General features: G+C 37.3%; 1 pseudogene; it reads right to left on the bottom strand.

The window, feature by feature from the left end:
• Positions 1 to 27,331: 27,331 nt before the first annotated feature.
• LOC120879118 lies at positions 27,332 to 103,756 on the bottom strand (annotated as a pseudogene).
• Positions 103,757 to 125,954: the final 22,198 nt, after the last annotated feature.

Raw genomic sequence — 125,954 nt, 5'->3', positions numbered from 1 at the left:
ATATATATATATATATATATATATATATATATATATATATATGTTATAATGTCACATAAGGTTGTAACATGAAGATTGTTATGACTCTAGTCTGATGGCTCTGGAGAAGACAACTGCCATGTTGTGAACCAATGTATGGAGAGAATCAGCCAAATAAGAATAGAGGTCCCTAGTTCAGCAGCCTGGAAGGGACTGAATGCTGCCAACAACCTAAGGGAGATTGGAAGTAGAATTGAGACTTGAATGAGCTCACAGCCCAGCCAACACCTTGATCCAGTCAGACCCTAAACTGAGGACTCATTTGAGCTGTTCCATGAACTTTTTACCCACAGAAAGTGTAAAGTTATAAATGTGTGTTGTTTTTAATCACTAAATATGTGGTAACATCATCATGTACCAGTACATAACAAATACAATGCCTGTCTTCATGTATTATATAAGGTTGTTTGCTAAGTATTTTATCTGAGTCAGTTCAGTCAGTTCAGTTGCTCAGTCATATCTGACTGTTTGTGACTCCATGGACTGCAGCACACCAGGCTTCCTTGTCCATAACCAATTCCTGGAGCTTCCTCAAACTCAAGTCCATCGAGTTGGTGATACCATCTAACCATCTCATCCTCTGTTGTCCCCTTCTCTCCCTGCCTCCAATGTTTCCCAGCATCACAGTCTTTTCCAGTGCATCAACGCTTCCCATCAGGTGGCCCAAGTATTGGAGCTTCAGCTTCAGCATTGATCCTTCCAATAAATATTCAGGACTAATTTGCTTTTGGATTGACTGGTTTGATCTCCTTACAGTCCAAGGGACTCAAGAGTCTTCTCCAATACCACAGTTAAAAATCATCAATTCTTTGGCTCTCAGCTTTCTTTATAGTCCAACTCTCATATCCATACATGACTACTGGAAAAAATATAGCTTTGACTGGACGGACCTAAGTTGGCAAAGTAAGGTCTCTGCTTTTTAATATGCTGCCTAGATTGGTCATAACTTTCCTCCCAAGATGCAAGAATCTTTTAATTTCTTGGATGCAGTCACAAGTGCAGTGTTTGGAGCCCCCCAAAATAAAATCCGTCATTGTTTCCATTGTCTCCCCTTGTATTTGCCATATAGTGATGGGACTAGATGCCATGATCTTAAGTTCTTGAATGTTGAGTTTTACCAACTTTTTCACTCTCCTCTTTCACTTTAATCAAAAGCCTCTTAGATCTTCTTTGCTTTCTGCCTTAAGGATAATGTCATCTGCATATCTCAGGTTATTGATATTTCACCTGGCAACCTTGATTCCAACTTGTGCTCCATCCAGCCGGGCATTTTGCATAATGAACTCTTCATATAAGTTAAATAAGCAGGGTGACAATATACACCCTTGACATACTGCTTTCCAAATTTGGAACCAGTCTGTTGTTCCATCACCAGTTCTGTTACTTCTTGACCTGCATACAAATTTCTCAGGAGGAGGTAAGGTGGCCTGGTATTCCTATCTCTTGAAGAATTTCCCATAGTTTGTTTTGATCCACACAATGAAAGGCTTTGGCATAGTCAATAGAGCAGAAGTAGATGTTTTTCTGGATCTCTCTTGTTTTTTCAATGATCCAATGCTGCTGCTGCTTTTGCTAAGTCTTTTCAGTCATGCTGGACTCTGTGCGACCCCATAGATGGCATCTCACCAGGCTCCTCCATCCCTGAGATTCTCCAGGCAAGAACACTGGAGAGATGGTATGGGGAGGGTGGGGGGAGGGGAGTTCAGGGTTGGGAACTCATGTACACCTGTGGTGGATTCATGTCAATGTATGGCAAAACCAATACAATATTGTAAAGTAAAAAAATAAAATTTAAATTTTATTTATATATATATATAAAGAACACTAGAGTGGCTTGTCATTGCCTTCTCCGTCAATGATCCAGTAGATGTTGGCAATTTGATCTTTGGTTCCTCTGCCTTTTCTAAATTCAGCTTGAACATATGGAAGTTCACAGTTCATATACTGTTGAAGCCTGGCTTAGAAAATTTTGAGCATTTTTTTGCTAGTGTGTGAGCTAGTGCAATTGTGTATCAGTTACTTTGATAGCGAGTGAAATGAGTACAATGAGTGCACAACTGTACAACTGTGCAGATGAGTATCTCCTTTTAACTCTCTCTGCCTTGGTGGGCAGAATGATGGCTGCTCTTTTATCTTACTTTAATCTAGAGAAAATTCCTTTTATTATAAAAGCTATTCTTTATGCTACCATGTTTTTAACAACAGTATTGATTTGATTTCTAATATACAGCTTTCTGCATTCAATTGGTAAACACAGTGTAAAATGGCAAGAGTGATCATTAGTGACATTTATGTTTAAAATCCAATAAACAAATTGAGGAGAATAATTCTGGGTTATATTTAGGCACAGTGTATTCATAACAAAGACTGTTTATAGTGTTAATTACCTGAAACGTTGTACTCCCTGACTTTTAAATGTGAGTGTTAAATAGATGAAACTATTATGGTCTTTTCTTCATCCTACAAATGACCTTCACATCATTAAAATATATGTTATCATCTGATATTGTTCAGAGTATTTCTATTAATTTTGCATCTAACCCATCAGAATGACAGCCTAAAGAGATCTCTTGCATTAATACTAACTGCACTTTGTGCCACTTGTGTCCATCACAGATTGCTTGAAGCTGCACCTACACGTTTGTGTATCTTAATTGCTTACTAGTATATAAGTTCATAATATAAATTCAAATACAGTGTTTAAGTTCTATATTTCTTTCAAATTTCATAGTGCCAACAATTATAAAGGTATACCTAAGTAAATGATTTCCTTGTGTGATCACATAATTGCTGTTCCTTAATTTCTAAGTCGTGTCCAAGTCTTTGTGACTCCATGGACTGTAACCTGCCAGGGTCTTTTGGCATGGGATTTCACAGCCAAGTTACTGGAGTAGGCTAGCACTTCCTTCTCCAGGGACTATTCCTGACCCAGGGATTGAACTCACCTCTCCTGCATTGCAGGCACATTCTTTACATCACTGAGCAACCAGGGAAGTGTGATTACATAATTAGTATTTAATAATCTATTATTTTCAGAAATCCTAAGACACTTTCATTTTGAAGGAGAATATAGAAAATCATGTAATGAAAGGTAAAAGGGAAAAAAAAAGTTTGTAAATGTCAAGCAAATGTGGGAAATATAAAAGAAAAATATACAAAGGAAAGGAGGAAGTAAGGCCTAAAGAAAGGATGGAAGGGAAGAAGAAAGAAGTGACAATAGAAGGAAAAATTATGCCTTAATAATTTTATCTTCTACATTGAAATGATTGGTTTATTATAGTTAATTCTAAAGCAGGCCATCTGTGAAGTATTTTTTTAATTGAATAACTTCATTGATTTTATGTAAAGATCAATTTTATAATTATGAGTTTAATACTTTTAAAGATCATATTATAGGCCCTGTTACTCACTGATTATTGACATATCTTTTCTAAATTGCAATCGTATTTGAACAAAGGAGGAGTGAGGAGAACAGAAGAATTTTTCATAGTCAGCATAGCTTTTGAGTAGTCCCTTAACTAAGTACTATTTAATTATACCCATTAAGCATTCCCACTGGTTGATAACAAGAGCAGATTATTTTATCTAACAGAAATGTTAAAAAAAAAATGGACATCAGAGTTTGAGATTTGCATCACAGTATATAATTTTACTGATTAGTAAAATAGTCACTTTCAGCGTGATTTATTTTTGTATTTAAACGAGATAAGTCATGCAACCAAAATTAATAGTTCACAAGGAATTAAAGAGGTCACATTAGCAAAAAAATACAATATTATTTCAAAACAGGAAAAATGGAGGTGCCATGAGTAATTGATACATGGGTTTATAAATCAAAACAGTTGCATACATTACATCTTGAAACATGAACAGTACAGCATAGGTGTGTTTGATTTTCAAAGTATATATGCTGTCATTTCACAAGCAAATGGCCTGAGGAATTAAAAATCATTCTATGTCTTCAGAATTGCAGGAAGTTACCATGTCTTTGCAGAGGAATGATGGCTTTATTTCAGTTCACAATCTCTGTTTCCACTGACAGTTCAGTGTTATCTGTCCTTTATCTAGATTAAACCTTAACATAACTCTTTCATCAATGCTACTATCCTGACATGTAGTGCCTGATTCTAATGGAAATGATGAAAAGACAAAGGAATGATTGTCCTGCCCACACCTAACATGTATCATTGTTTCCTCCAGAGTTTTCAAATTTGACATTGAACAGGCAGTTTCACCACATACAATCTTGAAGTGATTACTATTACTGAGAATGCCAAATGGATCAGTAGAATTTTGTCCTGAATTCTTTCCTTCCAAATGGGGAATGTGAGATTAAATGGATATTAGAAGCACTTATTGAAATTCATGGATCAATTTTGTTGCCTAGCTTTGCAGACATTGTCTATAATATATGTTGTTAACTCTATACAAATAATTTTTGTAAGGTAATTGATTTCTTTGATCATTTAAAAAATTTGCAAAAATTGTCCTCAGATTTTTCAATGACAAAGTTCTATAAAGATCATGTTATTCAATTATTGACTCAACAGAGAGTTATTCATCAACTGTTTAATAGGAACAGGATTGTAGATAAAAATTAAGCAAGGACAATAACCTGTCAATGAGCTCATGGAATAGGAGAGAAAGATAAGTAAACAGATATGTAGAATAAAATTGTTACATCTTAAAGAGTGAGCCTAAATCTACATGGCATGTTCAAAGTTAGAGAGAAGTAGACAGAACTTTGAGCAAAGGCATATTCTAATGCATTAAGGCTTGGGGACTGCATTACATTGTTGAGAATTGCAGAGTTTGGTAGTATCAAAACCTTGCTTTAATGACTATAACAGGAAATGATTCTAGAACCTTTCCAGATCATAAACATTGCTTATATGAAATGTCTAGATATTTCATTGACAGTAAGAAGACAAATTCAGCAAGAAAACAACTTTGAAGATTTGGGTGTTAGAGAAACCAACCAAGCATTTATATGATTTTTAGTTATTCTTAGCTTCACCTTTTTAAACTAAACCAGTGGCAGAAAAATGGTAAGAGAAGAGAGAGACTAGAGATGAAAGAGATGCAATTAACAGGACTTAATACCTAATTACGGGCTTCTCTGATGACTCAGATGGTAAAGAATCTGCCTGCAATATATTTTTGCCTGGAGTTTTCCATGGACAGAGGAGCCTAGCAGGCTATGGTCTATGGGGTCACAAAGAGTCAGACACAACTGAGCAACTAACACACACACACACACACACACACACACATACACATTGCTTATTTAAACTTGATTACAGAAATGAAAGACATTTAAATAATAAAAATAATGTAATAACAGTACTCCAGATGCTAATTTTACCTTAGGATAAAATTGTATTCCAGAATAATCAAATCTTCAAAGATCAGAGAGAGAATTCCTACAAACTACTACTGACTGGCTCAGTTGCCAAATTTTGTCACATTTAATTATACTTTATATTTTCATAATACTAGGTCTCTGCCCCAAATGTATAACTGTAAGTCTCTCATATATTCCTATTCTCTAGTATTCTCTAACATACTACTATTCTCATATTTTTAAGGATTTCCTCTTTCCAGTTTCAACCTCTTTCCATTACTTTCATCCCCAAAGTTTTCCACTCTGTTCTCTTAAAACTTCATCCCACAGTTAATCAATTTAATTTCATCATCATTTCTGAATATTACTTCAGTTGAATTTTCACTCTTTAAGAACCCATTGATATATCTGTAAAACCCTAATTAGATACCTGCATAAAGCAAAAGTGAGCAAAATTTTGGAAGAAGAAGCATTATATGGGATAAATAGAATAGCAAGAAGAGATAAGAAAGCCTTCTTCAGTGATCAATGCAAAGAAATAGAGGAAAACAACAGAATGGGAAAGACTAGAGATCTCTTCCAGAAAATTAGAGATACCAAGGGAACATTTCATGCAAAGATGGACTCGATAAAGGACAGAAATGGTATGGACCTAACAGAATCAGAAGATATTAAGAAGAGGTGGCAAGAATACATGGAAGAACTGTACAAAAAAGATCTTCATGACCCAGATAATCATGATGATGTGGTCACTAATTTAGAGCCAGACATCTTGGAATGTGAAGTCAAGTGGGCCTTAGAAAACATCACTATGAACAAAGCTAGTGGAGGTGATGGAATTCCAGTTGAGCTATTTCAAATCCTGAAAAATGATGCTGTGAAAGTGCTGCACTCAATATACAAACAAATTTGGAAAACTCATCAGTGACCACAGGACTGGAAAAGGTCAGTTTTCATTCCAATTCCAAAGAAAGGCAATGCCAAAGAATGCTCAAAATACAGCACAGTTGCACTCATCTCACATGCTAGTAAAGTAATGTTCAAAATTCTCCAAGCCAGGCTTTGGCAATACGTGAACCGTGAACTCCCTGATGTTCAAGCTGGTTTTAGAAAAGGCAGAGGAACCAGAAATCAAATTGCCAACATCCGCTGGATCATGGGAAAAGCAAGAGAGTTCCAGAAAAACGTCTATTTCTGCTTTATTGACTATGCCAAAGCCTTTGACTGTGTGGACCACAATAAAATGTGGAAAATTCTGAAAGAGATGGGAATAGCAGACCACCTAACCTGCCTCTTGAGAAATCTGTATGCGGGTCAGGAAGCAAGACTTAGAACTGGACATGGAACAAGAGACTGGTTCCACATCGGAAAAGGAGTATGTCAAGGCTGTATATTGTCACCCTGCTTATTTAACTTCTATGCAGAGTACATTATGAAAAACGCTGGACTGGAAGAAACACAAGCTGGAATCACGATTGCCGGGAGAAATATCAATAACCTCAGATATGCAGATGATACCACCCTTATGGCAGAAAGTGAGAGGAGCTAAAAAGCCTCTTGATGAAAGAGGGGAGTGAAAAAGTTGGCGTAAAGCTCAACATTCAGAAAACGAAGATCATGGCATCTGGTCCCATCACTTTATGGGAAATAGATGGGGAAACAGTGGAAACAGTGTCAGACTTTATTTTGGGGGGCTCCAAAATCACTGCAGATGGTGACTGCAGCCATGACATTAAAAGATGCTTACTCTTTGGAAGAAAAGTTATGACCAACCTAGATAGTATATTCAAAAGCAGAGACATTACTTTGCCGACTAAGGTCCGTCTGATAATGCTACGGTTTTTCCTGTGGTCATGTATGGATGTGAGAGTTGGACTGTGAAGAAGGCTGAGTGCTGAAGAATTGATGCTTTTGAACTGTGGTGTTGGAGAAGACTCTTGAGAGTCCCTTGAACTGCAAGGAGATGCAACCAGTCCTTTCTGAAGGAGATCAGCCCTGGAATTTCTTTGGAAGGAATGATGCTAAAGCTGAAACTCCAGTACTTTGGCCACCTCATGCGAAAAGTTGACTCATTGGAAAAGACTCTGATGCTAGGAGGGATTGAGGTCAGGAGGAGAAGAGGACGACAGAGGATGAGATGGCTGGATGGCATCACTGACTCGATGGACGTGAGTTTGGGTGAACTCCGGGAGATGGTGATGGACAGGCAGGCCTGGCGTGCTGCAATTCATGTGGTCGCAAAGAGTCGGACACGACTGAGCGACTGAACTCAACTGAGCTGAACTGACCCATGCTTCTCTGACTCAATTAGATGCTCTTGCCTTTACTATATCTGCTTAGATCCACAGCATGTTTGAGAAATGTGTAAGTAGAAGCCAAAATATTTATTTCTATTATTTAGTTAATAATAAATGCAAATATTGAAAAATTTTCCTTGTCATATTATTTTATAATGTAAAAGAAATGTAGATCTTATTAGCCACTGAGGCTCTCAGCTGCCAAGTCTTGGCCTACTACTGATGTTTTATCCTTTGTATATACAGACTGATGTTCATAAAAAAAAGTCAACATTTGTAGATGACTTTGTTTTTAAAAAATAGTTGAATAATATTTTCTTAACTCAATTCAAATATGGTCTATTTAGTGGAACGTAAACATAATGGGATTTAAAACTTCCTAAAAATTTTTCATAACCTGGATATTTCCAGAGGAGTATATTGTGATTTGAGGGGAAAAAATAAGTTCTCAAATTTTTATCCCAGTTAAAATCATAAGAATGGTTTCTATTTTTACTTTTAATTTTATTTTCAACACAAAATATGTATTCTATGCATAATACAATGCTCTCTTTTTACTTTTATAAATTTGCATTATGGAATTGTTTCTAATTTAGAAGCAATGAGTCATTATTCTATTCTAACAATGAAAGGTCTCTAAAGCATTTTTTATTGTGGCAATGGCATTTAGCATGAAATCTACATCCCTAACAAAGTTTTAAGGGCAAAATGCAGTAATTTTAACTGCAGGCAGAACGTTGTACATATCTCTAGAATTTGCTCATCTTACATTATTGGACTTCTGTACCTGTTAAACAGCAACTTCTCTATTCCCTCTTCCCACAGCCCCTGGCAACCACCATTCTACTCTTTGCTTCTGTGACTTTGAACAATTTAGATATCTCATATAAGTGGAGTCATGAAATATTTGTCTTTCTGAGACTGGCTTATTTAGTAGTATCTTCTTGACAACTCATACAACAGAAATATCTTTTAGAAATCATCATAAAAGATTATTAGGAATAATTATCAGACAAGTTAGATAATATAGGAGAAATATATGCATTTCTGGAAATATACAAACTGCAAAAACTGAATCACTATGAAATTGAAAATCTGAACAGATAAAAAAATGAATAAGGAGACTGAATAAGTAATTAAAGTTTCAGAATAAAGAAAAGTTCAAGACCAGCTTCTATCAAACATTTTAAGAAGAATTAATGCCAATCCTTCTCAAACTCCTCCAAAAAATAAGAGAATAAAATATTTCCAAACTCATTTTTGAAGCCAGCATTGCCCTGAAACCAAAGCCAGAAAAAGACACTGCAAGGAAAGAAAAACTACAATATTGTGCTGCAGTCAACGCAGTCATGAAGAGTCAGACATGACTGGGAGACTGAAAAGCAACAATGAACATTGGTGCAAAAATTCACGATAAAACTGTATTCTACAGCACATTAGTAGAATCATAAAGCATGCAAGGATGGTTCAGTATACACAAATCAATCAATCTGATACATCATAATACCAGAATGAAAGATTAAAAATCACATGATCATGTCAATAAGTGCTAAGAAAATATCTGACAAAATTCAACACATTTTCATGATAAAAACTCTTGACAAACTATAGAAGGAACCTACTGAATATTTTGTTTCCTAATGGTAAACCTTGAAATTAGGTAATTTTTAAGTTTGTCCCAAGAGAATTGTTAATATTTGTTGGTATTTTAAAGAGCAAAGAAGTCTCATTGAATATTCCTGGTTCTGAGTTCTTTTTAGCTCTCTACTTTGGGATCTCCCCTTCAGATTGAAAATCCTCTTCACATACCACATGATCCTTGCCCCTCTCTTCAATTTCAGAATAAGTCACTAAAAAGCCTTTTGAGACAACTCTATGACTTGGAAAAATTCATTAATTTTTGAGTTTTATTGCTGCTAGTTTAAATAGTCAAACTTATTATATGAGGACCTCTACTTTGATGACTAAGGTCCATCTAGTCAAGGCTATGGTTTTTCCTGTGGTCATGTATGGATGTGAGAGTTGGACTGTGAAGAAGGCTGAGCGCCAAAGAATTGATGCTTTTGAACTGTGGTGTTGGAGAAGACTCTTGCGAGTCCCTTGGACTGCAAGGAGATCTAACCAATCCATTCTAAAGGAGATCAGCCCTGGGATTTCTTTGGAAGGAATGATGCTAAAGCTGAAACTCCAGTACTTTGGCCACCTCATGTGAAGAGTTGACTCACTGGAAAAGACTCTGATGATGGGAGGGATTGGGGGCAGGAGGAGAAGGGGACGACCGAGGATGAGATGTCTGGATGGCATCACGGACTCGATGGACGTGAATCAGAGTGAACTCCGGGAGTAGGTGATGGACAGGGAGGCCTGGCGTGCTGCGATTCATGGGGTCTCAAAGAGTCGGACACGACTCAGCGACTGAACTGAACTGAACTGAACTGAACTACTATCAAAATCTGTAGGCTTTTTGATTCTGAACTTTTACGGTTTCCTTAGATAAGACATATCCAGTGACTTAGTTGGGTATTCTGACACGAATGCAAGGAGAGCTCTAGGTATGCCATACTAGTTACTGCCCTTGTTTCAGCTCCTTGTGTTTGCATTCAAATTGCAGATGACATGATTTTACATATAGAAAATTCTAAAAACTTCACAGCCAATGACAGCAACAATGAACTATTAGAACTAATAAATAGAATACAAAATAAACATATAGAAATCAGTGGTTTTCCGTGTACTAACAAAAGGAAATTAAGGAAATTATTATATTTACAATAATAGCAAAAAAGAATAAAATTCTCAGAATAAACTTCAGCAAGGAATTAAGTGACTTGTACGTGAAAAATATTAAACACTAATGAAATAAATTAAGGCACACACTAATAAATGGAAGACATTTTTGTTAACATATTGGAAGAAATAATATTGTTGAAATGTCCATATTACACAATGTGATCTACAGATTTGATGCAATCCTTATCAAGATCATGATATTTTACAGAAATAGAAAAATAATTCTAAAATTAATGTGAAATAATTAAAGGCACTAAATAGCCAAAGCAAATTTGATAAAGAAGAACAAAGCTGGAGGCAGCATACTTCCTGATTCAAAATATACCACAAAATTATAGTAATTAAAATGGTACAGTACTGGAATAAAGATACACACAGTATTCTTACTGAATATTCAGGGTTGATTTCCCTTAGGATTGACTGGTTTGGGGTCCTTGCAGTCCAAGAGACACTTAGAAGTCTCCAGAAAAAATTCAAAAGCATCTGCTTTTCAGTGCTCAGCTTTCTTTATAGTCAAATTTTCATATCCATACATGACTACTGGAAAAAACAAAGCTTTGACTATATGAACATTTGTCAGCCAAATGATGTCTCTGCTTTTTAATACACTGTCTAGGTTTGTCATACCTTTCTTTCAAAAAAAAAAAAAAAAAACAAGTGTATTTTAATTTCATGGCTGCAGTCACCATCTACAGTAATTTTGGAACCCAAGGCGGGGGGGGGAGGCGCAGAACAAACTCTGTCATGGCTTCCCCTTCTTCCCCTTCTATTTGCCATGAGTGATGGAACAAGATGCCATAATCTTTGTTGTTTTAAAGTTGATTTTCAAGCCACCTTTTTCACTTTCCTTTTCCACCCTCATCAAGAGGCTCTTTAGTTCCTCTTCACTTTCTTCTATTAGATTGCTCTCATCTGAATATCTGAGGTTTTTTATATTTGTCCTGGAAATCTTGTTCCCGGCTTGTGATTCACAAGCCTGGAATTTAGTGTGATGTACTCTGCACATAAGTCAAATAAGCAGGGTGATAATATACAACTTTATTGTACTCCTTTCCCAATTTGGAACCAGCCAGTTGTTTCATATCTGGTTCTAACTGTCACTTCTTGTCCGACATACAGATTTCTCAGGGGATAGGTAAGGCAATCTGGTACTCCCATCTGTTTAAGGAATTTCCAATGCTGTAATCCACACAACCAAAGGGTTTAGCATAGCCAGTGAAGCAGAAGTAGATATATATTTTTCTGTAATTCCCTTGATTTCTCCATGATGCAAAATTTTGGGCAATTTCTGGTTCTTCTACCTATTCAAAATCCACCAAGTACATCTGGAAGTTTTAGGTTCACATACTGCTGAAGCCTATTATGAAGAATTTTTTAGCATAACTTTGCTAACATGTGAAATGAGCACAATTGTATGGTAGTTTGAACATTTTTTGCCATTACCTTTCTTTGGGGTTGGAATGAAAACTGAACTTTTCTAGTTCTGTGGTCACTACTGAGTTTTCCAAATTTGCGGATATATTGAGCACAGCATTTTAACAACATCATCATTTAGGATTTGAAATAGCAAAGCTGGAATTCCATCACCTCCATTAGCTTTGTTCATAGTAAATTTTTCCTAGGGCACACTTGAATTCTCACCCCAGAATGTCTGGTGCAGGTGAGTGACCACATCATGGTGGTTATTTGAGTCATTAAGTCATTTATTGTATAATTCTTCTCTGTATTCTTGCCACCTCTTAATCTCTTCTACTTCTGTTACTTTACCATTTCTGTTCTTTATTGTGGCCATCCTTACCTCAAATATTCACTTGATACTTCCAATTTTCTTGAAGAGATCTCTCATCTTTCCCATTCTTTTGTTTTCCAATTATGTGTTTGACTACAAAATTTTGTGTTTAAATTTTTTTAATGTATAAGTAGAAATGGTACTAAATGTCCTATATGTAAACCCATCTTACATTATTTAAAATAATACTGCCTGACAAGTGCCACTATCAAGTCTCTTTCAGACATCTAAGTTCTGGAAAATCACTGAAGGCAGAAAGTTACATATGCTTAGAAAAATTGCTTCCTATAGAAGTGCAGTAAGCCCAGATGTATCTCTGGGGTGTCCCCTCTTTCCAAATTATTGCCCTTTGAAACTCCACAAAGAATCAAACCCCCACCCTTCCAGACCAACAGTACTCTATGTGCCAGACCCTTTAATCCCTTAGAAAGTAAATGCAAACTGTCTTTTATTCTCTTAATACTTCTGTGAATATTTTCACAAAGTACATTAGCTCACCTAACACTGTCATTTCTCCAGATTGTATGGGACAAATAAGATGATCTGTCTGACGGTTTTGAAAATCAATGAAGCTTAAGGTTTTATCTTCTTGAGTTTGAAATGTAGGAAAAAAGTTGTTCTGTGAAATACACTTGGAAACCTCGGTAACTCTTTGACAAAGCGTGGTTCAAGGTCTTTGGAAATGCGAAAGTTGCTCAGTCATGTTTGACTCTTTGTGACCCTATGAAGGATACAGTCCATGTAATTTTCCAGGCAAGAATATTGGAGTGGGTAGTTATTCCCTTCTTCAGGGGATCTTGCCAACCCAGAGAATGAACCCAAGTCTCCCACATTGCAGGGAAATTCTTTACCAGCTGAGCCACCAGGGAAGCCCAATAATACTGGAATGGGTAACCTGTCCCATGTCCAGAGGATCTCCCCAACCCAGGAATCGAACTGGGGTTTTCTACCTTGCGAGGAGATTCTTTACCAACTGAGGTATCATGGGAAAGACCATCTCTATTTGTCTTCAAGCTCATGTTGGTAGGTCTATACAAATTTCAATTGATCTTTCACACTGACAAACACACACACATATATTAGATACACATAATAAGGATATACTGCTTCAAAATTCCCTTTCTCAGTTAATAGATTATTAATACTACTATATGAATACTTTATATTCTTTATATTTTTATTCTCTACAATAGTCCTAATGTCAAGGTGAGGTGAGTGATGATTTTATTTATTTTTTTTAAGATTGTTTACATAGGTGCTGAGGTGTCCTGAGCCCTAGAGGTAAATTTTCAGATGAGAATTTGAATTTTAAATGAATTACCTCTTCCTGAAGCTAGGTAGCATCTGGAAATTGTTAATCAGCCATGACCTCTGAATTGAAACCCTCAACTCTCTTCTCTCTTCACTGCAATGCAATCTCCTCCTATATTAGCATTCTGTTCTTTCCAATCTAACACATATTTTATTTCATTCTGTATGCAATCTAATTTTTTTCCAATTCATATTATGTTGTCTGCAATCTAATCCCTTCCAAACTGAACCACATAATTTAAAGTTCAGGATTCTGTGTCATTACCACAGCTATTTCTGACTCCAAATATCTCATTGCTGTTTCTCAACTCTGATTTTCAAACTTTATTTTTCACTTCTTGAGGTCTCAATTATTTGAGTTATTTTTTCTGTCATTATTTTATTTTTATGTAATCTTAATTGTTTTACCAGGTTTTCTCTTACTTTTTATGCATTTACAATTTTACTTTCAAAAAAATAATGTTCTCTTCTTTTTGAGTATACCTTGTGTAGAGTTGAAAGCATCTACAGTCAACATAATTTATTTTATCTGTTCATTTCATTTCAGTTCAGTTCAGTCACTCAGTCGTGTCTGACTCTTTGCAACCCCATGAATTTCAGCACGCCAGACCACCCTGTCCATCATCAACTCCTGGAGTTCACTCAAAATCATGTCCATACAGTCAGTGATGTCATTCAGCCATCTCATCCTCTGTCATCCCCTTCTCCTCCCTCCCCAAAACCCTCCCAGCATCAGAGTCTTTTCCAATGAGTCAACTCTTCGCATGAGATGACCAAAGTACTGGAGTTTCATCTTTGGCATCAGTCCTTCCAATGAACACCCAAAATGAACTCCTTTAGAATTAATTGGTTGGATCTCCTTGCAGTCCAAGGGACTCTCAAGAGTCTTCTCCAACACTACAGTTCAAAAGCATCAATTCTTCAGTGCTCAGCCTTTTTCACAGTCCAACTCTCACATCCATACATGACCAATGGAAAAACCAGAGCCTTGACTAGATGGACTTCTGTTGTCAAAGTAATGTCTCTCCTTTGAATATGCTATCTATTCGTTGGCTAGGTTGGTCATAACTTCCCTTCCAAAGAGTAAGCGTTTTTAATTTCATGGCTGCAATCACCACCTGCAGTGATTTTGTAGCCACCAAAAAATAAAGTCTGAAACTTTCCACTGTTTCTCCATCTATTTCCCATGAAGTGATAGGACCATATGCCATGATCTTTGTTTTCTGTAAGTTGAGCTTTAAGCCAACTTTTTCACTCTCCTCTTTCACTTTCATCAAGAGGCTCTTTAGTTCCTCTTCAATTTCTGCCATAAGTGTGATGTCATCTGCATATCTGAGGTTATTGATATTTTCCCCCACAATCTTGATTCCAGCTTGTGCTTCTTCCACCCAGCGTTTCTCATTATGAGCTCTGCATATAAGTTAAATAAGCAGGGTGACAATATACAGTCTTGACGTACTCCTTTTCCATTTTGGAACCAGATTGTTGTTCCATTTCCAGGTCTAACTGTTGCTTCCTGACCTGCATATAGGTTTCTCAAGAGGAAGGTCAGGTGGTCTGTTATGCCCATCTCTTTCCAAATTTTCCAGTTTATTGTGATCCACACAGTCGAAGGCTTTGGCATAGTTAATAAAGCAGAAATAGATGTTTTTTTTTGGAACTCTCTTGCCTTTTCTATGATCCTGCGGATGTTGGCAATTTGATCTATGTTTCTTCTGCCTTTTCTAAAACCAGCTTAAATATCTGGAAGTTCACGGTTCATGTATTGTTAAAGCTTGGCTTGGAGAATTTTGAGCATTACTTTACTAGCAAGTGAGATCAGTGCAATTGTACGATAGTTTGGGCACTCTTTGGTATTGCGTTTCTTGGGTAATGGAATGAAAACTGACCTTTTCCAGGTCTGTGACCACTGTTGAGTTTTCCAAATTTGCTGGCATATTGAGTGCAGCACTTTCACAACATCCTCTTTCAGGATTTGAAATAGCTCCACTGGAATTCCATCACCTTCCCTAATTTTATTTGTAGTGATGCTTTCTAAGGCCCGCTTGACTTCACATTCCAGGATGTCTGGCTCTAGGTGAGTGATCATACCATCATGATTATCTGTGTCATGAAGATCTTTTTTGTACAGTTCTGTGTATTCTTGCCACCTCTTCTTAATGTTTTCTGCTTCTGTTATGTCCATACCATGTCTGTCTTTTATCAAGCCCATCTTTGCATGAAATGTTCCCTTAGTATCTCTAATTTTCTTGAAGAGATCTCTAGTCTTTCCCATTCTGTTGTTTTCCTCTATTTCATTGCACTGATTGCTGAGGAAGGCTTTCTTATCTCTTCTTGCTATTCTTTGGAACTCTGCATTCAGATGCTTATATCTTTCCTTTTCTCCCTTGCTTTTCACTTCTCTTCTTTTCACAGCTATTTGTAAGGCCTCCTCAGACACTCATTTTGCTTTTTTGCATTTCTTTTCCATGGGGATGGTCTTGATCCCTGTCTCCTGTACAATGTCACAAACCTCATTCCATAGTTCATCAGGCACTCTATTTATCAGATTTAGTCCCTTAAATCTATTTCTCACTTCCACTGTATAATCATAAGGAATTTGATTTAGGTCATACCTGAACGGTCTAGTGGTTTTCCCTACTTTTTTTCAATTTAAGTCTGAATTTAGCAATAAGGAGTTCATGATCTGAGCCACAGTCAGCTCCCGGTATTGTTTTTGCTGACTGTATAGAGCTTCTCCGTCTTTGGCTGCAAAGAATATAATCAATCTGCTTTCGATGTTCACCATCTCATGATTTCCATGTGTAGAGTCTTCTCTCGTGTTGTTAGAAGAGGGTTTTTTCTATGCCCTGTGCGTTCTCTTGGCAAAACTCTATTAGCCTTTGACCTGATTCATTCCATATTCCAATGTTAAATTTGCCTGTTACCCCAGGTGTTTCTTGACTTCCTACTTTTGCATTCCCTGAAACAAAGTTGATTATCATTTTTTTCATAATATTAATGACGCTAGGATGAAATTAAACAGATACAGTTGTTGATTTGTTTCCCATATGCAAACATTATAATTTGATCTTCTTAGTTAAAGAAAGAAAAAAAATCAAAGAAGGAAGGCCTGGACAGGTTTACGGTGGTGTGAAGTGAACATAGAGGACATGGTTTGCTGCCTAAGAGGAGCCACAGTGTAGCTCTTCTCCTCCAGAAATGTAGTGTAAAGATTGATTCATCATGGCATTTGTACCAGATAATGCTTGCTGTTTATTTTATCACTGTCCGTGAGCTAAGAATTATTTTTACATTTTCAAATGGTTGAAGGAAAAAAAAAAAAAAGAAGAATACTACTTCTGACACATGAAAATTACATAAAACTCAAATGGCATTAACACTGCAACTTTATTTCTAGGAATATATTGAAAGAAAATAAAGATATATCTACACAAAAACTTACACATTAACTGTCATAGCCCAAATCAATTGTATAAATAAATGTTATACATCATGCAATAGAATATTCTTCAAGAATAAGAAAAGGTTGTACTGTTGATACACACTATTACATGAATGAATCTTGAGAACATTATGCTAACTGAAAACTGCCAGGCACAAAATATTGTGCATTTTATCATTTCACTTTTCACTTATCCAGAATGAGTAAATCTTTAGAGACGAAAAATAGATCAATGCTTGCCAGATGCTTAGGGGAAGAAAAATTGGGAGTAATGAAAGTGTTCTGTAATTAATAATGAAGAATGTGAGACATTTTGAATTTGCTTTGAATGACTTTATTGTATAGTTTAAAAGAATAAATATTATGATATGTAAATTATATTTTAAGAAAAATATTTTTTTCTAAAAACGATTTCATTTCCTTATTAGTTTTCATCAGTTTTGCTGTGAAATGTCAAGCAGTTTATAAATAGATAATATAAGTAGATGCATGTTGTAGATACACAGACACATAAATGAATAGATGGTAAAGAAACAGAAGAATAGAGATAAATGTAGAAATTTTAAAATTTGCCTTTGTGTTAAGAAATTTTTGAAACTTTTTTGATGTTGTTTATCCTTTGTGCACAATCGTGGTATATTATCCCTGCTAATATTGCTTTTACACCTTTCCTTTTGGGATTCCAAATACCTGCTTCTTATACGTTATTTTTTCCTCTATAACAGTCACACTATCTCATATATTTTCCACTCGTTCAACTTTTGAGTTTCATTCTATATTACATATAACAAATTATTATACCTCTGTGTTTGGCTCTTGTGGAGGAGGAAATGACAGCTCATTCCAGTATTCTTGCCTGGAGATTCTCATGGACAGAGGAGTCTAGTGGGCTTCATTCCATAGAGTCACAGGGTCAGAAATGACTGAAATGACTGAGCATACAAACACCTCTCTGTTCACTGTGTTTATTTGGTGTTATACTTCTATATTTAGTTTTTACTTGATTACTACTTTTTTCAGTTTTAGAAATTTTACTCAGTGTTCTAATAGCTTATTCATCTTTCATTGTTCCTGTGAACAGATAAATTATACTAATTTAAAGACTAATCCCTACATTTCAAACCTCTGGGGATCATTGTTATCTCTATTTTGTTATTGTTCAATAGCAAGTTGTCTTTTCTCCTTGTGTCTATGGTTATTTATGTATCTTTTGCTATTATATTTTCAAAATTGCTTGTAGAAAATTATAAGAATAAGAAAAATAACACTCTCATATGAGACATGAGAGTAAATTAATCTCTTTTCCAATTTCATACATTTGCTTCTTTAAATCCAGGCAAAACAGTAGTTATTTAGTATCACTGGAACAAATTTCAAGAATTGAGATTGCTTAAAATGAAAAAGAAAGAGAGTTCCAGAAAAACATTTATTTCTGCTTTATTGACTATACCAACACCTTCGACTGTGTGGATCTCAATAAACTGTGGAAATTCTTCAAGTGATGGAAATAACATACCACCTGACATGCCTCTTGAAAAACCTATATGCAGGTCAGGAAGTAACAGTTAGAACTGAATATGGAACAACAGACTGGTTGCAAAGAGGAAAAGGAGTACATCAAGGCTGTATATTGTCACCCTGCTTATTTAACTTATATGCAGAGTACATCATAAGAAATGCTAGGCTGGAAGAAGTACAAGCTGGAATCAAGATTGCCAGGAGAAATATCAATAAATTCAGATATGCAGATGACACCACTCTTATGGCAGAAAGTGAAGAGGAACTCAAAAGCCACTTGATGAAAGTGAAAGAGGAGAGTGAAAAAGTTGGCTTAAAGCTCAACATTCAGAAAACTAAGATCATGGAGTCTCGTCCCATCACTTCATGGGAAATAAGAGGGAGAAACAGTGAAAACAGTGTCAGACTTTTTTTTTGGGGGGGGGGAGCTCGAAAATCACTGCAGATGGTGATTTCAGCGATGAAATTAAAAGATGCTTACTCCTTGGAAGGAAAGTTGCAACCAACCTAGCCAACCAGTAAATAGCATATTCAAAGGCAGAGACATTACTTTGCCAACAAAGGTCCGTCTAGTCAAGGCTATAGTTTTCCCAGTGGTCATGTATGGATGTAAGAGTTGAACTGTGAAGAAAGCTGAGCACCAAAGAATTGATGCTTTTGAACTGTGGTGTTGGAGAAGACTCTTGAGAGTCCCTTGGACTGCAAGGAGATCCAACCAGTCCATTCTAAACGAGATCAGTCTTGGCTGTTCTTTGGAAGGAATGATGCTAAAGCTGAAACTCCAGTACTTTGGCCACCTCCTGCAAAGAGTTGACTAATTGGAAAAGACTCTGATGCTGGGAGGGATTGGGGGCAGGAGGAGAAGGGGACGACAGAGGATGAGATGGCTGGATGGCATCTCCGACTCAATGGACATGAGTTTGAGTGAACTCCGGGAATTGGTAATGGACAGGGAGGCCTGGTGCACTGCAATTCATGGGGTCACAAAGAGCTGGACACGACTGAGTGACTGAACTGACTGAACTGAAAAAGGGACAATAATCCAAGTCTATCTATATTTTTGCCTATTTCCAAATCACTCTTTCTCTTAAGCTGCTTTCCCTTTGAGGTTTCAGTCCATTTAAACAAAGAATTTTATTATGCAACCTATTTTAATTAAATACCACATGGTGACTTTCCCTGTTTAGCCCTGTGAGGCTGGCCTAAGTGCTGTTGAGTTTCTTAGCCTTATGAGAATCTATCTATCTATCTATCTATCTATCTATCTATCTATAAACTGGCAAATGCACCAAGTGCATGCCATGATTTATTGCTCTGGTATATCTGTCTTGCTCTATACCTTGGTTTGGAGAAAAATACTACTCACAAGTTTAAAATGAACATTTTTTTTTTCTTCTCAGATTTTTGAAATGTTCTAAATAAAGTTGATCTACAAGCAGTCTCTTATTCCTAAAAAGTGTTTTTTTTCTGTTGAGAGTGAAACTATCACAATATCAGTTTCATAAGAATAGAATCCTGCTACCACTGGACCTTTTTATCTCTACAGTCTATCCAACTCAGTTGATCTTATTCCAATATGCCTGTCTCACAGTAGCCTATGATGTGTGTGTCTCACTGTGTATTCAACCACAGACTTCTTGATAAATATTTCAGTTTTTTTTTTTTGGCTTTAAAATTATTTCTGAAATAAACATCATTCATCATTAAACATAAATTTATGTACTAGTATACCTAATTGTGCTGGCAGCTGTGATGGTGCACAAGCATGGCTGAGAGGAGCTACCCCACGTCCAAGTTCAAAGGCAAAAGTCGGGAGGACATTATGCCCGGGGGCAGTGGCCAAGAGGAGCTATACCACGTCTGAGGTCAAGGGCAGCAGCTGAGAGAAGCTACCCCGAGTGCGAGGTGAGGGGTGGTGGCTGAGTGGAGCTACCCGTGTCCGAACTCAGGGGTGGCAGCCGAGAGTGCCAGGCTGCGACAGCACAGGAGCAGGCTAGAAGAGCTACCCCACACCTGAGGTCAGGGGTGGCAGCTAAGAGGAGCAACCCCATGTCCAAGGAGCGGTGGCTGAGTGGGAGAGGAGGGCCTAGAGTAGCTACAACATGTTCAAGATCAGGAGTGGTGGCAGTGAGGAGATACCCCTCATCCAAGGTAAGGAGCAGCAGCTGTGCTTTCCTGGAGTAGACATGAAGAGATACCCCACACCCAAGGTAAGAGAAATCCAAGTAAGACAGTAGGTGTTGCAAGAGGGCATTAGAGGACAGACACACTGAAACCATAATCACAGAAAACTAGTCAATCTAATCACACTAGGATCACAGCCTTGTCTAATTCAATGAAACTAAACCATGCCCTGTGGTACCACCCAAGATTGGCGGGTCATGGTGGAGAAATCTGACAGAATGTGGTCCACTGGAGAAGAGAATGGCAAACCACTTCAGTATTCTTGCCTTGAGAACCCCATGAACAGTATTAAAAGGCAAAATGATAGAATACTGAAAGAGGAACTCCCCAGGTCAGTAGGTGCTGAATATGCTACTGGAGATCAGTGAAGAAATAACTTCAGAAAGAATGAAGGGATGGAGCCAAAGAAAAATCAATACCCAGTTGTGAATGTGACTGGTGATAGAAGCAAGGTCCAATGCTGTAAAGAGCAATAATGCATAGGACCCTGAAATGTTAGGTCCATGAATCAAGGCAAATTGGAAGTGGTCAAACAGGAGATGGCAAGTGTGAATGTCGACATTCTAGGAATCAGTGAACTAAAATGTAATGGGATGGGTGAATTTATTCAGATGACCATTATATCTACTACTGTGGGCAGGTTTCCCTTAGAAGAAATGGAGTAACCATTGTGGTCCACAAAAGAGTCCCAAATGCAGTACTTGGATGCGATCTCAAAAACAACAGAATGATCTCTGTTCCTTTCCAAGGCAAACCATCCAACACCAGAGTTTTCGAAGTCTATGCCCTAACCGGTAATGCTGAAGAAGCTGAAGTTGAATGGTTCTATGAAGACCAACAAGATCTTTTAGAACTAACACCCAAAAAAGATGTCCTTTTCATTATAAGGGACTGGAATGCAAAAGTAGGAAGTCAAGAAACACCTGGAATAACAGGCAATTTGGTCTTGGAATATGAAATGAAGGAGGGAAAAGGATAATATAATTTTGCCAAGAGAACACACTGGTCATAGCAAACACCCTTTTCCAACAACACAAGAGAAGACTCTACACATGGCCATCGAAAGATGGTCAACACTGAAATCAGATTGATTATATTCTTTGAAGCCAAAGATGGAGAAGCTCTATACAGTCAGCAAAAACAAGACTGGGAACTGAATGTGGCCCAGATTATGTGCTCCTTATTGCCCAGTTCAGACTTAAATTGAAGAAAGTAGGGAAAACCACTAGACCATTCAGGTATGACCTAAATCAAATCCCTTATGATTATACAGTGGAAGAGAGAAATAGATTTAAAGGACTAGATCTGATATATAGAGTGCCTGATGTTTGTGACATTGTACAGGAGACAGAGATCAAGATCATCCCCATGGAAAAGAAATGCAAAATGACTGTCTGGGGAGGCCTTACAAATAGCTGTGAAAAGAAGAGAAGTGAAAATCAAAGGAAAAAAGGAAAGATATAAACATCTGAATGCAGAATTCCAAAGAATAGCAAGAAGAGATACGAAAGCCTTCCTCAGCAATCAATGCACAGAAATAGAAGAAAAGAACAGAATGGGAAAGACTAGAGATTGCTTCAAGAAAATTAGAGACACCAAGGGAACATTTCATGTAAAGATGGGCTCAATAAAGGACAGTAATGGCATGGACCTAAGAGAAGCAGAATTTATTAAGAAGAGATGGCAAGAATACACAGAAGAACAGTACAAAAAAGATCTTCATGACCAAGATAATCATGATATTATGATCACTCACCTAGAGCTAGATATCCTCGAATTTCTAGTCAAGTGGGCCTTAGAAAGCATCACTACAAAAAAAGCTAGTGGAGGTGACAGAACTCCAGTGGAGCTATTTCAAATCCTAAAAGACAATGCTGTGAATGTGCTGCACTCAATATGCCAGCAAATTTAGAAAACTCAGCAGTGGCCACAGGACTGGAAAAGGTCAGTTTTCATTCCAATCCCAAAGAAAGGCAATGCCAAAGAATGCTCAAATTACCACACAATTGCACTCATCTCACATGCTAATAAAGTAATGCTCAAAAATCTCCAAGCCAGGCTTCAGCAATACCTGAACTGTGAACTTCCAGATGTTCAAGCTGGTTTTAGAAAAGACAGAAGAACCAGAAATCAAATTGCAAACATCCCTTGGATCATGGAAAAAGCAAGAGAGTCCCAGAAGAAAACATCTATTTCTGCTTTATTGACTATGCCAAAACCTTTGACTGTGTGGCTCAAAATAAACTGGAAAATTCTGAAAGAGATGGGAATACCAGAGGACCTGACCTGCCTCTTGAGAAACCTATATGCAGGTCAGGAAGCAACAGTTAGAACTGGACATAGAACAACAGACTGGTTTTAAACAGGAAAAGGAGTACTTCAAGGCTGTGTATTGTCACCCTGCTTATTTAACTTCTATTCAGAGTACATCATGAGAAACTCTAGGCTGGAAGAAGCACAAGCTGGAATCAAAATTGCCAGAAGAAATATCAATAACCTCAGATATGCAGATGACACCATCCTTATGGCAGAAATTGAAGAGGAACTAAAGAGCCTCTTGATGAAAATGAAAGAGGAGAGTGAAAAAGTTGGCTTAAAGCTCAACTTTCAGAAAACGAAGATCATGGCTTCTGGTCCTATCATTTCATGGGAAATAGATGGGGAAACAGTGGAAAAGTGTGAGACTTTATTTTTTGGGGCTCCAAAATCTCTGCAGATGGTGATTGCAGCCATGAAATTAAAAGACCCTTACTCCTTGGAAGAAAAGTTATGACTAACCTAGATAGCATATTCAAAAGCAGAGACATTACTGTGACAGCAAATGTCTGTGTAGTCAAGGCTCTGGTTTTTCCAATGGTCACGTATGGATGTGAGAGTTGGACTGTGAAGAAGGCTGAGTGCCGAAAAATTGATGCTTTTGAACTGTGGTGTTGGAGAAGACTCTTGAGAGTCCCTTTTACTGCAATGCAATCCAACCAGTCCATTCTAAAGGAGATCAGTCCTGGGTGTTCTTTGGAACGAATGATGCTGAAGCTGAAACTCCAGACTTTGCCACCTCATGCGAAGAGTTGACTCATTGGAAAAGACTCTGATGCTGAGAGGGATTGGGGGCAGGAGGAAAAGCGGACGACAGAGGATGAGATGGCTGGATGGCATCTTCGACTCGATGGACATGAGTTTGTGTAAACTCCGGGAGATGGTGTTGGACAGGGAGGTCTGGCGTCCTGGGATTCATGGGGTCACAAAGTGTCAGACATTACTGAGCAACTGAACTGAACTGAAAGTGAAGTCGCTCAGTTGTGCCTGACTCTTTATGACCCCATGGACAGTAGCCTGCACCAAGCTCCTCAGTCCATGGGATTTTCCAGGCAAGAGTACTGGAGTAGGTTGCCATTTCCTTCTTCAGGAAATCTTCCCTGCCACGGTCCAGCCCCGGTGGATCCAGGGTGATTCGAAGGGGAGACGGATAGGCAAGGAAAACTTATTTATTTAGAGATATAAGATTAGATTAGGAAGAAAGAGTATAGTAGGAAATTTAGGCGAAGAAAAAGAGGCTGAATAACTTGGTTTACGGGGAAAACCGAGACAAGAGGTTTGCACCATCTATGTTAGGCCACCGGCACCCACTTGAATATCGAAGGGTGCCCCACCTTAGGCTCCATTTCACGTGGATCTTAGTAGCCAGGGCAAGTAAGTAGACGTGGTGAGCCTCCCCACTCCAGATGGGAATTCAGCCAAAAAAGGGGAGAAAAGGACGACATGGGGAAGCCCAGCATTGGTGCAAGACTCCAAAAACTTTATTTTTCAAAATCAGCTTATATACCCCAAGTTGTACATAAAGAAATAATGGAATATGCAGAGTTATGCAGGGGCAGAAGTCCTGACCCTCATTGAGACCAGACATTCTTTTTGCATACCCTCCTGTATACAAAAGGTCTCAGGTGGTTTACATTATCTTCTGGCCAAGAGGCCTGTTAACATTTTTATGGCTCTCTTCCTGGATAATTGTCTATCAACCGGAAAACTCCTTTTCCCTAGAAGTGTTTTTTCTTTACTCTGCATCACCCTCAAAGTACTAAACAAAGTTACTTTCCTGTAGAACAAAGGGTGCAGTGGGTTATAACAAAGAAAGTACTTAACTCAAAGATCTAATGTTGCTAATACCAGGCCTACTACCTGTTTTTCTATATATCAACTATCTTTACAAATAAAAGATATGAAAATTTGGCAGCAAGTATTGGCTCAACCAATGAAACCTTTAATCAGCCCTATTCTAATGGTTTTGACTCCTCAGAAGCCCCTACATTCCTAGGATGTTTTAAGCTTCCTGTGCCTCCCGCAGTCGGGAGGCCTCAAACAATCACATGCCCAGCTGTACGAGTCCTGCAAGCAGGCTAGAAAGCCATCAGAGGGGTTTTTGGATTGAAACACCCTTTCAAATGCAGAAGACTAAAGCCTTGAGATGACTTTTTCCAGAGTGTGTCAGAAAAGTGGAAAAGCAGAGTAAAAAGGCTGGCAGACTTTGGTTTTTTGGGGTACATGCTCAGGAAATACCAGAGGGAAGCCCTGAGATTTGTCTCACCTTGCCCATCAGATCTCTGCCACATGACCTTGTCACGGGTGGGATTCCTCAAGCTGGTTCCCAGCACTTCTCGAACCAGGGATCAAACCCAGATCTCCCGCATTGTAGGCAGATGTTTTACCATCTGAGCCACCAGGGAAGTCCGAACTGAACTGAAGTGATAACTAATTGCTGTGAAATTGAGTTTAAGTTCAAACTGAACTGAAGTGATACCTAATTGCTATGAAATTGAGTTTAAGAAGAAAGAATTTTTAATTCACATATAATCTTTCTACTATTTTCTGAATTTGGTCTTATACATTGAAAAATACATTCTAAAATTTTTGAATAGTCAATAGTCTTATTCTTATTGAAATAACATTGGAAGCTTTCAGGAGTTAGGTAAGTACACTGTATCTGCGTATCAGTCAGATTAAGTATAACTTCCATGTTGTACACAGTACATAGCAAAGTTGATGTTGCTGCTGTCGTTTACTCACTCAGTCATGCCAGCTCTTTGAGACAGCAAGGACTGCAGCATTCCAGGCTTCCCTGTCCTTCACCATCTCCCAGAGCTTTCTCAAACTCATGTCCATTGAGGTGGCAAGACCATCAAGATACCTCATCCTCTGTCATCCCTTTTTGTTCCTACATTCAATCTTTTCCAGCATCATGATCTTTTTCAATGATTCAGTTCTTCACATCAGGTCTCTAATTTATTGGAGGTTTAGCTTCATTCCTTCCAATGAATATTCATAACTAATTTCCGTTAGGACTTACTGGTTTGATATCCTTGCAGTCCAGTGAACTCTCAAGAGTCGTTTCCAGTACTACAGTTCAAAAGTATCAATTCTTCAGCACTCAGCCTTCTTTATGGTCCAACTCTCACATCCTCTATACAGGAGTAGTTGAAAAAAACACATAGCTTTGACTATACAGACCTTTGTTGGCAAAGTAATGTCTCTATTTCTTAATATGTTGTCTAAATTGATCAGGAAATCAAACCAGTCAATCCTAAAGAAATAAACCCTGAATATTCACTGAAAGGATTGATGCTGAGCCTGGAGCTCCAATACTATGGCCAACTGATGTGAAGGGCTAACTCATTAGAAAACACTCTGATGCTGGGAAATACTGAAAGCCAGAGGAGAAAGGGATCACAGAGGATGAGATGGTTGGATGACATCACCAGCTAGATGGACATGAGTTTCAGCAAGCTCCAGGAGTTGATCTCGGGCAGGGAAGTCTGGTATATTGCAGTTCCTTGGGTTGCAAAGAGTCAGACACAACTGAGTGACTGAACTAATTAGGTTTATCGTAGCTTTTCTTCCAAGGAGCAAGGGTCTTTTAATTGCATGGTGGTAGTCACCATCTGCAGTGATTTTGGAGTCCAAGAAAAATAGTCTGTCACTATTTCCCCATCTATTTGCCATGAAGTGATGGGACTGGATGCCACAATCTTAGCTTTTTGAGGATTGAGTTTTAAGCCAACTCTTTCACTCTCCTCTTTCATTTTCATCAAGAGGCTTTTAATTTCTCTTTTTATCATCTGCATATCTGAGATTGCTGATAGTTCTCCCAGCAATCTTTATTCCAGCTTGTGCTTCATCCAGCCTGGCATTTCACATGTTGTATTCTGCATATAAGTTAAACAAGCAGGGTGACAATATATAGTATTGTAATACTCTTTTGCTAATTTTTAAACAGTTTGTTCTTTTTTTTTTTTTTTTTCTAACAGCACTGTGCAGTTTTACTAACCATTCAAGTATGGTAGCATCTGTAAGATTGGAACATAATTAGGATTTAAAAGACAACACATATTCAACATCTAATAATTTGAAAGAAGCCACTACATCCTCTTTTTACAGGCATGTTTTCATGGAACCAATACAGTACTAGCCATTAACCCAGCACACCAGGTGTACTGAAGTAGAAAAAAATGCAACAAGAAAAATAGCTACATTAGAAAGACTTCAACACTTTATAAAAAGAGTAATACACTTTTTATTTCTTCCCTTTTCCCCTAAATCAACACCATATGGTCTGAATCTACCTAAACAGTCCTACATCAGCTTCTAGAATATTTGTCAGGGGGAAAAAAGTAAAATGACACTGGCCAGTACAGTCTTAGAATATTTAGGAAGGGGAGGGGGAGAAAGTCAGTTCTCAGAACAAATTAGTTGGCTTCAGTCTCATCAGCAGGAATTTTGTTTGTTCTTCCACACTTCTTCAATGTGCTTGTCTTTCTCTTGTTAACAGTCCAGTTTGGCAGACATATGTTCATCTGGGTTCTCTTTGTTGACTTTCATCTTGTGGGTCAGCTTCTCTTCCACCATTTTACTGACGTTGTTGTTCTTCTCTATCATTTTCTGAAGCACTTCTTTCTCACACTCCCGTTTCTCATGGAGCTGCTTCAAGACCTCAGCTTCATGGGGCTTGAGTCTTTCTTCTGCAGCTTCTAATTTCTTCTGAATTTCCTCCAGGGAAAGATCCTTGTTCTTAGGAGAGGAAAGGGGAAATTCTTGGAGAGATTCTTTTGATTGAGGGCTGAGAAGCTCAAAAGCCAGGTGAGAGGCATGTTTCTCCAATTCCTTCACCTGGATATCAGAAGAAGTTATGGTGATGAGAAGACAACAGACTGGAAGTGTACTCTACATGATTCACAGGCAAGAAAAACCCTGCTCATTCCAAGCTGCCCAGCCACACTCTGAGCACCAACAGACCAGAATGTGCACCAGTAAATTGTTCCATGTCCAGTTCTAACTGTTGCTTTTGACCTGTATACAGGTTTCCCAGGAGACAGGTAAGGTGGTCTGGAATTCCCATTTCCTGAAGAATTTTCCACAGTTTGTTGTAATCCACACAGTCAAAGGTTTTGGCATAGTGAATAAAGCAAAAATAGATGTTTTTCTATAACTCTTTTGCTTTTTCTATGATCCAATACATATTGGCGATTTGATCTGATTCCTCTGCCTTTTCTCAATCCTGCTTGAACATCCAGACGTTCTTGTTTCATATACAGTTGTAGCCTAGCTTGGAGAATTTTGAGCACTACTTTGCTAGCATGTGAAATGAATGCAATTGTGTGGTAGTGTAACCATTATTTGGCTTTTGCTTTCTTTAGTATCGGAATTAAAACTGACATTTCCAATCCTGTGTCCACTGCTGAGTTTTCCAAATTTGCTGGCATATTGAGTGTAGCAACTTAACAGCATCATCTTTTAGGATTGATAGTGGTAAAGATAAATATTATATGTGGACATTTAGCTATTATTTTTAAATGTTTACAGATACAAATATAAATGTATGTATTTATTGCAGTCTATTTCAAATGTTTAAATTTTAGTAGAAAGTATGAGAAAAAAAGAGAGAGAAAAAAACAGAGAATATATTTAATTTACTTGCAGTATTTCTTTTCCCAGAATAAATGATTTATTATATGATATGTCTCTCAAGTATAACTACTTCTTACCACATTAAAAGAACTTATTGAGCTAATAGTACCAAAAAATCATAAAAATTAATGGAATTTAAAAGAAAAATTGTGACTTTAGAAAGGCAAAATGGTGAATGTAATTGTTCCCTTAATTTATCTTTTTATTTTCTCATTTTTAGTGTATAGGAATGCAAGGGATTTCTGTGTGTTGATTTTATATCTTGCAACTTTGCTATATTCATTGATTAGCTCTAGTAATTTTCTGGTGGAGTCTTTAGGGTTTTCTATGTAGAGGATCATGTCATCTGCAAAGAGTGAGAGTTTTATTTCTTCTTTTCCAATCTGGATTCCTTCTATTTATTTTTTTCTTCTGCTTTGATTGCTGTGGCCAAAACTTCCAAAACTATGTCGAATAGTAGTGGTGAAAGTGGGCACCCTTGTCTTGTTCCTGACTTTAGGGAAAATGCTTTCAATTTTTCACTATTCAGGATAATGTTTACTGTGGGTTTGTCACATATAGCTTTTAATATGTTGAGGTATGCTCCTTCTATTCCTGTTTCTGGAGAGTTTTTTTTATCATAAATGGATGTTGAATTTTGTCAAAGGTTGTCTCTGCATCTATTCAGATAATCATATGGTTTTTATTTTTCAATTTGTTAATGTGGTGTATTACATTGATTGATTTGTGGATATTGAAGAATCCTTGCATCCCTGGGATAAAGCCCACTTAGTCTTGGTGTATAATCTTTTTAATGTGTTATTGGATTCTGTTTGTTAGAATTTTGTTAAAGATTTTTACACCTATGTTCATCAGTGATATTGGTCTGTATTGGCCCTGATAATGGAAAAGAAGAAATAAAACTCTCACTCTTTGCAGATGACATGATCCTCTATATAGAAAACCCTAAAGACTCCACCAGAAAATTACTAGAGCTAATCAATGAATATAGTAAAGTTGCAGGATATAAAATCAACACACAGAAATCCCTTGCATTCCTATACAATAATAATGAGAAAATAGAAATTAAGGGAAAAATCCATTCACCATTGCAATGGAAAGAATAAAATACTTAAGAATAAATCTACCTAAAGAAACTAAAGATCTATATATAGAAAACTATAAAACACTGGTGAAATAAATCAAAGAGGACACTAATAGATGGAGAAATATACCATGTTCATGGATCAGAAGAATCAATATAGTGAAAATGAGTATACTACGCAAAGCAATCTATAGATTCAATGTAATCACTATCAAGCTACCAATGGTATTTTTCACAGAGCTAGAACAAATAATTTCACAATTTGTATGGAAATAGAAAAAAAAAAAAAAAAAAAACAACACCCTCGAATAGCCAAAGCAATCTTGAGAAAGAAAAATGGAACTGGAGGAATCACCCTGCCTGACTTCAAGCTCTACTACAAAGCCACAGTCATCAAGACAGTATGGTACTGGCACAAAGACAGAAATATAGATCAATGGAACAAAATAGAAAGCCCAGAGATAAATTCATGCATCTATGAACATCTTATCTTTGACAAAGGAGGCAAGAATATACAATGGATTAAAGACAACCTCTTTAACAAGTGGTGCTGGGAAAACTGGTCAACCACTTGTAAAAGAATGAAACTAGAACACTTTCTAACACCATACACAAAAATAAACTCAAAATGGATTAAAGATCTAAATGTAAGACCAGAAATTATAAAACTCCTAGAGGAGAACATAAGCAAAACTGTCTCCAACATAAATCACAGCAGGATCCTCTATGACCCACCTCCAAGAATATTGGAAATAAAAGCAAAAATAAATAAATGGGACGTAATTAAAAGTTTCTGCATAACAAAAGAAACTATTAGCAAGGTGAAAAGGCACCCTTCAGAATTGGAGAAGATAATAACAAATGAAGCAACTGACAAATAATTAATCTCAAAAATATATAAGCAACTCCTGCAGCTCAATTCCAGAAAAATAAACAACCCAATCAAAAAATGAGCCAAAGAACTAAATAGGCATTTCTCCAAAGAAGACATACAGATGGCTAACAAACAGATATAAAGATACTCAACATCACTCATCATCAAAGAAATGCAAATCAAAACCACAATGAGGTATCATTTCACACCAGTCAGAATGGCTGCGATCCAAAAGTCTACAAGCAATAAATGCTGGAGAGTGTGTGGAGAAAAGGGAACCCTCTTACCCTGTTCCTGGGAATGCAAACTAGTACAGCCACTATGGAGAACGTTGTGGAGATTCCTTAAAAAACTGGAAATAGAATTGCCATATGACCCAGCAGTCCGACTGCTGGGAATACACACCAAGGAAACCAGAATTGAAAGAGACACGTGTACCTCAATGTTCATTACAGCACTGTTTATAATAGCTAGGACATGGAAGCAACCTAGATGTCCATCAGCAGATGAATAGATAAGAAAACAGTGGTACATATACAAAATGGAGTAGTCCTCAGCCATTAAAAATAATACATTTGCATCAGTTCTAATAAGTTGGATGAAACTGGAGCCTATTATACAGAATGAAGTAAGCCAGAAAGAAAAACACCAATGTGGTATACTAATGCATATATATGGAATTTAGAGAGATGGTAATGATAGCCCTGTATGCGAGACAGCAAAAGATACACAGATGTATAGAACAGTCTTTTGGACTCTGTGGGAGGGCAAGGGTGGGATGATTTAGGAATGACACTGAAACATATTTAATACCATATGTGAAACAAATCCCCAGTCCAGGTTCAATGAATGATACAGGATGCTCAGGGCTCGTGCACTGGGATGACCCAGAGAAATGGTATGTGGAGGGAGGTGGGAGAGGGGTTCAGGATGGGGAACACGTTTACACCCGTGGCAGATTCATGTAGATGTATGACAAAACCAATACAATATTGTAAAGTAATTAGCTTCCAATTAAAATAAATGAATTTATATAAACAAATAAAAAGAAAGAAATTCTTCAACTGTTGAGAGTGTTAACAACTCCACATAAGGTTTCCCAACCTGGTGATCCAAAGAAGTGACTGGGAATCCCCAGGGAATATGACTTAAGGCCAGAGGGATTTGATTACAAGACATCAGAGGACTGAGAGATACAGAGACCCCAAATTTGTGTGTGTGTGTGTGTGTGTGTGTGTGTGTATGTGAAGTCACTCAGTCGCGTCCGACTCTTGCAACCCCCTGGACTGTAGCCCACGAGGCTCCTCTGTCCATGTGATTCTCCAAGCAAGAATATTGGAGTGGGTTGCCATCTTCTTCTCCAGGGAATCTTCCCGATCCAGGGATTGAACCCAGGTCTCCCACATTGTAGGCAGACACTTTACTCTTTGAGCCACCACGGAACAAACAAAACCTTCCATGCACCAAGACTCAGAGGAAAGTACCAGTGACTCCACAGGAGACTTAACCAAAAATGCCTGCTAGCATTGGTGGTTTTCCTGAGGTGGTATGGGTTGGCAGGGGCTCACAACAGTGATGGACCCTGGCAGGGTCAGGCCAAGAATGACCCCCTTGGTGCAAACCCTCTTGAAAGTGAAAGTGAAGTCACTCAGTCATGTCCGACTCTTTGCAATCCAATGGACTGTAGCCTATCAGGCTCCTCCATCCATGGGATTTTCCAGGCAAGAGTGCTGGAGTGGGTTGCCATTTCCTTCTCCAGGGGATCTTCTCAACCGAGGAATCGAACCTGGATCTCCCACATTGTAGACAGATGCTTTACTGTATGAGCCATCAGGGAAGAAAACCCTCTTGGAAGTTACCAATAACCAACCATAGATTCCATATACCCAAGGGCTGGTTCACCTCAGGCCAAAGAACTACCAGGGAAGAGATAATTGGATTAAAGCTTTACTGAGCAAGGCCTTGCCCAACAGAGTAAGGCCCAGTTTTTCCCACCACCAGTGCTTTCCATCAGGAAATTTGCACAAGCTTAGCCTCCTCTACCAGAGGGCAGACAGAAGAAGAAAGAAGAACTGCAATCCCACAGAGACTAAAATAAAACCACATAGTCAAAAGTTAAACAGCATAAAAAAGAAGAAACTTATGTCCCAGATGAAGGGACAAGTTAAAACCTCAGAAAAATCACTAAATGTAGTAGAGATAGGCGACCTCCCAGGAAAAAGAATTCAGAACAATGATAGTGAACATAATTCAGGATCTTGGAAAAAGAATAGAGGCAATAGTTGAGAAGATTCAAGGAAAGGAAAAAAGTGAACCCAGGTCTACCACGTTGCAGGAAGACACTTTACCGTCTGAGCCACCAGGGAAGCTGAAGATGCAAGAAATGTTACCAAAAACCTAGAAAAATGAGAGAACAAACAAACAGAGATGAATAATACATGAGACACAATACATAGCAGGATAACTGAGAAAGAGGAATAGATAAATCACCTGGAGGACAGAATGTTGGAAATTATTGCCACAGAACAGAATAAAAAAAAAAAAAAAAGAAATGAAATGAAATGAAGACTGTCTCAGAGACCTCTGGGGATATGCATGAACACTCACATTATAGGGGTGGGTCCCAGAAGGAGAAGAGAGAAGGAAAGACCTGAGAAAATACTTGAAGAGATAATAGCTGAAAAATTCCCTAACATGGGAAAGAAAATAATCAACCAGGCCCATGAAGCATAGAGTCCCAGGCAGAATAAAACTAAGGAGAAAAACACCGAGATACATAGCAATCAAACTGATAAGAATTGAAAACAGAGATAAAAATGTTGCTCAGTTGTGTCTGACTCTTAGTGATCCCATGGACTGCAGCACACCAGGCTTCCTTGTCCTTTATTAGATCACAGAGTTTGTTCAAACTCGAATCCATTCAGTTGGTGATACCATCCAACCATCTCATCCTCTGTTGCCCCCTTCTCTTCCTGCCATCAGTCTTTCCCAACATCAGGAGCTTTTCCGATGAGTAGGCTCTTCACATTAGGTGACCAAAGTATTACAGCTTCAACTTCAGAATCAGTCTGTCCAATGAATATTGAGGGTTGATTTCCTTTAGGATTGACTGGTTTAATCTTTCTGTCCAAAGGATTCTCAAGAGGCTTCTCCAGCACCACAGTGTGAAATCATAAATTCTTCAATGCTCAACCTTCTTTTTGTCCAACACTCAAATCCTGAATGATGACACTGTGAAAGTGCTGCATGTAATGTGCCAGCAAATATGGAAAACTCAGCAGTGGCCACAGGACTGGAAAGAGTCAATTTTCATTTCTATCGCATAGAAAGGCAATGCCAAAGAATGTTCAAACTGCCACACAATTGCACTCATCTCACACACTAGTAAAGTAATGCTCAAAATTCTCCAAGCCAGGCCTTAGCAATATGTGAACCATGAATTCCCAGATGTTCAAGCTAGTTTTAGAAAAGGCAGAGGAACCAGACGTCAAATTGCCAACATCCTCTGGATCATTGAAAAAGCAAGAGAGTTTCAGAAAAAAACATCTATTTCTGCTTTATTGACTATGCCAAAGCCTTTGACTGTGTGGAGCACAATAAACTGTGGAAGATTCTTCAAGTGATGGGAATACCAGACCACCTCACTTACCTTTTGAGAAACCTGTATGCAGGTCAGGAAGCAACAGTTAGAACTGGACATGGAACAATAGACTGGTTCCAAATAGGAAAAGGAGTACGTCAAGGCTGTATATTGTCATCCTGCTTATTTAACTTATATGCAGAGTACATTGTGAGAAATTCTGGGCTGGAAGAAGCACAAGCTGGAATCAAGATTGCTGGGAGAAATATCAATAACTTCAGATATGCAGATGACACTACCCTTGTAGCAGAAAGTGAGGAAGAACTAAAGAGCCTCTTGGTGAAAGTGAAAAAGGAGAATGAAAAATTTGGCTTAAAGCTCAACATTCAGAAAACTAAAATCATGGCATCTGGTCCCTTCATGGCAAATAGATGGTGAAACATTCGACACAATGGCTGACTGTTTTTCTGGGCTCCAAAATCACTGAAGTTGGTGATTGCAGCCATGAAACTAAAAGACGCTTGCTCCTTGGAAGGAAAGTTATGACCAACCTAGGCAGTAAAATCAGACATTACTTTGCCAACAAATGTCCATCTAGTCAAGGCTATGGTTTTTCCAGTGGTCATATATGGATGTGAGAGTTGGACTAAAGAAATCTGAACACTGAAGAATTGATGCTTTTTAACTATGGTGTTGGAGAAGACCCTTGAGAATCCCTTGGACTGCAAGGAGGTCCAATCCAACCAGTCCATTCTAAAGGAGATCAGTCCTGGGTTTTCATTCGAGGGAGTGATGTTGAGGCTGGAACTCCAATGGTTTGGCCACCTGATGAGAAGAGCTGACTAATTTGAAAAAAACCTGGTGCTGGGAAAGATTGAGGGCAGGAGGAGAAGGGGACTACAGAGGGTGAGATGGTTGGATGGCATCACCTTCTCAATGGACATGGGTTTGGGTGGACTCTGGGAGTTGGTGATGGACAGGGAGACCTGGCATGATGAGGTTCATGGGGTGGCAAAGAGTTGGACATGACTGAGAGACTGAACTGAACACATGTTTATATGCCTACTGGGAAAAAAAAAAAAAGTAATTTTGACAAATAAGGACCTTTGTCAGCAAAGTGATGTCTCTGGTATTTTTTAATATGCTGCCTAGGTTTGTCATAACTTTCTTCCAAGGAGCAAGCGTCTTCTAATTTCACCACTGTAGTCACTGTCTGCAGTGATTGGGGAGCCTAAGAAGATAAAGTCTACCATGGTTTCTATTTTCTCCCCGTCTATTTGCCATGAAGTGACGTGACTGGGTTTCATGATCTTAGTTTTGTTTTTTTTTTTAATTGAGTTTTAAGCCAGCTTTTTCACTCTTCTCTTTCTCAAAAAAGAAAAGCCTTCATCAAAAGGATTTTTAGTTCTTCTTCACTTCTGCCTTGAGGGTGGTGTCATCTACATATCTGATGTTATTGATACTTCTCCTGGCAGTCTTGATTCCAGCTTGAGCTTCACACAGTCCAGCATTTCACATGATATACTCTGCATATAAGTTAAATGAGCAGAGTGACAATCTACAACCTTGATGTACTCTTTTCCAAATTTTGAACCAGTCCATTGTTGCATGTCTTGTTTCTATCTCTTTCCTTCTAGTCCTGCATGCATGTTTCTCAGGAGGAAGGAAGGGTGACCTGGCATTCCCTTCTCTTTACGAATTTTTGGCAGTTTGTTGTGATCCACATTGTGGAAGGCTTTAGCATAATCAATGAAGTAGAAGTAAGTGTTTTTCTAGAATCCCCTTGGTTTTTCTGTGATCCAGTGAATTTTGGTGATTTGATCTCTGGTTCCTCTGATTTTTCTAAATCCATCTTGTACATCTGGAAGTTCTTGGTTCAAGTAGTTTTGAAGCTGAGCTTGAAGGATTTGGGGCATTATCTTGCTAGCATGTGAAATGAAAGGAATTGTGTTGTAGTTTTAAATTTCTTTGGTACGACCCTTTTTTGGAATTGGAATGAAAACTGACATTTTCCAGTCCTGTGACCACTGCTGAGTTTTCAAAATTTGCTGCCATGTCGAGTGCAAGTCTTGAAGAGCATCATATTTTAGGATTTTAAATAGCTCACCTGGAATGCCATCATCCCCACTAGTTTTGTTCATAGTAATGCTTCCTAAGACCCACTTGACTTCACACTTCACATGCCAGGATGTCTGGCTCTAGGTGAGTTATCCCACCATAGAGGTTTCAAAGTTTTAATTTAAAATTATTCATCACAAAAGTCTAGTATGTCATCCATGATATTGAAGTGAAGCAGAAACCAAAAGTATTTCAAATATAAGATTCTACAGTGCTGAATGTGTATTCGTATGTATTTGGTAAGACCCTTCACTGAATTATACTACCTTAGTTTTTTATGGGAATTCCGTGGTGGCTCAGAAGGTAAAGCATCTGCCTGCAGTCCAGGAGACCCAGGTTCGATCCCTGAGTTGGGAAGATCCCCTGGAAAAGGAAATGACAACCCACTCCAGGACTCTTACCTGGAAAATTCCATAGTTTTTCATGAGGCAATCTGTGGTATTGAAAATGAAACAGGCTCATATGCATGAAAGCAAACTAAAACAAAACAAAACAAAAAACCTTTTCACCAACCCTCCAGGGCAAGAGTGAAAGAGATCTTTCACCCTCATTAACAGATGCATTGCTCACAAATGTTTGCAATATGAAAAATTTCACCAAGTCAAGCTAAACAAAGTTTCCTTAAATATAGTTCTTGAAACTGCAATTGTATGCATAATTGCAAGTAATTTTTAAAGGATATAGTGAAAAATTACTCGATTACTTTTAGAATTTTATCATTATGATAAGTTTTTTACTTCACATTTGCTTTACAAGACAGTATTATACACTATGAACATTGTGCAGTGATTGAATTAAATCAACTTAGAAAGTAATAATAAAATGTCAGAAAGCTATATGATAATAAAAATTAGTCATAATCTCCAAAGTTCAACTTATCTTTTTGCTATAAATCTCATAGAAGAAACTACAGGCAAACTGATTTTAATTACCTATCTTGCTCTCAAATAAAAGCTGAATAGTCATGGAATTTCTCCTTAAGCATCACAATTTGTTTGATCATTTATTTGTTAGAATGTAGTTTTTACAAAATAATTAAAAATAAATCTGATAACTCATAGAAGGTAAATGGGAAAATATTTGTTCAGCCTCAGCCTTTTGTTTCTTTTTTAAAATATTTTAAATTAGTTTTTATTGGAGTATAGTTGTTTTGCAATGTTGTTTTAGATTCTACTGTACAGAAAAGTGAGTCAGCTCTACAAACATCTCCTCTAGTTCCTTCCCATTTAGGTCACCACAGAGCCTTGAACAGAGTTCCTTGACCTTCACAGTAGATTCTCATTATTTATCTACTTTATACATATTATCAGTATATATGTTGAACTTAATCTTCCAGTTCATCTCACCCATCCCATCCCCATTTCCTCCTTGGTGTCCATACATTTGTTCTGTATGTCTGTGTCTCTAATAGGAACACTAGTGCTTTGAAAACCCTGCTTGAAGTAAGCTGACATAGAAAAGATAGACTCACTAATCTCTCTGAAATTTTCTTTAGTTCTATCCTGAGTTTTCAGTCCAAGACTTACACAATGGGACAGATATATGCTAATAAGAATACTAACTACTTCAATTAAAAAGTAATTGAATGAATGAATGAGTGAATATACATGTACATACATATTACCTAACAAAATATTATTTGAATATTCCCAAAGTCCATGGGCTTCCCAGGTGGCATTCATGGTAAAGAAACTGCCTGCCAATGCAGGAGATTCAAGAGATGTGTGTTTGATCCCTGGATCAGAAAGATTCCCTAGAGGAAGAAATGGTCACCCACTCCAGTATTCTTGCCTAGAAAATCCTATGGACAGAGGAGCCTGGCCGGAGGGTGGGGGGCGGCTACAATCCATAGGGTTACAAAGAGTCATATGTGACTGAAGCAACTTATCACCCACTCAAAGCCCATTCTATCAACCATTCTACTATTTGTAAATAAGAAAATAAATGAGAAGTCATGCCTACTTTTTAATGCTATATATATTTGAATTGCGAAAACAACATGTATAAAACGTACATTTTCGTTAAGACTTAAGCATGTTCCATATGTCTATTATGACATGCATCATTTTATATTTCTAACAAACCAGTCAATCCTAAAAGAAATCAACACTGAATATTCATTGGAAAGACTGATGGTGAAGCTGAAGCTCCAAAATTTTGGCCATCCTATGTGGAGAGCCAATTCATTGGAAAAGACCCTGATGCTGGGAAAGATAGAAAACAGGAGGAGAAAGGGATGACAGAGGACAAGATGGTTGGATGGCATCACTGACTCAATGGACATGAGTTTGAACACACTGATGATGATGGTAAAGGACAAGGAGCCTGGTGTGTTGCAGTCCATGAGGTCAAAATGAGTAAGAAATGATGGAGCAACTAAACAGCAAATCAAGTAGAGAAGGATATAGCTGAATCCTCATTAGGACAAAAATAATACATTTTACTCAATTGAGCAATATAATTGAATACAATCAGAACATTTTGCAAAAGATAATACTTTATATGTTGAATCTCTGAGGTTTGTCACTGACTAGGAGGGGCGACAATAAAGAGATACTCCTCGTCCAAGGTAAGGAGCAGCGGCTGCACTTTGCTGGACAGCCATGAAGAGAAACCACAAGAACAAGGTAAAAGAAACCCAAGTAAGATGATACGTGATGTGAGACGGCATCAGAGGGCAGAACACTGAAAATATAATCACAGAAACCTAGTCAATCTAATCACACTAGGAACACAGTTCAGTTCAATTCAGTCACTCAGGCACGTCCAACTCTTTGTGACCCCATGAATCACAGCACGCCAGGCCTCCCTGTCCATCACCATCTCTTGGAGTTCACTCAAACTCATGTCCATCGCGTCGGAGATGCCATCCAGCCATCTCATCCTCTCTCGTCCCATTCTCCTCCTATCCCCAATCCCTCCCAGCATCAGAGTCTTTTCCAATGAGTCAACTCTTTGCATGAGGTAGCCAAAGTACTGGACTTTCAGCTTTAGCATCATTCCTCCCAAACAACACCCAAGACTGATGTCCTTTAGAATGGACTGGTTGGATTTCATTGCAGTCCAAGGGATTCTCAAGAGTCTTCTCCAACATCACAGTTCAAAAGCATCAATTCTTCGGCGCTCAGCCTTCTTCACAGTCCAACTCTCACATCCATACACGACCACAGGAAAAACCATAGCCTTGACTAGATGGAACTTTGTTGGCAAAGTAACGTCTCTGCTTTTGAATATGCTATCTAGGTTGGTCATAAATTTCCTTCCAAGGAGTAAGCGTCTTTTAATTTCATGGCTGAAGTCAACATCTGCAGTGACTTTGGAGCCCCAAAATAATAAAGTCTGACACTGTTTCCACTGTTTCCCAATCTATTTCTCATAAAGTGATGGGACCAGATGCCATGATCACCGTTTCCTGAATGTTGAGCTTTAAGTCAACTTTTTCACTCTCTTCTTTCACTTTCATCAAGAGGCTTTTTAGCTTCTCTTCACTTTCTGCCATAAGGGTGGTGTCATCTGCATATCTGAGGTTATTGATATTTCTCCCGGCAATTTTGATTCCAGCTTGTGCTTCTTCCAGTCCAGCGTTTCTCATGATGTACACTTCATAGAAGTTAAATAAGCAGGGTGACAATATACAGTCTTGACGTACTACTTTTCCTATTTGGAACCAGTCTGTAGTACCATGTCCAGTTCTAACTGTTGCTTCCTGACTTTCATACTGATTTCTCAAGAGGCAGGTCAGGTGGTCTGGTATTCCCATCACTTTCAGAATTTTCCACAGTTTACTGTGATCCACACAGTAAAAGGCTTTGGCATAGTCAATAAACCAGAAATAGTTTTTCTGGAACTCTCTTGCTTTTTCCATGATCCAAGGGATGTTGGCCACTTGATCTCTGGTTCCTCTGCCTTTTCTAAAACCAGCTTGAACATCTAGAACTTCACGGTCAATGTATTGCTGAAGCTTGGCTTGGAGAATTTTGAGCATTACTTTACTAGCGTGTGAGATGAGTGCAATTGTGCAGTAGTTTGAGCATTCTTTGGCATTGCCTTTCTTTGGGATTGGAATGAAAACTGACCTTTTACAGTCTTGTGGGCACTGCTGTTTTCCAAATTTGCTGGCATATTGAGTACTGCATTTTCAAAACATCATCTTACAGGAGTTGAAATAGCTCCACTGGAATTTCATCACCTCTGCTAGCTTTGTTCATAGTGATGCTTTCTAAGGCCCACTTGACTTCACATTCCAGGATGTCTGACTCTAGGTGAGTGATCATACTATCATGATTATCTTGATCATGAAGATCTTTTTTTGTATAGTTCTGTGTGTTCTTGCCACCTCTTCTTAATCTCTTCTGCTTCTGTTAGGTTCATACCATTTCTGTCCTTTATCAACCCCACCTTTGTAAGAAACGTTCCCTTGGTATCTCTAATTTTGTTGAAGAGATCTCTAGTCTTTCCCATTCTGTTCTTTTCCTCTATTTCATTGCATTGATCTCTGAAGAAGGCTTTCTTATCTCTTCTTGCTATTCTTTGGAACTCTGCATTCAGATGCTTATATCTTTCCTCTTCTCCTTTGCTTTTCACTCCTCTTCTTTTCATAGCTATTTGTAAGGCCTCCCCAGACAGCCATTTTGTTTTTTGTATTTCTATTCCATGGGGATGGTCTTGATCCCTGTCTCCTGTACAATGTCATGAACCTCAGTCCATAGTTCATCAGGCACTTTATCTATCGGATCTAGACCCTTAAATATATTTCTCACTTCCACTCTATAATCATAAATGATTTGATTTAGGTCATACCTGAATGGTCTACTGGTTTTACCGACTTTTTTCAACTTAAATCTGAATTTGGCAGTAAGGAGTTCATGGTCAGCTCCCAGTCTTTTTTCTGCTGATGGTATAAAGCTTCTCCATCTTTGGCTGCAAAGAATATGATCAATTTGATTTGGATGTTGACCATCTGTTGATGTCCATGTGTAGAGTCTTCTCTTGTTTTCTTGGAAGAGGGTTTTTGCTAGGAACACAGCCTTGTCTAACTCAACGAAACTAAGCCATGTCCTGTGGGGCCACCCAAGACAGGTGGGCCATGGTGGAGAGGTCTGACATCATGTGGTCCACTGGAGAAGGGGATGTCAAACCACTTCATTATTCTTGCTTTGAGAAGTGTATGAAAAAGCAAAATGAACAGTAAAATAAAGTAAAATAACAATAATGAAAGAGGAACTCCACAGGTCGGTAGGTGCCAAATATTTTACTGGAGATCAGTGAAGAAATTACTCCAGAAATAATGAAGGGATGGAGCCAAAGCAAAAACAATACCCAGTTGTGTATGTGACTGGTGATAAAAGTAAGGTCAAATGCTGTAAATAGGAACCTGGAATGCCAGGTCCATGAATCAAGGCAAACTGGAAGTGGTCAAACAGGAAATTGCAAGAGTGAACATCAACATTCTAGGAATCAGTGCACTAAAATGGACTGGGATGGGTTAATTTAACTCAGATGACCATTATATCTCCTACTGCATTCAGGGATGCCTTAGAAGAAATGGAATAGCCATGATGGTCAACAAAAGAGTCCGAAATGCAATACGTGTATGCAATCTGAAAACGACAGAATGATCTCTGATCATTTCCAAGGCAAATCATTCAATAACACAGTAATCCAAGTCTATGCTACAACCAGTAATGGTGAAGAAGCTGAAGTTGAACGGTTCTGTGAAGACCTACAAGATCTTTTAGAACTAACACCCATAAAAGATTTCCAGGAAGTCAAGAAACACCTGGAGTAACAGGCAAATTTGGCCCTGGAATATAGAATGAGGCAAGGCAAAGGATAATAGAGTTTTGCCAAGAGAACGCACTGGTCATAGCAAATACCATCTTCCAACAACGCAAGAGAAGACTCTACACATGGACATCATCAGGTGGTCAACACCAAAATCAGATTGATTATATTCTTTGCAGCCAAATATGGAGAAGCTCTATGCAGTCAGCAAAAACAGAACTGGGGGCTGACTGGCTCAGTTCATGAACACCTTATTGCCAAATTCAGACTTAAATTGAAGAAAGTATGGAAAACCAATAGACCATTCAGGTATGACCTAAATCAAATCCCTTCTGATTATACAGTGGAAGTGAGAAATAGATTTAAGGAACTAGATCTGATAGATAGAGTGCCTGATGAACTATGGACAGAAGTTCGTGACATTGTACAGGAGACAGGGATCAAGACCATCCCCATGGAAAAGAAATGCAAAAAAGCAAAATGGCTGTCTGGGGAGGCCTTACAAATAGCTATGAAAAGAAGAGGAGTGAAAAGCAAAGGAGAAGAGGAAAGATATAAGCATCTGAATGCAGAGTTCTAAAGAATAGCAAGAAGATATAAGAAAGCCTTCTTCAGTAATCAATGCAAATAAATAAAGGAAAAAAAAAGAAAAAAACAGAATGAGAAACACTAGAGATCTCCTCAAGAAAATTAGAGATACCAAGGGAATATTTCATGCAAAGGTGGGGTTAATAAAGTGTATAAATGGTATGGACCTAACAGAAGCAGAAGAGATTAAGAAGAGGTGGCAAGAATACTCAGAAGTACTGTACAAAAAAATCTTCATGACCAAGATAATCATGATGGTGTGATCACTCACCTAGAGCTTGGCATCCTGGAATGTGAAGTCAAGTGGGCCCTAGAATGTATCACTATGAACAAAGCTAGTGGAGGTGATGGAATTCCAGTGGAGCTATTTCAAATCCTGAAAGATGATGCTGTGAAAGCGCTGCACTCAATATGTCAGCAAATTTGGAAAACTCAGCAGTGGCCACAGGACTGGAAAAGTTTGGTTTTCATTCCAATCCCAAAGAAAAGAAATGCCAAAGAATGCTCAAACTACCACACAGTTGCACTCATCTGACACGCTAGTAATGCAATGCTCAAAATTCTCCAAGCCAGGCTTCAGCCATAAGTGGTCCGTAAGTTTCCAGATGTTCAAGCTGGTTTTCAAAAAGGCAGAGGAACAAGAGATCAAATTACCAACATCCACTGGATCATGGAAAAAGCAAGAGAGTTCCAGAAAAACTTCTATTTCTGCTTTATTGACTATGCCAAAGCCTTTGACTGTGTGGATCACAATAAACTATGGAAAATTCTGAAAGCGATGGGAATACCAGACCACCTGACCTGCCTCTTGAGAAACCTATATGCAGGTCAGGAAGCAACAGTTAGAACTTGACATGGAACTACAGACTGGTTCTAAATAGAAAATGGAGTATGTCAAGGCTGTATATTGTCACCCTGCTTATGTAACTTATATGCAGAGTACATCATGGGAAATGCTGGGCTGGAAGAAGCACATGTTAGAATCAAGTTTGGAGGGAGAAATATCAATCACCTCAGATATGCAGATGACACCACCCTTATGGCAGAAAGTGAAGAGAAGCTAAAAAGCTTCTTGATGAAAGTGAAAGAAGAGAGTGAAAAATTTGACTTAAAGCTCAATATTCAATAAACTATGATCATGGCATCTGGTCCCATCACTTCATGGGAAATAGATGGGGAAACAGTGTCAGACATTATTTTGGGGGCTCCAAAATCACTGCAAATGTGATTGCAACCATGAAATTAAATGACGCTTACTCGTTGGATGAAAAGTTATGACCAACCTAGATAGCATATTCAAAAGCAGAGACAATTCTTTGCCAACAAAGGTCCATCTAGTCAAATCTGTATTTTTTTCCAGTAGTCATGTATGGATGTGAGAGTTGGACTGTGAAGAAGGCTGAGCGCTGAAGAATTGATGCTTTTGAACTGTGGTGTTGGAGAAGACTCTTGAGAGGCCCTTGGACTGCAAGGAGATCCAACCAGTCCATTCTAAACAAGATCAGTCCTGCGTATTCTTTGGAAGGAATGATGCAAAAGCTGAAACTCCAGTACTTTGGCCACCTCATGTGAAGAGCTAACTCATTGGAAAATACTCTGATGCTGGCAGAGATTGGGGGCAGGAGTAGAAGGGGACGACAGAGGATGAGATTGCTGGATGGCATCACGAACTCGATGGATTTGAGCTTGAGTGAACTCTGGGAGTTGGTGATGGACAGAGAGGTCTAGCGTGCTGCAATTCATGGGGTCGCAAAGAGTCGGACATGATTGAGCTACTGAACTGAACTGAACTGAACCTAATTATTATAGAGAAGACTAATTTTCTGTTGCCAACTCTGTAAGTCACACTACTTTGAAAATAGCTTCCAGTTTTGGTCTTTAAGAATTTATTTAGGACAAATTAAAAAATATATATGTGTAAAGTAGGTAATAGTGATCTTCAGAAAAAAAAAAAAAAAAAACTTAAAAGTATGCTAAACATTGTTCCCTGGCCTTCCAGTGTTTAAGATTTAAGGCTTTCATTGCCAATCCTGGATTTGATCTCTTGTCAGGGAACTAAGATCCTGCAAGTCTTGTGATGTGGCTAGAAAAGAGAAAAAAAATAAAAAATAAATGTATGAACTTACATAAAAAGTGTATAAAGTCTTTAATATCACCATGATGATTTTCAAGACATAGAATGTATTATATATGCCATGAGAACATAAGAAAAAATATTAATACAATGAAGTCAAAGAATTAAATTTGTCTAAGTCAGTAAATAATCTGCCTGCAATGTGGGTGACCTCAGCTTGATGCCTGAGTCAGGAAGATTCCCTGGAGAAGGGAATGAAAGCCAACTCCAGTATGCTTGCCTGGAGAATTCCATGGACAAAGGATCCTGGTAGGCTACAGTCAATGAAATTGCAAGAGTCAGACATGACTGAGCAACTAACACTTACACTTTGTTTAAGAAATTAATATAAGTCCAAAACACTGAGGATGGTGATTGCAACCATGAAACCAAAAGATGATTTATCCTTGTAAGAAAAACTATAACAAATCTAGAGAGCATATTAAAAAGCAGAGACATTATTTGCTTATAATGATCCCTACAGTCAAAGCTGTGGTTTTTCCAGTAGTCAGTGAGAAATGGACCATAAAAAGTCTGTGTTTGGAGGAATTGATGCTTTAGAACTGTGGTGTTGAAGAAGACTCTTGAGAGTTCTTCAGACTTCAAGGGAATCAAACCAGTCAATCCTAAAGGAAATCAGCCCTGAATATTCATCGAAAGGACTGATGCTGAAGCTGAAGCTCCAATACTTTGGCTACCTGATGTGAAGAGCTGACTCATTGGAAAAGACCCAGATACAGAGAAAGATAGAAAGCAGGAGGAGAAGGATGACAGAAGACCAGGTGGTTCAGTGGCATCACTGACTCAATGGACAAGAGTTTGAGTAAACTCCCAGAGATGATGAAGGACAGGGAGGCCTGGTGTGCTACAGTCCATGGGGTTACAAAGAGTCAGACATGACTGAGCAATGCACAGCAACAAAGCCAACACACACACACACACAGTTTATAATTTTGTATGAGTGAAAGTGTGTTAGTCACTCAGTCATATCTCATTCTTTGAGAACCCATAGAGTGTAGACCACCAGGCTCCTCTGTCCATGGAATTCTCCAGGTAAGAATACTGGAGTGAGTCATCATCCCCTTCTCCAGGCGATTTCCCTGACCCTAGGGTTGAATATGAGTCTCCCACATTTCATAAAGATCCTTTACCATCTGAGCCATAGCTTTGTATAAGGGAAATTAATTTGAATTGAAATTTGCCCCACAGAAATTTACACCTTTACGATGGGAATAATAAAGGAGAATAGAGAAATTCACTTGCAAATGTTCTCATAGATTTTATCAGGCTGATTTATAGGTTAGAATAGATAATTTCATCCTATTTTAAAATATTTTGATGCTGTGAGACATACTGCTTGTTATGTTACAGAAAATGTTAAACTTCATTGATTTTCTCATGTCTTTGGTTCTTTTGGAACATGCTTCCTGAAAAAGATGATGGTTTATAGATGATGTTTTGTAGAACTGTAAAATATTTAGCAGCAGTGAATGAGACAAGGAGAACTTCTTGTTCCTTCACTGTAAATCTACTACTGATTCCAAAATATAAATCAGAAGAATAGAATATACACCAAGATAGAGCAAGAGATACATCAAATCAAGTGTTACAAAAATATGTACTATTTAAACATCAGTAATTCTTCTCTGACTTATAATGCTGGTATTATAGTTGTTAAAATATTATATGCTCTGAAATATTTTATATAAAAAATCTGTTTCAAGCAATTATTATCAAATACTTTGATAAGTCATAAAATTATCTTTTTTCATTTCTTTTGTATTCCATTCTTGAATTAATTATATTGCAATCAAAGTAATAGTTAAGATTCAGTTCCACAAGGCCAAAGCTTGAAATAATGTGCTGTAATAGTGTTGACACATAAAAATATTATAACTAAAATTTCATCCATATCTTAACTATATACTTCAGTTACAATGAATATAAAACACTTTTTAAAGATAACACATGAATCCTCACTTCACAGAGATTGGATAATAATATGGGAAAGAGGACACACCCACACACTGTACAAAACAATAAAAGCTGCAGAACAGAACCGCTATTATGGGAACAAAGTTTGGGTGATTTTTAAATGCTAAAACCTACCTCAAACAGACAGATGGTAAATCCAGATCAGTTTCTGTATAGAAAGGGGACAGAGTGCTATATAATACATGCTCATGTTAGATTTATGTGACTATAGGGAGGAGAAAGCATTGTGCCTCAGTCTCTGTAACAGATTTATATTTTTTGTTCCCTTATACAAAACACAAAGGACATCCCAGGTGGTGTTATAGTGGAAAAGAACTCGCCTGCCCGTGTAAGAGAAGTAAGAGACAAAGGTTCAATCATTGGGTTGGGAAGATCCCCTGGAGAAGGGCCTAGCAACCCAATCCAGTATTTTTGTCTGGAGAATAGCATAGACAGAGGAGCCTAGCAGGCTATAGTTCATAGTATAGGAAAGAGTTGGAAACAATTGAAAAGATTTAGTATGTTTGTTTGTACTAAGCACAAAATGGACTCAAATTTTTCTATAAGAAAAAATAATAAAAAATAGTCTTTGTTCATCTTCAAAAATAAAATTACCAAAAGATTTTTAAAAACATCCTACAGATTTCAGAAACCTTTATGACTAGAATAATCTCACCCACATTTGTCAAGCATAACAGCTGGCCCTTTAGGTTTATTTAAAGTTAGCTAATCAGTCAGTCAGTTCAGTCGCTCAGTCGTGTCCGACGCCTTGATACCCCATGAATCGCAGCACGCCAGGCCTCCCTGTCCATCACCAGCTCCCGGAGTTCACTCAGACTCACGTCCAGCGAGTCAGTGATGCCATCCAGCCATCTCATCCTCTGTCATCCCCTTCTTCTCCTGCTCCCAATCCCTCTCAGCATCAGAGTCTTTTCCATGAGTCAACTCTTTGCATGATGTGGCCAAAGTACTGGAGTTTCAGCTTCAGCATCATTCCCTCCAAATAAATCCCAGCGCTGATCTCCTTCAGAATGGACTGGCTGGATCTCCTTGAGTCCAAGGGATCTCAAGAGTCTTCTCCAACACCACAGTTCAAAAAGCATCAATTCTTCCACGCTCAGCTTTCTTCACAATCCAACTCTGGCATCCATACATGACCACTGGAAAAAACAGCCTTAATTAGAGGGACCTTTGTTGGCAAAGTAATGTCTCTGCTTTTCAACATGCTATCTAGGTTAATATGTCAACATAATTTGAAAAGCGTTGTGGATCATACAAATAACAAAACCTGTCAAAAGACAAATTAAAATTTGATCTTTCAAAGTTTCATATGATGAATATAAAAGACAGAGAAAAGAACTGATTTTCTTCCTTGCAAACATTTTTTTCCCTAAATTCTGTAGTCTTGACTAATACATATAATTGTTTCAATTCTTTTAAGTGGAGCAATTAAAATGCATAAAGAGTGAAAATTTATTTTGACATCTACAGAAATGTATTATAAACATCCTATTTGCAACTTAACAATGACAAGATATTTTATTCAATTTCAGAAATTTTAAAGTTAAATATCAGTTAATATCAATAATATATCTATTTTTTTCTTAAGTTTTTTTTTTTTCCCTTCAAGTGTTGAAATCTAAATAAACAACAACTGTAAAATTTATCTTTATGGAGAGTTTGATTAGTTTTAAAAAAGCCAAACAGCACAATTAAAAGACTACTAAGGAAAGGAGTTTTGAAAACTAATTTTGGGGCTCCCAAATCACTGCAGATGGTGGTTGCAGCCATGAAATTAAAAGATGCGTGCTCCTTGGAAGAAAAAATATGACTAACCAAGACAGCATATTAAAAACTAGAGACAATTCTTTGCCAACAAAGGTGTGTCTAATCAAGGCTATGTTTTTTTTTTTTTTTTTCAGTAGTCATGTAAGGATGTGATAGTAGGACTATAAAGAAAACTGAACGCTGAAGAACTGATGCTTTTGAACTGTTGAGTTGGAAAAGACTCTTGAGAGTTCCTTGGACTACAAGGAGATCCAACAAGTCCATCCTAAAGGAAACCAGTCCTGAATGTTCATTGGAAAGATTGATGTTGAAACTGAAACTCCGATATTTTGGCCACCTGATGCAAACAGCTGACTCATTGGAAAAGACCCTGATGCTGGGAAAGATTGAAGGCGGGAGGAGAAGGGGACGACAGAGGATTAGACAGTTGGATGGTATCACCCACTCAATGGACATGAGTTTGAGTAAACTCCGGGAACTGGTGATGGGCAGGGAGGCCTGTGGTCGTCCATGGGGTCGCAAAGAGTCAGACACCACTTTGTGACTGAACTGAACTGACTTTCTAGTTGTGGTGCACGGGTTTCTGACTGCAGTGGGTTCTCTTGTTGCAGAGCACAGACCCTAGGAGCATTGGTTTCAGTCGTTGCAGCCTGTGGACTCAGTAGTCCCGGCTCCCGGGCTCTAGAGCACAGGCTGAGTAGTTGTGGTACACCATCTTAGTTGCTCTGCGACATGTGTGCTCTTCCCGGATCAGAGACAGAGCCTGTGTCTCCTGCATTGGCAGGCAGATTCTTTATTATTGAGTCACCAGAGAAGCCCTACAAAAATGCTTTTGATGCTCAGACTAACTGCCCTTTGTTGCAAACTTCTATATAACCTGATTCTTTCTCCTGATCCCTGCCTCCTCGGAGCAGTTCTTTCAGGGTCGCTTAAGATGCTGTCTCCCAGGCCTGAAGCTGTAAAAATTCCCACCGAATAAAACATAACTCAATTTTTAGGTTGTGACTATTTTTAAGTCAACACCATTTACTCAGCTAAACCTTGCTGTCATTCAATACCAGGTTAAGAACAGAGTGCTTTGTTTCCACATCATCCTGTGCTTGTTCCATAGCACACAATGTCCAGGGGTATTATTTGTTTACAGCTGTCTTCCCCACCAGATTGCAAATCCCATGCAGGCAAAGCCATATATGCCTCCTCGACTGCAGCAGTGCCTGCATCTGGAATAATGCCTGACTGTAGCCAATGTTTCATTTTTTGAAATATTTATTGGCCATACTGGAAGCAACAGTTAGAACTGGACATGGAACAACAGACTGGTTCCAAATAGGAAAAGGAGTACGTCAAGGCTGTATATTGTCACCCTATTTATTTAACTTCTATGCAGAGTACATCATGAGAAACGCTGGACTGGAAAAACACAAGCTGGAATCAAGATTGCTGGGGGAAATATCAATAACCTCAGATATGCAGATAACACCACCCTTATGGCAGAAAGTGAAGAGGAACTAAAATGTCTCTTGATGAAAGTGAAAGTGGAGCTTGAAAAAGTTGGCTTAAAGCTCAACATTCAGAAAATGAAGATCATGGCCTCTGGTCCCATCATTTCATGGGAAACTGATGGAGAAACAGTGGAAACAGTGTCAGGCTTTATATTTTTGGCCTCCAAAATCACTGCAGATAGTGACTGCAGCCATGAAATTAAAAGACGCTTACTCCTTGGCAGGAAAGTTATGACCAACTTAGATAGCATATTCAAAAGCAAAGACATTACTTTGCCACCTAAGGTCCATCTAGTCAAGGCTATGGTTTTTCCTGTGGTCATGTATGGATGTGAGAGTTGGACTATGAAGAAGGCTGAGTGCTGAAGAATTGATGCTTTTGAACTGTGGTGTTGGAGAAGACTCTTGCGAGTCCCTTGGACTGCAAGGAGATGCAACCAGTCCTTTCTGAAGGAGATCAGCCCTGGGATTTCTTTGGAAGGAATGATGCTAAAGCTGAATCTCCAGTACTTTGGCCACCTCATGGGAAGGTTGACTCATTGGAAAAAAACTCTGATACTGGGAGGAATTGGGGGCAGGAGTAAAAGGGGTCGACAGAGGATGAGATGGCTGGATGGCTCACTGTCACAATGGACACAAGTTTGAGTGAACTCCAGGAGTTGGTGTGTACAGGGAGGCCTGGCGTGCTGCAATTCATGGGGTTGCAAAGAGTCGGACATGACTGAGCAACTGAATTGAACTGAACGCATATATATGGAATTCAGAAAGATGGTAATGATAACCCTGTATGCGAGACAGCAAAAGAGACACAGATATATAGAACAGTCTTTTGGACTTTGTGGGAGAGGTCTAGGGTGCAATGATTTGGGAGAATGGCATTGAAACATGTATAATATCATATGTGAAATGAATCGCCAGTTCAGGTTTGATTCATGAAACAGGATGACCGGGGCTGGTGCACTCTGATGACCCAGAGGGATGGTATGGGGTGGGAGGTTGGAAGGGGGTTCAGGATGGGTACCACGTGTATACCTGTGGTGGATTCATGTTGATGTATGGCAAAACCGATACAATATTGTATAGTAATTATCCTCCAATTAAAATAAATAAATTTATACTAAATAATTTTCATTATTATATGATTTGTGGGATGTATTATCCTTTTATCTCCAAAACTTTTAAACTATTTATTTTATAATTTGATTTGAAGTTCTTCAATTCCCAATGTATTTTCTTAGAATTTTATTTGTAACCTCAGCATATTCATACAAATGTTTGAAAGTATAGCCCTTACTATTTCAAAGTAATTTGAAGGAAATATAGTATTTTCTGAGTGACTAAGCACACACACACCCCTCACACATTATTTCCCCTTCTGTGTCAGTGCTTTACAATTCCTATAGAAGAAATTTCTATGTAAGTAAACCTCTAAGGAACTAGCTTGCTTTCTGGTATGGCAGGTAATTAATTGCATTTTTACCTTGATGGTTAATGTTTATTTATTATTAGAGATGCCTTAGGTAACTTAATATCTGTCAACTTCCATCTTGAAATTCTTTTTAGTGAAATTTATTTCAATAAATATCATAGGAAACTTTGTGGTGCCTTTTAAAGATGTGTGCTGTGTTCCTGGCAATTGTTGAAAGTAAAATATGAGAAGAATCACAATTCACATGGGGATTCACTATATTATTTTGTTGCACAATTTCTTGAGAGAAACAAAATACTCTTCACATATGCAGAAATCAGAACAAGGTATCAGTATGTTAGGATAATATCTGGGAGGTTATGTTATGTCTTAGGAGACTGGTTGATTTTACTCTGTACTTGGGTTGCTTTTGACTTCATAGTTGTAACTAAGGCTACTTAGTCCAGTTCATTACATCGGGGAATGAACTCTGCACACAATACTGTACAGGAGAGAAAGAATTCCAAATAAAATGATGACATAGATGAAATCGTGCTGACAAAGACACTTTGGAAGTAAGGTGACAGCATTCATTAAAAATTAAAGATCAGTAAAATTCATAGGGCTTCTCAGGGATCTTAGTGGTAAAGAATCTACTTGCCAATGCAGGAGATGGTGGTTTAATCTTTGGGTTGGGAAGATCCCATGGAGAAAGAAATAACAATACACTCCAGTATTCTTGCCAGGAAATCCCATGGACAGAGGGATTCACAACTATCTACTTAAAAACATGGAGTCTTATGGAAATCATTTACCTCCTCTAAGAGATTGTTGTTAAGACAATTCAGGAAAGCGTCTCAACTGTGAGATTATAGTATAACATCAGGGTTCCTGACAGCATTTTATACCAAATGGGCAAAAAAATAAAATGGGTACTGAGGGTGTTAATTTGTCTCATGAAACTTTAAATTTTGACATAGTCTTACACTTATTAATGATATCAGATCAATCTGTCACATTTTTCTCCTCTAATCAAAATTTTAGTTGTATTGAAAGTACACTGAGGAAGGTAGCCCCCCTTTTTTTTAAATTTTCATATCTAAAAAGCTACCTTCATTTTTACAGTAAGAGCATATCATCTTCAGGGTTGAACAGATTCAAACAGGTTCTAAATGGGGACACTATTTGAGATTGTATACTAATGTTTAAAAGTCAGCGGTACGGCCACGTTACATATTTGGATTCTTTTAAAGTGTCATTTAAATATATATTTTTTTATAAATTATAATTGCATTGCATTTATTTTGAGCAATACAAAATCCCATGCAATATTCAATTTGCAAATAGAATGCATATGATAGCTTGGGACCTTCAAACAAGGAATAAAGCAATCCCAAATGGATGAGGGGAGGGTAGGATCAAAAGATAGAGGTAATACAACAATTTCATGATTTCAACTTACAGTTTTTATGTCAAGTATTAAAATAACATAAGAAATGTTTTCCAATACGTTCTAGCTTCAATTGTTACTGGTAAAAATAACTCTTGTCAACATGTCATTTTAAAGGTATAGAACAGGAAAGAAAATAATAGTATAGGCAGAGTGACAGACATTTCTTGCCAAAATATGAATAATTCCAACTCTTTTATGCAGTTTTCAATTCTGTTGGGTGGTAATGTCTTATTCAGTTGCTGTTTTGTGCTTGCTATGTATTTTATACAATATTGTCAGTTAAGTAGGTTAAATAAATGCAACATCCCATACTTTGAAGCCTGGGTAAAAAGAATAAGTCAAAATCAGTTTGAAAGAAAAAAGTCTCCATAGTCAAGAGATATGTCTAATGAGGAAGAGCTTTTCCAAACTTAAAAATCAATTTGATAATGATGACTACCATTTATTTTGAAAATCTGTTGGAAATGAATGCATTCTTGTAAAGATATTGCAAATTTTATTTTTCACAAATTAATTTTTGGCTTTGACATTTATCTAAAAACACTTGAAAGCAAATTAGACCACATGTTCTATCTTCTGATTTACTATTCTTATGTGAAACAAATAATTTTTGTATTTATTTTCAGGGTTAACTTGAATTTTATCCTGCACATATTTAATCTTAAGAAATTAGAATATTTTTCTTCTCCACTGAAATCTTTTTTTTTTAATTTTAAACTTCATGTAAAATCATAATCAACTTTAATGTCATACTCTAGTTTTTCAGAATTTAAAAATATTTTTTCTTTTTCATTTTTTAAAGAAAGCTTAGGATTTACTCTAGCATTTTTTATATGTAACATACAATATTTTTAATTATATTTATAATTTTTCCATTACATCTCTGGTATTCATTTATCTTATAACTGTACCTTTTTATCTTTTGATTGCCTACATCCAATCCACTTTCCCCAAACTCCCACCTCTGCTGACCACAAATCTGAATATTTTCCTGTGAATTTCTTTATTTGTTTCTTTTTGAAATGCAACTTATCTACAACACTTTAGTTCCTATTACATGGAATAATAATTCAGTACTTCTACACATTTCATAATTATCATCACAATAATTCTAGTTACTATATGTTAGCATACAAATAAATTATATTGTTATTGACTATATTCCCCACATTGAAGATTTCACACCTGTGATTCATCTATTTTGTACTAAAAGTTTGTTCCTCAATCTCCTTCACCAATTTCTCTCATCAGTCCATCACTCTTCTCTCTGACAACCACTTATTTATTCCCTGTATCACCCATGACTCTATTTCTGTTTTTTTTTTATTATTATTACCACTTATTTGTTTGTTTTTTATAGAGCCACATATATGCAAGCCATACAGTATCTGTCTACCTCTGTTTGGCTTATTTTACCTAATACAATATGCCCTATATTCACTCATCTTGTTGCAAATGGCAAATTTTCATTCCCTTTATGCCTGAGTAATATTCTTTTGTGTGTGTAGACACACACACATCATCATCATCATCATTTATCACCATCTTTATCCATTTGTCTAGTAGCTTCTATATCATGACTCTTGTAAATAGTGGTGCCACAAATATTGGGTTGCTTATATATTTTCAAATTAATGTTTTCATTTTCTTCAGATAAATATCCAAGAGTGGAATTGCTGAATCATACACAATGCTATTTTTTAACTTTTGAGGCAGCTACATACTGTACACCATAGTTGCTGCAGCAATTTAAGTTTCAACAATATATGAATTGTCTACATCCATTCTAACTTTTGTTGTTTGTGGTCTTTTTGATAATAGTCATTGTGACAGGTGTCAGGTGATATTATATTCTGACCTTGATTTGCACTCCCTGATGACCAGTGATGTTGAGCATCTTTTCATGTACCTGCTGGCCATCTGTATGTCATCTTTGGTAAAATATTCAGATCCTTTGCCAACTTTTATTTTTGTTGCACTTAGTGGAATGTGGGATCTTATTTCTTTGACCAGATATTGAACCGATATCCCCTGCATAAGAAATGTGGAGTTTTAGCCACTGAACCACCTGGGACTTCTCCTTTTGTCCACTTTTCCACTGAGTTATTTGTTCTTTTGATATTTAATTATATGAGTATTTTGCATATTTTGAACATTAAAATCTACTATTATAACAATGTTAATTCCTATATTGCTTGCAAATGTTTTCTCAAACAGCAGGCTGTGTTTTCTTTTGTTGATAGTTTCCTTCACTGTTCAAAAGCCTTTTGGTCTAATATAGTCTTATTTGTTTACTTTTGTTTCTGTTGCCTTTACCTACAGACACAGTTCTGAAAATCTATTGCTGAGACTGATGTCATAGAATGCAGTGTCTGTGTTTTCTTCTAGAACTTTTCTTCAAGAAGTCCTATCTTTCCTGCTACCTCTACTTTGTACTCTTAAAATAGGTGCTTTCACAATTCTGAAAATTAATCCTAGTAAATATTCAATTTAAGTAGATGTGTATCAATCTTATTTGAAACACTATAGAAGGCCCATCAAATATATCACAGGTTCCTCAATTCACATGTACTTAGTTCTAGGAATTTTTTGTTGTTCTTTGTTTCTGCTCTCAATTGTATTGGAAAATAACAATCTTCACTGGGAAAAATGTTAGTTATCTGTCCATCATGATATAAACTATCTAATTTAATGAAATTGAAGTATAATATTGATTCATAAAATCTTCATGTATTATAGTATCTATGATATTAGTTTTTAAAAGTTAAAAATCGCTTTATTCATCTCTCTTCTATTTCCATAAAAATAGTTTTGTACTGTAAACAAAATAAAGGATATTATCCAAAATATATGTTTAATTGAAGTACTCAGTAGCCTTAGTTCATCCAAGGAAAACACTTTACAATGCATCTCTATGGTAGTCAGAATAGTGGCCTTCAAACATAAATGTTTACATACTAACTTCCAGAACATGTAAATTAAATATATATGACTATAAAGGACAAAGAGGATTTTAGATAAAATTAAAGGTCTAATCAAATGATCTTGAATGAAGTGTACTATCCTGGATTACATAGAGATTCAATATAATCACTCCCAAAAAGTGGAAGGAAACCGAAGAGGAGGTCAGAGTGATGCAATGTACAAACTCACCATTTTTCACTTGAAGCATGAAAGAAGAGAACTAGGAGCCAAAAAATTTGGATGAATACATATAATGATTAAAAACATGTTATTTTTCATGACTCTTTGAAGGAAAGTGAATGTTTACCATGAAAGTAAACAAAACAAGCAACCAAAACATAGAAAGGACAAGTTGAAAAGTATTTGCAGACGAGTTGAAAAAGAAAACAAACAAAGAATCCCCCCCCCCCAAAAAAAAAAAAAATCCCTGTGCTACTTTCATTCAGGCCAGACACAGTAGCTCCTGTTATTCCAAAACACAAGGACCAGACACACTGGGACAGCTGCCATCAGAGGCCACAGCTCCTGCATTCAGAGGTGAAAATGGTTCATGGGACAGTTTTGGGCATGTGGGGTTCCTTATAAAGACAACTCAAAATATTTTTGTGTAGAAGTGGTGAGAACTATTTCTGCTTTTGGTGATGCATTTACTTGAGAGCATCTTAGCAAATTTGAATGAGATGGTGAATGTGTTTCTGTCAATGGTAACAAGAGTCATGTGGGAGATGCCCATATGCAGATGGATTGCATTATTATTGCCAACCTTGTCAGGATGATATTCCTTAGTGTATTGCATGATATTTTACTAAAGTTCCAGTTTAAGGGAAAAAAGCAGATGGATACAATAAAATCATGTGTACATAATGTAAATGAAGGGCTACGATATCCAAAGCAGCTGTAACGATGGGGATGAAAATAAATGAAGTAAGTAATAATGTTCTAAAAATAGTGGCTTTTTGTCATATTAGGTCTATTATTGATCCAGATACTTTTGCCTTTGTTGGTCTCTCTGTTTCTCTCTATCTAGATAGCTGGATAGATAGATATAGATACATATACATATAGATAGCAACTCATAGATAACGTACATTATATAATATAATCCAGGCTATACACATTTGTAAAACTATTGTTCATTATTATCATGTATATTTTCCTTTGTTTTCTAAAAATAGTTTAAACTTAAAACGTTTTCACAAGCTCATAAAATTACCATGGGTGAGCTTTAGGCAACTACACTTACTGTATCTGGTGGGAAAATTATCCCTGGTATTCATAAATATCAATGTGCTGTGCTAAGACATTGCAGTTTTGTCTGACTCTGTGCGTCCCTATGAGCTGTGGCTCACCAGGTCCTCTGTCCATGGGATTCTCCAAACAAGAAAACTAATCAATTAAAATTCACAGTATGAATGGGCTCAGAATAAATTATTTATTTATGAGTATAAACACTAAGATAATGATGAGTGCTATGAAGTCTATTTTCCTATTTTATTTACAGTGTCTACAATTATATTGAAAATAATGAGTATTAAGTGAAAATATTATACAATTTGCATGTATCATTTCTCAATAAGATAAGTGAACAATGGAAATGACACTATTAGTCAAGCCAAGGCATGCACAATAACACACGTGTGCAGGAACATCACTCAGAAAAATTCCAAAACTGCCACATCATCTTGTAAGGTATAAACGAAGAACTGATAATGAAAAATGACAGCTCATATGTGCTCTACACAGTTGCCCTGATAGAAATGACTCGGGATCATTGAACTTAGTAAAATTCTCCATCAGTGTGCCATGACATAGAAAAAAAAACTAGAAAATCCTGAAAAATTAGACTTCATACTGAAACAATGCAGCAAGGTAAGCATTTTTCTTAAGTAATCCATAATTTTGGTTTCTTACAATTCCTGCCTCACTTTTTCTGAATTAAACTGACCATCTGAATTTGTTAAGTGTATATGCTTAAGCTTACCAAACTAACAGTTACCTCCTAGGAAAATTCTAAAATGTGATAAAAATATCAAATAGGTTAAACATAATTTGACCTAATGACGACAGGTTTTGTTATGGCAAGTATACACAAAATGAGGTGGATATTTTAGACCATAGTAAAACCTACTTCTAGAAACATAAATAGGAATTACTTGATTTCCCAAAAACTGCCTTTGTTTCAAGGAACTCAGGGAAATATGTTCACATATCACCTTCTGAAATGGGAACAATTTATGTTCTTTCAACTGTGAACACCAATCACACAAAGACATTTGGAAATTTACATGAGATGGAAAATAATTTCAGGCAATCAACTAAACCACAATAAAAGTTACACATGCATCAGAGCATTGGGAGAGAGGTAAAAGTGTGACTTGCCAAAAGAGAATCAGTTTGAATATAGCTCTGGCTGATGGGCTGGTGCCCTGAATGACAAAGAGCTGTCTGTAGGCAAATGACAGTGTAGACTGATTTGCTAACTCAGTCTTCAATAAGAAACACATGTGTCCAGGATACAGTGTGATAAAGAAAGGCTGTGACTCTTGGAATAAGTCACCTGTCTGTGCTCTGTGTTAACTCACAACTGCTAACTTGAAATATTTTGGTCTGTTTTCAGTAGTTAGCTGATTCCTGGTGTCAGATAAATTATTCATAATACCCCAGAAAGGTAGGACTTAAAAGTAAAACATGAGCACCAACTGGCTGGAAATATTTACAAATAAGATAATGACCCACAATTAAGTTGTGGGTCAATGTCTTACTAAAGGGCATCAGGGTTTCTGAAATGAGGCCTTACTTTCATTTCCATTGGTACCTTATCCCATGTAAGATTTGATTTTTAATCTGTAAATAATGAGTAATAATTTTGTTTTTTTTTTTAGGAGGAGCTTATGTGAAATGAATCAGTGAATAGTAAGAAGGTTGTCATAAGCAGCAAAACTCAATATGTAGATATTTTTTCCTTAATTTTTACTTCCTTAGCTCCATTTATTACTTGATTCTCAGTAAATTAAGCCAAGAATAATACTGAAAAATATCCCCAAATTTCACCAGAGTTAGATAACAGGGCTTGTGAAAATGAAACAGACATTGATGCTTGCTCTAATCATTTAGGTTTTGTTCATATCATCCTTCTCCCTTTCCTCATAACAGCCACCACCACCCACCACACCACCCTTGGCAAAGATACTGATTCTCTAATATAGAAGAGAGGTATGGAGAAGACAGGAAAAGTCCCATTTACTTTTATTGCCCTGAGTCCTAAGCTTGGTTGCTGACCTTATTAAATGCTATGTATTTATTAACCCATCAATATTGATTTACTTAACTTCCATTCCATGTCAGGTATGGGAAATACAGTGGTAATTGGACAGAAAAAGTTTTTAACCTGCCCGATGGAGTTTACATGCTAGTGTGGATGACACAGAATCCAAAACATATAACATATTCTACCTTTTGATAGAGATACGTGCAAGGAAGGGACTAGAGCATTATCTACACTGTGGTCAGGTGTCATATTTCTGGAGAGCTAGTAGTTGAGCAGAGAATGGAATAAAATTAAAGGAAGTAGCCACATGAAGATGTAGGAAAAGTGAGAAAGCCAGTAAGATTTGAACACAATGAGCAAACAGGAAGAGCAGAAAGTAAGTGCTCAAAGCACTTGGGCCATTGTAAACTTTAGTAGGGACTTTGGATTTGAGAGACCAAGCCCTAAATTAATAGAGGGAAGAATAAGGCTAATGACAACTGAAAAGACAACAGAGTAAGATATGCTACCAAATAATAAGTATTTCAAACATAAGAATATAAACACAGGCACCGGATTGATTTCCTAAATTTTGTAAGTGCTTTAGAATTGACAAATGATGTAATACTAATAATTATATGCATAATTTCTCACCTACTCTCATGAAAGTTTCATTGGCATACTGTTCCAGGTCCTTGCAGAACAAAATGTTTATTTAAAGTGATTATATGTGAACTTTCCCATTGGAATCCTACTTGTCTCTTCTCATTTAAAGGTTTTTAAATAATGAGAGAATACAGGAAATCTGGCATAGTAGCTATATTATCTTTCTAATTATTACATAGACCTAATATCTGGTATAATTAATTATATTTGATGATCACATTTAATAATTTAACTTATGATCTAGAGGATTTTTTTTAATATAAAGAGAAACTGCAGTTATGAGTACACTGGAGAATGCTTTCATAAAATCAATTGGCATGATCTCAGATATAGGAAACATGAAGAAGTAAGCTGGTTTGTAAATATATGGAAGCACAGACAATAAATAACAGTGTTTGGCAGAAGAAAAAAACATGTGAGAGGAAGCATGAGTAAAAAGATAACAATGTATACAAATTTAAATATAACTGACAGTTGTGAAAATGGAAAATTATTTGTAGCATGAAAAATATAAATTTTGCCAAAATTTTTCTTTCATATTTCAATGACAGTTTGTATTTATCAAAAGAGGGTTTTTTCCCCCAATGGTTCAAAAGGCAACCCTTTAATCATGTATCTTTTTTAAATATAAATTTATTTATTTTAATTGGAGACTACTTTACAATATTATATTGGTTTTTGCCATAGATCAACATGAATCCTCCACAGGTGTACACTGTTCCACATCCTGAACCCCCCTCCCACCTCCCTCTCCATACCATCCCTCTGGGTCATCCCAGTTCACCAGCCCCTGTATCATGCATCGAACCTGGACTGGTGACTTATTTCACATATGATATTATACATGTTTTAAATGCCATTCTCCCAAATCATCCTTTTAAGTATGCATTTTAAACAGTTTGTACTTCTTGATTACAAAGACATTTGCCTAACAAGCCCTCCACTTAGTCTTTCCTGTAATCTTGTAGGAAACTCAAATACACACACATACACCACAAAGTACAGAGGATCCCTGAAGTCTGAGAGGTAACTATATCAGTCAATGACTAATTGGGAATATAGACACTACACTAGGTCATCCCAAGTGAATTTGAATTTGGGAATCAGTTAGATTTCAGAGAGACTAAAGAATAATGTAATCCTGAGGTTAAATAATGGTAGTATATTTAAGAGTAGTTACTAATCCTAAGGACAGGGGAACATGAGAAACCTGTGTGATTACCAGAATTTTAAAGCACAGAAGAATCTCATAGAGTAATAGTCAGACCCCAAGGGGAGGGCTTGAGTAGCTTCAGCTGGTACCTTTGCATATTCTTTTTATTTCTAGATACTAATAGAATATCTATTAGTAAAGAAATCTAGAAAATGTAGCTTACAGAGTCCCACAACAATCAAAGAGAAGGTCTATAAAACTGATCTTGTTTCTCAGAAGTTACAGACAAAACACTGGAAGACAACTTATTGGCAATATATTTCTGCTTTATTGACTATGCCAAAGCCTTTGACTGTGTGGATCACAATAAACTGTGGAAAATTTTGAAAGAGATCGGAATACCAGACCACCTGACCTGCCTCTTGAGAAAAATATATGCAGGTAAGGAGATAACACTTAGAACTGGACATGGAACAACAGACTGGTTCCAAATAAGAAAAGGGGTATGTCAAGGCTGTATATTGTCACCTGGCTTATTTAACTTCTGTGCAGAGTACATCATGAGAAATGCTGGGCTGGAAGAAGCACAAGCTGAAATCAAGATTGCCAGGAGAAATATCAATAATCTCAGATATGCAGATGACACCACCCTTATGGCAGAAAGTGAAGAGGAACTGAAAATCCTCTTGATGAAAGTGAAACTGGAGAGTGAAAAAGTTGGCTTAAAGCTCAACATTCAGAAAACAATGGTCATGGCATCTGGTCCCATCACTTTATGGGAAATAGATGGGGAAACAATGGAGACAGTGTCAGACTTTATTTATTGGCCTCCCAAATCACTGCAGATGGTGACTGCAGCTGTGAAATTAAAAGACACTTACTCCTTGGAAGAAAAGTTATCACCAACCTAGATAGCGTATTTAAAAGCAGAGGCATTACTTTGCCAACAAAGGTCCATCTAGTCAAGGCTATGGTTTTTCCAGTGGTCATGTATGAGTGTGAGAGTTGGACTGTGAAGGAAGCGGAGCACCAAAGAATTGATGCTTTTGAACTGTGATGTTGGAGAAGACTCTTGAGAGTCCCTTGAACTGCAAGGAGACCCAACCAGTCCATTCTGAAAGAGATCAGCCCTGGGATTTCTTTGGAGAGAATGATGCTGAAGCTGAAACTCCAGTACTTTGGCCACCTCATGCGAAGAGTTGACTCATTGGAAAAGACTCTGATGCTGGGAGGGATTGGGGGCAGGAGGAGAAGGGGACAACCGAGGATGAGATGTCTGGATGGCATCACGGACTCGATGGACGTGAGTCTGAGTGAACTCCGGGAGTTGGTGATGGACAGGGAGGCCTGGCGTGCTGCAATTCATGGGGTCGTAAAGAGTTGGACATGACTGAGTGACTGAACTGAACTGAACTGAAGGGGAATTTTTAATGAAAAAAAAAAAAAATCCTAGAGACTTTAGGTTGTTCTGACTGTCCCATTACACTTATAAGCACAGAAAACAGTTTTTATAGACTTTATGATCTTAATCTCACCCAAATACTTTTACTTTTAACCATATCCATTTCGGTAGGGAAATTATCAGAAATTAGAGTGACAGGAAAGTGGAGTATGGCTTGCTGTTAAGAATTGTGTACTTGTAAACACAGATAGATATGGAAGTCTGTAGGAAAAGAAGAGGCAAGAATAGCCTGGATAGCAATTCAAACACGGGATTGTGATTTTATGTGTGTATCCCACGCCACTAAAGCATAGATTCTGGAAGGAGTTAGGTCTTGCACAATATAGAGAACTACATTTAGATGAATGCTTGGTTTGCCAGAAAACTGGGCTAGGAGCACTGGGTATTAATCTATTTCCTAGTCTATATGATGATAGCCTCAATTATCACTCAGTGGAAACTCAGAAAAAGCTAAAATATCATTCGCATGTGCAGTCTTTGGCTACGATCAAGTCATGGTGAATACTGGTGCCTTGTTTATGGACAAGAGAGTAGTAAATCAACCACTGGGTTTATTAAAAATCAAGGAAGAGGTAACCCAATCATGAAGACTCCTGGAGGAAAATATTTCTATAACAGATGAAGAATAAAAATATCAACAAATATCTGCAATGGAACAGAAAGATACAGTATGAAAAAATGGGGATGATATTGCAATATGATGCTATTAAATTGTAGATAGGACATTTTATCCATTATGTGGAAAATTTGAGTTGTATCCAAAAACTCAGCATAAGTGATATGTGATAGGATGATATTTGGAAAAATAATATGCAGGTAAAGATGAGTTATAAGTTATTTATAGGAAGAAGTAAGAATTGAAAGGGAAGAAATAATCAAAAGACACTTTTGTTTAAGAAGAAAATAGAGAGCATTTGGAATCTATACAACTCAATGCAGCATTTGAATTACAGCTAAAAAAAAACTTGAAACATTTCATCCTACTGTTTTATATCTTATGAAATTTGTCATATGATAGTCCCTGTTGTTGTTCAGTTGCTCGGTCATGTCCAACTCTTTACAAGTCCATGGACTGCAGTATACCAGGCTTTCCTGTCCTTCACTATCTTCCAGAGTTTGGTCAAACTCATGTCCATTGAATCAGTGATGTAATCCAACAGTTTCATCTTCTGTTGCCCCTTTCTCCTCCTGCCTTCAATCTTTACCAGCAGTCAAGATCTTTTCCAGTGAGTAAGTTCTTTGCATCAGGTGGCAAAAGTATTGGAGTTTCAGCTTCAGCATCAGTTTTCTTTAGGAATGACTGCTTTTATCTCCTTGCTGTCCAAGGGACTCTCAAGAGTCTTCTCCAACACCACAGTTCATAAGCATCAATTCTTTGAAGCCCAGGCTTCTTTATGGTCCAAATCTTGCATTCGAACATGACTACTGGAAAAACCATAGCCTTGACTATATAGAACTTGTCAGCAATGTGATGCTGCTGCTTTTTAATATGCTGTCTAGGTTTGTCATGGATTTTCTTCCAAGGAGCAAGCATCTTTTAATTTCATGGCTACAGTCACTGCCTGCAGTGATTTTGGAATCCAATAAAACAAAGTCTGTCAGTTTCCATTTATTCTCCATCTATTTGGGATGAGATTGGATGTCATTATCTTAGTTTTTTGAATGTTGAGTTTTAAGCTAGATTCACCTGTGAGTGTTTGGGAGTCTCTAGAGGAGGCATGGGTTTACAGTGGCCTGCGGTAGGGTCAGGGACACAGTCCTCCTGACAGCAGCAGTCCTGGGAGGTGAGGCTTGCTGGCATAAGTCCTTTTGGAGGAGGTCACAATTCCCCCTACGGTAGTTTGGCTGGAGTTCAAACTACAGAGAGGGAACACAGCCCCACCCCTCAGCAGAAAATTGGATTAAAGATTTACTGAACATGGCCTTGCCAACCAGAGCAAGACCCAGTTTTTCCCATAGCCAGCCCCTCCCATCATGAAACTTGCACAAGCCTCTTATCCTCATCCGTCAGAGCACAGACAGAATGAAAACCACAATCACAGAAAACTAAGCAAAATGACCACATGGATCATAGATTTGTGTAACTTAATAAGCCGTGTCACATAGGGCCACCCAAGATGAGCCCATCTTGGTGGAGAGTTCTGACAAAACACATGGTGAACCATTTCAGCATTCTTGCCTTGAGAACCCCATAAACAGTATGAAAAGGCCAAAAGAAATGGTGTGTGCATGTGCGTGCTCAAACCTGTCCGACTCTTTGCATCCTCATGGACTGTAGCTTGCCAGGCTCCTCTGTTCATGAGATGCTCCAGGCAAGAACATGGAGTAGGTATCCATTTTCATCTCATGATCTTCATGACACAGGACCAAATCTCAGTTTCCTGCATTTCAGGGGATTCTTTACTGTCTGAGCCACTAGGGAAGCCCCAAAGATTATATACTTAAATTAATCTTTTAGTTTATGTTTACTTTATATATGTTTTACATTATGCAGTAATTTATTAAGAATTTTGGTTTAAATAAGTAGAACAAATTTATACAAATGAAGAGTGTATATCTTCACATGTATCTAGGCACTAAAACATCAAAATACATCATATGTACATACATATGTACATAATATAGACAAATACATCACTCATATGTACAAATTGTTAGTATTAATATAAAGATGTGACTTCTCAGTAACTCAGTCCCGTCCAACTCGTTGTGATCTTATATACTATAGCCCACCAGACTCCGCTGTCCAAGAGATTTTCCAGGCAAGAATACTGGAGTGATTTTCCATTTCCTCCTCTATCGAATCTTCCCAACTCCAGGATTGAACCTGTGTCTCATGCACTGAGTCACCTAGGAAACCCATCATAAAATATTAATATGTGTTTGTATCAAGAAATAATAATTTGCATAAAATTATAAAATTCTGCAAAAGGAATATAAATTGTGTTGTGTGTCATTCTTAGTTGCTCAGTTGTGTCTGACTCTGCAACCTCATGTACTATAACCCAGCAGATCCTGCTGTCCATGGGATTCCCTAGGCAAGAATACTGGAGTGGGTCGCCATTCCCTTCACCAGGGAATCTTCCAGACTCAGGGATCGAACTTGGGTCTTCTGCCCTTCAGGGGAATTCTTTATAGTCTGGGCTACCAGGTAATCCCATATACATTGTTTTATCAATATATAAAATTAATATAGACAAATACATTATATTTGCCAACATAGGTCAAAGTTAACTAACACTTGTTTTGTTTTGTGTAAACTTCAAAACATAATATAACTACCACTCTGTTATAGTCATGAAGGCATTTTTTAATATTAAAATATTTTAACTAAAAATAATGCAATGTCAAAAATGGAATAAGCACATAGTATAAACAAGTGTTATGAAATTCAACATAAAACACAAAACCAGGAGTGTCAAAGCTATTTTATGATCAATACTCAATAGTACCTAGAAAATATATAATACAAAATATATTTTTTAAACTGCAAAAGTTTTTGACTCTAATATATTCTATAATCCTAACACATATATTAATTATAATTATCAAGATTTTTTTCTAAGAATTTATTTTTGATGACATTTTTATAGACTCTATGTTATGACCAATAAAGGACAAAATAATTTTCCAGTTTGCCTAGGATTCAGTATATCTATCTATTCATCTCAAAATTAGTGAAATTCTTATTTAAATTTAATTTACATTTACAAACTAATTGCTGGATCACATTAATCAATCAACCAATCAATCTTGGATTAATTGAGTGTATGACCCTCAGAAATGCTGCTTAATACTTAACTTTAGCCACCAGATGTGAAAAAGACTCTGATGCATGCAAAGATTGAATTCAGGAGGAGATGGGGACAACAGAGGATGAGATGGTTGGATGGCATCACCATCGAGTGATGGACATGCATTTGAGCAATATCTGAGAGTTGGTGATGGACAGAGAAGCCTGGTGTTGCATAATCAATGGGTTTTAAGGAGTCATACATAACTGAGCGACTGAACTGAAGCAGAACTAGATTAGCAAGGCAATGAAAATGACTTAATATTTCATATAATTAGGAGTAATAGGGGGGCTTCCCTATTACTTCAGTTGGTAAAGAAACTACCTGCAACGCAGGAGGCCTGGGCTCAATCCTTGGGTTGGGAAGATCCCCTAGAGAGGGAAATGGCAACCCACTCCAATATTCTTGTGTGGAGAATTTCATGGCCAGGGGAGCCTTGTGAGCTACAGTCCATGGAGTCACCAAGAGTAGAACATGACTGAGCGACTAACACACCTGTCCCCCAACACACACACACACAAACACACAAGAGAAATAGGAGATTATCTGGGGTCCATCTCACAGTATGTTGTGCCCTTGTGATGGTCATCTAGAATCTAAAGTAGACATATTTTAATTTCTTGATCATTTTTACATGCATAAATTAACTGCATCAGTTTTAAACAACTGTTTAAATCTAATATCTGACAAATCTAGATAGCAGACAGTGTATTAAAAAGCAGAGATATCATTTTGTTGGAAAAGCTCCATATAATCAAAGCTATGGCTTTTCCAGTAGTCATGTACCGATGTGAGAGTTGGGCCATAAAGAAGGCTGAGTGCTGAAGAATTTATGCTTTCAAATTGTGGTACTGAAGAAAACCCTTGAGTTCCTTGGACAGCAAGGAGATCAAACCAGTCAATCCTAGATGTTCAGTCAATCCTGAATGTTCATTGTAAGTACTGATGCTAAAATTGAAGCTCCAGTAATTGGCCACTGGTTGGGAAGACCCAATTCATTGGAAAAGTCCCTGATGCTCAGAAAGGTTGAGAGCAAGAGAAGAAAGGGGCAACAGAGGATGAGATGATTGAATGGCATCATCAACTCGATGGATTTGAGTTTGAGCAAACTCTGGGAGATAGTGAAGGACAGAAAAGCCTAGTGTGCTGCAGTCCATGGGGTCTCAAAGAGTCAGACATGACTTAGTGGCTGAACAACAGCATGGTCATTTCATTCCGTGAAGAGAGGGGTATCATGGAAAGCAAAGTCTTTTTAATAAAATGTGGTAAATCTAAAATGTTAAAATTTGTATTATAATTATTAATAATGTTTTAAATGTTTTACTATAAAAATTGCCAAATGTGAGAAAAAATTATATATATACATATATATGTACATATATATTTCCTTCATGTATTTAATAACATGAAATATTATTAAGATAATTATTTTTAAATGTCATAAATATTTACAACAACTGCCTCTAATTGTTCATTTTTAGTGGTGATCAAAGCAGACCTGGGACTTGGTGATGTAATATACAGTAGCAACCTCAAAGGAAGGGGGCTCCTTTAGTTAGGAAAGTCCTGGAAGGTATTTTTGAGAATATGATAATTCAGTTATCAGCTAGCTAATGAGTAAGAAAGCACATGAAAATGATCACGCAAAAAGTCTTCTGTGCCTTACAGTAAGGAATGTAAATGGTCTTCATGAATAAGTGGGTGAGGGGTAGACAGAGAAATAAAGCTAAGCTGGAAAATAAGCCAAGGAAAGAACACTTAGAATTTTGTGGACCATGGTAGGATGTCTAGAAGCCATGCTGAAGTACTGAGTTCCCCCTAGTTTAATAACTTTATCTGATTTAAATACACACTAAGAATACTTTGACTCTTATATGGAAGATGGATGATCTGGCTGGGATGATTGGAAGCATGGAGATCAGCTGTGAGATAAATTTCATTGTCTCAGTTGAGAGATATTGGCACCCTTAACAATGAAAGCTAAATTGGAGAAAATTAATAGCATGAGAGCAAATTTTAAAACAATAAACTAGGTTTTAGAAGCAGCTGTTGAAAATATTTATTGGTACTTAAAACTGAGTAAGAAAAATGCATCGATAAAATTCCTTTGTTTTTGTCCTTCAGTTTTTGGGTGAAAAAATATAAATGTACTAACAGAAGGAGGAGGAGGAGGAGAAGGCAGGAGGAAAAGGGGACGACAGAGAGGATGAGATGGTTTGATGGCATCACCAACTCGATGGACATGGGTCTGGGTGGACTCCGGGAGTTTGTGATGGACAGGGAGGCCTGGCATGCTGCGGTTCATGGGGTCGCAGAGTCGGACATGACTGAGCGACTGGACTGAACTAACAGGATAAATGCAAGCAAAAATATGAGATAGTGGTGAAGCATCATTGTTTTATTTCTGGCATCACATGTTTAATTTATCTGATAAAATAATTACTGAGAGGTATCAAATGTGATCTGTGAGACTTGCCCTTAAAGAAATAAATGGGAGGAAAATACTTTTTTATATTGACATATAGGTGACATGAGACATTTTTAATGCTCATATTCTCTCTTTCCCTAATTTAGTGATACCACTGAGGTAAGAGTTTAATTATGAAACGGATGATTTGTAATTTGGGCGTATGGCTTGTTTTACCAAACAAAATATGAATGGAGATGACACGTGCCAATTCTGAGTTCAGGTCTTAAGAAGCTTTAAGTACTACAATTCAACATTTTTGTGTTTCTTCCATTTGCCTTGAGAAGATGTCTGGGTATTCATTGGTTCTTAAATGAAAGAAACATGGAATAACCTGGAAAACAATCCTTAGCCTGAATCATAACTGCTCCAATCACCTTGCTGTGGAGGTAGATATAATATATACCCTGATGGGAAAAAGAGGAAACAATTAACGGACAATGATTTTCCTTTCTTTCTAAGATTGGAGCTGGGTGACAAATAGCAGAAGTTAGAGGAAAGTATTGAAAAGTGAACAGAATTATTTTAGAAACTGACTAGTAAATCTAAGAACTCTAGTATGTTATCCTAGTAGTTTGTGAGGTCCATTTTATATTGAGAATCATAAATTTATTCTAAGAGAATTCTACTTTATTCTGCAATAATATAGCTTATATAAATTTCCAGTTGAAGGCACAGAAACAAAAATTAGACAGTAGGAATTTGCCAGAGATCTGAGACACATATGTGAATTGTCAAAGAGTCTTAGAGGAGTATTCTTAAAACCATCAATCATGTAGTCTAAGTCATGAGGAGAAATGAGAATAAAGGAAAGGTTGATGAGTTGGTTGGAAAAATGGGGGTCAATGAACTATGAAAAGAGAATATTTGTACAACAGTCATTTGAGTAATAAGGGGTAGAATGCGTCATAGGTTACTTGCAGTTTAAACATCTGTTCTTCTCATAACACAATAGAAGCAATCTAATTAAGTGATCTAATTAAGACAAATTAAGTGATCAGTTTCTTGACAGAATGAGTCACAGTTCTTTCCTTTGCATTACTCTCATATAATTTTCTGCTAGGTTAATTTCATTGTGCTCCTGTATCTTGTTCCATATTTGGATAGATTTTAAAGCCAAAATGGAAAAATACAAATATTTGGTGAATAACAAAGATAAATAACAAAAATAATCTACATGGATTTAGCAAGCATTTAATAAGATAAACTTACTATTCCAATTAGTCATTTTCCCCCCCTTGTTGTGGTGAAGGGGCCTGCATAACTCAATGAAGCTATGAGCCATGCCATGCAGGGTCACTCAAGATGAATGGGTCATAGTGGAGATTTCAGACAAAATGTGGTGCACTGGAAGAGGGAATGGCAAACCACTCCAGTATCCTTGCCATAAGAACCCCATGAACAGTATGAATGGGGGGGAAAAAGACATCAGAAGATTAACACCCCAGGCCAGAAGATGTTCAATATGTTGTTAAGGAAAAATAGAAAGTTATTAAGAATAGCTCCAGAAAGAATGAAGTGTCTGGGCAAAAGCAGAAATGATGCTCAATTTTGGATGTATCTGATTATAAAAGTAAAGTCTGATGCTTTATAGAACAATATTGCATAAGAATCTGGAATGTTAGTTCATGAATCAAGGTAAATTGGTTGTGCTTACTGATGAGATTGCAAGAGTGAATATTGACATCTTAGGAATCAGTGAACTAAAAGTGATGGGAATGGGAAAATTTAATCAGATGACCATTAATCTACTACTGTGGGCAAGAATCCCTCTTAGAGGCAATGGAGGGGCCCTCATAGTCAACAAAAGTCTGAAGTGCACTTGGGTGCAATCTCTAAAATTGGCAGAATATCTGTTTTTTTCCTAAGGCAAACCATCCAAAATCACAGTAGTCCAAGTCTATGCCCCAAGACTTAATGCCAAAGAAGTTAAAGTAGACCAGTTCTATGAAAACCTTAAAGACCTTCTAGAAATGGCACCAAAAAATAGAGAACTGGAATGCAGAAATAAGTCAAGAGATACCTGGAGTAACAGGCAAGTTTATCCTTGGAGTACAAAAAGAAGCGGGGGAAGGATAACAGGGTTTTGTGAAGAAAGCACTTCATCATAGCAAACACTGTTTTCCAATGCCACAAGAGATAGCTCTACACATGACCATCATTAAATGGTCAATGCACAAGCCAGGTTGATTATATTCTTTGCAGCTGAAAGTGGAGAAATTTTATGTAGTTATTAAAAGGAGACTTGGAGCTGACTGTGGCTTAAGTCATGATCTCCTTATTGTAAAAGTCAAACTTAAATTGAAGAAAATAGGGAAAAACCCAAGACCATTAAGGTATGACCTGAATCAAATCTTATGATTATGTAGTGGAAGTGATGAGTAGATTCAAAGGATTCGATCTGGTTAACAGAGAGCCTGAAGAACTGTGGACAGAGGTTCATAACATTAAACAGCAGGTGGTGCCCAAAACCGTCCCAAAGAAAAGGAAATGGAAAAATGCAAAGTGGTTTTCTGATGAAGCCTTATAAAAGACTAAGAAAAGAAAAGTGAAAAGGCAAAAGAGAAAAGAAAAATTATACCCAACTGAATGCAGAGTATCAAAAATTAGCAAGGAGAGGTAAGAAATTTTTCTTAATAAAGCTAAGAAACAGAGAAAAACAATAGAATTGCAAACCCTAGAAACCTCTTAAAGAAAATTTAAGTTATCAAGGGGACATTTCATGCAATGATGGGCACAATAAATGACAGAAACCGTAAGGACCCAACAGAATCATGAGATATTAAGAAGAGATAGCACGAATACATGGAAAAACTATATATCTATATCTATATATACATATACATATACATCTATCTATCTATCTATCTATCTATCTATCTATATATATATATATAAAGTCTTAATGACCCATATATAAATGATGGTGTGGTCACTCACCTAGAGCCAGACATCCTGAACTGTAAAGTCCAGTGGGTGTTAAGAAGCATTACTATGAACAATGTTAGTGGAGGTGATGAAATTCCAGACAAGCTATTTCCAATTCTAAAAGATGATGCTGTTAAAGGGCTGCACTCAGTATGTCAGCAAATTTGGAAATCTCAGCAGTAACCAGAAGACTGGAACAGGTCAGTTTTCATTCCAATCCCAAAGAAGAGCAATGTCAAGCAATGTTCAAACTACCATGCAATTGCGCTCATTTCACATGTTTTCAAGGTAATGCTCAAAATCCTTAAAGGTGGGCTTTAGCAATACATGAAACAAGAACTTCCAGATGTACAAGCTGGTTTAGAAAAGGTAGAAGACCTAGATATCAAGTTGCCAACATTTGTTGGACAACAGAAAAAGCAAAGGAATTCCAGAAGTTCATCTATTTCTGCTTCATTGACTATGTTAAAGCCTCTCACTATGTGAATCACAACAAACTGTGGAAAATTATCAAAGAAATGGGAATATCAGACCATGTTACCTGTCTCCTGAGAAACGTGTATGAAGGCCAAGAAGCAACAGTTAGAACCTGACATGAAACAACGGGCTGGTTAAAAATTGGGAAAGGAGTACATCAAGGCTGTATCTTGTCACCTTGCTTTGTTTTTTTATTTTTCTTAATTTATTTTAATTGGAGAATAATTACTTTACAATATTATGATAATTTTTGCCATACATCAATACATATCAGCCATAGGCATACATTTATCCTCTGCATCCTGAACCCAACTCCTTCCCACCCTACCCCTCCAGGTTGTCACAGAGTACCAGCTATGGGTGCCCTGCTTCACACATTAAACCTGCACTGCTTATTTCACATATTGTAATATACATGTTTCAATGCTATTCCCTCAAAACATCCCATCCTTTCCTTTTCTCACTGAGTTCAAAAGTCTGTTCTTTACATCTGTGTCTATTTTGATGCCTTTCATGTAGGATCATCATCATCATGTTTCTAGATTCCATATACATGCATTAATAGATGATATTTGTCTTTCTTTTTTTTTTTTTTTGTTTACTTCACTCTGTATAATAGACTTTAGGTTCATCCACCTCAGTAGAACTGACTCAAATGTGTTTCTTTCTAAAGATGAGTAATATTCCAATGTGTATGTGTTCCACAAATTCTTTATCCATTCAACTACCAATGGACATCTAGACTGCTTCCATGTCCTAGCTATTGTGAATGGTGATGCAATGAACAGTGGGGTACATGAATTTTTAAACTCAAGTGTCCTCAGGACAGATAACCAGTAGTGGGACTGCAGGGTCATATGGAAACTTTATTCCTCATTTTTTAATGAGCTTCCGTACTGTTCTCCCTAGTGGTTGTTTCAGTTTGCACTTGCACCAACAGTGTAAGAGGGTTCCCTTTTCTCCATACTGTCTCCAGCATTTATTGTTTCAAGACATTTTGACAATGGCTATTCTGACTAGTAGGAGATGATACTTCATTGTGGTTTTGATTTGTATTTCTCTAATAATGAGTGATGTTGAGCATCTTTTTATGTGTTTATTAGCCATCTGTATGTCTCCTTTGGAGAAGGAAATGACAACCCACTCCAGTGTTCTTGCCTGGAGAATCCCAGGGATGGGGAAGCCTGGTGGGCTGCTGTCTACAGGGTTGCACAGAGTCGGACATACCTGAAGCGACTTAGCAGCAGCAGCAGCAGCAGCAGCAGCAGCATGTCTCCTTTGGAGAAATGTCTGTCTAGATATTCTGCCCACATTTTCTTTTTTTAATTTTAGTTGGAGGGAAATTACTTTACAACATTTTAGTGGTTTTTGCCATACATGGATGTGAATCAGTCATGGGTTTACATGTGTTCCCCATTCTGAACCTCCCTCCCACATGCCTCCCCATCCTATCCCTCTGGACCATCCCAGTGCACTAGCCCTGAGCACCCTATCTCAGGCATCAAACCTGGACTGGTGATCTGTTTCATATATGAAAATATGAATATGTTTCATATATGGAAATGTTTCAATGCTATTGTCTCAGCATTGCCACCCTTGCCTTCTCTCACAGTGTCCAGAAGACTGTTCTATACATCAGTTTTTTGTTGTTGTTTTTTTTTTTTTTTTTTTGATGATGTTCATTTTTCTGGTATTGAGCTGTATGAACTGTTTGTATATTTTGGAGATTAATTATTTGTCATTTGTTTCATTTGCTATTATAATATTATCCCATTCTGAAGGCTGTCTTTTCCCCTTGCTTATACTTTTCTTCATTGTACAAAAGTGTTTAACTTTAATTTGGCCCCATTTTTTTATTTGTGTTTTATTTCCATTATTCTTGGAAGTAGGTTATAGAGAATCTTGCTGTGATTTATGTCAGACAATGTTCTGCCTATGTTTTCTTCTAAGAGTTTATATTTTCTGGTCTTACATTTAGGCCTTTAATCCATTTTTATTTTATTTTTGAGCTTCCCTGGTGGCTCAGATGGTAGAGAATCTGCCTGCAATATGGGAGACCAGATTCAATCCCTGGGTCAGAAAAATCCACTGGAGAAGAAAATGGCAACCGACTCAAGTATTCTGGCCTGGATAATTCCATGGACAGAACAGCCAGCCTGTGGACTACAGTCCATGGGGTCACAAAGAGTTAGACATGACTGAGTGTTCTAGTTTAGTTGACGAGTTTTACCAGCACCACTTGTTGGAAGAGACCATCTTTCCGCCACTGTATGTTTTTGTCTAAGATAAGGTGTCCATAGATGTATGGATTTATCTCCAGACTTTCTATTTTGTTCCACTGATCTATATTTCTATCTTTGTGTCAAGCCATACTGTCTTGATGACTGTAGCTTTGTAGTATAGTGTGATGTCAGGAAGGTTTTTTTCCTCTAGTTCCATTCTTTTTTCTCAAGACTGCTTTGGCTATTTAGTTTTTTTTTTCTCTGTGTGTGTGTGTGCGCGTAATTCCATACTAACTGTGAAATCATTTATTCTAGTTCTGTGAAAAATATTGTTGGTAGTTTGATTAGTTGAGTTTTTCAGTTGTATCTGACTATCTGAAACTCCATGAACTGCAGCACACCAGGCTTCTTTTAACAACACTAGTACCCAGAGTTTGTTCAAACTCGTGTCTATCAAGTTGGTGATGCCATCTGACCATCGAATCCATTGTCATCCATTTCTCTTCCTGTCTTCAATCTTTATTAGAATCAGGGTCTTTTTCAATGAGTCAGTTCTTCGCATTAAGGGGATAAAATATTGGAGCTTCAGCTTCAGCATCAGTCCTTCCAATGCAAATTCAGGACTGATTTCCTTGAGGATTTACTGGTTTGATCTCCTTGTAGTCCAAGGGACTTTCAAGAATCTTCTCCAACACCACAGTACAAAAGCATCAATTCTTCAGTGTTCAGCTTTCTTTATGGTCCAACTCTCACAACCATACATGGCTTCTGGGAAAACTATAACTTTGATTATACAGACATATGTTAGCAATGTAACATCACTGCTTTTTATTTATTTTTAATATAATATGTAGGTTGGTGGCTTGCTTAGTGTGCCGGCTTGCAGCCGCCTGTGCTTAGTGCGCTGGCACGCAGGTCAGTGGAGGCCGGGAGGAGACACCCCGCATCTGAGGTCAGGGGCAGTGACCCTGAGGAGCCAACCCGAACCGAGGCCAGGGGTGGCAACAGGGAGGAGCAACCCGAGGAGTGGTGGCTGCACAGGCACAGGAGGGCCTAGAAGAGCTATCCCATGTTGAAGGTCAGCAACAGCAACGGTAAGGAGATACACCTCGTCCAACGTAAGGAGCAGTGGCTGTGCTTTGCTGGAGCAGCTGTGAAGAGATACCTCACGCCCAAGGTAAATGAAACCCAAGTAAGATGGTAGGTGTTGCAAGAGGGCATCAGAGGGCAGACACATTGAAACCATACTCACAGAAAATGAGTCAATCTAATAACACTAGAACCATTGCCTTCTCTAACTCAATGAAACTAAGCCATGCCTGTGGGGCAATCCAAGACAGGCGGGTCATGGTGGAGAGGTCTGACAGAATGTGGTCCACTGGAGAAGGGAATGGCAAGCCACTTCAGTATTCTTGCCTTGAGAATCCCATGAACAGTAGGAAAAGGCAAAATGATAGGATACCAAAAGAGGAACTCCCCAGGTCATTAGGTGCCCAACATGCTACTGGAGATCAGTACAGAAATAACTTCAGAAAGAATGAAGGGGTGGAGCCAAACCAAAAACAATACCCAGCTGTGGATGTGACTGGTGATAGAAGCAAGATCTGATGCTGTAAAGAACAATATTGCATAGGAACCTGGAATGTCAGGTCCATGAATCAAGGCAAATTGGAAGTGCTCAAACAAGAGATGGCAAGGGTGAACATCGACATTCTAGGATCAGCGAACTAAAATGGAGTGGAATGGGTGAATTTAACTCAGATGCTCATTATATCTACTACAGTGGGCAGGAATCCCGCAGAAGAAATGGGGTAGCCATCATGGTCAACAAAAGATTCTGAAATGAAGTACTTGGATGCAATCTCAAAAATGACAGAATGATCTCTGTTCATCTCCAAGGCAAACCATTCAATATCACAGTAATCCAAGTCTATGCCCCAACCAGTAACACTGAAGAAACTGAAGTTGAACGGTTTTATGAAGACCTACAAGATCTTTTAGAACTAACACCCAAAAAAGATGTCCTTTTCATTCTAGGGGTCTGGAATGCAAAAGTAGGAAGTCAAGAAACACGTGAAGTAACAGGCAAATTTAGTCTTGGAATGCAGAATGAAGCAGGACAAGACTAATAGAGTTTTGCCAAGAAAATGCATTTGTCATAGCAAACACCATCTTCCAAAAACACAAGAGAAGACTCTACACATGGACATCACCAGATGGTCAACACCAAAATCAGATTGATGATATTCTTTGCAGCCAAATATGGAGAAGCTCTATACAGTCAACAAAAACAAGAGTGGGAGCTGACTGTGGATCATATCATGAACTCCTTATTGCCAAATTCAGACTTAAATTGAAGAAAGTAGGGAAAACTGCTAGACCATTCAGGTATGACCTAAATCAAATCCCTTATGATTATACAGTGCAACTGAGAAATAGATTTAAGGGCCTAGATCTGATAGATAGAGTGCCTGATGAACTAGGGAATGAGATTTGTGACATTATACAGGAGACAAGGAACAAGACCATCCCCATGGAAAAGAAATGCAAAAAAGCAAAATGGCTGTCTGGGGAGGCCTTACAAATAGCTGTGAAAGGAAAAGAGGTGAAAAGCCAAGGAGAAAAGGAAAGATATAAGCATCTGAATGCAGAGTTCCAAAAAATAGCAAGAAGAGATAAGAAAGCCTTCTTCAGTGATCAATGCAAATAAATAGAGGAAAAGACAGAATGGGAAAGACTAGAGATCTCTTCAAGAAAACTACAGATACCAAGGGAACATTTCATGCAAAGATGGGCTTGATACAGGACAGAAATGGTATGGACCTAACAGAAGCAGAAGATATTAAGAAGAGGTGGCAAGAATACACAGAAGAACTGTACAAAAAAGATCTTCATGACCCAGATAATCACGATAATGTGATCAGTAATCTAGAGCCAAACATCTTGGAATGTGAAGTCAAGTGGGCCTTAGAAAGCATCACTATGAACAAAGCTAGTGGAGGTGATGGCATTCCAGTTGAGCTGTTTCAAATCCTGAAAGTTGATGCTGTGAAAGTGCTGCACTCAATATGCCAGCACATTTGGAAAACTCAGCAGTGGCCACAGGACTGGAAAAGGTCAGTTTTCATTCCAATTCCAAAGAAAGGCAATGCCAAAGAATGCTCAAACTACTACACAATTGCACTCATCTCACATGCTAGTAATGTAATGCTCAAAATTCTCCAAGCCAGACTTCAGCAATATATGAAACGTGAACTCCCTGATGTTCAAGCTGGTTTTAGAAAAGGCAGAGGAACCAGAGATCAAATTGCCAACATTCGCTGGGTAATGGAAAAAGCAAGAGAGTTCCAGAAAAAAATATCTATTTCTGCTTTATTGACTATGCCAAAGCCTTTGACTGTGTGGATCACAATACACTGTGGAAAATTCTGAGAGAGATGGGAATACCAGACCACCTGACCTGCCTCTTGAGAAATCTGTATGCAGGTCAGGAATCAACAGTTAGAACTGGACATGGAACAACAGACTGGTTCCAAATAGGAAAAGGAGTACATCAAGGCTGTATATTGTCACTCTGCTTATTTAACTTCTGTTCAGAGTACATCATGAGAAATGCTGGACTGGAAGAAACACAAGCAGGAATCAAGATTGCTGGGAGAAATATCAATAACCTCAGATATGCAGATGACACCACCCTTATGGAAGAAAGTGAAGAGGAGCTAAAAAGCCTCTTGATGAAAGTGAAAGAGGAGAGCGAAAAAGTTGACTTAAAGCTCAACATTCAGGAAACGAAGATCATGACATCTGGTCTCATCACTTCATGGGAAATAGATGGGGAAACAGTGGAAACAGTGTCAGACTTTATTTTTGGGGGCTCCAAAATCACTGCAGATGGTGACTGCAGCCATGAAATTAAAAGACGCTTACTCCTTGGAAGACAAGTTATGACCAAAATAGATAGTATATTCAAAAGCAGAGACATTACTTTGCCAACTAAGGTCCGCCTAGTCAAGGCTTTGGTTTTTCCTGTGGTCATGTATGGATGTGAGAGTTGGACTATGAACAAGGCTGATTGCCGAAGAATTGATATGTTTGAACTGTGGTGTTGGAGAAGACTCTTGAGAGTTGCTTGGACTGCAAGGAGATCCAACGAGTCCATTCTGAAGAAGATCAACCCTGGGATTTCTTTGGAAAGAATGATGCTAAATCTGAAGCTCCAGTACTTTGGCCACCTCATGTGAAGAGTTGACTCATTGGAAAAGACTCTGATGCTGGGAGGGATTGGGGGCAGGAGGAGAAAGGGACGACCCAGGATGAGATGGCTGGATGGCATCATGGACTCGATGGATGTGAGTCTGAGTAAACTCCATGAGTTGGTGATGGACAGGGAGGCCTGGTGTGCTGTGATTCACGGGGTTGCAAAGAGTCGGACACGACTGAGCGACTGAACTGAACTTAATTGAACTAACTCCCTTCTCCCTCTTCTCTTCTCCATTTAACTCTGTGAACCTCTCCAGGTGTCCCTCATTGTGGAGAAACTTTCCATCTTTAACCTAGATGTTTTATCAATGGTGCTGTATAGATGGAGAAGTCTTAACTACTGTAAAAAGAAGACTGAAAACCAGAAGCAGGAAGCTTACTTCCAAATCCTGAGAACACCAGAGGACTCTTGACTCCAGGGAATATTAATCGACAGGAGCTCATCAAATGCATCCATACCTACACTGAAACCAAGCACTACCCAAGGGTCAACAAGTTCCAGAGCAAGACAAACAACACACATTCTCCAGCAACACAGGAACACAGCCCTGAGCTTCAATGTACAGGCTGCCCAAAGTTACTCCAAACCATTGACATCTCATAACTCATTACTGGTCACTTCATTGCACTCCAGAGAGAAGAAAGCCAGCTCCACCTACCAGAACACAGACACAGGCTTCCCTAACCAGGAAACCTTGACAAACCACTTGTACATCCCACCCACAGTGGGAAACTCAATAATAAAGAGAACTCCACAAACTGCCAGAATACAGAAAGGCCACCCCAAACTCAGCAATATAAACAAGATGAAGAGACAGAGGAATATTTAGCAGGTAAAGGAACAGGATAAATGCCCACCAAACAAAAAAGGAAGAGATAAGGAATCTACCTGATAAAGAATTAGGGATAATGATAGTGAAAATGATCCAAAATCTTGAAACCAAAATGGAATCACAGATAAGTAGCCTGGAGACAAGGACTGATAAGATGCAAGAAAGTTTTAACAAGGACCTAGAAGAAATAAAAGAGTCAATATATAATGAATAATGCAATAAATGAGATAAAAAACACTCTGGAGGCAACAAATAGAATAATGGAGCCAGAAGATAGGACTAGTGAAGTAGAAGACAGAATGGTAGAAGTAAATGAATCAGAGAGGAAAAACGAAAAATGAATTAACTAAATGAGGATAATCTCAGGGACCTCCAGAAAAATATTAAATACCCCAACATTCGAATCAAAAGAGTCCCAGAAGAAGAAGACAAAAAGAAAGACCATGAGAAAATACTTGAGGAGATAATAATTGAAAACTTCCCTAAAATGGGGAAGGAAATAATCACCCAAGTCCAAGAAACCCAAAGCGCCCAAAAAGGATAAACCCAAAGCAAAACTCCCCAAGACACATATTAATCAAATTAACAAAGATCAAACACAGAGAACAAATATTAAAAGCAGCAAGGGAAAAACAACGAATAACACTCAAGGGGATTCCTATAAGGATAACAGCTAATCTTTCATTAGAAACTCTTCAGGCCAGGAGGGAAGAGCAAGACATAAAGTGATGAAAGAAAACAACCTACAGCCCACATCACTGTACCCAGCAAGGATCTCATTCAAATATGAAGGAGCAATCAAAAGCTTCACAGACAAGTAAAAGCTGAGAGAATTAAGCACCATCAAATCAGCTCTCCAACAAATGCTAAAGGATCTTCTCTAGACAGGAAACACAGAAAGGGTGTATAAACCAGAACCCAAAACAATAAAGTAAATGGCAACAGGATCATACTTATCAATAATTACCTTAAATGTAAATGGGTTGAATGCCCCAACCAAAAGACAAGGACTGGCTGAATGGATACAAAAACAAGACCCTTATATATATTGTCTACAAAATATGCACCTCAAAACAGGGGAAACATACAGACTGAAAGTGAAGTGCTGGAAAAAGATATTCTATGTAAATAGAGACCAAAAGAAAGCAGGAGCAGCAATACTCATATCAGATAAAATAGACTTTAAAACAAAGGCTGTGAAAAGAGACAAAGAAGAACACTACATATTGATCAAAGGATCAATCCAAGAAGAAGATATAACAATTATAAATATATATGCACCCAACATAGGAGCACCACAATATGTAAGACAAATGCTAACGAGTATGAAAGGAGAAATTAACAATAACACAATAATAGCAGGAGATTTTTATACCCCACTCACACCTATGGGTAGATCAAGTAAACAGAAAATTAACAAGGAAACACACACTTTAAATGATACAATAAACCAGCTAGGACTAATTGATATCTATAGGACATTTCACTACAAAACAATGAATTTCACCTTTTTCTCAAGCACACACAGAACCTTCTCCAGGATGGATCACATCCTGGGCCATAAATCTAGCCTTGGTAAATTCAAAAAAAACTGAAATCATTCCAAGCATCTTTTCTGACCACAAGGCAGTAATATTAGAATTCAATTACACGAGAAAAACTATTAAAAGTTGCAATATATGGAGGTTGAACAACATGCTGCTGAATAACCAGCAAATCACAGAAGAAATCAAAATATGCATAGAAATGAAAGAAAATGAGAACAAAACAACCCAAAGCCTATGGGATACTGTAAAAGCAGTGCTAAGAGGAAAGTTCATAGCAATACAGGCATACCTCAAGAAACAAGAAAAAAGCAAAATAAATAACACAACTCTACACCTAAAGCAACTAGAAAAGGAAGAAATGAAGAACCCCAGGGTTAGTAGAAGGAAAGAAATCTTAAAAATTAGGGCAGAAATCAATGCAAAAGAAACAAAAGAGACCATAGCAAAAATCAACAAAGCCAAAAGCTGTTTCTTTGAAAGGATACATAAAATTAACAAACCATTAGCCAGACTCATCAAGAAACAAAGGGAGAAAAATTAAATCAATAAAATTAGAAATGAAAATGGAGAGATCATAACAGAAAACACAGAAATACAAAGGATCATAAGAGATTACTATTAGCAATTATGTGCCAATAAGATGGACAACTTGGAAGAAATGGACAAATTCTTAGAAAAGTACAAGTTTCCAAAACTGAACCAGGAAGAAATAGAAAATCTTAACAAACCCATCACAAGCACAGAAATTGAAACTGTAATCAGAAATCTTCCAGCAAACAAAAGCCCAGGTCCAGACGGCTTCACAGCTGAATTCTACCAAACATTTAGAGAAGAGCTAAAACCTATCCTACTCAAACTCTTCTAGAAAACTTCAGAGGAAGGTAAACTTCCAAACTCATTTTATGAGGCCACCATCACGCTAATACCAAAACCTGACAAAGATGCCACAAAAAAAGAAAACTACAGGCCAATATCACTGATGAACATAGATGTAAAAATCCTTAACAAAATTCTAGCAAACAGAATCCAACAACATATTAAAAAGATCATACACCATGACCAAGTGGGCTTTATCCCAGAGATGCAAGGATTCTTTGATGTTGATTACTGGTGATTACGAGTGAAATGACACAAAACACATGAGACATACGAGACACACAAGAGACAGAGAGGACACCACTCTGGCCAGAGGAACAACTGGGCAAACTAATTGCCATTTATTATTATAAAGTCCCCTAGGCAGAATTCCAGACTGTATGAATAAGCCTTTTCAGTACAGTGCAGGTGCATACATGTTATTGTACAGCAAGGGGGAGTGAAATCCCAGTCTACTGCAGAGTCTGTACAAAGCCCTCTATTCCTTCTTATCGCAAGAAGGGAATGCTCCCTCGTTTGCAAGGGACCATTAAACCCAAGGCTGTGTCCAGACTCTGGCAGAATGCCTCGTTTGCAAGGACGTTCAGCCCAAGCAGAGAGACCCGTTTGCAGGCACATCTCTGCTACCCTATTAACCCTTCACTTCAATATCCACAAATCAATGTAATACACCACATTAACAAATTGAAAAAAATAAAAGTCATATGATTATCTCAATAAATGCTGAGAAAGCCTTTGACAAAATTAAACATCCATTTATGATAAAAACTCTCCAGAAAGCAGGTATAGAAGGAACCTACCTCAACATAATAAAAGCAATATATGACATACCCACAGTAAACATTATCCTCAATGGTGAAAAATTGAAAGCATTTCCCCTAAAGTCAGGAACAAGACAAGAGTGCCCATTTTCACCACTACTATTCAACATAGTTTTGGAAGTTTTGGCCACAGCAATCAGAGCAGAAAAAGAAATAAAGGAATCCAAATTGAAAAAGAAGAAGTAAAACTCTCACTGTTATGACATGATCCTCTACATAGAAAACCCTAAAGACTCCACCAGAAAATTACTAGAGCTAATCCATGAATATAGTAAATTTGCAGGATATAAAATATGCACACAGAAATCCTTTGCATTCCTATACACTAATAATGAGAAAATAGAAAGAGAAATTAAGGAAAGATTTCTATTCACCATTGCAATGAAAAGAATAAAATACTTAGGAATATATATACCTAAAGAAACTAAAGACCTATATATCAAAAATTATAAAACCCTGGTGAAAGAAATCAAAGAGAACACTAATAGATGGAGAAATATACCATGTTCATGGATTGGAAGAATCAATATATTGAAAATGAATATACTACCCAATGCAATCTATAGATGGAATGCAATCCCTATCAAGCTACAGACTGTATTTTTCACAGAGCTAGAACAAATAATTTCACAATTTGTATGGAAATAAAAAAAAAACTCGAATAGCCAAAGCAATCTTGAGAAAGAAGAATGGAACTGGATGAATCAACTTGCCTGACTTCAGGCTATATACAAAGCCACAGTCATCAACACAGTATGGTACTGGCAAAAAGACAGAAATATGGATCAGTGGAACAAAGTAGAAATCCCAGAGATAAACCCATGCACCTGTGGACACCTTATCTTTGACAAAGGAGGCAAGAATATACAATGGATTAAAAACAATCTCTTTAGCAAGTGGTGCTGGGAAACTGATCAACCACTTGTAAAAGAATGAAACTAGAACATTTTCTAACACCATACACAAAAATAAACTCAAAATGGATTAAAGATCTAAATGTAAGACCAGAAACCATAAAACTCTTAGAGGAGAATATAGGCAAAACTCTCTCAGACATAGATCACAGCAGGATCCTTTATGACCCACCTCCCAGAATATTGGAAATAAAAGCAAAAATAAATAAATGTGACCTAATTAAAATTAAAAGCTTCTGCACAACAAAGGAAACTATAAGAAAGGTGAAAAGTCAGTCTTCAGAATGGGAGAAAATAATAGCAAATGTAGCAATTGACAAAGAACTAATCTCAAAAATATACAAGCAACTCATGCAGCTCAATTCCAGAAAAATAAATGACCCAATCAAAAATGGGCCAAAGAACTAAACAGATATTTCTCCAAAGAAGACATACAGGTGGCTAACAAACACATGAAAAGAGGCTCAATATCACTCATTATCAAAGAAATGCAAATCAAAACCACAATGACATACCATTTCACGCCAGTCAGAATGGCTGCTATCCAAAAGTCTACAAGCAATAAATGCTGGAGAGGGTGTGGAGAAGTGGGAACCCTCTTACACTGTTGGTGGGAATGCAAACTAGTACAGCCAGTATGGAGAACAGTGTGGAGATTCCTTAAAAATCTGGAAATAGAACTGCCTTATGACCCAGCAGTCCCACTGCTGGGCATACACACCAAGGAAACCAGAATTGAAAGAGACACGTGCATCCCAATGTTCATCACTGCACTGTTTATAATAGCCAGAACATCGAAGAAACCTAGATGTCCATCAGCAGATGAATAGATAAGAAAGCAGTGGTACATATACACAATAGAATATTACTCAGCCATTAAAAATAATACTTTTGAATCATTTCTAATGAGGTGGATGAAACTGGAGCCTATTATACAGAGTGAAATAAGCCAGAAAGAAAAACATCAATACAGTATACTAATGCATATATGGTGACTGCAGTCATGAAATTATAAGACGCTTACTCCTTGGAAGAAAAGTTATGACCAACTTAGATAGCATATGGGAAAGCAGAGACATTACTTTGCCAACAAATGTTCGTCTAGTCAAGGCTTTAGTTTTTCCAGTGGTCTTGTATGGATGTGAGAGTTGGACTGTGAAAAACCTGAGCACCGAAGAATTGATGCTTTTCAACTGTAGTGTTGGAGAAGACTCTTAAGAGTCCCTTGGACTGCAAGGAGATCCAACCAGTCCATTCTAAATGAGATCAGCCCTGCTTGTTCTTTGGAAGGAATGATGCTAAAGCTGAAGCTCCAGTACTTTGGCCACCTCATGCAAAGAGTTGACTCATTGGAAAAGACTCTGATGCTGGGAGGGATTGGGGGCAGGAGAAGAAGGGGACAATCGAGGATGAGATGGCTGGATAGCATCATGGAGTCGATGGACGTGAGTTTGAGTGAACTCCATGAGATGGTGATGGACAGGGAGTCCTGTCATGCTGCAATTCATGGGGTCAAAAAGAGTTTGACATGACTAAGTGACTGAACTGAACTGAACTGAACTCATATATATGGAATTTAGAAAGATGGTAATGATAACCCTGTATGCAAGACAGCAAAAGAGACACATATGTATAGAACAGTCTTTTGGACTCTATGTGAGAGGGAAAGGGTGGGATGATTTGGGGGAATGACATGGAAACATGTATAATATCATTTAAGAAATGAATCGCCGGTCCAGTTTGAATACAGGATCCTTGGGGCTGGTGCACTGGGACGACCCCAGAGGGATGGTTCCGGGAGGGAGGAGGGAGGGGAATTCATGATGGGGAACACATGTATGACTGTGGCAGATTCATGTTGATGTGTGGCAGAACCAATACAACATTATAAAGTAATTAGCCTCCAATTAAAATAAATAAATTTAAATTAAAAAAAAAACTACTCATCTAAAAACATCAAGAAAGAAAGAAATAATATCTGACTAAATCTGGTCGTTATGGTCCAGCTAATTTGACATGTAAAATTGCTCATCATAACAAATATGAAATAAAATACAAATCTAGAACTAAATGTAAATTATAAATTCACTCCAAATGAAAATATAAATCTTTATTGTGAACTTTTTGATTAAAAAAAATGGGTAATAAAATCACTAGATAAGCAAAGATGGTTTCTAGTATAATAAATCCAGGAAGAATTCTTGATTAAAAAAATACTTCTATGAGATAATAGATGATAGCTTAAAATAAAGTTATATTTTGTGTGTTTTCTCAGTTTCTCAGTCATGTCCAACTCTTTGCCACCCCATGGACTGGAGCCCCCTGGTCTCCTCTGTCCATGACATTCTCCAGGCAGGGATATTGGAATGGGTTCCCATCTCCTACTTCAGGGTATCATCTCAGCTCAGGGGTTGAATCCTCATCTCTTACCTTCTGCATTGACAGTTAAATTATTTACCATTGTGCTACCTGATAACTATTGCTTGTGAATTAACAAACACCAGACATAAAAACGACTAAGTATATTTTATTACATCAAGTGTAAAATTCATTGAAACATTACTAACAAAATAGGAGAGGTTTCATAATCTTTTAAAAAAAACCCTCCCAAAACACTCTATCTGTTCCTCCAACATCGTATATTTCAGCCAAAAGCATAGAAGGATGGTATTAAACCTCGAATGAATAAAAACAAACCAGTGATCACACTATCGGAGAAATTAACTGTGAGGTTTTAAGCAAACCAATATATATTGACAGAATGCCTCAGAACAACAAAACAGAAATGGGGGTAGTTCTTTTCAGTATAATGAGCAGAGTTGTCTATGACAGAACCAGAAGACTTGTCAAAAGTTCTTTCATTTTGGGATAAGGTGACCCTTCTGCAGAACTTCGAGTAGGCAAATTAGAAGTGTCTGACAGAGGAACACATTACAGATCAAGTGAGTAGGAGAAGCTAAATCAAAGTGTAACCTGGCCTCTGAGGAAGACTAGGCAGATGAAATCATGTGTTATAAGTTCACCAACTTGAGTCACAAGACAGGCAAAGCAAGTAGTGATCAGATGGAGAAATGTTAATTAGTCCAGGTATAAAAGCAATCATAACATACTGCCAATTTAGAAACAGGAAGGGAGGACCTGGTGATCCAGTGGTTAAAAACCTATACTTTTACTGCAAGGGGCACCAGTTTCTACCCTCAGGTTAGTAAACTAAGATCCTGCATGCTTTGCAGTGTGAGGAAAAGGCAAAAACACAAGGAAGATGCAGAAGACCACAAAATCTAATATGTAAAATGAGTTACAGATTGAAATGTCCCCTCCTCAAATTAATATGCTGAAGCCCTAACTCACCCCAATAAGACAGTATTTGGAGGTAAAGCTTTTAGGAATTACTTAAGACAAAAATAAACACAAAGGTGGGGCATTAATCCAATAGGATTTTTGGCCTTAGAAAAAGAGGGAAAAAGAAGAGCTCTCTCTCTTATGAAAGTCCAGGTAAGGACACACAGCAAGGCAAGGGGCTATAGGACAGGAAGAAAGCTCTCACCACAACCAAACCGTGCTGGTTCTTCGATCTCAGATTTCCACCTCCCAGGACTTCAAAGATGTGAGTTCCTTTTGTTCAAGGCACCCAACCTGCAGTATTTTGTTATGGCGGCCTGAGTAATTTAATACACGTTGGAATATTTTGCACTTCCTATAGTAACTGTTAAGATTTCTATATATTTGAAAATGTGCCTGACTTGTTTTTGCTCTTATCCAATTCTTTAAAAACATAAATCAGTTAAATATAATAAATTACATTTATTAGTAGGACAAGTAATGAAGAAAGGCTTAAGAGGTGAGTACATGAGCTAAATTCAAAATGTAAATAAATGTTTACATCATAGACTAGAAGGAAAAACAGGCAAGAAAAATAATAAAAATTGTGCCTTCAAACTACCATTTTTACATAGATGGGTAGAAGATTCATGAACAGGAGTTATAATATCACTGTGTGTGTTAGTCACTCAGTCATGGCCAACAATTTGCCACTGCCTGGACTATAGCCCTGCAGGCTCCTCTTTTCACGAGATTTTCCAGGGAAGAACACTGGAGTAGGTTGCCATTCTCTTCTCCAGGAGATCCTCCCCAGCCAGGGATAGAACCAGGGTCTCTTGCATTGCAGACAGATTCTTTATCATCTGATCTACCAGGGAAGCCATATTATTACTGAAATAGTCCAAATCTGTTTCTCTTGTTTGAATAAAGATGTGAAATCCTAAGTAGTTTCTGCAAGAAGAGGATAACTGATATATCCACAGGGGATTTAATCAGTTACCTAGTTAGACATTATATAGGATGACTCATCTATTGCTTTAATACTGCTGACAGGTGAAGTTTTAATGCACGCTTCCAGTGAATGGGGCAATTAGATTTTAGTCCAGGTAGTCTAACATAAACTTCACCTTGTTTCAATTACTTTTTTTTTTTTTTTTGGACACTATAATATTAATCATTGAAATGGTGACATTTTAATTTGCTATATTTTGATTTGCGGTGTCAAATAACTTTATTTTCCTTAAAGTTAGCAGTTATGATATTTTTAAAATTTTATTTATTTATTATTGAAGGATAATTGCTTTACAGAATTTTGCTGCTTTCTGTCAAACCTCAATATGAATCAGCCACAGGTATACAAATATCCCCTCCCTTTTGAACCTCCCCCCATCTCCCTCCCCATCTCACCCCTCTAGGTTGATACAGAGCCCTTGTTTGAGTTTCTGAGCCGTACAGCACATTCCCATTGGCTATCTATTTTACATATGGTACTGTAAATTTCCATGTTACTCTTTCCATACACATCACCCTCTCATTTTTAAAATAGTTTCTGAAGAAATTGTATTTATTTATGTCCCTATATCCATGGATATCCCCTCTCTGGATGAGTGAGCTAAAAACTGATTATGTTACTTTATTATAATTTAAATCTTTTTATTTTCCAAATTTCTTAAAGTTTAAATTCCTTGTGTGTATATGTATCCTAAATCACTTCAGTCATCCTGACTTGTTGCAACATTATGGACTGTAGCCCTCTAGGCTCTTCTGTCCATGGGATTCTCCAGGCAAGAGTACTGAGGTGGGTTGCCATTTCCTACTCCAGGGGATCTTACCCACCCAGGGATCGAACCTGTGTCTCTCATGTCTCCTGCATTGCCAGGAGAGTTCTTTATCACTAGCACCACCCAGAAGCCCTTAAATTCCTTAAGATACCCCCCAAATGTTCAGGTATATCTAACACCAATTCCATCTCAAACCCATTTTTAAAATAAAATTTAATTTCAGAATATTTTTAGAATTACTGAAAAGTTGTAAAAATAGTTGAGTTCATATGTACACCCACAGTCAGTTTCCTCATATCTCAGCAAATGAAATAATATTAATACATTATTGTTAAAATCCATATCCTATTCAGTTTTACTTAGTATTTACCTAATGTCCTTCTTAGTATCCCGCTGAGAATGCTACTCTACCTTGTTTCCAAACAAGGGCACATTCTGAAACATTAAGGGTTAGGATTTAGAAGTGAAATTTGAAGTTTGGGAAGGAAAAATTCAATTATACACATCAAAGTCCTAGGCAACCACTAATCTACTTTCTGCCTCTATGCATCTGCTTGTTCTGGATCGTTCAGATAAATGAAATCACACTATGTGGTGTTGTGACTTTTCTCTCACATGTAGCTTCATGTTTTCAGGACTGATCCATATTGCATCCTGTGTTAGTACTGTTCAAACTCTCTAGAGAATTTTTCATTTCAATCATTAAGCTTTACAGCTACAGAATTCCCATTGAGTCTTTTTTTATAGTATCTATCTCTCACTGATATTCTCTGTTTGGTGAAAAATTGTCATCATATCTTTCTTGAATTATTTAATGTTGGTTTCTTTAGTCTTTGAACAGATTTATAATAGCTGTTTTGAAGTCTCTGTGGGCTTAACCCACCATCTGTTTCCATTGCTTTTTTTTTTTTCCCCTGTATATGGGTAACTTCTTTATTGTCTTTACATCTCTTATATTTGTAGCTGTAACTTGGATGTCTTAGATAATATGTTGTAGCTCCTCAATATAGATCCCACCTCTATGATTGGTGTCTGCCTGGTGATGCAATTGTTTGGTGATTTGCTGAAATTAGTTCTGTGAAATATATTTTCTCTGCAGTGATGTACCTGCTCATGTTGTTTTCTGCTTGTTTTTATCTTTTAGCTGAGCTACCTAGAGATTGTCTCTGGGATGTAAGGATAAGGTATGTGCAATTTTGGAGGGAAAACAATGTGCTTAAGTATTCTTAGCTAGTTAGATTTTTACCCTTTTACTGTTGAGTGTGTTTGTGGTTTGGAAACTCAGGGAAGTTAAGTACTTTTGGCTTACTTTTCCTTCTCTGAGGGCTCCTTGGAGGGTGCCACCTTGGGCCTTAGGCCCAGTCTTCCAGATTGAGGAGGATAAGTGTTATTTTATTCTTAAGTTTGGCTCCTTTAAGAGTCACCTCTGAGTTAAAGTAGCTAACTATTCAGTCAGCGTTTCTTTAGAAGTTGTGTTTAAGGCCCTTATGCCAGTAAGGCATCTGTCCTGTGTTGAGGGGTTGCTTGTGGTTTAGAGAAAGTCTACAATTTCACTCCAGGTCCTGCTCTAAGCACTCTGAGTCTAAAAGCACCTAACACTTTCACAAAGTATTTCCAGGCCCCAGAATTGACTGTGATTTTTGGGCTTCCCTTGTTGGCTTCTTCAATCCACCTGCAATGTGGAAGGCCTGAGTTCAACCCCTGGGTTGGGAAGATCCCCTGGAGAAAGGAAAGGCTACCCACTCCAGTATTCTGGCCTGGAGAATTCCATGACTGTATAGTCCATGAGGTCACAAAGAGTTGGACACAACTGAGCGACTTTCACTTTCAGAATATCTACATTTCTGTACACCTGTTCCTCTTAATTATTCTGCCATAACTTAAAGAATTCATATTCATGTGTGCTGGTAATTAATTTGAATGAAATTGCATAAAAGAGTTGGACATGAATGAGCGACTTTCACTTTCACTTTCCAGGAGAGTTCGTCTAGATTATTTTCTATTAAACTTCTGGCTCCTCCGTTATTTGCTTGTATTATGAACCTAATGTTTTCTTTGTAATTGCTGTTCACCAAGATCTCTATTATTTTTGATGATATCATTAAGCACGAAACTCTCCATTCTCTATGAAAAAAAAAAAAAAAAAGTCAGTTCCCTCAGGCAAAGCTGTAGAATACTTTGTGCTATGGTCCACTTCTCCCACAACCAGAACCCCTTTTTACCGTACAGCACTGGAGGTAAGGATCCTATTTTATCAATGATGTGTGCATGCATGCTAAATCATTCCAGTTGTTTCTGATTCTTTGTGACTCTATGAACTGTAGCCCTCCAGGCTCCTCTGTCTATGGGATTCTCCAGGCATGAATACTAGAATGGGTTACCTTGCCATCCTCCAGGGGATCTTCCTGACCCAGGGATTGAACCCATGTCTCTTACATCTCCTGCATTGGCAGGAAGGTTCTTTACCACTGTTCCACTGGGAAGCAATACTCTTGTCCTAAGGACATGTATGGTTGTTGGGACACAGTCCTTGGTCTTTCTTCATTGACCCTTCTAGCAGCAAACCTCCTATCCCTAACTTAGGGTGAGGGCAATCAAGTCCCCAGATTTCTGGCATCTGTCAGGAAGATCCTGAAGGAATAATTTCCTTCTTACTAGTGGGGACCATGTAGAGGAAAGATCTGTTCCTCTGTCTCACTTGCCTGGAATGGAGCTTTGATATCAGGAATGGATGGTGTGATGAGAAAAAAAGGCAGCCTGCTGCTGCTGCTGCTAAGTCACTTCAGTCGTGTCTGACTCTGTGCTATCCCATAGACGGCAGCCCATGCGGCTCCCCTGTCCCTGGGATTCTCCAGGCAAGAACACTGAAGTGGGTTGAAATTTCCTTTTCCAATGCATGAAAGTGAAAAGTGAAAGTGAAGTCGCTCAGTCGTGTCCAACTCAGCGACCCCATGGACTGTGGCCCACCAGGCTCCTCTGTCCATGGGATTTTCCAGGCAAGAGTGCTGGAGTGGGGTGCCATTGCCTTCTCCGAAAGGGGCAGCCTATCCAGAGGTAAAACCACAGTCCTTCACAGGGAAGTAGGCAGAGAGTGAATCAAGGTCTTCTTGGCTATGCCTACTTCAAATAGAATACTTAGGGTCGGGCTTCTGTTATATAGAATTGAGTGTTGACAGTAGTGATGGGTCTGACAAGTTATGGCTCAATTTCCACAAATTCTTGCTGCTTCCCTCAAAGTTTAGTAGATCATTTATTTGCCGATCTTCTTGTTGTATTCTTTTAGGACAATTTTCATAGCTGTGGAATAGTTTTGTTTTGTTTTGTTTTTTTAAAATAATTTTAAGCACTTTAATTGTTTTGGGGGAGGCTCCATTGAGTTCCACTGAGAATACTCTGCATTGCAGAAGTCCCAGACATTTTATATATATTTTTTGTTTCATTATCTTCGTTCATGCTCTGTGCTTCACCAAAATAACTTTTACTCTGCCTTCTGAGAACAACTTACAAAACATTATCTGACCCGGCCTAGGCCAATCACTGCTCCCATCGAAAACGCTTCACATTTGAAAATTTGAATGTCAATCTTAATTCATTATTTGTGTTATTATATTTACTTTCATCTTCTGGGAAGATTGATAGCTCTTTTAAGATAACAGTCTTTTTTTTTTTTTCCTTATATCTTACTGCATTCCCACAGTACTAGTTTTACTAATTGCCAAAATGTAGCAGGTACATAATAAATGCAATGGTAGTAGCTATTTGAGCTAATGTGACCCAACATTACACAAAAATCTTGTATAAGTAGATCCACGATTGTTTCCCAGTCTTGATTTAGCTCTTGCTCTTAGAAGGGCTGAGCTGAAAAATCTTATCATAAGTCTGTCCATGTAGACAAATATCAGAATCCTTCCTTGAGAATGGAGATAGAGAGTGTATTTCTATTTGAATTTCCTTAGTTTAATTAAAATTAGCCAGAGTCAGCTATATTTGTCCATATATAGTATGTGACTTTTCAGATGGCTCAGTGGTAAAGAATCCACCTGCAATGTAGGAGACACAGGAGATGTGCCTTTGATCCCGGGGTCAGGAAATGCCCTGGAGAAGGAAATGGAACCCCACTCCAGTATTCTTGCTTGGAAAATCCCATGGACAGAGGAGCCTGATAGACTGAAGTCCGAAGGGTTCCAGAGAGTCAGACACAACTGAGATACTGAGCATGTGCCCCAGAAGATTATTAGGATTATTACCACTGACCTAAAAGCTGCAGAAATCTAGGAACCAGCATTATCCCTACTGGGAATAAAGCTTGATGAACAGCTTGATGGTCGTGAGCCTCAGTATCTCACAAATTTGTGGCACAGGTTCACTTCAGGTCTGCCTGTTGAACTCAGGTTAGAGATCCTGAATTTTAAAGAATTGTATTTTGAATCCAACTTGTTGTTATTCAGTTGCTCAGTAGTGTCTGACCCTTGGCGATCCAATGTACTGCAGTGTACCAGGCTTTCCTGTTGTTCACCATCTCCTGGAGCTTGCTCAAACTCATATCCACTGAGTTGGTGATGCTAACCGTCTCATCCTCTGTCATCCCCTGCTCCTTCTGCCCTCTGTCTTTTCCATCAGCATCAGCCCATTCAATGAATATTTAGGGTTGATTTACTTTAGGATTGACTGGTTTGATCTCCTTGTAATCTAAGGGGCTTCAAAGAATCTTCTCCAACATCACAGTTCGAAAGCATCAATTGTGCAGCCTTCGTTATGGACCAAGTCTCACATCCATACATGACTACTGGAAAAACTACAGCTTTGATTACATGGTTCTTTGTTGGAAAAGAGATGTCTCTGCTTTTTAATACATTGTCTAGGTTTGCCATTGTATAGGAAACAATAGAAATAGTGACAGACTATTTTCTTGGCCTCCAAAATCACTACAGATGGTGACTGCAGCCATGGAATTAAAAGACATTTGCTTCTTGGAAGAAAAGCTATGGTCAATCTAGACAGAATATGAAAGAACAGAGACACTACCTTGCCAACAAAGATATGTATGGTCAAATCTATGGTTTTTGCAGTAGTCATGTATGGATGTTAGAGTTGGACTATAAAGAAAGTTGAGCATCAAAGAATTGATGCTTTTGAACCATGGTGTTGGTGAAAACTGTTAAGAGTCCCTTGGACTGCAAGAAGATCAAACCAGTCAATCAGAAAATAATTCAGTTCTGACTATTTATTGGAAGTACTTATGCTTAAGTGGAAGATCCAATACATTGGCCGCCTGATGCAAAGAATGACTCATTGGAAAAGACTCTAATGCTGGGAAAGATTCAAAGAAGGAGGAGAGGGACAACAGAGGATGAGATGATTGAATGGCATCACTGACTCGATGGACATGAGGTTCAGCAAATTGAAGGATTTGGTGATGGTAAGGAAAAGCTGGCGTGCTGCTGTCCATGAGGTCACAAAGAGTTGGACATAACTGAGTGACTGAACTGACTATGTTTGCCATAGCTTTTCTTCCAAGGAACAAACATTTTAATTTCATGTCTGCAGTCACCATCTGCAATGATTTGGGAGCCTCAGAAAATAAGGCTGTTTTCATTGTTCTCCCATCTATTTGCCATAAAATGATGGGCCTGGATACCATGACCTTGAATTTTTATTGTTAATTTTAAGCCACATTTTCACTCTCTTCTTTCACCTTAAATAGGCTCTTGAGTTCCTCTTAAATTTCTGTCATTAGGGTGGTGTCATCTGCACATCTGAGATTATTGATATTTCTCCTGCCAATCTTGATTCAAACTTTGATCCCTCCAGCATTTTGCATGATGTACTCCGCATATAAGTTAAATAAGCAGGGTGACAATACACAATCTTTTGTACGCCTTTTGCAATTTAGAATCAGTCCATTGTTCCATATCTGGTTCTATATGTTGCTTCTTGACTTGCATACAGGTTTCACAGGAGGCAGCTAAGGTTGTCTGGTATTTCCATCTCTTTAAGAATTTTCCACAGTGTGTTGTGATCCACACAGTCAAAGGATTTAGCATAGTCAGTGAAGCAGAAGTAGATGTTTTGGGATTCCCCTTGCTTTTCCAATGATCCAACAGATGTTGACAATTTGATCTCTGATTCCTCTGCCTTTTCTAAATCCTGCTGGTACAGCTGGAATTTCTTGGTTCATGTACTTTTGAAGCCTAGCTTGGAGGATTTTGAGCATTACTTTGCTAGCATGTGAAATGAATGCAATTATGCTGTAGTTTGTACATTCTTTGGCATTGCCCTTCTTCTGGATTAGAATGAAAACTGATGCAACTTACTGCAGTATATTAAGTATTGAAAGGTTGTTATTGAATCATGATGCTGGGATTCTTGGCCCCCGGAGGAGAAGAATTCAATCCAGAGCCAGAGATGAGGCTTGATGACTCAGAGCTTTTGTGTAATGAAGTTTTATTAAAGTATAAAGGAGATAGAGAAAGCTTCTGATATAGGCTTCAGAAGGGGGCAGAAAGAGTACCCCCCTGCTAGTCTTCAGCTGGATGTTATATAGTCACTAGCAGTCTGTTAGTGAAAGAAAAGAATGTCTTAAAACTCAGAATGGCACCAGGTCCCTCACCTGTAAGATGCATTTTGGGATAATCTTGGCACCAAATTGTTCATCCTGGGCCATAAAATGATTAACTTGAATCTTGAAGAAGGGCAGATCACCATACAAATAGTTTCATTTACGTAGATTAGAGGAACAATATCAAGTATAACATACTGGTTTGTCAAGTAGACTGATTTGTCCAGTAGGTTCTGGGCCAAAAGGTGGAACCAACTGGAAGACAGAGTTTGGGGTAAATACATAGTACATTAACATAGCTTAAGATAAACATTTCCATAAAAAAAAAGGCATTGATTATCTCTAGGTTTGAGAATAGTTAACTTCAGGTGAAACCAGGTGTCATTATGGCAACACAGAATTTTAAGAGAAACCTCCTCTTAAATTTGTATAGAGAAGGAAAAAATATCGTTAGTTTGTTTCCTCCTGAGGCTTAAGAGAGATAAAAATGTCTGACACTTGCAGGCTATTTCCTCCGTTTGGAGACCCCTGGCCTTCCTGCCTGTTACTCTCTCAGTATTAATATATTTATTAAATTATTTTGGGTATCTCTTCAAGTCTTCAGAGAAGGCAATGGCACCCCACTCCAGTATGCTTGTCTGAAAAATTCCAGGGATGGAGGAGCCTGGTGGGCTTCAGTCTATGGAGTCTTACAGAGTTGGACACGACTGAAGCAACTTAGCAGCAGCAGCAGCAGCAGCAAGTCTTAGGATATCGTCAGTTACTAACAAGCTTTTTTTATATAATGAAGAATTTCACCTTACCTACTGTATCTAAATATTCCTCCTTCCATTGTTATTTTAAAATTACTAAAAAGAAAATTTTCAAGAAACTAAGAAATATCAAGTAAGAATAGTTTGTTTATTTTACATAAATTTTATATTCAGTTCAGTTCAGTTCAGTTGCTCAGTCGTGTCCGACTCTTGGCAACCCCATGGACTGTAGCACGCCAGGCCTCCCTCTCCATCACCAACTCCCAGACCTTACTCAGACTCATGTCCATCAAGTCGCTGATGCCATTCAACCATCTCATCCTCTGTTGTTCCCTTCTCCCCCTGCCTTCAATCTTTCCCAGCATCAGAGTTTTTTCCAATGAGTCAGTTCTTCGCATCAGGTGGCCAAAGTATTGGCGTTTCAGCTTCAGCATCAATCATTTCAGTGACTCTTCAGAACTGGTTTCCTTTAGGATGGACTGGTTGGATTTCCTTGCATTCCAAGAGACTCTCAAGAGTCTTCCACAACACCGCAGTGCAAAAGCGTTAATTCTTCAGCACTCAGCTTATTTTATAGTCTAACTCTCACATCTGTACATGACTACTGGAAAAACCATAGCTTTGAATGAGTGTCCAGGAGTCTCCAGCAGAGGCGTGGGTCAACGGTGGCCTGCTGCAGGGTCGAGAGCACTGTGTGGCAGTGTGTGCATGGGACCTTTTGAAGGAGGTCTCTGTTATCTTCCTTATCTCCACCATAGTTTGGTCTCAGGTCAAACAAAAGGTAGGGGACAAAGCACTGCCCATCAACAGAAAATTGAATGAAATTTGTATATGAATTTATAATGATTTAATATAAAATTTATATGAATTTATAATTAAGACATTGATTTAGATATTTTTAGCTTCTACATATGAGAAGTGAGCTATAGGTTCAAATATAGGTCCAGGTATAGCTACAGTGAACCTAATTTTGGAGTTATATTTTCAAATTGCTATCATTTTTGCAGCATTAAAGCAAAGTTCCCAAGTTGAGTTATATTAATTCATTTATAAAAATTTAATTTAACTTTTCCTTCACTGAAATTCCAAAATGAATAGGACACAACATTTGAGTCCAAAAGTTTTCTGTTTTAATGTAGCATATGGAAATAAAAGCAGATTAATTACCTGATTTATTTGGTCAATTAGCACTAATAAATATGTACAAATGTTGGTGTAATATGGTGATTACTGTATGAAAAATTTTGGCATCAAAGAAGAGAAAACCCATACTTTGGACTTCCATAAGTTAAAATCATATTATACCTGCTGACTTTTGATATGTTTAATAATTTATGCAAATGTTTATCCAGAAATCAGAAGTGGAATGAGTAAAAATTCATGCCATTAACATGTAAAATGAACAAAATATAGAGGGAGTTGGGGCATGACATATTAAAGTAACTAAAATTAGTTCAACTGGGATTAGCATACACACACACGCACACACACACACACACACACATATGTATATATATACACACACACTATTCCTGCTAAGTTGCTTCAGTTGTGTCCTACTCTGTGCGACCCCATAGATGGCCTCCTACCAGGCTCCTCTGTCCCTGGGATTCTCCAGGTAAGAACACTGGAGTGGGTTGCCATTTCCTTCTCCAATGTGAAATTTCCAATGTGCCATTTCCTTCCCCAAAGTGAAAAGTGAAAGTGTGTATATATACACACTCACTCTTATATCTGGAGAAGGTAATGGTAACCCACTGCAGTACTCTTGCCTGGGGAATCTCATGGACAGAGGAGCCTGGCAGGCTACAGTCCATGGAATCACAAAGAGTTGGACATGACTGAGAAACTAAGGTTATATTCATATATATGTATAACTGAATTACTGTATAGTACACCTGAAACTAAAATGACTTTGCAAATCGACTATACTCAATAAAAATTTTAAAATAAAAATAGTTCAGTATGGCTACAACAATTGTTAAGGGTGGGGGAAAATATTTTAAAGTGCTTAAAATCCCATCCTTATAGAACTTAAACTGTCATAGAAACTAAGAAACATCAGCTGGCATTGCAAAAAATATTCTGCATATGCATTTGAACTAGTTCTGCTTTAAATTATTGGTGAAGAAATTTGTCATGGTTATCACAGAGGATGACAAGGTTTCATTCTTTAACATGGAAACCAGTATAACTGATTTACATTGTTCAACTTTCTCTGAAATATGGAGCAAGGTTGTCATCCACAGTCATCCTATGACTAAGCCACATTTAATCTGCTGGAAGTAAATTGAAGTAAAATGGAATATAAATGACACTCTGAACAGTGGAATGCATAAATATGCAATGAAAATACATGGTTTGACTGCATAAGACACTGTAAGGGAAGAAGCTATAAGAAAAGTATTTATCATGAAGTTTTGGCAATTTTTCTCCTACAATTATTACATACACTATTTTTATGTAATTAATAATGCTAAGAAGTGAAGTTGACAGTAATAGATATTGAATTATGAATTAAAGATTTAGGTTTCAATCTAACTTTTTATAACAATTTTGTCACTTCAGAAAAGTTTCTGAGTTTAAAATTTAATATTTTAAGATGGAGATATTGTGTGATTCTGATTAATTTATATTATAGATAATTTAGTAAAAGTTTACTTGTTGGTATTTGAAATACATGTACATCATCTAAGTAAATAAAGCAAGAACATATCATAGTATTTTATAATAAATATTTTTAATTTGTTAGTTTAGGCTATGTCATTATTTCTTTAATAGATTAAACATGGCTTAAAAGGAAAAATTTATTTTTATTTTATTTAAAATTTTATTTTCCACAATAAATGTGGAAAATTCTGAAAGAGATGGGAATACCTGACCACCTAATCTGCCTCTTGAGAAATCTGTATGCAGGTCAGGAAGCAACAGTTTGAACTGGACATGGAACCACAGACTGGTTCCAAATAGGAAAAGGAGTACGTAAGGACTGTATATTGTCACCCTGCTTATTTAACTTCTATGCAGAGTACATCATGAGAAACGCTGGACTGGAAGAGACACAAGCTGGAATCAAGATTGCCGGGAGAAACATCAATAACCTCAGATATGCAGATGACACCACCCTTATGGCAGAAAGTGAAGAAGAGCTAAAAAGCCTCTTGATGAAAGTGAAAGAGGAGAGCGAAAAAGTTGGCTTAAGGCTCAGCATTCAGAAAACGAAGATCATGGCATCCAGTCCTATCACTTCATGGGAAATAGATGGGGAAACAGTGGACACAGTGTCAGACTTTATTTTTTTGGGCTCCAAAATCACTGCAGATCGTGACTGCAGCCATGAAATTAAAAGACGCTTACTCCTTGGAAGACAAGTTATGACCAACCTAGATAGTATATTCAAAAGCAGAGGCATTACTTTGCTGACTAAGGTTCATCTAGTCAAGGCTATGGTTTTTCCTGTGGTCATGTATGGATGTGAGAGTTGGACTGTGAAGAAGGCTGAGCGCCGAAGAATTGATGCTTTTGAACTGTGGTGTTGGAGAAGACTCTTGAGAGTCCCTTGTACTGCAAGGAGATCCAACCAGTCCATTCTGAAGGAGATCAACCCTGGGATTTCTTTGGAAAGAATGATGCTAAATCTGAAGCTCCAGTACTGTGGCCACCTCTTGCAAAGAGTTGAATCATTGGAAAAGACTCTGATGCTGGGAGGGATTGGGGGCAGGAGGGGAAGGGGACGACCGAGTATGAAATGGCTGGATGGCATCATGGACTCAATGGACGTGAGTTTGAGTGAACTCCGAGAGATGGTGATGGACAGGGAGGCCTGGCATGCTGCGATTCATGGGGTTGCAAAGAGTCGGACACGACTGAGTGACTGAACTAAACTGAAAAGGAAAATTCTTAAAGACCCCAAATGTTGCTTTAAATTTTCATAATTTTACAAAAGTTTCTATGATGTTATTTAAAATATACAAGCATAAAACTTGGCATGCATATGATAGGCTTGCATTTCTTATAGATGATACAATCAGTATAGTTGGTTTTCTGCTAAAGACAGTAGTCACAACCCAAATTCAAGTGAATATATTAAATTTTCTATGTACTTTTTCAATAATAATTCAAATGAATATATTAAAACTGAGTAAAGTTGGTATAAGGTAAGCACAGTGAAGATTTAGTTATGTTTATTTTTTTTCAATCTCAATCTCTCTCAAGTACACTCAAACACATTTTCATTATTTATACTAGATATAAAATAAAACCCTTAAATATAAAAGACATAATACAGAACTATTTAAGCCTGGAGCATATGCCTATAGTTTCCATAGAGTCTGAAGATTCCTCTCTGAGAAAAAAATAAAAATTGGACTTTGTGATAACTAGTTTTACACTTTGTTCACTATATTACTATTGGCAGCTAACCAGATACAACTAATGCACAAAAAATTCTGTGAAAGTCTCTTGTCATGCACCCTTACAGAACTAGTTGAAATTTCAAAATATCAGTGTGAAAAATACCACTACATTTTGGGATGTCCCATAGAAGCTAGAAGGCTTATATAATTATAATTGAATGCAGTTTCTTACCATATTCTTTGTACTAATTTTAAGTATCTAAAAGGAGTGCCATTTGTGTTACTTAGCAAAGAGGAGAATTGAGAAACTTTAGCAGGAAAAAATTTTAAAGGAGAAATAGATCCAACCAGTCCATTCTGAAGGAGATCAGCCCTGGTATTTATTTGGAGGAATGATGCTAAAGCTGAAACTCCAGTACTTTGGCTACCTCATGCGAAGAGTTGACTCATTGGAAAAGACTTTGATGCTGGGAGGGATTGGGGGCAGGAGGAGAAGGGGACGACAGAGGATGAGATTGCTGGATGTCATCACTGACTCGATGGACATGAATCTGAGTGAATTCCGGGAGTTGGTGATGGACAGGGAGGCCTGGTGTGCTATGATTCAGGGGGTTGCAAAGAGTCGGACATGACTGAGTGACTGAACTAAACTGAATATGTCTCAGTGCACCAGCCCCAACCATCCAGTATCATGCATCAAACCTGGACTGGCACAGGGATGGAGGAGGGAGGGGGGTTCAGGATGGGGAACACCTGTATACCTGTGGCGGATTCATGTTGATGTATGGCAAAGCCAATACAATATTGTAAAGTAATTAACCTCCAATTAAAATAAATTTATATTTTTTCAAAAGGAGTAATATGGTAGCACTGTATACCAGATTTGTGTAATTGTATGATGCTGAACAAGTATTTGTACTCTGCTTTTTGAAACACTCTCATCTTTATGATCATGATAATGGTTTGTTCATCTAAGATTATGGAGTTTAAATGAGTCAATATTTATAAAATGTTTGTAAACAATGAACAAAGTCTTCTGTTAAAGACCGATTGTTAATACTGGAGTATTTTCGTACAAATTATTCATTTTCTTAACTAGTAATTATACATGGAATGATGTATAAGTATGGGAAATGGGCATAATATACAATATTTGATGAAAATATATATCACTGGGTGTAACTAGTTACAGCGAGTTAAGATCAATTTTGGCAAGAGTCACAACATGGCAGATTAAGATGGTAAAAAGCACTGAAATATACAATGATCATAAAAAGACTCATGTGACACCATGGAGATTCAGTTCTTCCTGAATTTTTGAGATTAGTTCATGGTATAATATAACTTAGACTTTATTTTTCTACATATTTAGAAACATGTAGAAAATTAGCATATTCTTTTATACCAACATTCATTGAATGTTTGTTGTTAATAGCTTAAATTCCCATAACTTTTAAGACTGACAATGTATCTATCTTTACCAAAAAAAAAAAAAAACCTTTACAAAAAACCATTTTTGCTATTTTTAATTTTTTAAATTAATTTCTGTTATATTTTCTATACTCAGAATTATATAAATATCATTGCCATGAAAACAGTATAATCCTTTAAAATATTATATTTTAATATTATTTTATGCAATAATATTACTGTATCATATTATATTCATAGTTTTCAGAATAGGCACAGCCTATGCACTAGTCAATAACAATGGAAGTAATTTTTATTCATTTTGAATTAACATTTTGCTATATCCCTTGCCAGAAGGAATAATTCAAAGCATCACCATGATTTTTCTGAAAACACATCAAATTTTACTATCTGAATCGTTGGATTTGGTTTGATTTTGCTCAAATTATTAGACCTCTTTGTTCATGATTTTCCATTTGTAAAATAGAGGTCACTTTCTCTTGTGTATGTGCATATGTACATGTGTATGTGAGAGAGAGAGAATGAATAGAAATAATGTACATGAATGTATTTTAAATAATAATTCATCATACTTTTGTCATTAGTAGTAGTATAATTATGAATACTAATTTTGATAGTTTTGAAATCTGCCTCAAAAGTAATATAATCAAAAACTCCCAATATATTTTCAGCTTTAAGTGTGACATATGGGCAACAGGCAAAGGTAACCACTTATTTTTTATTGGAATATAATTGCTTTACAATGTTGCATTAGTTTTTGCTGTAAAACACTGTGAATCAGCCATACATATACATATATTCCCTCTTTCTTGAGCCTCCCTCCCCTTCTCCAATCCTATCCCTCCAGGTCATTACAGAGCACTGAGCTCCCTGTGCTATACAGCATCTTCCCACTAGCCATCTATTTTACAAGTGAAAGTGTATATACGTCAGTTATTGTCTCAATTCATACCCTGTCTCTCCTCTGCTATGTCCAAAAATCCATTATTTACATCTGTGCCTCTATCCTTCCCTGAATATTGGTTCATTAGTATGAATATATAAATATATATATTATATATATATATAATTTCAATATTTATTTTTCTTTCTGACTTATTTCGTTTTGTATGACAAACTCAGGGTCCATCTACATCACTTAAACTAATTCAATTTCATTCTTTTTTATAAGGTGAACAACCACATATTGATTACAAAATTTATTTTTATACAATTTCATTAAAGTTAATTACCAACACACATTAATAGGAAATGTTTAAGTTATGGCAGAATAATTGAGAAGAACAGGTGTACAGAAATGTAGATACTCTGTATGTGAAAATCGTTCAGTTGTGTCCAACTCATTGTGACCTCATGGACTCTACAGTCATGAAATTCTCCAGGCCAGAATACTGGAGTGGGTAGCCATTCCATTCTCCAGGAGATCTTCCAAACTCAGGGTTCAAATCCCTGTCTCTCATATTGCAGGCAGATTCTTTATCAGCTGAGCCACCGGAGAAGTGCAAAAATACTGGAGTGGGTAGCCTATCCCTTCTCCAGTGTGTCTTCCAGACACAAGCATTGAACTGGGGTCTCCTGCATTGCAGGTGGATTCATTACGAGCTGAGCTACCAGGGTACTCTGAGGTCACTTACAAGACATAATGGAAATAAAAGTAAAGTAATTACGTGAGTATTCTGATAAAAATTCATGGCAGATTTATAGAATAGAAAACTGCTTCTATTGAACAGATTTAATAAGCAGAAATCTTACTTAAAATAATGTAAGGAGACAATAAAAGTGAGCTGTCATGCCTGACTAAGATAGCAGAGCCTGACAGGAAGGAGAGAGACTCTTTGTTTCCTGGCAAGAACTCACCTGGTAAGAAACTGTCAAATCTAAGCCAATGAAAATCTTTGGACTCTTAGTTTAGCTCTCCCAATACCCCTTTCCTCTCTATTAAAGACTTCTCTTCATTTCTGCTGGCGACCTGCATGGGTCTCACCATGCTTGAAGACCCTGAATTGTGATTCTTTGCTGATCATAAATAAACCTATTTTTTTCTGGAAAAATAATGGGCAGTCTATTTGTTTCATTTAGCTCAACATTATAATGGGTTGAAAAAGAAAAACTAAGGATGACATAGACTTTATTATAATTGCATTTTCCTAAAACTTTTCTAACAGGCTTTCCCACTGGAACATCTACTTGAATTCTTGATAGTAGTTTCCTAAATCATTTAAAACTAAATACATATATAAAGAGATATTTCCTCAAATAAATAATTATTGACTTTTAAATTATGAGGGCAATTATTTATTAGATTTCACATTAAGTTATAGAAAATGATTGCTTTTAAATTGTATTTAAGAATTTTGAAATTTAGTCTTACATAAAAACTTTGTGATTTCTTATCCACATATTACTATTCCTTAATGATGGACTCTGTGTTACTTAATGGCATTGTAAAGGGAAGTTATTGAAATCAAAATTATGAAATACATACCTTCATGTAGTTATTTGAATTAATGTGGCTGTTTCCTCTGGGCAAAGGTCACTTACTAGTCTTCTTCCTTCATGCAGGTTATATGTATGACTGAGTTACTATTGTTTTACATTCTCAGCTTTATTTCCCATCATGCCCTTGGCTTCCCTAGTGTCTCAGATGGTAAAGAATCTGCCTGCCATGTAGAAGACCTGGGTTGGGAAGATATTCTGTGTTGGGAGAAGGGAGTAGCAATCCGTTCCCGAATTCTTGCCTGGAAAATTCCATGGATAGAGAAGACTGATGAGCTACAGTCCATGGGGCCACAAAGAGTTGGACACGACTGAGCAACTAACACACACACACACACACACACACACACACACTTGGTGCTGAGTAAATGCTATGCTCTAGTCTTCGTCTGGATGAGAGGGTAAGTGAAAGTGAAGTCACTCAGTTGTGTCCAACTCTTTGTGACACCATGGACTGTAGCCTACCAGGCTCCTCGGTCCATGGGATTTTTCAGGCAAGAGTCCTGGAGTGGGTTCCCATTTCCTTCTCCAGGGGATGAGAGGGTACATGTGCGTTAAAGACTTCCCAAGTGGCGCTAGTGGTAAAGAACCCACCTGCCAATGCAGGAGAAATAAAAGATGTGGATTCTATGCCTGGGTCAAGAAAATCCCTGGAGGAGGGCATGGCAAACCACTCCAATATTCTTGCCTAAGAATTCCATGGACAGAGGAGTCTGGCTGGCTACAGTCCATAAAAGGTCCATAGCAAATGAAAATTTATAAACATTAGAAAAGACCCTGATGCTGGGAAAGATTGAAGGCAGGAGGAGAAGGCGTCAGTAGAAGATGAGTTGGTTGTTTAGCATCTCAACTCGATGGACATTAGTTTGAGCAAGCTCTGAGAGTTTGTGATGGACAGGGAAGGTTGGCATGCTGCAGTCCATGGGGTTGCAAAGAGTCAGACACAACTGAGGGACTGAAATGAACTGATAAACGTTTCAAATTCAGTGTCTTTCAAAACTCATAATCTGATATAGATCTCACTGTTTTTTAAGTAAGAATCACTTAATTTTCTGTTTTCCTTTGGTCTAGTTTTTAACATAATCCTATTATTCAGTAGTTTCTATCTGTACTATATTATATTTCTACTGATCAACTAAAGGAATCCTAGAATCACTCTCTTGTTCTGTTGTTTCTTATTTATGGTTCTCTACTTGATTTTTTCTTTTGACAGGGAAGATATTCCTTAAAGTTTTGTCTTTGCTTGCTTGGATCAAGGAAGAGTAACTCAGGTGTCATCTTGTATTTTAAAAATTACTTCTAGGGAATATTGACTGCTGGCTCTCTAATACCCTTTGTTAAAAAGAAGCATGTGTATCTGTGCATGCAAAGTTGCTTCAGTCCTATTAGATTCTTTGGACCGTAGCCTGCCAGGCCCTTCTGTCCATGGAACATTCTCCAGGCAACAATACTGGTGTGAGTTGCCTTACCTTCCTTCAGGGGATCTTCCCAACCCAAGAACTGAGCATTTCCTGCATTGGCAGGCAGATCTTTACCAGTACTACCGCCTGGAAGCCTTCCAAAAAGAAGCAGTTGAAATAGCAAAGATATGGGATCATATATAAAGTGGATTAAAGAAAACTATATATTAGTTTCAAATTTCCTACAGATAATACCAAAATAAATGTTAAGTAGATTTTTAGTACAATGGCCCCATTCTAATATCAAAAATAAACTTATATTCAAAGTCACTATGCATATTTTTAATTTCTTTTTGAGCTATTTAATTCATATAACACTAATATATAATTTTAAAAATATTTAATTAGTTTTTTTTTTTTTTGTATATTGAGAGATTTGTGCGACAGTCATTACAAATCTAATTTTAGAACAGTTTGCTATCACAAAAGAACCTACTAGCATTCATCCCCAAGTTTCTACTTCAGATCTAGGCACTGTGACTAGTTTTCTGTCACTGTAGATTTTGGGATCTTCTGTGTATGTTAGATATGAAAACTAACCATATGTGGGTTTTGTGAGCATCAGCAGAAACTTTTTCAAGTTTCCAGGCCTCCTCAAAGTCAGTTTCTGTTGACTGTTTTTCCCTGTTTGTTCTGTTTCCTTGCACATACTATTTTGGTTGTTGTTGCTAACTGGATATTACAGATAATACGTTGTAGCAAGTGGAAAACTATATTTAGTTTGTCCATCAGTTCAGTTCTGTCATTAAGTCACTCAGTTGTGTGTGACTATTTGTGATCCCATGGACTGCAGCACACCAGGCCTCCCTGTCCATCACAAACTCCTGGAGCTGGCTCAAACTCATGTTCATCGAGTTGGTGATACCATCCAAACATCTCATCCTCTGTCATCTCCTCCTGCTCTCAATCCTTCCCAGGATCAGAGTCTTCTCCAGTGAGTCAGTTATTTGTATCAGGTGGCCAAAGTATTGGAGTTTCAGCTTCAGTGTCAGTCCTTCCAGTGAATATTTCCTTTAGGATTAACTGGTTTGATCTCCTTGCTCTCCAACGGACTCTCAAGAATCTTCTCCAAACCATAGTTCAAAAACATCAATTCTTCATCATTCACCTTTCTGTATGATCCAACTCTTACATCCATACATGACTACTAGAAAAACATAGTTTTGACTAGATGGATATTTGTCAAAAAAGTAATGTCTCTACTTTTTAATTTGCTGTCCAAGTTAGTCATAGTTTTGTGTCCAAGGAGCAAATGTCTTTTAATTTCATGGCTAGAGTCATCTGAAGCAATTTTGGAGCCCAAGAGAAAAAAGTCTTTCAAAGTTTTCATTGTTTCCCATCTATTCGCCATGAAATGACGGGACTGGATGGCATGATCTTGGTTTTTTTGATGTTTATTTTAAGCCAGCTTTTTCTCCCTCCTCTTTCACTTTCATCAAGACGCTCTTTCATTTTTCTTCACTTTCTGCCATTAGGTTGATTTCATCTGCATATTTCAGGTTATTACTGTTTTCCCAGCAATCTTGATTCCAGCTTTTGATTCGTCCAGTCTGGTATTTTGTGTGATACACTCTACATAGAAGTTAAATAAGCAGGGTGACAATATACAACCTTTACGTACTCCTTTCCCAATTTAGAACCAGTCTGTTTTTCCATGTCTGGTTCTGTTGTTTCTTGACCTGCATAAAGATTTCTTGGGAGGCAGGGAAGACAGTCTAGTATCCTCATCACTTGAAAAATTTTCCACAGTTTGTTGTGACCCACACAGTCAAAGCCTTTAGTGTAGTCAATGAAGTATAAGTAGATGTTTTTTTCTGGAATTCTCTTGCCTTTTCTATGAACCATTAGATGTTGGCAGTTAGATCTGTGGTTCTATCTTTTCTAAAATCCAGCTTGAATGCAAGTTCTAGGTTCATGTACTGTTGAGGTCTGGCTTGGAGAATTTTGAACATTACTTTGCTAGCATGTGAGATGAGTGCAACTGTGCAGTATCTTGACCGTTCTTAGGGACTGGAATGAAAACTGACCTTTTCTAGTCCTGTGGCCACTGCTAAGTTTTCCAAATTTGCTGGCACATTTAGTGCAGCAATTTCACAGCATCATTTTTTTAAAGATTTGAAATAGCTAAGCTGGAATTCCATAACCTCCACTAGCTTTGTTCATAGTGATGCTTCCTAAGGTCCACTTGACCGCACTTCAGGATGTCTGGCTCTAGTGATTACATCATCATTAGTTAGTGATCATATCATTGTGGTTGTCCAGGTCATTAATATATATATATATATCTTATAGTTCTTCTGTGTATTCTTGCCACCTCTTAATATCTTCTTCTTCTTTTAGGTCCTTTATATCCTTTATTGTGCCCATCTTTGTATAAAATGTTCCTTTGGTATCTCTAATTTTCTTGAAGAGATCGCTAGTAATTTCCATTCTATTTTTTTCCTCTATTTCTTTGCACTGATCACTTAAGAAGGCTTTCTTATATCTCCTTGCTATTCTTTGGAACTCTACATTCAGATGGATATATCTTTCCTTTTCTCCTTTGCCTGTATAGAGAATGTCTATACAGCCAGCAAAAACAAGACCCAGAAGTGACTGTGGCTTAGATTATGAACTCCTCATTGCAAAATTTAGACTTAAATAAAGTAGATAAAAGCATTAGACCATTCAGGTATGAGCTAAATCAAATCCTTTTTTATTTTTTTTCCAGAGCCCATATATTAAGCTTTTTGTAATTAGCTATGTGATCATTAATATTTTGCTATTTTGCAGTAGAAAGAAAATATCTTAAAGTAAATCAGAATAAAAATATCAACAAAATAATTTTTATATCAGTGCTATTTTTGTTGGATAAATCTTCTTAATCATATTTATTTTGAAAAGAAGGTTACATGTATTATATATTCTTTATAAAATATGAAAGATCATATATTGTGTTTCTAGTTTGCTTACATTTTCTCCATGTGATTTACTCTTGAAAAGAGAAAGACACTTCATGTTTTCTACACCTCACCTGGTTTGGTATTTTGATTTTGCCACTTGCCAGAGAGCCAAGAAATGTTTAACTGATTTAATGGCCTGCTATTATTAAGACAGATATATTCTATTTTATGTTGTGATTGCCATAATCATTGCAATAACATTTGAATAATATAGCAGAGAATGTACCCATGTATCTTTCAGTGAATTAAGCTATATCCTTTTCTTTGACTTGCTTATTGAGGCATGCTGAAAGCGATAATAACAGATGTAAATCTTCAAACATTCTGGAATGGGGCAGGAAAATAATTTCAATATGCAGAAAGCAATAACAGAACCTCCCCTAAAAGTGTATTTATCTAAACAAAAAAGAAAGTAAAATCATGCCCTAAAATATTCAAATCAATGTAGGTGTGCTCATGTACCCTACAGGGAATAAATATGGTGCATTCTATGCCCTAGATACCTTGGGAAAGGAAGGGTCTGCACAGTGTCTCCTGATACCATTTTCAGGCTCATATTGCTTGTCACATTTCAGTATATTGTGATTTTTTTCCATTGTTGAGTGTGTCCAAATAAGTTTATTTAAGCATATTTTATGGATTTAATAACATTTTCCCTTAATTGATTTTATTCCCTTTTTAAAACTGACAAATTCATAATAAAACACAAAACAAAACAAGTAGTAATGAGAACACAAGTGAAAGAGAAAATGGCACTACTGATATTTCTCAAAGTATGATTATGTCAGTCACATTATGACATAAGAATAATAGTCTAGTTTTGTAAAAATGCCAGACCCTCAGAACTCAAAATTACGATAATTAAAAATATAGATACTTGACTAATGATTGTATAAAACCACAAAAATTACTCAGCTGGTAAAGAATTTTTCTACAGTGCAGGAGACCTGGGTTCAATAGCTGGGTCAGGAAGATTTCCTGGTAAAGGGAATGGCTACCCACTCCAGTATTCCTGCCTGGAGAATTCCATGTACAGAGGAGCCTGGCAGCTACAGACAATGGGTCACAAAGAGTCAGACATGACTGAAGTGACAGCATGGACTAAAATCACTAAGTAATAGTAATACAAAAACTAAGCATCTTAATATGAAGATAAAAATTAGAACATCTTCAATAATATTCAAATTTATGCAACTTTTAGAGAGAAGATGGTGGAGGAGTAAGATGGGGAGATCGTCAGCCTCCCGCCAAATACATAAAAAATGCATCAAGATTTGGAACAAAGCAACCTCTAGCTGACAGCGGCAGACCCCAGGCCTCCAGGGAGACAGGCTAAGCTCCCTGAAATAAGGTAGGAGAGAGGAAGGAGATATAAAAGGTGAAAAGATGGAGGACTTCTGGGCAGGAGGGTATGCCCCAACAGAAGGAGCCCTGAAACAGAAGTTCCTGTTCACAGGGAAACTCCCTCACAGTCAGGCCCAAAGGGAAGCTGCAAAGTGTTGGAAAACCAGGCACAACAGGGACTTGGAGGGCAGTAAACAGAGAGAGAGCTGCATTAACAGCCCATTAACAGCTCGTGACCTTTGGTCCCAAACAGACAGTGGGCTAGGGGAACTGAGAGTGGTGCAGCATATGAACCCAGCCAGTGCACCACAGCCCTTGCATCACAGAGGGCTGGCCCAGGTTCCCAAGTGTGATGGGGCAGACAAACCCAGCCAGTGTGCACAACCCTTGCAGCATGGAGGGTGGGCCTAGATAGCCCAGGTAACCAGCAGACAAACCTAGTGGGTGCAAGGTCAGGACTGGGGTCCAGTTAGAGGGGAGGCATACAAACTTAGGCAGTGCACACAACCCTCCTGCCACAGCTGAAAACGAAAAAAATAAGTCCCACGACAAAGAGTGCAGGCAGAGGAGAAACAAGTCCACACTTGACCTGTGATGCTGAGGCCAGGCCAGGAAACCAAGACAAGTGCACACAAGCCCCACACAAGTGCACACAGAGGGTAAACCTGGGGAGCTGAGAGTCAAGTGCACACAAGCCCCGCGACCCAGAGGGCAGATCTCAGAAACTGAGTCAAGTGCACACAGCCTTGTGATACAGATGGTGAGCTTAGAGGGCTGAGGGAAGCCCACACAAGCTGCAGATCCACACAAGCACCCATCTAGCAAGTTTGGGCCAGCAGCTCAAGATGAGACAGGAGAACAGAAACACCAACAATGATCCCAGGGATAAGTAGCAGACTGGCAGCACTGCACTTATGCTGAGAGAGCCACTTTGAAGCAACTGCAGAAATAGACCTATCTAACACTGCAAAAGCTATAATGACTTCCCAAAGGCATACTGAACCTATTGACAATCCAAAATCTACTACTGGACACTGCACTGCCCTTCAGAGAGAGGAGATCCAACTCCATCAACCAGAACACAAGCACAAGCTCTGCCAACCAGGCAAACATCACAGGACATCAACCCAATCCCATCCACAGGGGCAGACTCTGCAATCAAGAACTATGACCTTGAGAACTTTATTTATTTATTTATTTTTTCTTTTTTCTCTTATAAGGCACACTGTTTATTTCCCAGCATATTTACACCATCACATTAGATTTTGCAGTGCTGTGGAGTTTACCTCTTTCTTTTGCTTCTTATTAAAAAAAATAATAATAATAAAGATTCTTCTTATAAATCACACTGCTTATTCCCCAACATATTTCCACCATCACATTAGCTTCTTGTGATGCTTTGGAGTTTTCTTCTTTGTTTTCCTTGTTAAAAAAAAAAAAAAAAAAACAAATTCATTTTAAGACTTCTTTTTCTTTTTTTTTCTTATAAATCACATTGCTTACCCCCCCTACATATTTACACCTTCACATTATCATTTTATGGTGCAGTGGAGTTTTCCTCTTTGTGATTCTTGTCAAAAAAAACAGCAAGAAAAAAAAATTTAGTTTTGTTTTTTTCTCTTTCTCACTGCTCTTTTTTCCTTGATGAGTTTTTTGAATTTATATATATATATGTAAATATATATATATATGTAAATATATATATATATATATAACTGCTTTTTCTACTGATATTTACCTGCTGTAGCTATACCTGAATATATATAAATCTTTTCCACACACCTCTATTCATCTTTGCTTTTCTATTTATTTTTTTCTCTCTATTTTATCCCTCTTCTCCATTCCCTTCCTTTTCTCCTTTCCCTCCCTTCTCCTGTTTCTTTTTTCCTCTCTCATTTTTTTTCTTCTCCTTTTTTTCCTTCACTCTTTCTTCTTTCACCCAGTAAGTTAATTTTTGAGCTCTCTATGCTATATTCCCCATTTGGTCTTCGGCTCATGCTCAGATTTGCAGATTGACCATTAGATGACTCTACTTTCAATTGGTTGATGTCACCTCTGGTTTCCCTTGCACACCAAGTCAATCTCTGTATTCTTTTCTTTAGAACACTTTGGTTATAACTGTATATGTGGAAGTGTGTATGTGTGTGTACATGTCCCAGTATTTTTGTAATTACCTACTTGATCTCCTCCCAATAGAACACAGGTGCAAGTCATCCCCAACAAGAAATCAACACAGTAATCTGGCAAAACAAATACAATACTGTAAAGTAATTAGCCTCCAATTAATGTAAATTAATTTATATTCAAAATGTTAAAAATAAATAATAAATAAAAAGAAATCAACACAAACCATCCAACCAACATTTCCCTCCAAGGGCAAAAATCAAAATGAAGAAGTAATGCAACCCTAAAGCCTAGGGAAAAGGAGACCTCAAATGGAGCAAGTTAGGAAAAAAAAAAAAAAAAAGATGGAGAAATACAACACAAATGAAAGAGCAAGGTAGAAACTCATAAGAGCAGATAAATGAATAAATAATCTCCCTGAAAGAGAATTCAGAATAGTTAGTAAAGATACTCTGAAGACTTGAAATTAGAATGGAGAAAATGCAAGAAACATTTAACACAGTTAATACAATCACCAAGGACATAGAATAAATAAATAACAAGCAAACAGAGATGAATAGCACAATTACTAAAATTGAAAATACACTAGAAGGAAACAATAGCAGAATAATTGAGACAGAGGAATGAATAAATGAACTGGAGGCTAGAATGGTAGAAATAATTGCTGAAAAACAGAATAAAGGGAAACAAATTAAAAAAAAAAATTGAGGAAAGTCTCAGAAACATTTCGGGCAATACTAAATGCACCAACATTCAAGTTATAGGGATCCCAGATGAAGAAGAAAAGAAAGGCACTGAGAAATTTTTTGAAGAAATTATAGTTGACAATTTCCCCAACATGGGAAAGGAGATAGTCAATCAATTTCAAGAAGTGCAAAGAGTCACCTACAGGTCAAACCCAAGGAGAAACATATCCAGACACACATTAATCAAGCTAACAGAGATTAAGCACAAAGAAAGTATATTAAAAACATTAAGGGAAAAGCAACAAGTAGCATACAAAGGAAAGCCCATACAATTAACAGTAGATCTTTCAGCAGAAACTCTAAAGGCCAAAAGGAAATCGCAGGATATATTTAAAGAACTGAAAGAGAAAAAAAAAAAAAAATACTACAACCATGATTACTATACCCAGAAAAAATCTTATTCCAAGTTTATGGAGAAATAAAAGGTTTATGGAGAAGCAGAAATTAATAGAATTCAGCACCAAGAAACAAGCCTTGCAACAAATACTAAAGGGATGTACATAGCCAGTAAACACAAGAGAAAGGAAAAAACAAACCCAAAGCCATAAAGAAAATGTCATTAGGAACATATTTATCAATATATATCTTAACTGTAAATGGATTAAATGCACCAACCAAAAGATACAGACTGACTGGATACAAAAACAAGACCCATATATATGATGATTACAGGAGACCCACTTCAGACCTAGAGACACGTACAGACAGAAAGTAAAAGGATGGAAAAAGATATATCATGCTAATGGAAACCAAAAGAAAGCTGAAGTGGCAATGCTTATTTCAGACAAAATAGACTTTAAAATAAAGAATATCATAAGAGACAAAGAATGACACTACATAATGATCAAGGGATCAATCCAAGAAGAAAAAGACATACAATGGTAAATGTTGGTACACTCACCATAGGAACACAGTGCATAAGGCAAACACTAACAGGCAAAAGAGGAGAAATCAACAGCAACACAATAATAGTACGGAACATTAACACCCCACTGTCATCAATGAACAGGTAATCAAAACAGAGAATCAATGAGAAACATAAGCCTTAAATGAAACATTAGAACAAATGGACATAGTTGATATTTTCAAAATTCCATCCAGATGGAAAAGAATACACTTTCTTCTCAAGTGTGCATGAAACATTCTCCAGTATAGACCACATCTTGGGCCACAAATCAAGCTTCAGTAAATTAAATAAAATGGAAATTGTATCAAGTATCTTCTCTGACCACAATGCTATGAGACTAGATATCAAGTACAGGTAAAAAATAGCAAAAGACACAAACTCATGGAAATTCAACAATACATTACTAAATAACAAAGATATTCTCAAGAAATAAATAAAAAGGAAATCAAATGATTCCTAGAAACAAATGACAATGAAGACATGGCGACCCAAAACCTATGGGACTCGGCAAAAGTAGTTCTCAGAGGGAGCAATACGTAGTGACAGAATCATACCTCAAGAAGCAAGAAAAACATCAAATAGACAGCCTAACTCTAAATCTAAAAAAAGGGAGAAAAATCAAATCAATAAAATTAGAAATAAAAAAGGAAAAATTACAACAAACAACACAGAAATGCAAAGGATCATAAAAGAATATTATGAACAACTATAGGTTAATAAAATGTAAAACCTAGAGGAAATGGACAGATACTTAGAAAAGATCAGCCCCCTAAAACTGAACCAGGTAGAAATAGAAATCATGAACAACACAATTACAAAAACTGAAAGTGAAACAATGATTAAAAATCTCCCAAAAACAAAAGCCCAAGGTCAGATGATTTCATAGGTGAATTCTATCAAACATTCAGAGAAGAGCTAATGTCTATTTTTCTGAAACTCTTCCAAAAATATTGCAGAGGAAAGAACACTTCCAAACACATTCTAGGAGACCACAGTCACCTTAATACCGAAACCAGGAAAAGACAACACACCAAAAGAAAATTACAGACCAATATTACTAACGAACATAGATGAAAAAATCCCAAACAAAATTTTAGCAAACAGAATCCGACACACCGTTTAAAAACTCATACAGCATGCCCAAGTCGTGTTTATTCCAGGGATGTAAGATTCTTCAGTATATGCAAATCAATCAATGTGATACACCATAGCAACAAATTGAAAGATAAAAACTGTATGATCATCTCAATAGATGCAGAAAAAGCCTTTGACAAAATCCAGCACCTATTTATGATAAAAAATGCTTCCAAAAATGTACATAGAAGGAAACTACTTCAACATAGTAAGGGCCATGTATGAAAAGCCCATAGGAAAAATTATTCTTAGTGGTGAAAAGATAAAAAAGTTTCCCTCTAAGATCAGGAACAAGACAAGGGTGTCCACTCTCACCACTACTATTCAGCATGGTTTTGGAAGTCATAGCTATAGGAAGTAGAGAAGAAAAAGAAATAAAAGGCATCCAGATCAGAAGAAGTAAAACTCTCACTGTTTGCAGATGATGTGATACTATATCTAGAAAACCCAAAAGAAACTATCAGAAAATTACTAGAGCTAATCAGTGAATTCAGCAAAGTCACAAGAAATAAGGTCAATACACAGAAATCACTTGCATTCCTATATACTAACAATGAAAAATCAGAAAGAGATCAATACCATTTATCATTACAACAAAAAGAATAAAATATCCAGGAATAAACCTACCTAAGGAACAACAGACTGGTTCCAAAAAGGAAAAGGAGTACGTCAAGGCTGTATATTATCACCTTGCTTATTTAACTTATATGCAGAGTACATCATGAGAAATGCAGGGCTGGAGGAAGCACAAGCTGGAATCAAGATTGCCCGGAGAAATATCAAAAACCTCATATATGCAGATGACACCACCCTTATGGCAGAAAGTGAAAAGGAACTCAAAGCCTCTTGATGAAAGTGAAAGAGGAGAGTGAAAAAGTTGGCTTAAAGCTCAACATTCAGAAAACGAAGATCATGGCATCTGGTCCCATCACTTCATGGGAAATAGCTGGGAAAACAGTGGAAACAGTGTCAGAATTTATTTTGGGGGGCTCCAAAATCACTGCAGATGGTGATTGCAGCCATGAAATTAAGACACTTACTGCTTGGAAGGAAAGTTATGACCAACCTAGATAGCATATTGAAAAGCTGAGACATTACTTTGCCAACTGAGGTCCATCTAGTCAAGGCTATGGTTTTTCCAGTGGTCATGTATGGATGCAAGAGTTGGACTGTGAAGAAAGCTGAGTGCAGACGAATTGATGCTTTTGAACTGTGGTGTTGGAGAAGACTCTTGAGAGTCCTATGGCCTACAAAGAGATCCAACCAGTACATTTTAAAGGAGATCAGTTCTGGGTGTTCTTTGGAAGGAATGATGCTAAAGCTGAAACTCCAGTACTTTGGCCACCTCATGCAAAGAGTGGACTCACTGGGAAAGTCTCTGATGCTGGGAGGGATTGGGGGCAGGTAGAGAAGGGGACTACAGAGGATGAGATGGCTGGATGGCATCACCAACTCGATGGATATGAGTCTGAGTGAACTCCGGGAGTTGGTGATGGACAGGGAGGCCTGGCGTGCTGCAATTCATGGGGTCACAAAGAGTCGGACATGACTGAGTGACTGAAATGAACTGAACTGTACTGGAGGCAACAAAGGAACTGTATACAGATAACTATAAGACACTGAAGAAAATCAAAGATGACATAAACAGAGGAGAGGTAGTCTATGTTCTTGGGTGGGATGAATCAATATTGTGAAAATTACCATACTACCAAACGCAATCTACAGATTCAACACAATCCCTATCAAATTGCCAATGGCTTTTGTTACAGAACTAGAACAAAAATTTCACAATTCATATGGAAACACAAAAGACCCCAAGTAGCCAAAGCAGTTTTAAAAAAGAAGAATGGACCTGGAGGAATCAACCTTCATGACTTAAGAAGACTATACTATAAAGCTACTGTCTTCAAGACAGTATAGTATTGGGACAAAAACAGAAATACAGACCAATGGGACAAGACAGAGAACCAAGAGATAAGCCCAAGTACCTATGTGTTCCTTATTTTTGTAAAAAGAGATAAGAATATTCAATGGATCAATGACAGCCTTTCAATAAGTGGTGATGGGAAAATTGGACAACTACATTCAAAAGAATGAAATTAGATCACTACATAACACCATACACAAGGATAAACTAAAAATGGGTTAAATACCTAAATGTAAGACCAGAAACTATTAAATTCTTAAAGGAGAACATAGGCAGAATACTCAAAGATGTAAATCAAAGCAAGATCCACTATGGTCCACCTTCTAGAGTTTTGGAAATAAAAACAAAAATAAACAAGTTGGACCTAATTAAATTTAAAAGCTTTTGAACAGGAAAGGAGACTACAAACACGTTGAAAAGGCAACCCTCAAAATGGGAGAAAATAATAGCAAGGGAAACAACCAATAAAGGTTTAATTTCCAAAATTTACAAGCAGTTTATACAATTCAGCATCAAAAAAGCAAACAACCCAGTAAAAAAGTGGGAAAGGGACCTGAAGAGACATTTCTCCAAAGAAGACATACAGATGGCTAACAAGCACATGAAAAGATGCTCAACATCATTCATTATCAGAGAAATGAAAATCACAACTACAATGAGATACCACCTCATGCCAGTCAGAATGGCCATCATCAAAATGTTTAGAAACAATAAATGCTGGAGAGGATGTGGAAAAAAGAGAAAACTCCTGCATTACTGGTAGGAATGCACCAATACAGCCACTATGGAAAATGGCATGGAGATTCCTTAAAAAGCTAGGAATAAAACCACCTTCAGTTGAGTTCAGTTCAGTCGCTCAGTCGTGTCCAACTCTTTGCCTCCCCATGAATCACAGCACGCCAGGCCTCCCTGTCCATCACCAACTCCCAGAGTTCACTCAGACTCATGTCCATCGAGTCGGTGATGCCATCCAGGCATGTCATCCTCTGTTGTCCCCTTCTCCTCCTGCCCCCAGTCCCTCCCAGCATCAGAGTCTTTTCCAATGAGTCAACTCTTCACATGAGGTGGCCAAAGTACTGGAGTTTCAGCTTTAGCATCTTTCTTTCCAAGGAAATCCCAGGGCTGATCTCCTTTGGAATGGACTGGTTGGATCTCCTTGCATTCCAAGGGACTCTCAAGAGTCTTTGCCAACACCACAGTTCAAAATCATCTTCAGCGCTCAGCTTTCTTCACAGTCCAACTCCCACATCCATACTAATGACCCAGCAATTCCACTCCTAGGCATATACCCTGAGGAAATAAAAACTAAAAAAGACACATGTATCCCAATATTCACTGCAGCTCTATAACTGCCATAATAGCTAGAACATGGAAGCAACCTAGATGTCCATAGACAGATGAATGGATAAAGAAGTTCTGGTACATATATACACTGGTATACTACTCAGCCATAAATAAGAACACATTTGAATCTGTTCTAATGAGGTGGATGAAACTAGAGCCCATTATTCAGAGTGAAGTAAGTCAGAAAGAGAAATATTAATATCATATACTGACATATATAAATGGAATCTGAAGAGATGGGACTGATGAATTTATTTTCAGGGCAGCAGTGGAGAAACAGACATAGAGAACAGACCTATGGACAAAGTGGAAGGAGAGGAGGGAGGAGGGGAGATGTATGGGCAGAGTAACAAAAAAATTTACAATACCATGCGTAAAACAGATAGGCAATGGGAATTTGCCGTATGACTCAGGGAACCCAAATAGGGGCTCTGTGACAGACTGAAGGGTTGGGTGAGGAGGGAGATGAGAGGGAGGTCTGGGAGGGAGGCCACGTGGGTATACCTATGACTGATTCTTGTTGATGTGTGACAGAAAACAACAAAATTCTGCAAAGCAATTTTCCTTTAACTAAAAAAAAAAAAATAATAAAATATGCAACTTTTAATTAATTATTTTATACAATTCTAAATATTTAGAATTCTATTTTGAAATTTCTCACTTAATAACAAAAGACTCAAATCCATAAACAATTAAAGAAATATTGATTTATCTAGTTGTGGTAAAAATGGTTTGGATAGTGTTAGAAAAACAAGGGGGCAATAAATAAAAGTCTGTGGTCAGTAAAAACTGACAAAGAAGAGAAACAGTAAAAAAAATTGATAAAAATTTCAAAACAAGCATTAGGGAATTTTTGCTATGTGAGCATTAAAAAATATATATATATGAAGTACAACTGCTTGTAATATGTTCTGCTTCTATCATAATATGTAGAAAACTATTGAATGAAAGATGAACTGGAGAAGAATGAATAATGACTTCTGTATAGAAAAAGTTGGCCAGTCATAGTGCTTGCTTTGACTAAAATGGTAAGGTCCTTGAGATAGCCTGTCAGTTAAAAGCATTTATTAAATTAATAGTGAGCAAGCTTAGCAGGCTACTGCAGCAAAGATGCTGATAAACTGAATGGCATCATTGATGATACACTATTGTTGGTGGAGAGAAACTTTAGGATAATCATGCTGGAATCCAAATAGAAGTCCCAACATTGGGCCAAAGAATAAAGGAGGCAGTGGAAGATGTCAGCTTCCAAAGATGGTAGACATGCATTGCTCAAAGACATGCCTGTGGACTGTATGGTAAATGCTGTAATTGAGGACAACACATAGTGAAATTTTGTCCTGAACAACTGAGTAGATGGTGAAGCCACCAAAGCTTAAAGAGGATAAGCATGTGGAAACTATGATTCATCATCAGCATCATGGTGGATACTTGAGAATGTTCCATAAAATCCAGGACAATAGAAATTTCTCCCTCTCAGCACATGTAAATTTTTTCCTAAGAAATTTGAAATGAGCCTTGAACAAATCCATCCAGTGTATCACCTTATCATCTGGAGGTAAGAAATGCCATCAGTTCGTATTGCTCCCACATTTATGAGACACTTCCTATAATCCAAAGCATCAATACTTTATGGATCTCCTTGGAGTCATTAGTGAGCAGCATGAATCTTAACTAAAATATTTTGGAATATATGTAATAGTATTTTAATTGAAGAAGGAAATGGCAATCCCCTCCAGTATTCTTGCATGTGTAATTGCAAGGATGGAGAAACTGGGTGCAAAAGAATCAAACACAACTTGGTGACTACAAAACCACAAGACCACTGACTCAAGAGTGATAATGAGTGCAAGATTGAAAATATACCATTTGTTTTATTTTTATCCTAACTTATTTTCTACCATATTTCCAACAAGGCATAAGAAAGAATCTCATTCCACTTACTCCAGTGGACAGAACATACAGAAAAAATAATAATAATAATTAGGAAATACAAGCCTTAAATGACACATTAGATCTGATGAACCTAAGTGATCTCTTCAGAACATTCCATCCAAATGCAGAATACACTTCTATTCGTCAATAAAGATAACTGAAATTGTATCAAGCATCTTTTCTGACTGTAACACCATGAGACTAGATATCAATTACAGGGAAACATGTAAATAACACAAACACATTGATATTAAAAGATAAGCTTCTGGGTAGCCAAGAGAATACTGAAGAAATCAAAGAGGAAATAAAAAAAAATACTTAGAAACAAATGACAATGAAAACACAATGATGCAAGATCTGTAGGATGAAGCAAAAGCAGTTGTAAATGGGAAGTTGATTGTAATAAAATACTACCTCAAGAAACAAGAAAAACATGGAATATTTAAAGTAACCTTATAACTAAACCAACTGGAAAAAGAACAGACAACACAAAGTTAGAAGAGGAAAATAAATCATAAAATTCAGAGCAGAAATAACTGAAAAATAAATAAAGGAAACAATAGCAAAAATCAATAAAACTAAAAGCTGGTTCTTTGAGAAGATAAAATTGACAAACTTTAGCCAGACTTATGAAGAATAAAAAAGGGAGAAACCTCAAGTCAATAAATTTACAAATCTAAAAGAAGAGGTTAGAGCAGAAAACACAGAAGTATAAAGAATCATAAGAGAATACTTTAAGAAACAATTTGCCAATTAAATGGAGAACCTGGAAGAAATGGATATATTCTTAGAAAAATAAAATCTTCCAACTCTGAACCAGGAAGAAATAGAAATTATGAACAAGCACTGAAATCAAAACTGTGATCAAAAACATCTTCCCCAAAAAAAGCTTAGTGCCAGATGGTTTCATAGGCAAATTTTTGTCAAATGTTAGCTCTAAAGTTCTTCTTAGAGAAGAGCTAATGCCTATCCTTCTCAAGCACTTCTAATAAAATCACAGAGGGAGTAACACTTTCAAACTCATTCTATGAGGTCATCATCACCCTGATACCAAAATCAGAAAAAGACATCACAAAAAAGAAAATTACAGATCATTATCACTGATGAACACAGATGTGAAAATTCTTAACAAAATACTAGCAAACAGTCCAACAACACATTAAAAAGATCATACACCATGACCAAGTAGGGTTTATCCCAGGAGTGCAAGAAATCTTCAATGTACACAAATCAATCAATGGGATACACCATATTAGCAAATTTAAAAATAAAACCCATATGATAATAGATGCATAAAAATGTTCAACAAAATTCAACACCCATTTATGATTAAAAAAAAAACTGTTCATAAAACTGATATAGAATGGATCTATCTCAACAAATTAAAGGCCAAATATGTACAAATAAATCTACAAACCTACAGCAAACATTATTTTCAGTGGTGAAAAATTTAAAGCATTTCCTCTAAAATCAGAAATAAGACAACGGTGCTCACTCTTACCATTATTATTCAGCATAGTTTTGGAAGTCTCAGCCATAGCAATCAGAGAAGAAAAAAGAAATAAAAATAATCCAGTTTGAAAAGGAAGTAAAATTCACTGTTTGATGATGACATGATGTCATACATAGAAACACCTAAAATATCATGAGAAAAATACTAAAGCTTATCTATGGATTTAGCAAAGTCATAGGATACAAAATCAATATCCAAAAGTCCCTTGCATTCCTATACACTAACAAGGAAAAATGAGAAATAGAATTTAAGGAAACAATCCCATTCATCATTGCAACAAAAAGAATAAAATAGCTAGGAATAAACGAGTTGACTCATTGGAAAAGACTCTGATGCTGGGAGGGATTGGGGGCAGGTGGAGATGGGGACGACAGATGAGATGGCTGGATGGCATCACTGACTCGATGGACGTGAATCTGAGTGAACTCTGGGAGTTGGTGATGGACAGGGAGGCCTGGCGTGCTGTGATTCATGGGGTCGCAAGGAGTCAGACACGACTGAGCGACTGAACTGAACTGAACTGAACTGAAACCTACCTAAGGAGACAAAAGATGTGTGGGTAGTAAAGAAGACACTGATGAAAGAAATCAAAATGGAAATAAACAAGTGGAGACATATATCATGTTCTTGGACTGGAAGAATCAACACTGCCAAAATGACTGTACTTCCCAAAACAATTTACAGACTCAATGCAACTTCTATTGAATTACTATTCACTTGGTTAGAACAAAAATTTTACAATTTGTATGGAAACTCAAAAGGCTCTGAATAGCCAAAGCAAACCTGAGATGGTATAGCAAAGCCAGAGGAATCAACCTTCCTGACTTTAAATTTCAAAGCTACAGTCTTCAAGGTCGTGTGGTACTGGCACAAAACCATCAATATAGGTCAATGGAACAAGATAGAAACCTGGGGTTTCTATTTCTAGCACCTATTGGAAACTAAACTTTGATGAAGGAGGCAGGAATATGCGAAGGAGAAAAGATAAGTCTCTTCAAAAAATAGTGCAGGAAAAACTGGAAAGCTATATGTGAAAGGATAAAATTAGAACACTTCCTAATAACACACACAAAAATAAACTCAAAGTGGATTAAGGACCTAAATTTAAGGCCAGAATCTGTGAAATTCCTAAAGGAAAACATAGAACACTCCTTGACATAAATCACAGTAAGATCCTCTTTGACCCACCCTTAGAGTAATGGAAATAATAGCACAAATAAACTATTGAGACCTAACTAAACTTAAAAGCTTTTGTAGAGCAAAGGAAACTATACATAACATGAAAAGGCAACCCTCACAATGGAAGAAAATTATTGTCTATGAAGTAATTTACAAAGGATTAACTTCCAAAATATATACCAATCTTGTAGCTCAATATTAGAGAAACAAACAACCCAGTCAAAAAATGGGCAAAAGACCTAAGCAGAGATTTCTCCAAAGACATATAGATGGCTGATAAATACATGAAAAAGTTGTTCAACATCATTCATTGTTAGAGAAATGCAAAATAAAACTACAATGAGATATCACTGCATACCATATATCAGTCAAAATGACCATCATAAAAAAAAAAAAATTACAAACCATACATGCTAAAGAGACTATGGAGAAAAGGGAACCCTCCTGTACTGCTTATGGGAATGCAAGTTGATACAGCCACTATGGAGAACAGTATCAAGATTTCTTAAAAAACACTAGAATTAAAATTACCATATGACCTAGCAACCACTCTACTACACATATACCATGAGAAAATCATATTGAAAAACACACATGTACCTCAATGTTTATTGCAACACTATTTACAATAACCAAGATTTCCATCAAGTGATGAATGTATAATGAATTTGTGATACCCTTATAAAATGTAATATTATTCAGCCATTAAAATGAATGAATTTGAATCAGTTATAGTGAGGGGGATTAACCAAGACCCTGTTGTATACAGTGCAGTAAGTCAGAAAGAGAAAAAACAAATATTGTATACCAATGCATATATATGCAATTGAGAAAAATATTATACTTTATCTTACTTGCATGGCAGGAATAGAAATGCAGATATAAAGAACAGTCTTACGGACACCGCAGGGGGAGGAAGAGAGTGGGGCAAATTAAGAGAAGAGCCTTGAAACATATACATTACTATGTATAAAATACATAGCTAATGGGAAGTTGCTGTATAACACAAGAAGCTCAACCTGGTGCTCTGTGAAAACCAAGAGGGATGGGATGAGATAGGGAGTGTGAGAAACGTTCAAGAGACAAGAGACATATGAGGCTAATTCATGTTGTTGTATGGCAGAAATACACAATATTGTAAAACATAACACACAAAAAATGATTCTTAAGCAGATAAAGTTATATCATAAAAGCACTCATAATAAATGTCAGCACTATAGATGAGTAAGTTTGAAGTTAAACTCATGCACTTTATCAAAATTATTGATAGATATCTTAGCTCAGAAAGTAAATCACTTTTCATATTAAAGACCAAGAAAAACATCAACATCCATAGGAATTAGAGTATACCAGACCTTGTTAGATTATGCTTCTGTAGAGAAAAACTCAATATCATAATGGCTTCAGGCCTCATGCCATAAAATTTCATACAATTAAAGTTGTTATAATGCCATTTTTTGTAAAATGGTTAATATATTTTTATTATAAAGGTACATGAAAAAATATCCTGAATAGACAAGAATAAGAACAATAATAGAAAACATGGAAAGATAATTTGCCTTAACATATGTGTATGCAGAAAAATATGTCTTTAAATAGACAACTATATATGGTTATAGCTTTGAAATTGCAGATATAATGTAGCCTTACTAAGTGGAATTTTTTGAAATACTTTATAATATATAAAGACAAAAATGGGTTATTCAACTGAAAAAAAAAATAGATATCTGAACAAATTAATTGAAAATATATTTCAATAAAATTTTTCACTAGAAAGAATAATTGTCAATGTGCAATTATATTATGAAAAGTAAACCATGAAAATTGTTTTAAATGAGCAGATATTACAAACTATAAGAATTGTAGTCTAAAGGGTCAAAATTATTTTCAATATCTTTTGAAAAATCCTGTAAATTTCCAAGATTTCAAAACAACAAAAATGAATTTTAGTTGCTTTTAAGGAATACAAAAATAAAGATAGAGACACTGTCCTCAAGAAAATGAAAAGAAACCATCTGTGGTCCCTGGGAACAGGAAAAAGCATGTCCCATCTTGTATTTCCCACTGAATCGAGCTACAAATTTGGAAAAAATACAGCAAATGTGGAAAACACAATGACCACAAGACTGGAAAATGTCAGTTTTCATTCCAGTCTCAAAGACTGCAATGCCAAACAATGTTCAAACTATGCACAAATACACTCATTTCACATGCTAGCAAGGTCATGCTCAAAATCCTTCAAGCTAGACTTCAACAGTACATGAACTGAGAATTTCCAGAAGTACAAGCTGGATTTAGAAAAGGAAGAGAAACCAGAAATCAAATTGTTAATATCCCTTGGATCATAGAAAAAACATGGGAATTTCAGAAAAAATATCTACCTCTGCTTCACTGACTATGCTAAAGCCTTTGACTTTGTGGATCATGCAGTCTGGGAATACCAGACCACATCCTGAGAAAACTTTATACAGGTCAAGAAACAACAGCTAAAAATGGACATGAACAATGGACTGAGTCAAAATTTGGAAAAGAGTGTGCCAAGGCAATATATTGTTACCGTACTTTTTTAACTTACAAGCAGAGTACATTATGTAAGATGCCAGACTGAATGAGTCACAAGCTTGAATCAAGATTGCTGGGAGAAATGTCAATAACCACAGGCATGCAAATGACAGACTTCACAGGTGGCTCAGTGGGTAAAGAATCCACTTGCAATGCAGGAGTCCCCAGAGTCACAGGTTTGATCCCTAGGTCAGGAAGACACCCTGGAGGAGAACATGGCAACCCATTCCAGTACCCTTGCTTGGAGAATCTCATGGACAGAAGAGCCTGGTAGTCTACAGTCCATGGGGGTCACAAAGATTCAGACATGACAGAAGCAAGTGAGCATACACACAAACATTCAGATGACACTGCCCTCATGGCAGAAAGCAAAGATGAACTAAAAAGCCTCTTTATGAAGGTGAAACAGGAGAGTGAAAAAACTGACTTAAAATTCAACATTTAAAAAACTAGGATCATGGCATCTGATCCCATCACTTTATGGCAAATAGACAGGGGAAAAAAAAAAAAAAACCGGAAACAGTGATAGACTTCATTTTCTTGGGTTCCAAAATCACTGCGGATGGTGACTG

This window comes from Oryx dammah, unplaced genomic scaffold, assembly GCF_014754425.2.
Source record: "Oryx dammah isolate SB20612 unplaced genomic scaffold, SCBI_Odam_1.1 HiC_scaffold_19, whole genome shotgun sequence".
NCBI classification, from domain to species: domain Eukaryota; kingdom Metazoa; phylum Chordata; class Mammalia; order Artiodactyla; family Bovidae; genus Oryx; species Oryx dammah.
Note: the sequence above shows the minus strand (reverse complement) of the source record. Positions and strands in the feature narration are given on the sequence as shown.